General features: G+C 43.2%; 1 protein-coding gene across 1 annotated transcript; it reads left to right on the top strand.

Annotated features, from left to right (window-relative positions):
• Window positions 1-25,335: 25,335 nt before the first annotated feature.
• On the top strand, window positions 25,336-140,159 carry SLC27A2 (solute carrier family 27 member 2). The gene is made up of 10 exons (XM_077471273.1): window positions 25,336-25,937; window positions 92,555-92,764; window positions 99,860-100,018; window positions 104,363-104,487; window positions 106,862-107,056; window positions 122,064-122,154; window positions 128,802-129,000; window positions 130,377-130,474; window positions 137,186-137,316; window positions 139,198-140,159. The coding sequence occupies exons 1-10, from the start codon at window positions 25,460-25,462 to the stop codon at window positions 139,372-139,374; spliced, it is 1,863 nt and encodes a 620-aa protein (XP_077327399.1). The 5' UTR covers window positions 25,336-25,459; the 3' UTR covers window positions 139,375-140,159.
• The last annotated feature ends 4,020 nt before the right edge of the window (window positions 140,160-144,179 follow it).

The following is a 144,179-nucleotide window of genomic DNA, read 5'->3' as shown; positions in this document are numbered from 1 at the left end:
ATGCCTCATATCAGTGTCCATCAATGCCGCCTACAAGTGTTACCTATTAGTGCTTATTAATTCCGCCTATTGGTGCCCATCAAATCATCAGCACCACCTATCAGTGCTCATTAATGCTGACTAACAGCGTCCATCCGTACCACTTATCAGTACTCTTAAATGCTGCCCAGCAGTGCCCATCAATACTGTCTGAGTTCTGCCTATCAGTGTTCCTCAGTGCCCATCAGTGCAGCCTATGGGTTCTGCCTATCAGTACTCATCAATGCCCATCAGTGCCCCCTATAAGTGCCCATCAATGCCTCTTATTAGTGCAGCCTATCAGTGCCCCATCAGTACTCATCAGTAAATCCTATCAGTGCCCACCAGTGACTCCTATCAGTGCCTCTTATTAGTGCAGCCTATCAGTGCCCCCAATGCCTTCTCAGTGCTCCCTATCAGTGTGCCTTCTCAGTGCCCCTATTAGTGTCCCCTATCAGTGCCCCCTAGTGCCTTCTCAGTGCCTGCCAATAAGTGCCTCCCTTCAGTGCTCATCAGTAAATCCTATCAGTGCCTCCCATTGGTGTCCCCTAGCAGCGTCCCCTATCAGTGCCTTCTATCAGTGCCTCCTATCAGTGTCCCCTATCAGTGCCCTCTATCAGTGTCCATTAGTGTCCCCTATCAGTGCCTCCTATCAGTGCCTCCTATCAGTGCCCATCAGAGTCATCTGTCTTCTCAGGAAAGCACGGTTATGAGCAGAGAGCTTGTCTTTCATGTAACAGCAGCACAGAGACCCCGGCATTGACAGTTTTATTCCCACGCTGTCCATCCTCTCTCACACGGGATGACAAAGGACACACAGCTGATCTGTCCCCCCTTCTCCCCCCTCCCCTCCCCTCACCTGTGTGCTCCGCGGGCAGTGAAGTGTGAAGCTAATTTCCCACAGAGCACACACAGAGGAGAGGGGAGAAGAGGGAACAGATCAGCTTTGTGTCCTGTGTCATCCCGTGTGAGAGAGGATGGACGGAGTGGGATATAAAACTGTCAATGCTGGTTTCTCTGTGCTGCTGTTACATGAGAGACACGCTCGCTGCTCAGAGCCCTGTAAATAGCAACCCCACTGGAGCTCCCCCACCAAGTGTGACTGTTGCGACCCTGGTAATTCCATCACTGGCCATAAGTGAATACATCTGCTATGTAGATACTATATTGGCTTGCTGGTCTGTGGGGATGAGCCTGTATAGGTTATCATCCAGTTTTACTTTTGTGAGGCATTGTTTATTATTGTGAATTGTGCATTCATCCCCTGGAACTTAACTGTGAGACCATTGTTTGCAAGACTTTTCATTGATAGACGGCTACCTTCTAGTTCTAGAACATGCAACACTTTCTTTACAAGGATACTCTGGTAATATCCTTGTGGTGTAATGCAGTTCAGGAATTCCTGGCCTTTACCTTCTGAAGTAATGCTTTTCCCATTTGCAAAGAAAACTTTGTCTTTTGCACTGTAATCAAGGTTTGTGAAGAAGGTCTCATCGCTAGTCATGTGGCTTGTTGCACCAGCCCCATTGCTTGCTGCTTTGTGTTACTTTAAAGATGCCACTCCATGATGTGTTTGAAGTTTCTTTTGTGATTGCTTTGACTCTTTCTTTTGTGGCTAGCTCTAGTTTTCGCTGCTCAGCTTTCCAGATAGAGCAATCTTTTTTAAGTAACCAATCTCTTTACAGCGAAAACAGGCTCTGCTTTTTTTGTTGTGCTTTGTGCCTTTGTACATCTTAAGAGCTTTATCATCATGGTGCGTATTTTCTTTCATTTTGTCATATTCATCACTAAATTTCCCTTTGACATATTCCAGTGTCAGCTCCTGCTTGGGTCTTGTTTTTAAAGCGTTAATAAGAGCAGTATACATCTCTGGGAGGCTGCAAAGGAGCAGGGCAACAATATTATTATCTTTGATGTCCCCTTCGATAGCACGCAGCTGCTCTATGATTTCCAGCATAGCATTAACGTAGAAATAATTTGACTCATGAGCTATGGCATGTTATTGCCATCATCCCGAAAATGATACATATAATTGGATAATACCTCAAATTTATTGGGATTTTTAAGGCAATATAGAAAAAAGAAAATATATACTAAGATGTATATGAAAAAATATAAATTTTATTACAACTATCAAAGAATATTACAAAACCACAATGATCCATAAAATAACAGTGTTGTGCTAACATATGTGTATGGCATAGAATGTTACTACATGCGTAGACTCTATCCAGCAAAACAGGCAGCTCTTTTCCTATGTGTATCGAAAAATGTGTATTAATAATTTCTTCTTCAGGGAAGCCACTGTCTGTAAGCACATAACAAGCAATGAATATTACAAAGATTACATATGTACAAATGACAAGATACATTTAAACCCAATACTTGAATACTCACATGCTATTTCTGTACCAAAAGTAGGCACTATCTCCTCTTTAGGCGACCGTTCCAGAAACGGAAAGACAGGCCAAGAGAGGAGGGGATTAAACCACAAACATGGAGATGATAGGGATAGTGTGGATCTGTTGCAAGGTCACCACATTCAAAGCCCTGGAGTCCAAATGAACTCAACAAAGGATGGGAATAAAAGATTCCTTTGCACAAATGTCTAATGGCCCATCAACTAGGAAGATGTTATGTTGTATAAACCTCGATCTTGTCTAAAAGACCTACAACAAAAAGAACCAAGAAACATTTTATTCTACTCCCTAGCCTTACATCCATCATGAGACAGGGGTTCCCAAAGTGTAGCTTACCGCCATAACGAGGTTCAATCGTTTCCTAGTTTTGTGCGAATATCACCGAATCTGGAACATCCAAAGGACATAGGAGAGATTCCCACCTACTTAGAGCTTCTGGCGTCTGCCTTAAATAGCCCTTATTGAGTGAATTGGCGCCAAAAACGTCCTCCAATCAACACAGAGGCTCCTCCCATCTCTCTAGCCGCTTCATTCTAATTGGAGGTTCTCCGAAGAGTTCCTCCTTTTTTCAACAATAACTTTTTTCATTGGAGATCACCCAGGTGATTGCTCCAGGTATATAGATTCTTATTGGTCAAAATAGTGGCGTTTTTGCCGCTATTTACATCACTTCCGGTATGACCACTTCCGCCGGAACCGGAAGTGACGTCACTTCCGCCCGGAACCGGAAATGACGTCATTTACCGGAACCGGGAGTGACACTCTTTTGTACTTCCTGGAGAAAACATCTTACTGGGCAATGACTGTAAGCAATGACTGCAAGTAATTATAAGACTGCATGGGAGGAAAAGAACACTATAAAATGAATCTCTAAATCTATTGCAATCCATTTAAAAGGGGACTCATCCCAATAGACTCAAATTAATGGGCGTGTGGAAATTAATCCACAAAAGTGACCGTAACTTTGCAGATACACCAATTAAACTTGTCACCTGCAATGTGTCACTAAGGCTAGAACTAAAACCACCGACACAGGAATAAACTGGATAGACCTCCAGATGCCAAACACAGTGGCTATCGGGAACGATAACCAATGCCCAAATTGGTGGCAAAGAAAAGGGGAGCAAGGAAAGGGGTAAGAATAACCCCAACCACAACGCCCTCCCAACAAAACTACCCCGATGGGCTTACCTGTGGCGGGAACGCGGTGACCACAGATCCCACCAAACCTATTATGAATCACTTAAAAACATGTTTAGAGACATCAAGTATTGTTCACATAGAGAAAATTATGTATAAAAATACAAATATATTGATTTTTATTTTTGTTTATTAACAAGAGAGAAGAGAAAGGAGAAAAAAAAAAAAAAAAAGGGAGAACAGAATCACATCTGGGTAAGGAGCCCAATTGTCCACCAACCAGCTAATCATTCAGTTTTACCTGAGACATAGCCCTCCAGGAATGGCCTAAAGCTCTCTGTTTCATTAAGCCCTGGATATATTGTAGCTTCCAAGAATTTAATCCAACGCATTTCACGTTGCAAGAGTGTCTTGTTCCAATCCCCCCCTCTGATAGGTATATGTACCCGGTCTATCACAGTAAAGTTTACAACCGGCATCCTATATGCATGAGCATCCGCAATATGTCTCCCCAAAGGGAGATAGAGGTTGCAGATCCTCATGGCAGACAAATGTTTGCTAATACGTTGGCCTAATTCTTGTTTGGTCTTTCCAATGTAGAAAGCCCCGCACTCGCATTGGAACAGGTAAACAACGCCTTTAGTTTTACAATTAGCGAAGTGTTTTAGTCGAAAACTCTCACCGTTAGGTAACTTGAAAGTAGTCCGTTGTTTTATGTATTCACAACAGGAACAGGACCCGCATGGGTATGTTCCCCAAGTTTTGCATGGATCTAGGCGTTGGTTACCCTTATATTCACTTTGTACCAATGAATCCCCAAGAGAGCCGGCCTTACGGAAGGTGATTTGAGGTTTTGGGGTAACAACCGTCGATAATATTGGATCCTCTGTTAATATTGACCAATATTTTGTAAGAACACTTTTTATTTTATCATGCTCGTTTGAAAACCGTAGTATTAGTCTAGTTGTGTTCTCATTCTTCTTAGGTTTACTTTTACCAAATAGCAAAGTTTGTCTATCTTGATTTTTGACACGGTTGAAGGCCTTTTTCAGGCAGGTTTTTGTATATCCCCATAGCAATAATCTTTTGCTCAATTCATCCGCCTCTTTTTGAAAGGCTTCATTAGTTGTACAGTTGCGTTTAATTCGCAACATTTGGCTATATGGAATGGATTTTTTCAAAGATTCTGGATGGAAACTGCCGGCATGCAAAAGCGTATTGCCGGCAGTTTCCTTCCTGAATAATTTTGTAGTGAGTTGCCCCACTGCATCTTTCATGATGGTAATGTCTAAGAAATCAATTTGGGTCCGATTATAGGACATGGTGAAAAAAAGATTCAGATTATTTTGATTCATCACTTCAAGACAAGTTTTTAATGTTTCCTCCGGGTCATTCCAAACCATAAATTAATAAATTTTGCCATGACAATGGCTTTCTTCTTGCTAGTTTTTCACAAAGGCCATATTTGTGGAGTGCATAACTAATAGTTGTCCTGTGGGCAGATTCTCCTACCTGAGCTGTGGATCTTTGTAGCTCCTCCAGAGTTACCATGGACCTCTTGGCTGCTTCTCTGATGAATGCTCTCCTTGCCCGGCTTATCAGTTTAGGTGGACGGCCATGTCTTGTTAGGTTTGCAGTTGTGCCATACTCTTTCCAATTGTCAGATGATGGATTGAACAGTGCTCCTTGAAAAGTTCAGAGCCTGAACAAGTGGTGCTGGGAGCATTAGCCACATGTAGGACAGCTAGCACCAAGGACTACCAAATTTTTGCTACACTATAGGGGCCTGCAGTCCCTGCCTGCAATAGGCATTTGCTTTGGGCCTGGCTGAGCCAGTGTCAAGCCTATCGATCAGTGCTAAATGGTTCAGGAAGTGCAAGCAAGCGAAGTGCTGGAGGAAGAGAGGAGATTGTGTATACCATGAGTGTATATAGTTTCAGTCCCAACATTGACTTTCAATCATCTGGGCATCTCCTGATTTCCCTATCCCTAAGTTAATTTCCCTCAATTAAAATACAAAAAAACAAGTGCAAGGACTATTTCATGTCTCTGGATGCTTGAGATTGTGTGCCTGGATGGGTAGGGTGACAGACGGACCACAACACTCAGCAGCCCTTACAAGGGTACTGCTACAAATGTTTTACATAAATTAATTAAAGCTGATCATTGTAATCTCCCCTGTCAGCTGTAAATAATTTGTCTCCACCCTCTCAATGACAATTTTTCTGCACAGCTTGGTCTTTTAAAGAAAGTTAAACAACTGGCCAGATCGCAAGGTCAAAATAAAGAGGAAAAAGAAAACAAATGCAGCCACCACATCTAAGGATTGGTAAGCTGCAATACAGTCAACTCCCGCAAAGTCATGGTTCAGAGTTTGCGGCCTCGTCGTTCGCCTTTTTTTTCCAGCCTAGCATTCACCTATCATAAGTGCCAGTTCACACAGGAGGACCTGCCATGTAACTTGTCAACCTGACAAGTCATGTTCCATGCAATACAATGGAACCGTTCTAATAGGAGCGGCTCAAGTCACTCTGATAAAGAAAAAGGTTCCTGTACTACTTGGGGCGACTTCGAAGCTGCTTGCATTGATTTCTATACAGTCATTTTTCAAGCCGCGCTGAAGTCGCGATGTACGGGGCAGCTTCAGAGTGGGATGGGAGTCGCGCAACTTTGAAGCGGCCCTTGTGTGAACCATTTATAGGCATTTTTTTCCCCACATCCAAAATTTGTGGATTTTCACAATTCGAGGCTGCTCAAAGAACGTAACTCGCCTGAATTTCTGGGGTCGACTGTATATTATTTTTGTTGTTGGGTTTAGATACACTTTAGTTTCAGGAGTAAACAGGGTATAGAAGCCCTGAAAGAAAAAAGGAAACTGCTTTTTTTCTGACCCTTCTATATCGCTTTTTTCATTTTGGTAAAAAAATGTGGAATGAGCTCTTGAAGGCCTGAAAAAACAAGCTACATGAGAATTTATTTCTAGAGCAGTTAACTTCTCTACAAAGCCTTTTTGCAGCTTGATGGTAGAAAGAGCCATCCCAAAAAGAGCCCTTAGATAGTTTGACAAAGGCACCCATTGTGGTTGTTCAAAGAATAGGCACAAGTCATCTATCCTTTGAACATCCACATCGGGCGCCTTTGCCAGTCAAACTACCTAATGGCTCTTTTTCCGCTGACTCTTTCACCCCCAAAGTGCACCAAGGATGGGAATGATGCTGCATGGAGACAAGTTTTCTCCAACTTCGCACTAGGAAGGCTGCATGTCCCCCCTTAGCTGGGTGACTGCATCCTCAACAGTAGGGATGGGCACTTTGATTTCTCACATAGAGCTTTAAAGGGTTTTGAATTTTCTGCAAACACCCCAAATTGTTCGCTATTCGGCGAAAAGGCGAACAGCCAGTGTTCGAGTCAAACTCATGTTCGACCCAAACATAAAGCCCATCCCTACTCAATAGTTTTTAAGACCATTTTGACCTTTTTTACTTTTATTATGGAAGCATTGCATTTTTGTTTTTGCATTAGTCTACTACACTATTGACTTCACACTGAAAGATCTGCTACAGGTTGCTGTCAGAATAAGAATCATGCATACTACAGATTTCACCAATAGAAGGTGGCACATAGAACAGGCAATGGTCCTCCTGTACACAGGAAGTTAGGAATTGTATGTTAGTGATTAAACTTTTTTATCTACAGACGTGTGGACTAACACGTTCAACATATTATAGGACAGTTACAAGTGTCTTCTTCAATTACAATGTTGTTAAATATGTGCTGAAATACGCAGCATTGATAGGATTTATTTTTAGATTCAAAGTAGTAGAAATCTGATCAGGGATGAGATTTGTAACAGAGATGCAAATCACACATGTACAGCCTGCAGCCTCTTAGTAAACCATCTTCTGGTTTCCAAGTGATCTCATTGTTACTGTATGCATTTCCTAGAAAATACTCCTTGGACATAGATACTCTTATGCCACGTACACACGATCGGATTTTCCGACGGGAAATGTTGGATGTGAGCTTGTTGGCTGAAAGTCCGACCATGTGTATGCTCCATCGAACATTTGTCGTTGGACTTTACGGCAACAGATGTTGACTAGCAGGTTTTCAAATTTTCCACCAACAAAACGTTGTTGTCGGACTTTCCGACCGTGTGTACACAAGTCCGTCGCACAAAACTTCACGCATGCTCTGAATCAAGTACGAGCCGAAAGCGCTCGGTCTTGTAAAACTAGAGTTCGTAATGGAGATATCACATTTGTGATGTGCTAAATTATGAAATCTCTCAATGCAGCGCATTCGTTTCTTCTTTATAATGCTATAATAATGAAGTTGTTTTGCTGCTGATATTCACAGAGTTCTGACAAACGTATATTTTATTATTTCTAGTGCTCTCCAGAATAATATTTTTTTTGTTGTTTTTTTTTCTCGTGATCTCCAGAATAATTTTTTTTTTCTAGTGATCTCCATTTTTTTTTCTCGTGATCTCCAGAATAATCTTTTTTTTTTTTTTTTTTCTAGTGATTTCCATAATAATTTGTCAAGTTACCACAACACCATTTTTATGTTGTATTTTTTAACCGCAAAGATACAATTATGTTGGTGTCCCTTGTTAATTTGAAATTGTATTTTTGAAATGTACCTGCCTACTCACAAACAAACTGCCCTTTTTGAAGTAAAACACATAGCCAAGTATTTGTGAAAACAAAAATTAAAAATTGAATAGGGAGCACAAGGTCATAACAAAATAAAGAGGAAGGCAACACTGGAGAAACAGTTGGAATTGAAGTGAAGCCTTTGTACCCCAGGGCAGACATCAATTATTTGGCTGTCAAAATTGGTAACCTGAGGAGTCCATTTAATAGGGAGCACAATACGTTCCAGGACTCTGAAAGATCGGGAGCAGATGACATACAGTGCCTTGCGAAAGTATTCGGCACCCTTGAACTTTTCAACCTTTTGCCACATTTCAGGCTTCAAACATAAAGATATACATTTTTTATTTTTTGTGAAGATTCACCAACAAGTGGGACACAATTGTGAAGTGGAACGAAATCTATTGGATTTTTGAAACTTTTTTAACTAATAAAAAAATGAAAAGTGGGGCGTGCAAAATTATTCGGCCCCCTTGCGTTAATACTTTGTAGAGCCACCTTTTGCTGCGATTACAGCTGCAAGTTGCTTGGGGTATGTCTCTATCAGTTTTGTACATCGAGAGACTGAAATTCTTGCCCATTCTTCCTTGCAAAACAGCTCGAGCTCAGTGAGGTTGGATGGAGAGCGTTTGTGAACAGCAGTTTTCAGCTCTTTCCACAGATTCTCGATTGGATTCAGGTCTGGACTTTGACTTGGCCATTCTAACACCTGGATACGTTTATCTGTGAACCATTCTTTTGTAGATTTTGCTGTATGTTTGGAAAAATTGTCTTGTTGGAAGATAAATCTCCGTCCCAGTTTCAGGTCTTTTGCAGACTCCAACAGGTTTTCATCCAGAATGGTCCTGTATTTGGCTGCATCCATCTTCCCCTCAATTTTAACCATCTTCCCTGTCCCTGCTGAAGAAAAGCAGGCCCAAACCATGATGCTGCCACCACCATGTTTGACAGTGGGGATGGTGTGTTGAGGGTGATAAGCTGTGTTGCTTTTACCCCAAACATATCGTTTTGCATTGCGGGCAAAAAGTTCGATTTTGGTTTCATCTGACCAGAGCACCTTCTTCCACATGTTTGGTGTGTCTCCCAGGTGGCTTGTGGCAAACTTTAGACAAGACTTTTTATGGATATCTTTGAGAAATGGCTTTCTTCTTGCCACTCTTCCATAAAGGCCAGATTTGTGCAATGTACGACTGATTGTTGTCCTATGGACAGACTCTCCCACCTCAGCTGTAGTTCTCTGCAGTTCATCCAGAGTGATCATGGGCCTCTTGGCTGCATCTCTGATCAGTCTTCTCCTTGTCTGAGCTGAAAGTTTAGAGGGACGGCCAGGTCTTGGTAGATTTGCAGTGGTCTGATACTCCTTCCATTTCAAAATGATCGCTTGCACAGTGCTCCTTGGGATGTTTAAAGCTTGGGAAATCTTTTTGTATCCAAATCCGGCTTTAAACTTCTCCACAACAGTATTATGGACCTGCCTGGTGTGTTCCTTGGTCTTCATGATGCTCTCTGCGCTTTCAACAGAACTCTGAGACTATCACAGAGGAGGTGCATTTATACAGACTTGATTACACACAGGTGGATTCTATTTATCACCATCAGTCATTTAGGACAACATTGGATCATTCAGAGATCCTCGCTGAACTTCTGGAGTGAGTTTGCTGCACTGAAAGTAAAGGGGCCAAATAATTTTGCACGCACCACTTTTCACTTTTTTATTTGCTAAAAAAGTTTAAAATATCCAATAGATTTCGTTCCACTTCACAACTGTGTCCCACTTGTTGGTGATTCTTCACAAAAAATTGAAATTTTATATCTTTATGTTTGAAGCCTGAAATGTGGCAAAAGGTTGAAAAGTTCAAGGGGGCCGAATACTTTCGCAAGGCACTGTATATGTCCCGAGGCTGTGGTCTTACAACAGCCTGCGTTTTTTGCCAGACCACACCAAACCCAGGCCAACACTCTCAACACTTCCTTCCACGCTTCCTTCCATGCTGCTGTGGTGGTGGTGGAGGTGGTGGAGGATCATGGTCCAACACCCAGAGGTGTGTTTGAGGTGCAAGATCGCCCTTCGTCCCATTGTTTAGGGCCTTGAGAATAATCTCTTCGCATGTAGTGCATTGGGCACCCTCCATCTTTTCTAATTTGCTGTCAGTGACGCATCCAAATGCCTTGTGTACACCAGTGGTCATGGTAATTGCCATAGTAGCCTGTTTTAGGAAAGAAGCCACAGACTCCTCTAGGTTCCTTGCCTTCCTGGTCCTTTTGGTAAGAGGGTGGATCAGAGGAACCTGGGATTCGGTCAGGCTGCTTGCCACGACCTTCTCCAGGTTGAGACTTTCCTGTGTATGAAAATGGTACATAGTTTTAGGTTTTTGGTCATCAATCACGCACAATTTTGAGCTCATGACTGTTGCAAATTGAATGTTAACAAATAGAAAAGACTATCATTCCGACCCTAACATTTTTCATTCTTGTCCCAGTCATTTTTGGATACTGCTGTCTATTGATATGTAAACAGCTTTGTTAAATCTGAAATTTGTGATCAATAACTTCTAGTTATCATTATTTCTTGTCCTTCAATTTATGACAAGAAATATCTTCAACAATGCTATACCTGGGTCAAGCTTGGCTCCTCCACATCTTCTTCCTGAATGGAAGGCCCAGGTTGGACCTCAGGAACCTCAGCTGATGTGGAAGGAAGTGTTGATAGCGATGGCCGGGGTTCTGTCAGGTCGGACAAAAAACGCAGTACCACAGCCTGGGGACATATACGCCATCCGCTGCTGGACCTTCTTGCGCTCCCTATTATATTTGCTCCTCAGGCTACCAATTTTGGCCTTCAAATAGGTTATGTCTGCCATGGGATACCCAGGCTTCACCAATTCCAACAGTTTATCCAGCGCTGCCTTCCTCTTTTGCTTGTTCGAATAGTCCCTGCATTGGACTTGCCAGAGACATGGGAACTCCCTGTGTTTGTCTATAAAGTTGGGCAGGAAATCAGGGGCTGTTGATTTGTCAACCATTTTATCTGCAAGACACAACACAAGACAAACCCTAATGTCACCTGGGCCACTAACCACTTTTGCCAGAAGTTACAATCGTACCTTAGTTTGAACGATCATCGCTAACGATCCTCCCTCCTCCACTCACAGATCGTACGTACATCGCCCGTGGGTTATGCTTTATATACACTGCGCATGCATGAAACTCTGCCCTGTCCTTCTTTCTAGTGCATTCCCCGCCTCTTCTCTTTCAGGGCAGTGGGAGAGCACATGGCGGAGACAGAGCAGGTGTGTGCTGTTATCAGCAATGACGAGGACAAGGAAAGCCCGGAGCAAGGCGGTTCCACATCCAGGAGGAGATATAAGGCCTCAAATATGTCCTTTGAAGAGATGGTGGACATCTTGAATGATGGGAAGCAATGTGAGAACCCTAATGTGAGAAAGGCCAAGACCATGACTAAAGTTGTGAGAAGTTGAAATTGAGGGAGCAAGATCAGTATAGAAAGATCAGGTCAAGTGCTGCAAAAAGTAAGTATTTGTCGTGTGTTCCTATTATTATTATTACTTTCGTGCTGGTCCATGTGCTTTTCTTTACTGTTGTACAGTTTAAAATGCCAAGTTTGAGGTTCGTGGGCACAGGAATCGTTCCTATTAAATATTGTTTGTTTGACCACAAATACAATGTTTTTGGCAGATGATGGTTAACTACACTTGTTCATGCCTATTTTGATTAAAATACATTTATTACATTGTTGTTTAGATGTGTTTTAAACTATAATATAATGACAACTCGATTCAGTGTAAGGAGAGGACACTCAGCAGCTGTTTACACATCTGGATGCAGGAGCACTAGTGTGGGACACCCTAAAAACCTTGTTATGGTGTTCCACGCAGGTGCTCCAGTGGGTACTAGGGGGTCTCTCCATGTGTGAAACTTGCACAAAACAGGTAAGTATTACAGCTTTTGAAAGGGAAAAAAATCTTCTGCTTGGAACTCTGCCAAAACAGACAATTGGACGACACTTTCAAACAATGTTTCATATTACTATTTCTAGCCTAAAATATCTGTGTGCTAAGTATAACTTTTTTGTATTCACATAGGCGAGAATAGAATCAGGACATCTGAGGACCCCAGTAACCCCACACATACTGAAGAAAGGGAACTCAGCACACAACCTGAGGATGTGGATGCAGAGGTTCAAGAAGTGCTGGGTGAAGTGGTCAAAATGGTGTCGACAACAGGTCAGTGTCTGAGACCACAGCTTCAGGTAATAGATGGATGCCTGCATATTTATAATACATGGTGTGTTATGTTTTTTATTTTTAAGTGATGTGGATGTTGTGGAAGAAGAAACTCACTTTAGCAGTGAAAATGCACAAGTACTCATCAGTGAGATCATGGTGTGCAATCGTGATTTTGAAAAGATGAAGCAAAATATCCATGATGTTTAAAAAAGTGGATTATACTTTCTAAAATAAGGCCCAGTGTGTCAACATGTGCTAGCTCCCATCATGGGGGATCAATGGAAGTGTTTCAGGGATGCAACCCCTTCCTCTTACCTACTTTAGTTGGAGGAGGGGTTTGCATCCACAAAACACGTACATTGATATCCCATGATGGCAGATAGCACATGTTGACACATTGTGTGTTTTGTGGCTTTATCAAAATAGATGTAGGGAAAATACGCACATTTTAGGCATGGGATCATGAGGGAAATCCAAATTTTGAGTCCCAAATTGTGTGCATCTTCAAAATTTGGCTTTTACAAGGGTGAGATCATCCCATCTAATGAAGGCAAAATCAACACATTTTTGACATACTAATGTCTCATATGGCCTTCACTTTAGCAAAGTTGAACTTTGTAAGTTCCTGAATTGGGGATGTGTATTTTACATTTTTAAACATGCCTGTTTAGCCCCAAAAAAGGCAAATTGATTTCAAACATACATGTTATACAACAAGATGTTGGTTTGTTCCAAAACCATATATAATACACATGTTAATGTGCTTGAGTTTTATACTCAACAATGTGAGGCTTCTTCTTTCAATGCTCAATACCAGTTTATTTTTTAAGTTGGTGTAGTTACAGTGACAATGGGGGTTATTTACTAAAGGCAAATCCACTTTGCACTGTACTTTCAAGTGCACTTACAGTGCGCTTGTAGTGCAAAGTGGATTTGCCTTTAGTAAATAACCCCCACTGTGCTGTAAAATTTGCCAAAATCAGGCCATTTTAGGGACTCCAAGCAATTAATTCATGCAGTTGAAAAGGGTGATTATTTGGTCACAATGGTCACCACAAATAGATCTCATTCAGACAGTCTCAGAGGGTCGTACAATGCCAGGAATCAGAGCACGTGTGCAGCTGGAATTTGCAGATGTTTTCATTCAGCCACAGCCAGCATTGGAGGGGGCAGACTTATCAGTCATCCACCCCCTCCATTTATATATTGTGTTCAGGGCCGGTGCTACCACTAGGCAAACTAGGCAGCCGCCTAGGGTGCACTGCTGCCTAGGGCGCCTGACCACTAGTGTTCCTACTCTCTTCTCTCTGCAGCAAGCAACTAATTCTCAGCATTTTATTCAGCCGCCACTCTGTTTGCACATAGTGTCAGAGGCGCAGCAGTGGCAGAGGACTGTGTCTGTGTCCCAAATGAATGGAAGCAAGCAAACATTAATTGAAGGGCACCGGTAGGCTGCATTTGATGGGCGCTGGTAGGCTGCATTTGATGGGAGCTGGTAGGCTGTATTTGATGGGAGCTGGTGAGACTGCATTTGATGGAAGCTGGTGAGGCTGCATTAATGGGAGCTGGGGAGGCTGCATTTGATGGATACTTCTTTAAAAAGGTGGGGTATACATGGGCAGGGCAAAGGGGGTGAAGTCAGGGCTGGAGCCGGGGGGGGGGGGGGGTGCAAAATGAGGTTTCGCCTAGGGTGTCAAAAAATTGCAATAAGCATATATTGATTGGTTTGGGCTAGCAGTGACACGACACTGATCGCTGCTCCCGATGACAGTGAGCAGACGATCAGTGTCCTCTCACTAGGCAGAACAGGGAGATGCTGTGTTTACATCGGCATCTCCCCGTTCTTCAGCTAGAATTACAACAGCGTATTTATTATTTAATTCCTATAATTAAAATACTGCATTACAACTGTAGCACTGACCCCCAAAGGAGCTGCTGGTTTTATTTCGGCTTGAGTTGAGGTGAGGTGAATATCAGTATTTTTTTTGTGTTAATTAATATCCTAACATGTTTGTTATTCGTTTGATGATCACACACCTGATATATTATATTAGGTGTGTGATCAACTAGCTGGGTTTTTGCATCAGCTCCCCATATCTGTCGGTATAAGGATATTCACATTTAATTTGCCTTTGGTCTTAGAACATTCGGTATCGATCGCTCATTTGGTCTATTCCTATATTTATTTTTATTTTTTATCTTTTCTATCTATGCATTGTATCATAGGAGAAAATCTAAATAGACACATCCAATAATGCATATTTGCAATCTTTCTATTATGCATCCTTTTTTGGGATGTGTTTAGATATCCAATGAGCCCCATGCATCGCATGTACACACATTGAGAGTTTGTTTCTTTCTTTTTTGTGTGTGTCTGCCGATGCGTGTGATTTTTTTTTTTACATACAAAATGAAAAATGTTTTTACTTATGTCATTTTTTATTTTCATTTTTTTTAGGTTACACCTTTAGGTTGTACCTCTTCACCTAAGGATAAGATTTATCATGTTATTCATTCATTATCATTATGTATGCTTCCAACATGTCAGCTTGATTTAGGTGTTTTAGGTGAAAAAGGCTTTTTCCTTCCAACCATTTAAATGTTAATCTTCAGACTTTGGATGTTCACAGGGGTGTCTCCCTAATTGCTATCTTGTTATACACGTATTTTATTCATTTGTCTAATTGCTTGTGTGTGTGTGTGTATAGCTCTGTATGTATATTCTGCTCATTAGCTATGACTAAGCACCGTGTTCGGTGTGAAACATGTCAGTGGCTGTGAAGTTAGTCTGTATACAAACCTAAATGCTATGATTTTAATTACATTTTTGAAATAAAGTTGAATAATTTGGAGTGCGGCTATCCAGCTACATCTTTTCTACTCCAGTTCCTGTTGCAAACAGAGCCGGCACCCTGTGGGATTGTGGAGAAAGCTGTTGTGGGAGAAGTCATTACCTTGGAGCCCTAATTCTTTGTGTTGCACTCCCACTGGGCTACTTCCAAGCAAGAGGTGGTATTCAATACATCCAGCTTGCTGCATTTTCACACTCACTGGCGGTGACAGCGACACCTACGGTCAAGTGGAAACCAGTGCAACCCAGCTAGACTGGTACAGAAACCAGAACTTTTTGGAATAATTAGCCTGAGCCCAACTGCAGCTTCAGACAACTAAATTTGAAAAACAATAGCGTCTGCTCATCAGGAGCAGGGCGCTACACAACTTTTCAGAATTGGAAAGAGTTTACCCATTTGTTGTTTTGAATGGGATTTTAAAAATCATAAAGAGACACTTGTCAAAAAGACAGTGTTTGTGGGAGTTGTAATTATTTGTTCCTGATCTCACACATACATCTTTACATTAACAATACATCTGTCACAGACCCTCCCTTCTTAGCCAAGTAGGAAAGAGACCTACAAACCACATTTACCACCCCACAGAAGGAACACATACTGTTCTTTGCCCAGAAATTGCCACTTTGCAGCAAATATCAGGAAATTTCATATAATTTGACCACATGCTGGTACTGCACCCCAGCCATTTTGGCCAAAATATTTCCCAACCAATCTGACCATTGCGAACAACAAACTGGCACTATTTTACACATTTTTTGGGAATGCCCCAAACTACAAACTTTCTGGCAACCTGTCCTCAGGCTCATTCACAAACAGACAGACATTTCCTTAACCAATGACCCTGCTGCTGTGCTCCTCAACCTCACTCCCATGTCAAGAAAGCGATACCACAAATTTCTCCTCAAACACCTCCTCAATGCTGATAGAGCCTGCATCCCAAGCCAATGGAAGCAGAAATTTGCTCCCACTGTGGCCCAATGGTTCGCGAGGGTTAATGACATTGAACGAATGGAAGACCTGACTGCTACGATCCAAGATAAATCCAGAGAACATGAGACCAGGTGGTTTTATTGGACTCAGTTCCACTTCTCAGAGGAATACCTCCACTAGACATAGTCAGGACTCGATGAATGCCAGAGGCTCTTGCTCCAAACCATGGCCTTCAGATGGCCTGGAGAGCTGAGGGCGGTCCTTGCTCTCTAGGTGGACTTCTACCCCCTCTACTTTACCATCACATCCCATCCATCCCCCCCCCCCTCTTTCGCTTTACTCCATTTGCCTCCCCCACTTTCTCTTTTCTTTTTTCTCCTTTATTCACTCTCCCTCATTTAACCACTTTCAGACCGGACCAATTTGCTGGTCAAAGACTAGACCACTTTTTGCGATTCGGCACTGCGTCGCTTTAACTGACAATTGCGCGGTCGTGCGACGTGGCTCCCAAACAAAATTGACGTCCTTTTTTTCCCACAAATAGAGCTTTCTTTTGGTGGTATTTGATTACCCCTGCGGTTTTTATTTTTTGCGCTATAAACAAAAATAGAGCGACAATTTTGAAAAAAACGCATTATTTTTTACTTTTTGTTATAATAAATATCCCCCAAAAGTATATAAAAAAACATTTTTTTTCCCTCAGTTTAGGCCGATACGTATTCTTCTACATATTTATTTTTTTTTAAATCGCAATAAGCGATTATTGATTGGTTTGCGCAAAAGTTATAGCGTTTACAAAATAGGGATAGTTTTATAGCATTTTTATTAATAATTTTTTTTTTTTTAGTAATGGCAGCGATCAGCAATTTTTATTGTGACTGCGACATTGTGGGGGACCCATCGGCGATTTTTGACACATTTTTGGGACCATTGTCATTTATACAGTAATCACTGCTATATAAATGCAGTGATTCCTGTGTAAATGACACTGGCAGTGAAGGGGTTAACCAGTGGGTGGCAGTGTAGGGGTTAAGTGTTCCTAGGGGTGTGTTACTAACTGTACGCTCCCGATGGCAGGGCGGCAAATTTAAAGGGACGTAAATGTACGCCCATTTGCCTGCCCGTGCCATTCTGTCGACATACATCGTCGTGCGCTGGTCGGCAAGTGGTTAACTTAAAAAAAATAAAATTAGTATGTTTTGACCCCAGCCGGTCACCCCGCAGTACTCTATGCTCGGATACCCGAATTCTTCATGGATACCGGGGCTAATCACTAGAGTATTGTAAGTGATCTATTGTCCTGTCAAGGCGAAGCCCTAGTCTTATACCTCCTAGGTATTTAGGTATTGTGTATACTTACCGAGCTCTATTTGTTTTATCATCTGGAGTTTTCTTATCTTTCGTTCAGCTAACACTACCTGGTGTTCATATGTAGGCTACCTTGTTCCCACAACATATTCTGTGAAGTTATCATTTCATTGTATGTCGCATACTAAATAAAAAAAAAATACATCTGTACACTATACATCTAATACATTAAATACATTTAATACATCTTAGACCCTGTACACACGGTCGGAGATTTCGACAACCAAATCCGTCGGATTTTGTCCGTCGGATCTTGTCCGAAACTGTTGCATACACACGGTCGGACTAAGTTGTCGAAAAATCCGATCATTCAGAACGTGATGACGTAATTTCGTTACGATGGGACTACATTCAGGCTAGTAGCCAATAGCTTTGATGTAGAAATTTGATCTGAGCATGTGTGGCACTTGGTCCGATCAAAATTCTCTACACATGATCGGAGTATGTCCGATCGAACCAGTTGGTCGGGAAATATTTCCAACATGTTGGAAAATTGGGTCCGACGGCTATTCCGACGGAATCAGTCCGATGCATACCACACACAGTCGGATTATCCGACAACACGGTCCGATAGGACACATTCCGACGGATTCTCCGACTGTGTGAACAAGGGCATAGAGCTGCACGATCCTGGCCAAAATGAGAATCATGATTTTTTTCTCAGACTAAAAAGATCACAATTCTCGCAACGTAAAATCTTTCACATTATATAAAAAAAAAAATGGGCTAACTTTACTGGTTAGTTTTTTTTTTTTTTTTAGTTTTTTTTTTAATTCATTAAAGTAATTTTTCCCAAAAAATTGCACTTGAAAGACCGCTGCGCGAATACAGTGTGACATAAAATATTGCAACAACCACCATTTTATCTTCTAGGGTGTCTACTAAAAATATATATATAATGTTTGGGGTTCTAAGTAATTTTCTAGCAAAAAAAATGTTTTAACTTGAAACCAACAAATGTCAGAAAAGTTTAGTGTTTAAGTGGTTAAACTTTTTTCACTTACATATGAAGTCTATTTCATTGACAAATTGTTACAATGTTTATACTTCTAAATTCATCTGATAAAGAATGTTTTGATTCTTGGCAGACTGCCCGTTTTTTTCCTTCCTTTCTTTTGATGGCTGTAGCTTCAGAATAGCAGAGAGAATACTTTGCATAGAAAGAATCAGGAAACACTTTAGTCAAGATTGCGATAATAATTCTTGATGATTAATCGTGCAGCTCTAATACATCTATACACCAAGTAAGAGGTGTTGTAGTATTGTAAATCACGTGTGTGCATTCAGCCTATCAGTAAAGAATCTCTTTGTTTCCAAGTGATCTAGTTGCTATCTAATTTGTAGAAAATAGTGGAAGTTGATAGCTTTGAACAAAATAATAAAAATTCTCTCGTATGTATGTGCACTTAGCAATATTTCCATTAGGTGGCACTAGTGGACTGTGCAATAGTTTAGTGAACTGGAAGGTAATCTTCATAAAGTTTCTTGCAATATTGATGTACTACAACTACTCTACATTTTAAATAAATAAACAAATGAAAAATCAAAAGAATAAACCACAGTTTTGGGCATTCAGGGCTCACATATGAGCATAATTCTGTAGTATGTAAATGTAGCGATGGCTGCGTGTGTTGTGGCCCACCTGTCACCCTGCCCAGCCCGGCGTTCACCTCTCAGACACTCCGACAGAAAACAGTCCATGTGCTCATTTTTATGTTTTATTTAGAGATTTGAAATTGGATGGGTTATAGGAAGTATGGGATGCCCAATGGAATATTGCAGAACTTGCTGGAACAACTATATACACGCTGGTATATACACTCCATTTCATCTCCTGCACATCACTTCCTCTCTAATGTTTCAGGTACAGCTAGCACATGGTGATCAGGCCTGACACTGGCTCAGCCAAGCCTTAGTAATTGCCTTTTGCATGCAGGGACTGCGGGCCCCTATAGTGTAGCAGATAGAAAGTTCTGGTGCTAGCTGTCCTACCTTCAATTACTAAGCCCAGTAACCCATCCTCAGGCCCTGCCAGCCCACCTGACTGCAGCTGCCCTTCTCTACTGCCCATGATACCACAGTCCACTCTGCTGGTTCTGCACCCATCCCAGACTGCATGCTCCCTGTCCTCTCAGGTGTGCCTCCCCAGTCCTCCTGACTGTGCATGTCACTTACCAGCCCTCCCTGCTGCGACCAGTTGTTCCTCTCCCTGTAGACTTGCCCGGCAATGCTCTCTCCTGCTGTCCTCTTGCTCATGTGCCTCCTGTCCAAAACCTACCCTGCAAAAAAATGTGCAGGGTAAATTTACCTACTCTGCAAAAAATCTCATTCTAGCATCTACCTATCTAGAGGGTGCTAAAAACAATGGGTGTAGCACAAACTACATACAGTATCTGGCAAGCTTGTAAGTGCAAAGCTCTTTATTTCAGGATCACATAGAAAGCCAATGTGTCAGGACTATGCAGAGACCCTTCATTGGACATGTTACATATGAATAACATGATAATAATATGAATAACACAAAAACTTTTTTCACTTGTGGTTAGTGTTTGGCTGAAGCCATTTATTATGAGTCAACTGTGTTTGCTCTTTTTAAATCATAATGGCAACAGAAACTACCCAAATTACCCTGATCAAAAGTTTACATACCCCAGTTTCGTAATACCGTGTATTGCCCCTTTTAACATCAATAACAGCTTGAAGTTTTTTTGTGGTATTTGTGGATGAGGCTCTTTATTTTCTCAGATGGTATATCTGCTCATTCCTCTTGGCAAAAAGCCTCCAGTTCTTGTAAATTCTTGGGCTGTCTTGCATGAACTGCATGTTTGAGATCTTCCCAGAGTGGCTCAATGATATTGAAGTCAGGAGACTGAGATGGCCACTCCAGAACATTCCCTTTATTCTGCTGCAGCCATTGACAAGTCGACTTGGCCTTGTGTTTTGGATCATTGTCGTATTGGAATGTCCAAGTACATCCCATGCGCAGCTTCCTGGCTGATGAATGCAAATGTTCCTCCAGTATTTTTTAATAACATACTGCATTCATCTTTCCATCAATTTTGACCATATTTCCTGTGCCTTTGTAGCTCACACATCCCCAAAACATCAGCGATCCACCTCCATGTTTCACAGTAGGAATGGTGTACCTTTCATCATAGGCCTTGTTGACTCCTCTCCAAATGAATCATTTATGGTTGTGGCCAAAAAGCTAAATTTTGGTCTCATCACTTCAAATTACTTTGTGCCAAAAGGTTTGAAGTTTGTCTCTGTACTGTTTGGAGTATTGTAAATGGGATACTTTCTTCTGGTGACTCGACCATGCAGCCCATCTTTCTTCAAGTGCCTCCTTATTGTGCATCTTGAAACGGCCACACCACATGTTTTCAGAGAGTCCTGTATTTCACCTGAAGCTATTTGTGAGTTTTTCTTTACATCCCAAACCATTTTCCTTGCAGTTGTGGCTATACTTTTTAGTTGGTCTACCTGACCGTGGTTTGGTTTCAACAGAACAGCTCATTTTCCACTTCTTGATTAGAACACACACACTGATTACAAGCAAACAGATCACAGGTCAGGATGGTTACCTTTTAATAGCCATTCAAACCCCTTTGTGTCAACTTGTGTGCATGTTATCAGGCCAAAATCACTAGGATATGTAAACTTTTGATCAGGGTAATTTGGGTAGTTTCTGTTGTCATTATGATTTAAAAAGAGTAAACAAAGTTGATTGATAATAAATGGCTTCATCCAAACAATTACCATGAGTGAAAGAAAAGTTTTTGTGTTATCATTAATATTGTGTGAAAAAAAGGCCAAGAAATCATAAATTCTGCCAGGGTATGTAAACTTATAAGCACAACTGTATGTAGGCAAGAAAGATGTTATATGGGTTATCAGTTAATATTATAAAAAAATTCCTTAAACTCCATAGCGCTCCCTCTCTATGCAACCAGCACATCATCTTTATAGCTCTTCCATAGGCCAACTTAGGCCCTGAACTTATGCATGCACTCCACCATAGGATGCTCCCAATATCTTGGTAAGTCGAAGCACATGGCCTTTCCCTTTACTTGCTAGTAATATCTACCTGCAAACTAAAATAATATTTCATTAGAACAGATTTTTGGAGACCCCAGATCAATTTATTCTGGGGTTTTATATCGGGTCATTATAGCTGAAGAAAAAAGAATCTACCTCTTCTAAAACTACCCTATGGGGAATGGAGATATATAATGACTCAATGTCAATCGAGATCAGGATATTATGTTCCAGTGGTAGGATTCCCAAAATATCTCTGCTGTCCTGAACATAGGATGGAAGATGGGTAACCAAATCCTTCAACATCCTATCTAAGTATTCCCCCACTCTATAGGGATCTATGGTAGTTTTTAGATTTGTCGGGCATGTGGGTCCCATTTAAGGACCAGTTCACACCACAAGAACGCAGTCCAGAAGCGCTTCTGCATGCGCATTTTTGACACGTTTTTGATGTGCTCCAGTACATTTTTGATGCATCCCAGTGCATTTTCCCCTCGTTTTTATTTTATCTTAAATAGGGACATGTGTGTTTCAGTGCATTTTTTATGTGTTTAGGTGCATTACGGTGTGTTTTTGATACATTTTGCCGCATTCCAGGGCAGAAAAAATGCTGCATGTTCCACTTATTTTTTCTACACTGGAACTGACTGCACTGTTGTGAATGATGCCATTGGAACCCATATAACCTACTGTCCATGCATTTTTGATGCAGGAAAACAAAACGCACTGGACTGCATCTTGTGTGAACTGGCCCTAGGTCAATTGAAATAAACTGTTCCAAACCAAATGTATTTGGGAATTTGTCGAGGGGAGGAAAACTTTTTTTGAAGGTCAACACTGAAATATACTGTTGACATACATATAAGGGAGTTTTGTCCAGCCAGCCCTGCCCTTTACACAGCTCTGCCAATGTACAGCCAGATTGGTGACCTGATTCTTCTCTTCTGCATTTAAGCAATACAGCGGCAGCCTGTCCACCTCCCTACCCTAAATCTTTGACTGGACGATGACGGATCAGCAGCAGATTAATGAGGTCATCTCTGTCCTCTCACCTCTTATCTGTATGTTCGTGATCAGCACATGTGCATGAATCAGAACCTGATTAGCTCCAAGTGCTGCCCTTCTCAGTCTTAGTGCTGTTGTACATTAAAACTACTAGAGGCTGATACCAAAACAAAACAAAGGTACTGACACTAGGTTCATTGAAATATACTGTAGATTTAAAAGGAGAACTACAGGCATTTTCTATTTTCATTTTTAATAGAGTAAGGAAGGGTTTTAACCCCTGTCAAGTTTTTTTGTTTTGTTTTTTACATCATCTGTGTCTCTTGGGGAAGATCCCCCTTCATTTCCTGTCCCATAACCACAACAGGAAGTGATCAGAAATCCATTTAAAGAGAGGGAATTCCTGACTGTCACCAACGTGACCAGAAATATTGTCCCCATTGAAAGATTTCCCCTGTATTCAGTGTCTGGGGTCAACTCAAAATTGGGTATTTTCTATTTAGTAAAAAAAAGTGTTGCCTTTAGTTATACGTCAAGTATATTTAGAGACATTTTTTTTTAGTTTTGTACCAAACATGGAAAGGTTGATGTGTGTACAGGTGAATTGTCATACTCTGTGTAATGTGTGTACAGGTGAATTGTCACAATGGGTGTAATGTGTAGAAACACAAAAAAACACGGTCACTTTCAGCGCTAAGGGGTCTTCTGAAGTGAAGGGTAACAGGGACAAAGGTATCCCAAGACTGGGTGGGTGCTGCCTTCTTCACTGGGGTAATCTGATGGAAACTACAAAAAAGACAAAATAGAAGGCGGGCACACCTAGTGCATTTTCAATGACAATTTAATTAATAAAAAGCCATTAAAATGGGTACTCACAAAGCACAAATCTCAATTGAGCCATGAGAACACACACAGTATGTAGGCATGTGCAGGAACACAACATGGAGTACATCTGACGCGTTTCAGGGGCGCACCCCCTTCCTCAGAGCAGCAGCAGGGGGTGCGTCCCTGAAACGCATCAGCTGTACCCCATGTTGTGTTTCTGCACATGTCTATACACTGTGTGTGTTTTTATGGCTCAATTGAGATTTGTGCTTTGTGAGTACCCACTTTTTATGGATTTTTATTAAATAAATTGTCATTGGTAATGCACTATGTGTGAATGCGCCTTTCAATTTGTGTTTTTTGGGTATAATGTGCATACAGGTGGATTGTCATACTCTGTGTAATGTGTGTACAGGTGGATTGTCATACTCTGTGCAATGTGTGTACAGGTGTATTGTCATACTCTGTGTAATGTGTGTACAGGTGGATTGTCATACTCTGTGTAATGTGTGTACAGGTGGATTATCATACTCTGTGTAATGTGTGTACAGGTGGATTATCATACTCTGTGTAATGTGTGTACAGGGAGATTGTCATACTCTGTGTAATATATGTACAGTTGGATTGTTATATGCAGTGTAATGTGCGTACAGGGAGATTGTGTACTGGCATACCCCTTAAGTACACAATGGGGTTTATTTACTAAAGCTGGAAATTGTACTCAGTATAATGTGCATACAAGTAGATGGTCATACTTTGTATAATGTGCGTACAGGTGAATTGTCATACTCAGTGTAATGTGTGTACAGGTGGATTGTCATATTGGGTGTAAAGTGTGTAGAGGTGGATTGTCATATTGGGTGTAAAGTGTGTAGAGGTGGATTGTCATATTGGGTGTAATGTGTGTACAGGGAGATTGTGTACTCAGCGTAATGTGCGTATAGGTGAAATGTCACGCTCAGATTAATGTGTGTACAAGTAGATGGTCATACTTTGTATAATGTGTGTACAAATGTATTGTGTGCAGTGTCACAGCTCCTATGTGTAATGTGTATACTGATGTATTGTCGTACTCAGTGTCATAGCTACTGTGTATAAGGTGTGTACAGGTGGATTGTCATTCTCAGTGTAATGTACATACTGGTGGATTTTCGTACTCAGTGTCACAGCTCCTGTGTGTAATATGAATACAGTTGGATTGTCGTACTCAGTATAATATAATATAGTATAATATAATATGCATACATTTGGTTTATAATACTGGGTGTCGCAGCTCCTGTGTAAAGTGTGTTCAGGTGGGTTGTTGTAATTAGCATAATTTGTACAGGTAGATTGTCATTCTCGGTGTAATGTGCATACAGGTGGATTGTCATACTCATTGTGTGTAATGTGCATACAGGCGGACTGTCGTACTTGTTGTGTGTAAGGTGTATACAGGTGGATTGTCATACTCGTTATGTGTAAGGTGTATACAGGTGGATTGTCATACTCGTTATGTGTAAGGTGTATACAGGTGGATTGTCATACTCGTTATGTGTAAGGTGTATACAGGTGGATTGTCATACTCGTTATGTGTAAGGTGCATACAGGTGGATTGTCATACTCGTTGTGTGTAAGGTGTATACAGGTGAATTGTCATACTCGTGTGGAAGGTGTATACAGGTGGATTGTCATACTCGTTGTGTGTAAAGTGTATACAGGTGGATTGTCATACTCGTGTGGAAGGTGTATACAGGTACAGGTGGGTTGAACATTACCTATTGCTGTGTGAGAAGTGGGAGGAGATCCAGGAGGATGTCACCGTTTACCTGTCACTGAGTCCTGTCCCCCCTCCCCCTCCCTGAAGAGTTTGGACTGCTGACAGCTGTGCTCTCAGATATGGTTAATAGTGAACACAAAGGCAGGCAGAGCAAGTGCAAAGGCTAATTTCTCCTAAGCTCCATCTCTCGGCCCCCCTCATGATCACTGTGTTCTTCACCGCCCTCCCTGGGCTGCTGCTGCTGCCTCTCCTCATCAGCTTCATCTTTCCATACATCTTCCAGGACATTGCCAATTTCATCACTGTCGCTCGCTTTGGTATCAGGACCAGGAAGCGTTCCAACAAGACCCCAGCCTACACCATTGTGGACCTATTCCTGGAGAAGGTGGAGATAAGTCCTGACAAACCATTTATCCTCTACCAGGATGAAGTGTACACCTACTCCGAAATAGACAAACTCAGCAACCAGACGGCCAGAGCCTTGCGCAAGCATGCTGGGGTTAAGTCAGGGGACTGTGTGGCCCTATTCATGAGCAATGCCCCTTCTTATATCTGGATATGGCTCGGCGTGGCCAAACTGGGCTGCTCAATAGCCTGCCTCAATAACAACATCAGAGCCAAGTCATTTCTGCACTGCTACAGATGCAGCGGGGCAAAGGTCATCCTCGTTGAGCCAGGTGAGTGCAGCTTAATTGTCATGTGACATGGGACGTGCCCTACAAGTGGGTACCGGTCATTGGACGTGTGTACTGACTGACAGTGTGACATGGGTCAGTGCCCTACATAAGGGACATGTGACATCCACTGACAACTGACAGTGTGACATGGGTCAGTGCCCTATATAAGGGACGTGTGACATCCACTGACAACTGACAGTGTGACATGGGTCAGTGCCCTACATAAGGGACGTGTGACATCCACTGACAACTGACAGTGTGACATGGGTCAGTGCCCTTCATAAGGGATGTGTGACATCCACTGACAACTGACAGTGTGACATGGGTCAGTGCCCTACATAAGGGACGTGTGACATCCACTGACAACTGACAGTGTGACATGGGTCAGTGCCCTACATAAGGGACGTGTGACATCCACTGACAACTGACAGTGTGACATGGGTCAGTGCCCTTCATAAGGGACGTGTGACATCCACTGACAACTGACAGTGTGACATGGGTCAGTGCCCTTCATAAGGGATGTGTGACATCCACTGACAACTGACAGTGTGACATGGGTCAGTGCCCTACATAAGGGATGTGTGACATCCACTGACAACTGACAGTGTGACATGGGTCAGTGCCCTGCATTAGGGATGCATCCACTGACAACTGACAGTGTGACATGAACCAGTGCCCTACATAAAGGATACATCCACTAACACCTGACAATGTGACATGAGTAAATGCCCTACACAAGGGATGCATGGCATCCACTGATAGCTGACAATGTGACATGGACCAGTGCGATACATAAGGGATGCACCACAATGTAACACGGACCAGTGCAATACATGAAGGATGCATCCACTGACAACGTGACATGGGTCAGTGCCCTACACGTGGGATCTGGTCATTGGATGTCATACTCTTAACTGACAATGTGACATAGGCTACTGTCTCACACCTGAATGTGAGATGAATCCTGTCACTGAATGTCACTGGATGTGTGTATACTGCTAACTGACAATGCAACATACCCCAGTACCCTACATGTGGGATGCATCTGGCCACTGTATGTGTATGTACCGCTAACTGGCAATGTGACATAGTCCATCTATCTTGTATGCGTCTTGCCATTCGTTGTATGTATATTGCAAACTGACAATCACAGTAAGTGCCTGTTCACACCAAAATTGCACTCTGCAGTCCTGTGCGATTCAGTGAGATGGGAAATCACATTAGGGCTGAAATTACACTGGATTGCACTAAAAGTAATGCAAACACTACTTTTAAAAACACAATGGATTGCATGGCACCGGGGTACCATGCAATCCAGTGCAGGCAAACGCAGTGTTTGGGGTGTAAGGATTACATTGACACCCGCAGCAGATTGCACGCCCAGTGCATTTTGAGCGTAGTGTAGGAAACATGCATGGAACACAGGTTTCCCACGCCACATTCTGGTGTGAACTGGCCCTTAGAAGATAAGCGTGAAGTCACTGGCAGGCTGAACAAATCAGGAACTAGATGGCACATGCACCCGGCTCTCTGAAGGTCACAGTTAGTATAAAGTTTTGTCTGCAGCGTTTTGTTACTGACATTATAATGACAACTTAAAGTGGTCCTGAAGCCTGGACCTTTTTACCTTGATGCATTCTCTGCATTAGGCCTCATGTACACTGCTGCTGGTAAACGGACGTTCAGAGGCAGTTGGCTGCTTTTTTTCAGCTGCCCCTGAACTCATCCAATATTATCTTATGTGTACATGTACACAGGTTCGTTTAGGCTGGGTTCACACTGCTGCGGGGGGAGATCCGGATGTGATTCGCACAGCAAATCACATCCGATCTCCGTAGCACTGCGAGTTCAGCCATACAGATAGTATGGCTGAACTCGCAGCTGTCCCGCAGCAAACTCGCACAGGACCCTTTTTTGGGTCCGCAACGGAATCGGATCGCATGGGGGTTCACACCATGCGATCCGATTCCTGTGCGAGTCGGCAGATCGCACTGCGATATGCCGACGGATCTGGGGGTGTCATTAACATATCATTGACACTCCCAGCCGTCCGCATAGGGCAGTGTGAACTGCCGGCGGGAGGTGAGCGATGCGGGAAAACGCCGCGGATTCGCGGCGTTCCCGCATCGCAATAGTGTGAACCTAGCCTTAATGTCGTTTTTAGGCAGTTGCATTTAGAGGCTTTTCTTTGAAGGCAAAAAAATTAGTTCAGATACCATAGTTTTCAGCGTTTCAGACACCAAACGCACCTAAACGTGGTACCGTTGTTTAGTTGCAATTTTCGTTTAGAAGCATTTTTAACCACTTCAGCCCCGGAAGATTTTACTCCCTTCCTGACCAGAGCACTTTTTGAGATTTGGCACTGCGTCGCTTTAAGGCTGGATTCACACCTATGCATTTTTAGTGCTTTTTGCATTTTGCAGATTTGAACTACAGCCCATTTAACATGGTTTCCTATGGAGCACGTTCTGTAGTGCAAAATGCAAAAAGCACTAAAAATGCACAGGTGTGAATCCAGCCTAATTGACAATTGCGCGGTCGTGCGACATCTCACACAAACAAAATTAACGTCCTTTTTTTTCCCACAAATAGAGATTTCTTTTGGTGGTATTTGATCGCCTCTGCGGTTTTTACTTTTTGCGCTATAAACAAAAAACAGACAATTTTGAAAAAAACACAATATTTTTTACTTTTTCTATAATAAATATCCCAAAAAATATATATAAGAAAACTTTTTTTTTCCTCAGTTTAGGCCGATACATATTCTTCTACATATTTTTGGTATAAAAAGCGATAAGCGTATATTGATTGGTCTGCGCAAAAGTTATAGCATCTACAAAATAGGGCATAGTTTTATGGCTTTTTTATTATTCTTTTTTTTCTTTTACTAGTAGTGGCAGCGATCTGCAATTTTTATCGGGACTGCGACATTATGGCGGACATGTCGGACAATTTTGACACATTTTTGGGACCATTGGCATTTTTAGAGCAATCAATGCTATAAAATTGAATTGATTACTGTGAAAATGTCACTGGCAGTGAAGGGGTTAACCACTAGGGGGCAGTGAAGCGGTTAAGTGTGTCCTAGTACGTGTTCTAACTGAAGGGGGGATGGAGACTGTGCAGGGGAGAGGACAGATCATTTGTTCATATTTTTTTTGCATCTTAATGTATATATGAGATATGAGGGCTTTTTGACCCCAGATCTCATATTTAGGAGGTCCTGTCATGCTTTTTTTCTATTACAAGGGATGTTTACATTCCATGTAATAGGAATAAAAGTGACACTTTTTTTTATTTTTTATTTTTTTAAAGTGTAAAAATAAAAGGTAAAATAAATAAGAAAAATAAATATATATATTTTTTAAACGTGCCTCGTCCCAACGAGCTTGTGTGCAGAAGCGGACGCATACATGAGTAGTGTCCGCATATGAAAACGGTATTCAGACCACACATGTGAGGTATCGTCACGATCAGTAGACCTCCTCTGTAACTCAAAACATGCAACCTGTAGAATTTTTTAAATGTCACCTATAGAGATTTTTAATGGTAAATGTTTGTCGCCATTCCACAAACGGGCGCAATTTTGAAGCGTGACATGTTGGGTATCAATTTACTCGACCTAACATTATCTTTCAAAGTATTAAAAAAAATTGGGCTAACTTTACTGCTGTCTTATTTTTTAATTCAAAAAAGTGTATTTTTTTTCCAAAAGAAGTGCGCTTGTAAGACTGCTGTGCAAATACGGTGTGAAAAAAAAGTATTGCAACGACCGGCATTTTATTCTCTAGTGTGTTAGTATAATGTTTGGGGTTCTAAGTAATTTTCTAGCAAAAAAATGTTTTTAACTTGCAAACAACATATCTAAAAAAGAGGTTTGGTCTTTAAGTGGTTAATGTAGGGCAGCCTGATTAGTAGTAGATAAGCAGAGTATTATGAGAGTAACATGCTCAATAATCTCCCCTAGTACAGCTGCTGGTAATTAGTAGTGATGGCCGAACGGTTCGCCCGGCGGTCGTTTCGCGGCGAATTTCCGACATTCGCGGTCCGCACGTTCGAACGCCTTTTTCCGTCGTTCGCCGCGGCGGACTTACGTGTTTAATGTATACAAGAACTTTAACCTTTGGTGACACGTTTATCATGTGATACAGGACAGCCAATTGAGACATGACAGCACATGGACACTTGTACATTCCCCCTAACCTATAAATACACCCGATCCGGTGGCCATTTTACATTCTTTCTTCTGTTACGATAGGGACAGGTTCCTGTGTGGAGTAGGGAGAGATAAACCACTAGCTATTTGGTACACAAAAGTTCTTTTCAGGACTGGTATAGGTGTTAGGTGTTGATAGGTTTGCTGTGCTGCTGATTCTTGCAGCAGCCTGAGTGTCTTTTGTTAGTTTAGAGAAAGGGAAAGGACGGTGTATGCTACAGGGACAGCCAGATTAGTCTTTCATCATCATCATCATCATCATCATCATTAGCTGTTACTATCAAGGTCCACAAAAGAGCTGTTCCAGTAACCACTAATCGTTCTCTTTTTTTGCCAATTTGTATAGGGACAGGAAGGAAGCAGTGTTGTCAGGCAGTGAGGGTAATTTTAAAGACTTGCTGTTATTATTAGTTCCACAAAGGTTCTTTTCAGGACTGGTATCAGTGGTACAGTAATAGGCTTGTACATGTATAATATTCTTTCTTCCAAATATAGAAAGGATATTATACTTGACTGCTGCCCTTCTGCTGCAGTCTGCTAAACATTCACAACTCACTTGTTCCACAAAAGTTCTTATAAGGACTGGTAACTTGGTATAGGGTGCTACGGTACATAGGCTTGAGTGCGGTACAGTCTGCTGTTCTGTAAGGACCGCTATCGGTCCACAATAGATAGGGTTGACGTGCACCACTGCTGACCGCTGCCCTATACTGCAGCAGTCCTTCAGCGGTATAGGGACTGACGTACAGTCTGCTAAACACTAATACACAACCTGCTTGGTCCACAAAAGTTCTTATAAGGACTGGTAACTTGGTATAGGGTGCTACGGTACATAGGCTTGAGTGCGGTACAGTCTGCTGTTCTGTAAGGACCGCTATCGGTCCACAATAGATAGGGTTGACGTGCACCACTGCTGACCGCTGCCCTATACTGCAGCAGTCCTTCAGCGGTATAGGGACTGACGTACAGTCTGCTAATCACTAACACACAACCTGCTTGTTCCACAAAAGTTCTTATAAGGACTGGTAACTTGGTATAGGGTGCTACGGTACATAGGCTTGAGTGCGGTACAGTCTGCTGTTCTGTAAGGACCGCTATCGGTCCACAATAGATAGGGTTGACGTGCACCACTGCTGACCGCTCACCTATACTGCAGCAGTCCTTCAGCGGTATAGGGACTGACGTACAGTCTGCTAATCACTAACACACAACCTGCTTGTTCCACAAAAGTTCTTATAAGGACTGGTAACTTGGTATAGGGTGCTACGGTACATAGGCTTGAGTGCGGTACAGTCTGCTGTTCTGTAAGGACCGCTATCGGTCCACAATAGATAGGGTTGACGTGCACCACTGCTGACCGCTGCCCTATACTGCAGCAGTCCTTCAGCGGTATAGGGACTGACGTACAGTCTGCTAATCACTAACACACAACCTGCTTGTTCCACAAAAGTTCTTATAAGGACTGGTAACTTGGTATAGGGTGCTACGGTACATAGGCTTGAGTGCGGTACAGTCTGCTGTTCTGTAAGGACCGCTATCGGTCCACAATAGATAGGGTTGACGTGCACCACTGCTGACCGCTGCCCTATACTGCAGCAGTCCTTCAGCGGTATAGGGACTGACGTACAGTCTGCTAAACACTAATACACAACCTGCTTGGTCCACAAAAGTTCTTATAAGGACTGGTAACTTGGTATAGGGTGCTACGGTACATAGGCTTGAGTGCGGTACAGTCTGCTGTTCTGTAAGGACCGCTATCGGTCCACAATAGATAGGGTTGACGTGCACCACTGCTGACCGCTCACCTATACTGCAGCAGTCCTTCAGCGGTATAGGGACTGACGTACAGTCTGCTAATCACTAACACACAACCTGCTTGTTCCACAAAAGTTCTTATAAGGACTGGTAACTTGGTATAGGGTGCTACGGTACATAGGCTTGAGTGCGGTACAGTCTGCTGTTCTGTAAGGACCGCTATCGGTCCACAATAGATAGGGTTGACGTGCACCACTGCTGACCGCTGCCCTATACTGCAGCAGTCCTTCAGCGGTATAGGGACTGACGTACAGTCTGCTAATCACTAACACACAACCTGCTTGTTCCACAAAAGTTCTTATAAGGACTGGTAACTTGGTATAGGGTGCTACGGTACATAGGCTTGAGTGCGGTACAGTCTGCTGTTCTGTAAGGACCGCTATCGGTCCACAATAGATAGGGTTGACGTGCACCACTGCTGACCGCTGCCCTATACTGCAGCAGTCCTTCAGCGGTATAGGGACTGACGTACAGTCTGCTAAACACTAATACACAACCTGCTTGGTCCACAAAAGTTCTTATAAGGACTGGTAACTTGGTATAGGGTGCTACGGTACATAGGCTTGAGTGCGGTACAGTCTGCTGTTCTGTAAGGACCGCTATCGGTCCACAATAGATAGGGTTGACGTGCACCACTGCTGACCGCTCACCTATACTGCAGCAGTCCTTCAGCGGTATAGGGACTGACGTACAGTCTGCTAATCACTAACACACAACCTGCTTGTTCCACAAAAGTTCTTATAAGGACTGGTAACTTGGTATAGGGTGCTACGGTACATAGGCTTGAGTGCGGTACAGTCTGCTGTTCTGTAAGGACCGCTATCGGTCCACAATAGATAGGGTTGACGTGCACCACTGCTGACCGCTGCCCTATACTGCAGCAGTCCTTCAGCGGTATAGGGACTGACGTACAGTCTGCTAATCACTAACACACAACCTGCTTGTTCCACAAAAGTTCTTATAAGGACTGGTAACTTGGTATAGGGTGCTACGGTACATAGGCTTGAGTGCGGTACAGTCTGCTGTTCTGTAAGGACCGCTATCGGTCCACAATAGATAGGGTTGACGTGCACCACTGCTGACCGCTGCCCTATACTGCAGCAGTCCTTCAGCGGTATAGGGACTGACGTACAGTCTGCTAAACACTAATACACAACCTGCTTGGTCCACAAAAGTTCTTATAAGGACTGGTAACTTGGTATAGGGTGCTACGGTACATAGGCTTGAGTGCGGTACAGTCTGCTGTTCTGTAAGGACCGCTATCGGTCCACAATAGATAGGGTTGACGTGCACCACTGCTGACCGCTCACCTATACTGCAGCAGTCCTTCAGCGGTATAGGGACTGACGTACAGTCTGCTAATCACTAACACACAACCTGCTTGTTCCACAAAAGTTCTTATAAGGACTGGTAACTTGGTATAGGGTGCTACGGTACATAGGCTTGAGTGCGGTACAGTCTGCTGTTCTGTAAGGACCGCTATCGGTCCACAATAGATAGGGTTGACGTGCACCACTGCTGACCGCTGCCCTATACTGCAGCAGTCCTTCAGCGGTATAGGGACTGACGTACAGTCTGCTAATCACTAACACACAACCTGCTTGTTCCACAAAAGTTCTTATAAGGACTGGTAACTTGGTATAGGGTGCTACGGTACATAGGCTTGAGTGCGGTACAGTCTGCTGTTCTGTAAGGACCGCTATCGGTCCACAATAGATAGGGTTGACGTGCACCACTGCTGACCGCTGCCCTATACTGCAGCAGTCCTTCAGCGGTATAGGGACTGACGTACAGTCTGCTAAACACTAATACACAACCTGCTTGGTCCACAAAAGTTCTTATAAGGACTGGTAACTTGGTATAGGGTGCTACGGTACATAGGCTTGAGTGCGGTACAGTCTGCTGTTCTGTAAGGACCGCTATCGGTCCACAATAGATAGGGTTGACGTGCACCACTGCTGACCGCTCACCTATACTGCAGCAGTCCTTCAGCGGTATAGGGACTGACGTACAGTCTGCTAATCACTAACACACAACCTGCTTGTTCCACAAAAGTTCTTATAAGGACTGGTAACTTGGTATAGGGTGCTACGGTACATAGGCTTGAGTGCGGTACAGTCTGCTGTTCTGTAAGGACCGCTATCGGTCCACAATAGATAGGGTTGACGTGCACCACTGCTGACCGCTGCCCTATACTGCAGCAGTCCTTCAGCGGTATAGGGACTGACGTACAGTCTGCTAATCACTAACACACAACCTGCTTGTTCCACAAAAGTTCTTATAAGGACTGGTAACTTGGTATAGGGTGCTACGGTACATAGGCTTGAGTGCGGTACAGTCTGCTGTTCTGTAAGGACCGCTATCGGTCCACAATAGATAGGGTTGACGTGCACCACTGCTGACCGCTGCCCTATACTGCAGCAGTCCTTCAGCGGTATAGGGACTGACGTACAGTCTGCTAAACACTAATACACAACCTGCTTGGTCCACAAAAGTTCTTATAAGGACTGGTAACTTGGTATAGGGTGCTACGGTACATAGGCTTGAGTGCGGTACAGTCTGCTGTTCTGTAAGGACCGCTATCGGTCCACAATAGATAGGGTTGACGTGCACCACTGCTGACCGCTGCCCTATACTGCAGCAGTCCTTCAGCGGTATAGGGACTGACGTACAGTCTGCTAATCACTAACACACAACCTGCTTGTTCCACAAAAGTTCTTATAAGGACTGGTAACTTGGTATAGGGTGCTACGGTACATAGGCTTGAGTGCGGTACAGTCTGCTGTTCTGTAAGGACCGCTATCGGTCCACAATAGATAGGGTTGACGTGCACCACTGCTGACCGCTGCCCTATACTGCAGCAGTCCTTCAGCGGTATAGGGACTGACGTACAGTCTGCTAAACACTAATACACAACCTGCTTGGTCCACAAAAGTTCTTATAAGGACTGGTAACTTGGTATAGGGTGCTACGGTACATAGGCTTGAGTGCGGTACAGTCTGCTGTTCTGTAAGGACCGCTATAGGTCCACAATAGATAGGGTTGACGTGCACCACTGCTGACCGCTCACCTATACTGCAGCAGTCCTTCAGCGGTATAGGGACTAAGAGTTTTGTCACAGGGTCATTTAAAAAATGACATGCAGAGGAAGAGGCAGGCCCTTCCGCAGGGGTGGTAGGGGTAGGGCAGGAGCAACAGGCTTGAGCCAAAGTGGGAAGTTGCAGAAGGTGCGTTCAATTACTTTAAAGGATGCACCAGACTTGGTTGAGTGGCTCGCTCAGCCTTACTCTTCTGCACCCTCCTCATCCTCTCGATCTGCACCCTCTTCTTCACTCTCTGCTATGTGCACCCCCAAAGACACTACCACCAACAACACGACCACCACCACCACCACCACATACCTTCCGCTTGAGTCACTGGAATTATTTTCCGATCCATATCAAGAGGACATTTCTGATGCGCAGCCACTCTTGGTATTGGATCAGGAAGAGGAGGTAGCAACAAGCGCTACTCAGCAGTCTGACGCCAGTACCCAGATCAGCCCAAGGAGGAGGTTGGTCCCCGGTGTTGCTGCCTACTCCGAGATCTCTACTTATAGCGGTGGGGAAGGTGACGTTGATGATGACGTGTCTAGTGATGTCACGTGGGTGCCCACAAGAGAGGAAGAGGAGGGGAGTTCAGAGGGAGATATGGACCAGCAGATAGGGAGGAGAAGCAGCAATGACTTACATTGCACAGCAGGGACAAAGCAGACTGCAAATGTATCAGGAGCGAGTCATCGACCATGTACGGTCACATCTGGCGCTCCCAGGACACCGGCACATGGCTCCGCAGTGTGGGCTTTTTTTAACGTGTCCGCTGCTGACAATAGCGTTGCCATCTGCAATCTTTGCAGTCAACGCGTTAGTCGCGGTAAGCCCAATACTCACCTAGGGACGACCGCCTTAAGAAGGCACATGAGCAGCCATCACCGAGCCCAGTGGGAGCAACGGAACACACAAAGCCACACTGCAGGCTCTCACCGTCCAGCCTCGTCTTCTACTTCTCCTTCTCCTCTCTCCTCACAATTGTCCTCCACTCCACCTTCCATCACGCCAAGCTCACATTTTTCTGCAAAAAGGCAGGCTTCCGTGGGCCTAATGTTTGAGCGTAAAAAAATGATGATGCCGGATAACCCTCTTGCCCAACGGTTGGCGGCTGGCTTGTCAGAACTCATAGCCCGCCAACTACTGCCATATAAACTGGTGGACTCGGAGGCCTTTCGCAAATTTGTGGCCATTGGAACACCACAATGGAAGGTCCCAGGAAGGAAGTATTTCTCAGAGAAGGGCATCCCAGAGCTATATGGCCATGTTCAGCGGCAAGTGAATGTATCTCTGGCACACAGTGTCGGTGCCAAGATACATCTGACCACAGACACGTGGTCTAGCAAACACGGGCAGGGAAGGTATATCAGTTTTACTGCCCACTGGGTGAACCTTCTGACGGCCGTCAAGCATGTAACCCGTGGCACCCGTGTAGATTTGGTTTTACCGCCACGGATTGCATGCAGGCCTGACTCTTCTTCTCCTCCTCCTACTCCATCCTCCTCCCTCTCCTCCTCAGCTGCCTCCTCCTTTTCCGCTGCTAGCGTCTCTTCCACTGCACCGCCCAAGCTCCCCAGAACCTATTCCACATGCCAGGTGAGACGTTGCCATGCCGTGCTGCGTCTGTTGTGCCTGGAAGCAAAGAGCCACACTGGCCCGGCACTCCTTTCAGCTTTGCGTTCACAGGCAGATGAGTGGCTAACACCGCTCAATTTGACAGTTGGTAAAGTGGTGTGTGACAACGGTGCCAATCTGCTTAGCGCATTGAAACAGGGCAAAATCACGCACGTGCCGTGCATGGCACACGTCTTAAACTTGGTCGTGCAGCGATTCCTTGTCAAATACCCTGGGGTCCAGGACATCTTGCGGCAGGCAAGGAAAATCTCGGCCCATTTCAGAAGATCTTACACGGCCATGGCTCGCCTTGCTGACATTCAGCGGCGACACCATCTGCCGGTCAGACGTCTTATTTGCGATTGCCCGACGCGATGGAACTCAACCTTCTATATGCTTGATAGGCTGCTCCAGCAGAAACGTGCAGTTAACGTCTACCTGTATGAACTCTGCGAAAGAAACGGTTCTGGGGAGCTGGGTTTTTTTTCACCGCGCCAGTGGCTGCTCATGCGCGACACATGCAGACTTCTGCGGCCATTTGAGGAGATCACCAAACTGGTCAGTCGCAGCCATGGCGCCATCAGTGACATGGTACCTTATGCCTTCTTTCTGGAGCGTGCATTGCGTCGTGTCATTGATCAGGCTGTGGAGGAGCAGGAGCGGGAAGATGAGGAAGTCGCAATGCTGGATGAATTCCCAGGGGGGGCTACTCTATCTGAGACAAGTCAACAACAGGAGTCTGATGAGGAGTCAGAGGAGGATGGTGCCGGGGCGGATGAGCAGGAGCAAGAAGAGCATGCTTTAAACCTTTCTGGGATCCCTGTTGTGCGTGGATGGGGAGAGGAGAATGAAGAGGACGACATTATCCTGGATGATGAGCAGGAGCCAGGCCACCACACCGCTTCCACTTTAGTGCAAATGGGGGCCTTCATGCTCCAGTGTTTTAATAGGGACCCCCGTATAAAAAGCATGAGGGTCAAGGACCAGTACTGGGTGGCAACGTACTTAGACCCCCGGTACAAACACAAAATGGCGGAAATGTTACCGCCGTCGCAGAGGGCTGTCAGAATGCAGCACTTCCAGGCCTTGCTTCGAGAAATGCTGCATTCTGCTTTTGCGTGCGCTGGCAGAGGAGCAATTCCCACTCCCAGAGAAGGATTTGCGGGTACCAATCCAACAGCGCCTGCAAGAAGAGGCCGGTTTGAAGATGTGTTGGTGACTTCGGATATGAGGTCATTCTTTCAGCCGACCCATCGACAGGTGTCATCCGGATCCAGCATCAGGGAACGCCTAGACCGTCAGGTGTCCGACTACATTGGGTTAACGGCCGATGTGGACGCTCTGAGGAGTGATGAACCCCTAGACTACTGGGTGGGCAGGCTTGACCTCTGGCCAGAGCTTGCCCAATTTGCAATCGAACTGTTGGCTTGCCCCTCATCCAGTGTCCTGTCCGAAAGGACGTTCAGCGCAGCAGGGGGGATTGTGACCGATAAGCGTACTCGCCTAGCTCACCACAGTGTTAACTACCTCACATTTCTAAAAATGAATGAGGCATGGATCTCGGAGGAATTCAACACATGTGACCAGTAGACCATGTATATGTCTATAAACTATTTTTTTAATCAAGCACACAGACCTTCTTAATTCATTTGGCTCACTTCCTTGACCCAAAAAAGCACACCGTACTATATGCCCCTACCCTCCTCTTTGAAGAGGTTGAGCGGTGTCATATTTCTACTGGGGCTGCTTATGATATCCCTGTGCTGTGCTGACTTCCTCCTGGGGGTTCTTATTATGAAGGGATCACACTATCCCTGTGCTGTGCTGACTTCCTCCTGGGGGTTCTTATTATGAGGGGATCACACCATCCCTGTGCTGTGCTGACTTCCTCCTGGGGCTGCTTACGGTGCTGCTGTCAGTGCTGTATGTCACGGTGCTGCTGTCAGCGCTGTATGTCACGGTGCTGCTGTCAGCGCTGTATGTCACGGTGCTGCTGTCAGCGCTGTATGTCACGGTGCTGCTGTCAGCGCTGTATGTCACGGTGCTGCTGTCAGCGCTGTATGTCACGGTGCTGCTGTCAGCGCTGTATGTCACGGTGCTGCTGTCAGCGCTGTATGTCACGGTGCTGCTGTCAGCGCTGTATGTCACGGTGCTGCTGTCAGCGCTGTATGTCACGGTGCTGCTGTCAGCGCTGTATGTCACGGTGCTGCTGTCAGTGCTCTGTATTACGGTGCTGCTGTCAGATGCCTCTATCACGGTGCATGTGTCATTCCGGTATGTCACGCTGCTGGTGATCATCTCCTGCACCCTCTTCTTTGCCTACCCTGGTCCCTGACCTTCCCTCTCCTCCATTGCCTTCATTAGCTCCATAGTCCTGAATTGTTAGAACAATTTCCCAAATAAAATAAAAATGCTTGTAGTTATCGATCCCAAATTCACCTCATACATGTATTATGTCATTGTCCAGATGGTGGGACTACGTTTTACCCCCTAATAATTACCACGTGGCCGCAAATTCGACATGAAGGTTTGCAAAGTTCGCCTCCCATTGAAGTCAATGGGGCCCGCGGCGAACGTTCTGTTTCGCGAACGTTTGGGTCCGTTCGCATTTCGCGTTCGCGAAACGTCCCGTCGGAAGTTCGTCCATCACTAGTAATTAGCAGTTTAGGGGATCCTACTAAACACTGGACTTAAATCCAAGGTTGTACAGAGTTTGAGTCAATGGGCCTTTGTTTCAGAACTGTTTCTTTCAATATACAAGTCTATAGGAATGCAAAGCAGGTCAGCTGCAGGTCCAATGCACCTACAGTGAATTAATTGTAAATGATCACAGAGGGATCTTAGTCCTCTTGCACATGGGTGCTTACCAACTCCTGTGTGCAAAGGTGTAAAATCCCTGGGTGAATATTGATGGTTTCTGCATCAGCATTTACCCGCACATGCAAGTACAGTGCTTCTCCCCAAATGCAAAAGTGGTGTGTCCTGGCTAATGTGCCATAGGTGTATATGCAGCTTTGTACAGCCATTCACTTGTGTTGGCACACATGGCCCCCAGGTGCCCAAAAGTGCCAGAGACTTTAAGCCTCAGTACACAGGTGTTGGTAAGCGTCCATTTGCATGAGGACGTAAACTTAAATCAGGCTGCATTTGCCCAGTGAGGATCATTGCCTTTGCCCCTACAACATGTGTGGCCAGCTTTACAGTGACCTTAGTAGCAAAGGCGCTTCCATAGGCCACATATGTAGATGTGAATGCTTTCAGTACCCCAGCGAGTGTGCACTTATAGAGCTTGTAGTTCACATGGGTTCAGTAGGACAGCACTGATGCCAGAAACACCTGTTTATAAAGCTTATAGCACCTATTTAGATTTTTAACAAAAGAGCAGGTCTGATTGGTTGCTATTAAAGTGGTCACTAACAGCTTTATGATATCTTTTCCATTAATAGGACTGGTAACAACCCCAATTTTTAATTCATTTTTTTTAACGAGCACTTAGCCCACCTGCTTACTGAATTGCAAACCAGTCTATTTGGTAGGAATGTTAAAGGCCCATGAGGAACACCACTCATGGGATTCAATGGACTGTAGAGAACTGGCCTAGAAGTTGAAGGAGGCACTGTTTCATCACCTGTGTGTGCTACCCCTAGAACAGTACTTTTTACACTAACCTGTCTTCCCTTCAAATACACAGCTTCAAGAGAATTTGCAAAATAGACATTTGCCCTGAAAACATTATTATAATAGATACTTATATTACGCCAACAATTTAAACAGCAATTTACATATTGTATGTAGCACTGACCCCCGAAGAAGCGGCTGGTTTTGCTTCTGCACCTCATTCTTGTCTAGGGGTTCCCGAGGTTGGTGGCCCAATAAACTGCAGAGATCGACACTTGAATCCCTTTTTAGGAATTTTTATTTGCATAAAACGTTGAACAGAACACAGTCTCTCAGTTGGGAATAGAGGGTATGGGTAGGAAAGCTCAGGTACTTTTTTTGGAACTGCTGACACTTGAAATGTCTCTCTCTAGATGATCCAGGGAATAGCCATTCACAACTGGATATTTCATCTATCGGATGAATCCCTGTTTGTGGATTTAGCAGCCGACAGGTGATTCAAGATTATCAAAGTCTCTGCCACAGACTTGATTGTAGAACTTTAAGTTAGCACAGAAACTTAGTTGTAACCGAAGGATGAAATTAGGAACTTTCTTATAGTACCAGTATCTTGCAGCCGGTCCGGCGATACCGTAAGAATGCAGATTCGCTTGGTATCCTTTCAGCTTAGCTTCCAGGCTCTTACTGAGCAGCCAGCCTCGTGTGTGGCCCTCTTCTGAAGAGTCCTCCCCTGGTTGTGTTTTGAGTTGCTGGGCCTCTCCAAACCCGAGAGGGCACTGGACCACCTTGAAATCCTCCTCTTCTCTCCATCCTAGTTGCTTGTATGTGGATCCTTGTACTCTGCCCTGCCGATTCCTGTGCTTTGTCCTGCTGACCCCTCTACTCTGCTCTACTAACCTCTGTGCTCTGGCCTACTGACCCCTGTGCTCTGCCCTGACCCCTTGTACTCTGCCCTACTGACCCTCTGTGTTTTGCCCTACATCCCTCCTGTGCTCTGCCCTGCTGACCCACTGTGTTTTGCCCTGTTGACCACCAATACATTTCCCTGGTGTCCCCTGTACTCTGCACTATAATCTACTGACCCCTGTAATTAGCCCTACAAACAACTGACCTTTGTATACTGCACTTTAAACTAATGACCCCTTGACATAGCCCTACAAAATACTGACCTTTATACTCTGACCTATAAAGTTCGGTCCTCTGCCCACTACCCTATACTACTGATCCCTGTAAATTGCCCTATAATCTACAGACCTCTGTACACCGTCCTACAAACTACTGATCTTTGTATACTGCCCTACATACTATGACCCCTGTACACTGCCCTACATACTAGTGACCCCTGTACACTGCTGTACATACTAGTGATCCCTGTACACTGCCCTACATACTAGTGACCTCCGTACATTGCCCTACATACTAGTGACCCCTGTACACTGCCCTACATACTAGTGACCTCTGTACATTGCCCTACATACTAGTGACCCCTGTACACTGCTCTACATACTAGTGACCCCTGTACACTGCCCTACATACTAGTGACCGCTGTACATTGCCCTGCATACTACTTACCTCTGTACACTGCTCTACATAGTAATGACCTCTGTACACTGCCCTACATACTAATGACCTCTGTACACAGCCCTAGATACTAATGAATTCTGCACACTGCCCTTCATCCTACTGACCTCTGTACACTGCCCTACATAACACTTACAATGGTCACAACATAATCCAGCAAGTCAGGCCAGACCTCAGACAAGACAGCCAGGCTTGAAACTAGTTGAACATGTCAATCGGTAGTACCAACTGTTCTGCCTTCATGGTAAACCCCTTCATCAGATCTGCCAAGCAATTACGCTCTAGACGTGAAAAAATTGTGAATGAATGCAAATAACAAGTCTCCCCACAACCAACTTTTAGCCCTGGTTCACATTGATGCGATTTGACATGTCAAATCGCATGCCAAATCAGCAGCTATTGCCCGCAATGGAAACGTCTGAATCAGTGCCACTCTGAATTTGCCGGGCCGCACCGATTCCCAAAAGTAGTTTCTGTACTACTTTTGGAGATTTCAATAGACATCTGTGCAGGAAACCACACAGATGTCTCTGAAATCATTGGACTGACATACGGGAATGAAACTGTGTGAGTTCAGCCAAACTCGCACAATTTCAATCCTGCAGGCTGTGTGAACCTGGGCTTAAGGAGGGCTATTTTTAATTGGGGCCTTGTTAGTTAATTTCTCTTTCTTTTTTTTTTTTATTAAAAAGAAAAACCCCTGTACTGCCTCCAATTTATAAAAACGAGTTCCCTAGTAAATCACAACTATTGCCTCTTATCTGCATGCTACCCCTAAAGCCACCAACATCATTAAAACAAATCTTTCTGTCTGGTCAGCATAAAATGAAGATGATCAATTTGATTATAATCAATAATTAATCTGTATAATTATGATGCCGATTCTAAAGTAAAAATGACATAGAGATGGCCTCATTATACGCAGGTGATTAAGGGGTTATTATGTAAAATGATGGCACTGTTGAGGATAATAATGGCAACGACAACGTTGTAGTAACAGCTAATTAAAACAAATGTCCCCAGACTAAGTAAAGCCTACAGAGGGTTGTGATCCTGACTCAGCAGCCATAGGAGAGCGTACTTATTGTCTTTCTCTGTTTATCATGAAATACACAGTTGTAAAAAAATCTGTTAGGCCTGGTTCACACCTATGCATTTTTTTGTGCTTTTTTCATTTTGCAGAAACATACTAAAGTCCATTTAACATGGTTTCCTATAGATCAGTGATGGTGAACCTTGGCACCCCAGATGTTTTGGAACTACATTTCCCATGATACTCTAGCACTCTGCAGTGTAGTGGAGCATCATGTGAAATGTAGTTCCAAAACATCTGGGGTGCCAAGGTTCACCATCACTGCTATAGATCATGTTCACATCTGTGCATTCTATAGAAAGGGCCAGGGACTTTTTTCTGGGTTTTGGTTCCATAGACTTCAATGGATCAAAAATGTGTTTTGAAAAAGGCAAAATGCACCTGGAAAATGCATCAACTGCAACCTGTATTGGTTTAAACCAGGCCTAAGGTTGGATTCACACCTATGCATTTTTAGTGCTTTTTGCATTTTGCAGATTTGCACTACAGTCTATTTAACATGGTTTCCTATGGAGCACGTTCTGTTGTGCAAATCTACAAAATGCAAAAAGCACTAAAAATGCATAGGTGTGAATCGGGCCTAAGTGGTTGGACTGGTAACATGACATATCATTGAGAGACTCCCTCCAAGTTGGGTTGTCGGTAGAAAGCCATTCAGAAATGAACATGTCCTGTTCATGTGGTTGTTTGCTCCAGTAACATGTCCTAACTCATCTATGCCTGCTGGGGCCATGGAGACCTGGGGCCCCGTTGGGTTCATTCTCAATTGACTCCCCCTGGATTTCACCATAGACACAGCTTTATTTGATGAGAAATATGCTTTCCCTGACACCTACAGTACATGCACCGTAGCTCAGTATATTTTTAAAACATGTGAATCTCATCAAAAAAAAAAAGAAATTGGACTCTTTTACATGGGTGGCAGTGTCTACCGCCCTCTGAAAGGTGATCCGCTGTGGGTTGTTTTTCAGAGGGCAGTGGAGCAGCAGCTGCCAGGTTTTCAGGAGGTGATCCTGCTGCCTCTTCAATGTGTTTTTTTTTTTTAAATCCCAATGAAACTTTTGCTATAAAATACACCACCGCAACCACAAGCATTTGGCTCATGGTTGCAGTACACTCCCATTGGCCCTAATGGGCCCATTTGTCAAGCTCTGCAAGCTGAGTTTATATGGCCACAAAGCATCACACGTGAATAGCCCTCTCTGGCTGCAATGGCAGAATTTACAGTAGCTGGGTGGTTGGCAGCTCTGAAACCCCAGCTTAGCTGCCTTTTCTTACCTTCCATCCACGTAATAGGAATCTTACTGTTATACAGTAATTCGTATCAAACGCATCCACACTGTTTCCATTGTTGAGTTACTTGGGTCCTGAAAACTTCCCAGGTCAGGGCTGCCACCTTCCTATGAAATGTTGTACCCATGGATAGCAGCATTTCCAGGTAGGGGGCGCTTCATCCGTGCTGTGATACGCTACAGCACAAGTCGGCTAGCAGGTCTCAGCCGATGATTTTATAGCTGGGACCTGCTGATCAGCTTAGCGAATTACAGCACAGAGCCATGTGTTTACAAACAGCATAGGACTCTGTACACAGAGCAGAGATGTGGCTGTTATTTTCTCCCAGCTTTCAGCCACATCTACTAGGAAAAGCAGCACATATAGCACACACTACATTTAAGGCACACAGGTAACCCTAGATGTCAACCCCATCCCGGCCAGCGTCATTAGTACAGTGACAGTGTATATTATTAGCACTGATCACTGTGTTAGTGTCACTGGTGATGTACTAAATTAGTCAGATCTCACTCATTGTCAGTTAGTGTCAGATTGTCTGCCGTACTATCACAGTCCCACTTTTGCCACGGACTTTGACGGACTAGATCCGACGGTCTTCCCGACGGACTTTCAGCGAAGTTCCGATGGACTTTCCGATTGAACAGACTTGGCCACACACAATCACACCAAAGTCCGACGGATTTGAACGTGATGACGTACGACCGGACTAGAACAAAGAAGTTCATAGCCAGTAGCCAATAGCTGCCCTAGCATCGGTTTTCGTCCGTCGGACTAGCATACAGACGAACGGATTTTTCGACCGGACTCGAGTCCATCGGAAAGATTTGAAACCTGTTTTATTTCTAGGTCCGTCTGACTTTTGGGAAAAAAATGTCTACTGGAGCCCTTACACGATCGTTCATTCGATCGATTCATTCTGTCTGACCTAGTCCGTGGAGAAGTCCGGTCATGTGTACGCGGCATATAACTCGCTGATCACCGCCATTACTAGTATGAAAAAATAAATAAATAATAATTCCAGTATATATACCTCCATCATTTGTGGATGCTATAACTTTCATGCAAATCAATTAATATACACTTATTTTTTTTTTTACAAAAGACATGTAGCAGAATAGATTTTGGCATAAATTTATGCAGAAGTTTTATTTTTTTTATTTTTGGATATATTTTATAGCATAAAACAAAAAAAAAATTTCTTTTCAAAATTGTTGGTCTTTTTTCGTTTATATAATAAAAAAAATAAAAAAAAACCCAGTGATGATCAAATACCACCAAAAAAAAAATGATTTGTTTGGAAATAATTATATAAATTTCTTTGGGTACAGCATTGCATGACCAGGCAATTACCAGTTTAAGTAGCGCAGTGCTAAATAGCAAAAAAGGGCCTGGTCATGAAGGTGGTAAAACTCCTGGAGCTCAAGTGGTTAGCTTGATTGTCATTTCTTCTTTGTTTATAGCACAAAAATAAAAACCTCAGCGGTAAAACAAATACCACCAAAAAGAAAGCTCTATTTGTGGGGGAAAAAAAAGGACATAAATTTTGTTTCAGTACAACGTCCCACGACCGCGCAATTGTCAGTTAAAGTGACTTAGTGCCGTGTCGCAAAAATTTAGCCTGGTTGTTAAGGGGGTAAATCCTTCCAGGGCTGAAGTGGCTAAAATCTATTACATGCAAAACACAATCTACTGCAGGAAAAAAAAAAAGTCCCTGACCCGTTCCAAAAATGCACCAGCTGAAAAATGCATAGATGTGAACATGAAAGATAGGAAACCATGTTAAATGGACTGTAGTAGACCTGCACGATTCTGGCCAAAATGAGAATCGCGATTTTTTTGCTTAGAATAAAAAGATCATGAGTCTCTCATGATTCCCGCAGAGTAAAATCTTTCAAATTATACAAATAAAATTTGGGCTAACTTGTGGTTAGTTTTTTTTAGTTTTTTTTTAATTCATTAAAGTGGGGTACCCCCTAAAGAAAAAAAAAATTAAACGTCAGCAGCTACAAATACTGCAGCTGCTGACTTTTAATAATCGGACACTTACCTGTCTTAGGGTCCAGCGATGCAGGAGAACGAAGCCCCCCCTTCGTTCCCCGCTCCGCTCGCGGCGCCGTCATTCGTACTGTGGGCACTCAGCTGTGGCTTTACAGCCAGGCACCCACTGCGAATGCGCGAGCGCAGTCACCTGGGACACGTGACAAGTCCCAGGTGACTGTGCGGCATTGAGGGGAAGTGATGTCACTAGCCCGGGCAAAGAAGAAGGCAGACTACGAGGGACCCCCTAGCAACAGGTATTTAGAGGTGAGTAAAACATTTTTTTTTCCAATTTTTAAAAATTATTTTTTTTAAGAATTTTAAACTTTTTTTATTTTTTGGTGGCAACACCACTTTAAAGTAATTTTTTCCCCAAAAAATTGCATTTTAAAGACCGATGCACAGATACAGTGTGACATAAAATATTGCAACAACCACCATTTTATTCTCTAGGACAGGGGTGGCCAACCAGACAAAGACCAAGAGCCACATTTTTTACCAAGTTACCGCAAAAAACCACATCATACGCATGGGCACACATGAACATCACCCCATCCCTTCCTCATACACACATACTTTTGCTCAGCTGGATTTATTGTAAATGTCACAAACTGTTTTAACACTACAAAGACCACAGGCCAGTCATTTTCAACAATGAACACTGTGTGCACTCTCACACAGACAAACTCTGTTTAACAAAATCCATAAACAATAATAGAACAATTTACAATACATACATGAAAAACTGCCCACATGCACATTTGAGGAAAATACTGTAGTGACCCTGCAGTAATGTTGAGTGTTACAATGTTTATGTTAGAGTTCTGTGATTTCCCATGGTCTGTGACTGCGTCTGCCTGGATGTGAGAGCGAGGGGGCGGGGGAGTGAGAGTGAGGGGTGAGTGGAGGTGTGTGTGAGAGCGGATGGCGAACGACTGGAAACAGGGCTGGAGTGGGACAAAAATTCGGCCCTGGACTTTATCCAGACTGGCCCACTTTTATTTTGCGAACACGCAAAAAACAGTATATAAACTAGACATGGTACAGGAGATGGTCAGAGACTGCAGACATACTACATGAGATGGCCAGAGACTGCAGACATGGTACATGAGACGGTCAGAGACTGCAGACATGGTACAGGAGACGGTCAGAGACTGCAGACATGGTACATGAGACGGTCAGAGACTGCAGGCATGGTACATGAGATGGTCAGAGACTGCAGACATGGTACATGAGATGGTCAGAGACTGCAGACATGGTACAGGAGACGGTCAGAGACTGCAGACATGGTACATGAGACGGTCAGAGACTGCAGGCATGGTACATGAGATGGTCAGAGACTGCAGACATGGTACATGAGATGGCCAGAGACTGCAGACATGGTACATGAGATGGTCAGAGACTGCAGACATGGTACAGGAGATGGTCAGAGACTGCAGACATGGTACATGAGATGGTCAGAGACTGCAGACATGGTACATGAGATGGTCAGAGACTGCAGACATGGTACATGAGATGGTCAGAGACTGCAGACATGGTACATGAGATGGTCAGAGACTGCAGACATGGTACAGGAGATGGTCAGAGACTGCAGACATGGTACAGGAGATGGTCAGAGACTGCAGACATGGTACAGGAGATGGTCAGAGACTGCAGACATGGTACAGGAGATGGTCAGAGACTGCAGACATGGTACAGGAGATGGTCAGAGACTGCAGACATGGTACAGGAGATGGTCAGAGACTGCAGACATGGTACATGAGATGGTCAGAGACTGCAGACATGGTACAGGAGACGGTCAGAGACTGCAGACATGGTACAGGAGACGGTCAGAGACTGCAGACATGGTACATGAGATGGTCAGAGATGTCTGAACCCAGTGTAAAAGTGTAATGTGTCACAGGGTTGCTCCACTGTATTTAAAACAGTTCTGCAAGATCAAGTCAGTAATCTTCCTTTGAAAGTACATCCATGTGACAGAAGACAGCAGCTCATCTAATTTCCAAAATACAAATTGTCTTACAAACAGTGAACTGGTCAGGATAACAATAAACAGTTAATGGGTCTTCTAGCCTGAACTAGCAGTAAATTCTTTCAAAAAAACATCACAGGAAGCATGCAGCACACACAGAGCTCTGGATAAATAACTGAAAAGAAGCTGAAATGGTTAACAGCCAGCCATGTGTCACACTATCAACAGACAGAGAATGTGCTGAGCAGATCTTATCAGTGTGCAGGTAAAACAGCTATTAAAAAAAAAAAAAGTACAGAGCAAGACAGAGGGAGAAGGGAGGACAGATCAGTAACCTGCACACTGCCCGAAGCCATTGATTTCTGGAAGACACTGCAGCCAGTGTACATGTGACATTGCTTGATCGTGGGACATCCCTAATCCCACGATCTTGTTCCCATTCAGCTAGCGCTCTGTGTGCTTGTAGGACTGGTTTTGCTGTAGTTGTGGTCATACCTTCTTGTATCTCATCGGCTTCAGATACAGCGTGTTTCTCCTTCCTCTGCCCCCCTTCAGCCTCACTCCAGCACCTATGTATTCAAATGTGGCGGGCTGGGGAGGGTTACACTACCTGCTGATTGGCTGTTGATGTGTGGGAGGAGCGGAGCAGGTCCTCGCTTATACTCTCATAAGCAGAGGAGTGCAGAGACTCGGGCTGCCTGTCACTGTAAACCAGCCCACTGAGCGTAAGAGCCGCATGGAACCGGGGAAAGAGCCGCATGCGGCTTTGGAGCCGCGGGTTGGCCACCCCTGCTCTAGGATCTCTACTTAAAAAAAAAAAAAAAAATATATATATATATATATATATATATATATATAATGTGTGTGTGTTTGGGGGTTTTATATAATGTCTAGCAATTTCTAGCAAAACAGAATGATTTTAACTTGAAAACAACTGTCAGAAAAAGGTTTAGTGTTTAAAGTGGTTGTATAGCCAAATTGGGGACTTTTACCTACAGGAAAGGCTATAATAAGGCTTACCTGTAGGTAAAAAAAATATCTCCTAAACCGTACAATGTGCCGCTGACTGCAGCGGCGCATGCGCACAGGGGATTCCCGGCTGGAAGACGCCGGTGTCTTGTCATATAAGGTCCCCCATCCGATAGTGTCCGCTGTGTACTGCGCATGCGCAGTAGACAGCTACACAGATTCCGAAAATTGCAGAGGATGAACGGCGCCTGCGCCGTGAGTCCAGGTTACATCCCCACTATCCAAGTGGACATAGAGTAGGAATATAAAAGAGCCGAGCGCAGCGAGGCCGAGCCCGAAGCGTGGCGAGCGAAGCTCACCCGCGAGGGGCCCTCTAATATTCACATCCCTATGTCCGCTTGGATGGTGGGGCCACCACCTCCACTCACGGCGCAGGCGCCATTCAACTTTGGAGATTTTCCAAAGCTTCGTCCGCCCCGTACTGCGCATGCGCAGTACGGGGCGGACGCTATATGATGGCCGGACACTATATGGCACAACACCGTACCCTGCCGGAGAGAAATCTCCCGCGCGCATGTGCGGGAGTAACAAAGAAATGCTGAGGGAACATGTCATCTCCCTCAGGGTTAGGGATGAGCTTCGTGTTCGAGTCGAACATACGTTCGACTCGAACATCGGCTGTTCGCCCGTTCGGCGAATTCCGAACGTTATGGACCGTTCGTGCCAAATTCGTGTGGCGCTCACGACTCACAATGCACTGCGATGGCGCAGTGCATTGCTGGCTCATGATTGGCCAAGCATGCACTGTGACCCCGCATGCTTGGCCAATCACAGCGCCGGCAGCGAGGAGAGCCATGATTGGCCACAGGCAGGATGCCTGTGGCCAATCATAGCTCAGGCTGTGTAGTACACGCCCCACACTATATAAGGCCGCCACCTATATAGCTAAATATCTTGCTCGTTTTAAATAGAGCTTTCAGTCAGTGTTAGGAGAATGTGCGTGCTGTCTGCGTGCTCTGAACGCAGTATACACCGCTATATCCACCTATATAGCTAACTATCTTGCTCGTTTTAAATAGAGCTTGCAGTCAGCGGTAGGAGATTGTGCGTGCTGTCTGCGTGCTCTGAAAAAGACGGACGGCAAAACAAATTATACAGGGGTGATAACCCTTCCCTATGTTTTCCAAAAAGCTTAAAAATAGTTTTTTTGACTGGAGCTACACTTTAAAAATGTACCAGTTGAAAATTACAAACAGATTCAACTTAACACAACAAACCTACACAGTCCCTGTCTTGTTTGCACCACCTGTATACTGCTGTTCTGAGTATATAGGGCCTGGGGGCCACACGTATTTCCTTTTTTTTAATATGGGTACGGGGTTCCCCTTAATATGCATACAAGACCCAAAGGGGCTGGTAATGGGCAGGGAGGGCTACCCATGCCATTGTTCTCAATGATTTTCAACCATATTGCAGGAACCAGATATAACATTAAAACCGCAAGCAGTTTTAAATGACGTTATTTCCGTTAAATGTCATTTTGTGCAGGGACTGTTCTAAACACGGGAAACACGTGGCAGTTCACAGGCATACTACAGACACCCCCCAGGCACGATATTTAACCACTTCAGATCCGCGCTATTGCCAAATGACGGCATTAGCGCGGACCTAGATTTCCAGGACTACGTCTATTGACGTCGTCCTGGTTACGAGCGGCCTGCGCGCCCCCTGAGGGGCGCGCGCGGCGCGCTCTGTGATCGGCGAGTCCGTGAGACTCGCCTGATCACCGATCCGTGTAAGGGGTCGATCCCGACCCCTTATCACGTGATCAGCTGTCAGCCAATGACAGCTGATCATGTGATAGAACGGAGCCGGTAATCGGCTATTATTCCTCCTCGCGCTGACAGCGCGGGGAGAGAAAAAAAAAGCCGATCACCGGCGGCCGTGATCGGGACATCAGTCCCGATCACGGCCATCAATAAAAGGGACCACCTGCCACCTGCCTGTGCCCACCTGCCTCCCGCAGTGCCATCCTGAAGTAAAATAAAAGAAAAAGTAAGTGCCCCCCGTCAGTGCCCCCTGTCAGTGCCCATAGTGCCCACAGTGCCACCCACAGTGCCACCCACAGTGCCACCCCACAGTGCCACCCACAGTGCCACCCAATCTGCCTCAAAGGTGCTGCACCCCAGTGCCGCCCATCAGTGCCCAGCAGTGCCGACCATCAGTGCCCAGCAGTGCCACCTATCAGAGCCACCTATCAGTGCCACCTATCAGTGCCCATCAGTCCCATCTATCTGTGGTACCTATCAGTGCCCATCCGTGCCACCCATCCGTGCCACTTATCCGTGCCACCCATCCGTGCCATCTTATCTGTGCCCATCTTTGCCCATCAGTGCCGCCTTATCTGTGCCCATCGGTGCCGCCTTATCTGTGCCTATTAGTGCCGCCTTAACTATGCCTATCAGTGCCCACCAGTGCAGCCTATCAGTGCCCACCAATGCAGCCCATCAGTGCCCACCAATGCAGCCCATCAGTGCCCACCAATGCAGCCTATCAGTGCCGCCTAATCAGCGCACTTCAATGAAGGAGAAAAATGACCCGTTTGCAAAATTTTATAACAAACTATTAAAACATGATTTTTTTTTTTTTTTTTTTTGCATCTTTTTTTGTTTGTTTAGCAAAAAATAAAACTCCGAGCTGTAACTAAATACCACCAAAAGAAAGCTCTATTTGTGGGAAAAAAATGATAAAAATTTCATTTGGGTACAGTGTTGTATGACCGCGTAATTGTCACTCAAAGTGCATCAGCGCTGAAAGCTGAAAATTGGTCTGGGACTGGGGGGTTTAAGTGCCCAGTAAGCAAGTGGTTAAAGGAATATTTCACTTTTTTTTTTCACTTTAATCGTCATTAAAATCAGTGCTCCCGCCAAAACGGACGTTTTTAAAAGTTTTTTTTTTGCATTGACCCATGTCCCCTGGGGCAGGAGCCAGGTCCCCAAACCCTTTTTAGGACAGTATCTTGCATATTAGCCGTTAAAATTAGCACTTTTAATTTCGAACGTTCGAGTCCCATAGACGTCAATGGGGTTCTAACGTTCGTACGAATTTGGGGTCCGTTCGAAAGTTCTGGTGCGAACCGAACCGGGGGGTGTTCGGCTCATCCCTACTCAGGGTGGATCAGGACAGATGTCAGGGCCTCGTTCTAAGGTAAGTATTTCATAATGAGCTAGTATGCGGTGCATACTAGCTCATTATGCCTTTTGCTTTGCAGGTCAGGAAAAAATAAATAAAATTCAGCCGGTATACAACCGCTGGTTAAACGTTCCTAATTTACATACAAAAGTCTATTCCTTTGATGTAAAAGACAAATTGATACAATGTTTAGACTTAAAGGGATTGTAAAGTAAATAATAAAAAAAAAATAACAAACATGTTATACTTACCTCCACTGTGCAGCTCGTTTTGCACAGAGTGGCCCCGAAACTGGTCTTCTGGGGTCCCTCGGCGGCTGTCTCTGCTTCCTCCCGCAAGTACTTCTCACGTTCATGCGAGCTCCCTTGCATGGTGAGAAGCACTTGAGGGCGGAGGCTACAGCCACTCGCTGTATCACATGGCCCCGCCCCCCGGCACGCCGCATCATTGGATGTGATTGACAGCAGCGCGTCGGGGCGAGTGCGGGACTTTCGAGGGGTCCGGTAAGTAAAACAGGGGGGCTGGGGGCGTCGGCACTGTGAGATGTTTTTTCACCTTAAGGCATAGAATGCCTTAAGGTGAAAAAACATTAACCTTTACAACCCCTTTAACATTCCACTGATAGAATGTTTTAAACTTGACAGACTGCCCAGACTTTGACTTGTGATGGTTGAGAGCAGATTACAGAGAGAAAATTTTCTGCATACCAAAGATCTAGACTGTAGTGCGTTTTTATTTTTTGCTAGAAAATTTCTTAGAACCCCCAAACATTACATACTTTTTTTTAAAGCAGAGGACCTAGAGCAGTGATGGCGAACCTTGGCACCCCAGGTGTTTTGGAACTACATTTCCCATGATGCTCATCCACACTGCAGAATGCATGAGCATCATGGGAAATGTAGTTCCAAAACATCTGGGGTGCCAAGGTTCGCCATCACTGACCTAGAGAATAAATTGGTGGGTATTGCAATTTTTTTTTATGGCACATGGTATTTGCGCTGCAGTTTTTGGGAAAAAATACACTTTTTTGAAGTTTAATGCAAAAAAATATATAAATATATATAGCCCAATTTTTTGATAAAATCTAAAAGATGATTTATTTTTTCACTGTAAATTACGCTTTAATATATATTTTTTTTTTTATCACATTTATTGCTGTCTATTACTGTCACAAGGGATGTTTACATTCCTTGTGACAGTAATAGGCAGTGACCGGTACTCTCTATGGAGAGACCAGATCTCCCCTCCTTCCCTTAAAAGCAAAATCTATGTGATCAAATTTTCTCCATCTTTAAAAATGGCGCAGTGGAAACCGGAAGTAGTGTATGCTTATCACTTCATGTTCCTATATCATGGAGGCAGACAGAGTACTTCCGCCCGCTGGTCGATCAGGGGGGGGGGGGGAACAGCCTGAGGAAGGCAGAGGGAGGGGGCGTCCCTTTCCACTGCTTGTAAAAGTGATCCAGCGACTAGCTAGCCATCCGGATTACTTTTACAAGAGAGACAGCTCTAAACCCTGCTTGCCCACAGGGCTAAATGTAAAAAAAACAAAAACTTCTTGCCCGGAACTACATGTCCCAGGCATCAGGGCGATAGGAAATGAATATGCCTGTGGCAGCAGGACTCCAATTGGCTGCAGCTGCTAATCAAGAGAAATTTTTCAACATTCCCATATTGCAGAAGTCGACCTAACAATCTAACAGGGACACATCGATCAAAATTCTGCTGGTCCCTGCTGAACTGGATGATTTTTGATCCATGTATGGCCGGCATAAGACTGTCAGAACATTTGAACAGTGCCTGCATCTGAATGGAAGCAGTCACTGTTTGGCTCACAATTTTCCAATTGGCTGTTTCAACAAATATCAATTGAAAAAACAACTTTTGTTGAGCCAGGTGATGCTGACTGTCAGAAACCATGAAATCAGGCGAGACAGAAGTACAGTTAAATCACACTTGTTTAATAATAAAAGTAAAAAGAACAAACATAGTCAAAACATAGACAAATTTCAGCAACCGGTATGGATAGTCAGCCAAGCCAGAAGTCAGGGATCAACGTAGTGAAAACGGCAAGCAGGATCTGGAGCCAGAAGGGATGTCAGCCAAGCAAGTCTTTAAACAGAACACAGGAGATCGTCTCTGTGATGTTAACCAAGGCGAAGGCAGAGATCCTCTGGCCTGGATGGCTTAAAGGGGTTGTAAAGGTAAATGTTTTTTCACCTTATGGCATTCTATGCCTTAAGGTGAAAAAACATCTCACAGTGCCGGCGACCCCAGCCCCCCGTTTTACTTACTTGACCCCTCGAAAGTCCCGCACTCGCCCCCCGACACGCTGCTGTCAATCACATCCAATGACACAGCACGCCGGGACGGGGCCATGTGATACAGCGAGTGGCTGTAGCCGCCGGCTGTATCACGGGAGCATGCCCGCAAGTGCTTCTCACCATGCGAGGGAGCTCGCATGAACATGATAAGTACCTGTGGGAGGAAGCCGAGACAGCCGCAGAGGGACCCCAGAAGACCAGTTTCGGGGCCACTCTGTGCAAAACAAGCTGCACAGTGGAGGTAAGTATAGCATGTTTGTTATTTAAAAAAAATAAAATAATAACTTTACAATCCCTAGTAGGTAGGACTGACAAGCAGGATATCAACCGCTGAGTAACTATGTGGAGAAAGAAGGGAGCTGGGAATTAGCCGACAGTTGCTCAGAGAATGAAGGGCTGAGCCAGCCCCGACACCGACAGGGCCATCAACGCTTGAATTTTAGCTGACTTACTGGGATTGGTTGAAATTGGACCCATGTATAGCAGGCTTTACTTTTACATAGCAGCCTAAAACCTAGTACACACTACAACTACTGGGTTGAATGAAAAAAAAAACTGACAGCTCAGAAGGAGCCGCTGTACTAACAATCCGATGTTAGTACCGCAATCTCCCCTGCTGAGCTATTCTGTTCTAACAGGGAGACTGCCACCCCATCAGAACACTCCGGTCAACGATCTCAGCTATTGGCTGAGAATGCTGATTGGTAGCCGATCGTTAGATCTTTCAATCATGCTTCCCCGACAGAAGCCAGCTGAATGTACGGCTTTTGTCAGACTGGCTGCAGTTCACACAGGCAGAATGTTGGCCTGTTTCTATTAGGGTTGCCACCTTTACTTCAAGTCAAACCCGAACAGTTTTGCGGCACACAGCAATTTTTTTTATAGTATAAACTATACATATATTTTGCTACTAAATAACATTTCTAATCATATGAAGTTAATAACAAGAGTCCCCCTTTACATCAGAGTCTACAGAGTTCCCCTTTTACATCAGAACTCGCAGAGTTCTCTTTCACTGTAAGGAGGGACTCTGCAGACTCTGATGTAAGGGAGAACTCTGGGGCCTCTGGTGTAAAGGGTAAGGCCTCTTTCACATGGCCGATCCGTTCAGGTCCACCTGTCAGTTTTTCAGGCGGACCTGAACGAATGCTTCATAGAGGTCTATGGAGCGTCGGATGTCAGAGATGACAAGTCCGCTGACATCCGACCCGCACCGATCCAAAAAAGTGTGATGGAGGAAAAACCTACTTTTCCATCCATCTGCGGATCGGAACGGGTCACGGCAGACTCTACGGTCCGTTGTCATTCGATCTCCCATAGGGGATAGCGGCGCTCTGACAGGTCAGTCCCATGAGGAGACGGACCTGTCATCTTCCTGCTCAGCAGAGATCGGATCAACACTGATCCGCCCCTGTGAAAGAGGCCTAACTCTGATGTAAGGGGTGCTCTGAGAACCCTGATTTGCCTTAGTGTACTCACTCAAAGGCAGGAGAGGGAAGGGGGGAGACTTCAGTCAGAGACAGAGATGGATGGTGAGCTCACCCACCCCTTGGCAGTCAGCATCTCTCATTCAAATGGATCTGAGGCTGCTGGACTTCAAATTTCCGGCCCCCACTTTCCTTTTCTGAGGCACAGCACCGGGGATTGGAGTATGTGCAGACACAGAGGGGTAGGGATGGGGGGGAAGAGGTGCAGATCGAGCCCTCTCTCCTCTCCCGTCTGTATGTGTTTGGGGGGGGGGGGGGGGGTATGGTTTGTTCCTGCTGGCTTTGGGCAGTGTGAAAGAGAGTATAACAGACACTCTCAGCTGCTACAACTGCAGCCAGCAACCCTGCTGAGAAGCCATAGTCCTGTCTAAATCATATGTCCGGGTTTCAGATAGTCAGAAACCTGTACACATGATTCCAAACCCGAACTGTCCGGGTGAATCCTGGACAGGTGGCAACCCTAGTTTCTATTGAACTCGCCGATTCAGCCCAACATTCGGCCCATGTGTGCTAGGCTTAAGGCTCTCAATACATGGCTCAAATTTTAATCAAATTAGCTGAAATTTGAGCCTCGGCCGTCCTGTCAGCACCACCTGGATCAATAAACTTCACTGGGAAAAATCAAAGGAGGCAAGTGGAAAATTTTAAACTGAACAGTGACTGAATCCAATCAGATGTAAGAAGCATTCGGGTATTCAGACTACTTTTGGTATCAAGGCCATCAGAATGTAATAGCCAGAAGAGCAGATTCCTCCATCCACGTTTAACGAGACCATGATTTGCCTGGATGCAGATTACCATCAAAACTTTTATGGGGATGTGAGTCAATGTGTTTATTAGCATGCTGTGAGCAACAACTCCATTCATCTGAAGAGATTTATAGAAACTGTCCCATACTGTATGTGGGAACCTGTCACAATTGGGATTATGCTGTGCAAAGCTCAGAATATGCCGTCTTAAAGGGGTTGTAAACCTTCGTGTTTTTTCACCTTAATGCACCCGCAAGGTGACCCCGTCGGGGAATCGCTTCTCCAAGGGGGTTAGCAGATGTGGGGAGGAGCCGCGAGAGCCGCCAGGGGACCCCAGAAGAGGATGTTTGAGCCCACTCTGTGCAAAATGAGCTGCACAGTGGAGGTAAGTATGATATTTTTTACCTTTACAATCACTTTTAAAGAATTCTATGGTCACAGCATATGCTTTCATTTTATAACCTCAGCATTGTAATAGCAATACAAACAAAAGTTATTATTAACAATCCAATATAAGCTTACTTGAAAAATCTCTCCATGTTATGAGTTCTGTCTGCCTGCTTCTCTTTCCACAACTTCCTGGATTCCCAGCATGCTTTGCTGCTTCTCCTCTGCAGTTTACTTCCAATTTCTAAGGACTACATATCCCATGATACCTTGCTGCCTGCAAACAGATTCCTGTGCTGACTCCACCTCCTGAAACTCCATATCTCAGCACCTCTGTAGTTCAGAAGGCAAAGCAGGTGTAACAACATATTCGGCAACCCAAATGTGAGAGAACCACCGCTTCGGGTAATTCCACAAATACAAGAAAGCAGCCCCTCCAGGAATGGAGAAACCCAGGTGCAGGCACGGCATATACTTGTTGCAAATAATTGAAGAACACTGGACGGCCACACTCCAAGATAAATTCAAATGCCTTTTATTCGTGAAGCAGAATCACACAAAAGTGGGTCACAGCAAAGCAACAGTAGCTAATGCGTTTCACACTACCAGGCATTTGAATTTATCTTGGAGTGCGACCGTCCAGAGTTCTTCAATTATTTGCAACAAATATTCGGCAACCCATCGCAGTTTGCTACAGAAGTGATGTTCCAACGCCGCCATCTTGCTACACTCGTCCACAGTAATGATACACTAAGAAGGGAGAAAGCAGACATGTTGTTACACCCACCAGAGTTTTACATTTTACACGTATTTATAACAGTAAAGTCAGTTTATATAGTGAAATACAGGACTTACAACTCCGTCTGACTACTTAGATCTTGAATTTTAAAAGCAGCATACATTGCACATAGTTAGGCACACGTTATCGCCCTAGATATTAACCCCTTCCCAGCCAGTTTCAATAGTACAGTGATAGTGTATAGTATTATCACTGTATTAATGTCACTGGTGACGGGGCGGCACAGTGGTGTAGTGGATAGCACTTTCGCCTAGCAGTAAGAAGGGTGGCTGGTTCAAATCCCAACCACGACACTACCTGCCTGGAGTTTGCATATGTTCTCCCTGTGCCTGCGTTGGGCTTCCTCCAGGTACTCCAGTTTCCTCCCAAAGACATGCAGGTAGGTTAATTGGATCCTGTCTAAATTGTCCCTAGTATGTATGAATGTGAGTTAGGGACCTTAGATTGTAAGCTCCTTGAGGGTAGGGACTGATGTGAATGTATAATGTATATGTAAAGCACTGCGTAAATTGACAGCACTATATAAGTACCTGAAATAAATAAATAAAATAAATAAATGTCAGTGGCGGTTAGTCAATTCCCCTCAGCGTCAGTTAGTGTCAGATTTCCCACCACACTATCATTGTCCAATTTTAAGTCGCTGATTTCCAGTGGGGAGTACCCAAAAAGCAGAGGTTCCATTTCTGCGTGAACCTCCGCTTTAAAAAAACAAAAGTAAAAAATTAGAGAGCTTCATTGTTAGGGCTTATATACACTTTAATTAATGCAAGATTTGAATTTAAATCTTAATTTTGTGTTAGTTACGCGGGATGGGCGATCGACCGTTTGGTCGGCCCGCCGAAAAACAACAATGCACTGCGCCTCCGCACAGTGCATTGAAAGCCCTGATTGGCTGAAGCAATGAAAGCTTTGCCCAATCAGGGCACAGAGCACTTTTAGAGCCATGATTGGAAGCTGTCATGATGACTCTATCCAATCATGGCTCATTGCTCTTAGTCCCGCCCCACACTATAAAAGTATTCTTTCGATAGCATAACAGAGATAGAACAGAGCTCTGTTCAGTGGTATTGTACAGTTAGTGTGCTATAGTGTGCTATAGTGTGCTATTGTGATTCTATTGTCAGTGTAGAATATCAGTTTAGTGTGAATCTAGTGATAGGGATAGTTCAGTCAGTGTGAGTGTAGTTTAACACAGTATATATCATTGTATTACTGCAAGTTTCACACCGTATATTTCAGTGCATTACTGCTAGATTAACGCTATATATTTCTGTGCGTTAGTGCAAGCTTAACAGTGTATATTTCAGTGTGTTGCCTTCCATTTAGCGTCGTATATATTTCAGTGCATTACATGCCGTTTAACACAGTACATTTCTGTGTGTTAGTGCACGCTTAACGCATTTTATTTCAGTGAGTTACTGCAAGTTTAAAACTGTATATTTCAGTGCGTTACCTTCCATTTAACGCCATTAATTTCAGTGCGTTACTACAAGTTCAGTGCCGTTAATTTCAGTGCATTACTACAAGTTTAACGCCATATATTTCAGTTATTTACTGCAAGTTTAACGCCACATATTTCAGTGTGTTACTGCAAGTTTAACGCAGTATAGTTCAGTGTGCTACAGCAAGTTTAACGCCGTATATTTCAGTGCATTACATGCCATTTAACACAGTACATTTGTGTGCGTAACTGCAAGTTGGAATACTGTCCTGCGGCCCAGTCTCCAAAGTCCAAAGGAAGGAGGATCACACTCTTCAGTATGTCACAGTATATGTACAGTATGCATTCATGGTTTCCACAATAAACTGTAGCTCGCTGGTGCCGGCAGCACTCATGCAGCCCCAGACCATGACACTCCCACCACCATGCTTGACTGTAGGTAAGACACACTTGTCTTTGTACTCCTCACCTGGTTACTGCCACAAACGCTTACACCATCTGAACCAAATAAGTTTATCTTGGTCTCATCAGACCACAGGACATGGTTCCAGTAATCAATGTCCTTAGTCTGCTTGGCTTCAGCAAATTGTTTGCAGGCTTTCCTGTGCATCATCTTTAGAAGAGGCTTCCTTCTGGGATAACAGCCATGCAGACCAATTTGATGCAGTGTTTGGTGTATGGTCTGAGCACTGACAGGCTGACCCCCGACCCCTTCAACCTCTGCAGCAGCGCTGATAGCACTCATACGTCTATTTCCCAAAGACAACCTCTGCATATGTGTCAGGACCTGGGCTTGAATCTGGGACCTTTTCTGTGTCTGGCGTTGATTCTTCCCATTGAGCTATCTGGGATGCTGGACAACTCCCCGCCTGATCTATTGAACAATCCTATCTGATCCATTGGACAACCCTACCTTGAGTCTTGATTACTGTTGAACCTTGAACTCCTTGCTCCTCCCATGAATTTCCTATATAAGCCTCGTCTTAGCGCTTCCTCTTTGCCAGGTTATTGTGCCTTCTCAGCCAGTGCCTTGCTCTTGTCGTCCCTGCTGCCGTCTGTATTTGCTACCACTCGTGATTGACCCTTGGCTTGTTCCTTGACTACTATACTGCCTGATCCCAACCTGCAACTACTAGTTACCGACCTTTTGGCTTGTTTACTGACCATGCTGCTGTTTAATCCTTATCTGCTCATCTGCTACTGGACCCCGGCTTGCTCACACCATGGTGGGGCAAACCTGAGGACTGCGACCTGGTACTAGTATGCAGCTAAATCCATCTCCACCAACAGGAGCTATGGTGAACACCGGCTAGTACTTAGATTCCACACACCTGGCAGCTCACCTGGCAGATGACCAGGTGAGCCTGTGTCATCTGCCAGAGTGACTGCCTGTGTACCTATCCTGTTGTTCGGTGGTAGTCCTGCAACTGCTATAGCAATTGGTCTTCAAGCCCGACACCTGATCGTGACAATATGATGCTGAGTTCGTGCACTCAACTTCTTTGGTCGACCATGGCAAGGCCTTTTCTGAGTGGAACCTGTCCTGTTAAACCGCTGTATGGTCTTGGCCACCATGCTGCAGCTCAATTTCATGGTCTTGGCAATCTGCTTATAGCCTAGGCCATCTTTATGTAGAGCAACAATACTTTTTTTCATATCCTCAGAGAGTTCTTTGTCATGAGGTGCCATGTTGAACTTCCAGTGACCAGTATAAGAGAGTGAGAGCGATAACACCAAATTTAACACATCTGCTCCCCATTCACACCTGAGACCTTGTAACACTAACGAGTCACATGACATCGGGGAGGGAAAATGGCTAATTGGGCCCAATTTGGACATTGTCACTTAGGGGTGAACTCACTTTTGTTGCCAGCGGTTTTGACAATAATGGCTGTGTGTTGAGTTATTTTGAGGGGACAGCAAATGTACACTGTTATACAAGCTGTACACTCACTGTGAGTCACAATGTGAGGGGTGTACTCACTTTTGTGAGCTACTGTAGTTACGTATTCAGGTAAACGTTTAAACAGAGCTATGCACACGCTATACATCACACATTCTCATGATCAAGCTATTCATCATCACAGTATACATTATACATAACCTTGCACGCATTATACTTTATACCCACCTATGCACAATCCATAAATTACACATATCCATGCACATGATATGCATTAAGCATACATATGCACACACTACTCAATATACAGCTCCTGAAGACTTCTGATGATGAAACACGTAGGATGGTACTTCTGCCACATCCAAAACTGGAAATGCATGGCAGCCATCTTTAATGAGGGCAATTTTCAGATTTTACAATGCTTATACATGTTTTATCCATGAAAGTGCAATATAGTATACTAAAACTGTACTTTTACTATGTGGGATCCCTCTTCTTCCTTTATGCCTGTATACAGAGTACATGTTTACAGCTACACATAGGGGAGATCGTGCCTTTATCTAAAGAGCTGGAGGAAGACTTATAGGGAATACGGAAGCTGTGATACCTTGGATCTTTGTACATATGCTGTTTTGACTCACTTTCTAACACAAGGAGTCAAAACCATCTGGTGAGTGAGGTGTGAAATCCATGTGATCCATCTTTCTTGGAAGAGAAACACTTTGGTGCCACCATTTCTTTGAAGCATCATTGTGTATTATCTGGAACTGTCACTAAGCACGGACACTATTGAGTGGTCTTTATATATACAGTACATTTTTAAATGACTAAATTGATAAGTTTGAAGAAGAAAAGGTAGCACTGTTGCCCATAGGTATTTGGGGATCAATATACATACCTATGCACTCATTAATTATTATACATCTTTCCTAAATGTACATAATATAACTGGATACTTACATTTATAGGTAAAGTTGATCCAGAGAATATCCGAGCGCTTCTCGGGGAATCAGGAAGGATTTTTTTCCCCTGCTGGAGCAAATTGGATCATCCTTTGCTGGGGATTTATTTTTTTTTTGCTTTCCTCCTTGATCAACTGTGGATTTTTCCCTTTTTATTAGATGGACTTGTCTTTTTTCAACCAGGCTAACTGTGTAACTACTGTATATACACCACATTATACTTTCACACACCACACATTATGCCGCGTACACACGAGCGGACTTTTCAACATCCAAAGTCCGACGGACTGATTCCGTCAGACTATTCGATCGTGTGTGGGCTGCAACGGACTTTTGATTCGCCAAAGTCTGACGGACTTTAGAATATGGAACATGCTTCAAATTTTTCCGACGGAATTCCGCCGGACCCGGTCCCTTCGAAAAATTTGCTCGTGTGTATGCTATTCCGACGGACTAAAACCGACGCTAGGGCAGCTATTGGCTACTGGCTATGAACTTCCTTATTCGAGTCCAGTCGTACGTCATCACGTTCGAATCCGTCGGAGTTTAGTGTGATTGTGTGTGGCCAAGTCCGCTCAGTCGAAAAGTCCGTCAGAACTCTGTCGGAACTCCGGCAGAACTCCTTCGGAAGTCTGTCGGACATAAGTCCTCTCGTGTGTACGGGGCTTTATACATACCCATGCACTTATTATACTTTATGCATACTTTATTCTCTAGGGCAGTGATTTTCAGCTAGGGTTCCCCCAGAGGTTGCTAGGGGTTCCTTCAGCATTGGGCCATTTCTGCCTCTCAGATAAGTTCCCACCGACACCATTGATCATTTTAGCTATCTGTAAGGAAAGAATTCTTCCCAATGACCACAAGTGTAAGGACAATTCTTCCCACTGACCATCACACTAATGTATTATGAGTTGTAGATTTCTAATTTTTAGCAGGGGTTCCCTGAGACTGGAGAACTATTTCAAGGGTTCCTCTGTGTTGAAAAGGTTGAGAAAGGCTGCTCTAGAGTGTTAGAAAAAAATAAATAAATTATATATATATTATAATGTTTGGGGGTTCTAAGTAATTTTCTAGCAAAAAAACTTTTTAACTTGTAAACAACAAATCTCAGAAAGAGGCTGGGTCCTTAAAGAGGAAGTAAACCCTGATGAGTTTACTTCCTCTTTTTTTCCCTGCAAAGGTAAAGCATAATGGACTACTATGCATCGCATAGTAGCCCATTATGTGTCACTTACCTGACACAGGAGCCAGCGAAGTCGCCGCTGTCCCCTGTAGTCCGCCGCATCCATCTTGCTTGTGGCGTCTCGCAGCTTCGCCGAATGACAGCGGCGAAGCCGCGATGACGTCACTCCCGCGCATGCGCACGGGAGTGGCGTCTCGCAGCTCCGCCGCTGTCATTCGGCAAAGCCGCGATGACGTCACTCCCGCGCATGCGCACAGGAGTCGACAAATGCGGCAGCTCCATTCTTGGAACTGCCGCGTTTAGTGCGCCTGCGCGCCGTAGACAGCGCCTGCGCCTGCGCGCCGTGCATGCGCCGTAGACAGCGGTGCCCGTTTTCGGGCAAATATCTCCTAAACCATATAGGTTTAGGAGATATTTCTTGGACCTACAGGTAAGCCTTAATCTAGGCTTACCTGTAGGTCAAAGTGGTTTGTAAGGGTTTACTTCCTCTTTAAAGTGGTTGTAAACCCTTACAAACCACTTTGACCTACAGGTAAGCCTAAATGAAGGCTTACCTGTAGGTCCAAGAAATATCTCCTAAACCTACACGGTTTAGGAGATATTTACTAAAAGACAGTGACAGCTGTCTACAGCGCATGTGCCGTAGACAGCGGCACGCAGGCGCACTATCGCCGTTAGCAGCATGCCGCTGCTAACAGCGATATGCCGTTAGTGGTGGCTCATGTGCGCATGCGCGGGAGTGACATCATCGCTGCTCTGGCGCTGTGAGTGGCCGGAGCAGCTATACCCGTAAGAAGATGGATGCTCCGGACTACAGGGGACAGCGGTGAATTCTCTGGCTCCTGTGTCAGGTAAGTGACACATAATGGGCTACTATGCGATGCATAGTAGCCCATTATGCTTTACCTTTGCAGGGAGACAAAGAGGAAGTAAACCCATCAGGGTTTACTTCCTCTTTAAGTGGTTAAAACTCGCACTGAATTCTATAGGAGTGCTCATGTTCACATTATTTGGTCATACCTAAACATTAGGGTTATTCCCAGAGGAGATTATTACAGCTCTGTATATTGAGTCCCCACCAATCAAGTGAGACCCCAGTGTTTTTTTTTTTGTTTTTGTAAGGGCAAAGTAACTAACAGTATCCAAATTTGGCCCTTTGTACTGTTGTACTGTTTAAACTACCATGTCCACCTTTCACCTAGTTTACTTTTGTAATTGGAGGCCTTCATCTAGATGTAGACTTTAGTACCAGTTGCTAAACACTTTCGTTCATAGTTCAAAACATTGGTTGACAATAGACACATCACCACTGAGTTATTCTTAATGGCATGTATTCAGTTGTAGTTTTACCAACTTTTACAAGCTAGAAACAGTATACTCCCTGTAAATGTATAGTAAACAATGAGATAAAATCAATGCATTACGCTCTCCACCAACGATAGTAAAAATTTAAATCCAAGGGTATTCATGAAATCCGTTCAAGAAAATATTACCTTCTCAAATCATGTGATGCTTTTAAAAATATGATTAAGTATTACTGTAAATAGGGAAAAGTGATCATACAGAAATAGAGCGCACTAGATGCATTGTGATAACATTTGCGTGAATCGTTGCTTTTAATTTCACAACATTTTTTTCTCCAGTTTGTAAAAAAGATGCCAATGTATGAAAAGAAGTAATGAAAAGTAGACAATGATGGAAAAATTAAGAAGGCAATACCAAAAGAAAATAATAATTAGGCCACGTTGAAGAAAGTTGATTTTCCAGCTTCTGTCTTTAGGCAATTAGGATTATACCTGGTTCAGGGTGACATACATCATCAGCAAACCTTTCAACAACAAAAAGCCAAAAGTCTTTATAAATGCTGGAATATTTTGGCTCAAAATTTAGTGAAAAAAGCTCAATAAGCTGCAGACAGTAGCTATAGAAATAGGTAAGTGGCAGAAATATTAGGCATGTTATAATCTACAGAGATAGCTGGGAACAGTGTAATTGATAACTGTGCAGCCCAGGCAGAGAGAACAGAATGTTCAAAGGTCAGCTCACATAATTTCTGGCAGAATCAATAGGTATTTCTTTGCACTTACTAAGCAAATATTATAAAAGCCTTTCAAAGGTATATATATAACAGACCCAAAAGAGCAAATCAAATAAGTTCATTTTTCTGGCTTATATACAGTACAACATACATTACTACCAACAACTACAGTATATACTGTAATGCCCTGTACACACGGTCGGAAATTCTGACAGAAAAGGTCCGATCGGATTATATTGTTGGAAAATCCGATCGCGTGTGGACTTTTTCCATCTGAAAAAATTTGAGAGCAGGATCTAAAATTTTCTGACAAAAATCCGATCTGACTTTTTATTATTTATCGTTTGTAGAGAATTCTGACGGACAAAGTGCCACGCATGCTCAGATCAAATTACGAGACCAAAGCTATTGGCTACTAGCCTCTACGTAGTCCCGTCGTACGCAACGAACGTCACCACATTCCGAACGATCGGATTTTCCAACAACTTTGTCCAACCGTGTGTATGCAACACCAGTTTCGGACAAAATCTGTTGCAAAAAATCAGACGGATTTTGTGGTCGGAATGTCCGACCGTGTGTACAAGGCATAAGACCCCACCGATTAGAGATAATTTCACTAAATAGTTTAGACAAAGGGATTCTACAGTCAGACTGTATGTGTATCGTTTTAAGGTACCGTATATACTCGAGTATAAGCCGAGATTTTCAGCCCCTTTTTTTAGGCTGAAAGTGCCCCCCTCGGCTTATACTCGAGTCATCGCCGTCTGTCTACCCGATCAGCGTGTCGTGCAGACAGACGGCGGCCATTCCACTATTCAAAAGCCGGGCCTCCCTGTCTGTGATAGGCGGAACACTCAATTTCCCAGCAGTCAGTGGTCCGCCTATCACGGACATCCGCTCATCCTCATACTACGGACGAGGATGAGAGGAAGTCCGTGATAGGCGGAACACTGACTGCTGGGAAATTGAGTGTTCCCCCTATCACAGACGGAGGCGCGGCTTTTGAACAGTGGAATGGCCGCCGTCTGTCACAGACGAGGAGAAGAGGTGCGGCGATCCTGGCATGTTTTTACATGCAGATCGCTGCAGAAGGACACAGGCTGCAGAAGGACAAAGAGGCACAGGACACAGGTAGGCTGGACACAGGGATGGACACACAGGGATGGACACACAGGGATGGACACACAGGGATGGACAGGCATGTCTCACCCTCGGCTTATACACGAGTCAATACGTTTTCCCATTTTTTTTGTGGTAAATTAGGGGCCTCGGCTTATATTCGGATCGACCTATACTCGAGTATATACGGTACCCGTCAACATGGGATGACAACACAACACTTTTATGTCTATGGGAGGCCTACACCTATTTTATTTATTTAGTTATTATTGGTATTTACACAGCACTTTACATATATATTCAACATTCACATCAGTCCCTGTCCTCAAGGAGCTTACAATCGAAGGTCCCTAAAGCCTGGTACACACTATGAGTTTATTTTCCTTCAAATTGCGGTGACGTCAGTGCGTCGCTCCACCCTGGGCATAAATTGCGGTGACGTCAGTGCGTCGCTCCTCCCTGGGCATAAATTGTGGTGACGTCAGTGCGTCGCTCCTCCCTGGGATTTATGCTAGTCCTGGAAGCTACGGGCTGTTATTGAGAGCCGGCTGACTTGATCTTTTACAAGCGATTTTAATCTACTTAAGTGTAAGCCCTTGTACACACGGTCGGAGATTCCGTCGGAATGTGTCCGATCGGAGCGTTTTGTCGGATATTCCGACTGTGTGTGGTCTGCATCGGACTGTTTCCGTCGGAATATCCGTCGGACCAACTTTTCCAACTTGCCGGAAATATTTTCCGACAAAATGCTCCGATTGGACATACTCTGATCATGTGTAGAGAATTCCGATCGGACAAAGTGCCACGCATGCTCAGATCAAATTCCTACACCAAAGCTATTGGCTACTAGCGTGAACATAGTCCCGTCGTAACGAAATAACGTCATCACGTCGGATTTTCTGACAACTTTGTCCAACCCTGTGTATACAACAGTTACGGACAAAATCCGTCGGACAAAATCCGACGGATTTGGTTGTCGGAATCTCCGACCGTGTGTACAAGGGCTAAGTGTTCATTTGTCTTTATAAAGTACGCAATAAATGTGAAGGTTTTACACTATTCCAGCCTTTGTTGTTTTATGGGGATTCACAATCGTGCCTGATCTGTGTGAGGACCATTACCATAGATAAGGAGTCCAGTGTCTGCATAGAGATCCCGGGCTGGGCTATCAGCGCCCTGTGGTCCCCTGTAATAAGGGACCATAGTGATCTGAAACCAAGGAGTCCAGTGTCTGCATAGAGATCCCGCGTTGGGGTATCAGCCATCTGCGCTCTGTGGTCCCCTGTAATAAGGGACCATAGTGATCTGGTAAACAGCAGTGTTTGCTGTGGTGGAGGCATTTTCTATTACTTCACACTTACTGTGGTGTTGTGTTTGGTGCCACCGTTAATGAGTAGGCTTGTGTAATTCGTTTCGTAACGAATCGAAATTCGGCAGAATTTTGCATCTTTCGGACATTCGGATGCATCCGAATGTCCGAATAAAAAAATAACAAATTACAATGAATACGAAAGAAATATAACGAATGAATTCGCATGAATTCGACATGATTCGACATTATTTCAACCGCATTCGAAAATATTTTGTGACCCGAATTTACTAGCACTACAACATATCCAAATTTGGAGTTTCTAGCACTAAGTGACCCCGAGATACATGGCCCTAAATTTGGGTCACAAAATATTTTTGAATGTGGTTGAAATAATGTCGAATCATGTTGAAATCATTTCGAATGCATTCGAAATGATTTCAACATGATTCGACATTATTTCAACTGCATTCGAAATGATTTCAACATGATTCGATATTATTTCAACCGCATTCGAAAATATTTTGTGACCCGAATTTAGGGCCCTGTATCTCGGGGTCAATTGGTGCTAGACACTTCTAAATTTGGATATGTTGTAGTGCTAGTATTATTGTGTTTGCATACCAAATTTGGGGTTTCTAGCTGTAAGTGACCCCGAGATATGTGGCCCCAAAATCGGGTCGCAAAATGTTATTAGTTATTAGAGCAGAGAATGACATTTTGTGACCCGATTTTGGGGCCACATATCTTGGGGTCACTTATAGCTAGAAACCCCAAATTTGGTATGCAAACACAATCATACTAGCACTACAACATATCCAAATTTGGAGTTTCTAGCACCAAGTGACCCAGAGATACATGTCCGTAAATTTGGGTCACAAAATATTTTCGAATGTGGTTGAAATAATGTCGAATCATGTTGAAATCATTTCGAATGCGGTTGAAATAATGTCGAATCATGTTGAAATCATTTCGAATCCGGTAGAAATATTTTCGAATTTGGTTGAAATATTTTCGAATGTGGCCGATTTTACGAATTCGGTAGAAAACTAAACGAAATCCGAAAACGAATTTAAGGAAGTTAACGAATATAACTAAACGAAATTAATGAATTAACGAATTAAAACGAAACAAAACTAAACTAATTTTTTCTTTTTGCACATGTATATTAATGAGTCAACCAGTTGCACAGACTTTTTATTTTATTTTATTTTTGAGAACTTTTTGACTTTTCATGGTTATCATTACTACATATGGACTCATTCTTAATAACTTTTCATTACATTTATGGTTTAGCACTCTAATGCCCTGTACACACGGTCGGAAATTCAGAGGGAAAGGTCCGATTGGATTATATTGTCGGAAAATCCAATCGGGTGTGGGCTCTATCGGGCTTTTTCCGTCGGAAATTCCGACTGAAAAAATTTGAGAGCAGGATCTAAAATTTTCCAACAAAAAAATCAGATCGGACTTTTTCCGATCGTTTGTAGAGAATTCCGACGACAAAGTGCCACACATGCTCAGAAACAATTATGAGACGAAAGCTATTGGCTACTGGCCTCTACATAGTCCCATCGTACGAAACGAACGTCACTGCGTTCAGAACAATCGGATTGTCCAACAACTTTGTCCGACCGTGTGTATGCAACAGAAATTTCAGCCAATATCCATCGGAATGTCCGACCATGTGTACAGGGCATTCATTGTCACTAGCCAGTTGGTTTATTGACATTATATGTGCAATAATTTATTTATGTGCATTATATTTTTCTTGTCACTTTATCACATTGTTTTGTTAGATTATTTCACTGGCACATCTATGCACATATTTTGACAGTTTATCTATATGCTTTGTATTGTGTTTTTTCACAATTTCCTTTCACACTTACAATAGTCATTGTGAGTGCTTAATACAATGGTAATTGCCTCATAGGTCAATTTATTTAGCGCAGCTTCCCCCCCCCCCCTTTTTTTTCCATCTATATAACATCTTGAGTTGCAGCTTGATCTCTTTTTGCTATTAGCGCAGTTTTCTTTTTTCCATGTATTTTGGCTAATTTGTTACCTGCGTTTTGGTGTGCATTCCGCAAACACATGCAAAATGCATGATATGCTTGCGGTGCCATTAATTGGTAATGGCATCCCAAAAGTGGCTAGCAAATGTGCTGTTTGCCAAAATATGCATAAGCCTAGGATCGCATTGGAGCGATTTGTCATGCGATTTGAGAGATCAAATCACATGACAAGTCACAGCCTATTGGAGGCAACGCCACTGTTCCAATCAGTGCGACACAGATTTTGCAGCGCCGCACTGATTCGAAAAAGTAGTCCCTGCACTACTTTTGCCGATTTCAGGTGCGACTTCAGTAGACATCTGTACATGAAGCCATACAGATGTCTATCAAGTAGCAGCTGAAATTGCGCTGACCCTGCTACTTTGAGATCACGCTACTTCAAGTGAAGGAGCAAAATTTCAAAGTAGCATAAAATGTGAACCGGGGCTAAAAAGCAAATCAAAATGCACGTTAAAGTGTCAAACTACATGCTAAAAGAAGCGCCAAAGTGTGCGTTACAAACGCTGCAGTAAATCTATTGGTGGAGGATTTTCTCCTTGGTGCATCCTATCACGTCTTGAGGGTGTTGTGTGCAGTGTCACCTGAGAGGATTGAAGATCTATCTTTGCATCCCCTTTTTACTTCAGTTGTGGACTTTCTATTTATTTGTGGATTATGTGCACTGGTTATTCACTTTTATTTAAAGTATATACTTTTTAAGAATTCATTCACATAGCTTATTACACGCGGGTTAATGTAATAATTGATATAAATGTATATATATTTTTTTGTCTAATCAATTTTTTTACTAATCAATTAATTCTGCATGATAGCAGCGGTTTATTATAATGTAATTTTTGACACTCATTGTCATATGAGTGTGTAAAATATTACACACACTTATGATTTTTCAGCGCATCTTTTTTCTTATTAGTATTATATTGTGTGTATCTCACATTGAGTTGCAGCAGAAATTAATTTTATATATAATTCTCTTATTTGTTCACTACTATTTAATTTAGGATTAATAGACAGTGCTGTTTTTCCACTTTTCACAAGTTCAAAAAGTAAATTTTAAAAGAGCATGTGATTACACGTTTTCAGACATGTGATAACTAAGTAAAGCTCCTCTCTCTTCCTCTTATCACACCAGCTTCTCTCCTAGATTCTCCTCCTCTGAGCTGGCGAATCTGGAAGGGAGATATTTCAATGTAACGGCTGTGAGATCTTCAGATCTAACTTTTATAAACTGCTCGTTTGTGACAGAACGGTCATGTACTGTGATGAGTAGTAGAGAAGATGTTCTCTGGTCCTTATCTCAGCTAAATAAGACGGTACACCCAAGAGATCAGCCTTGATCATGAAGATCACGGATTATTTCTGTTTTATAAACGGAGATCAATGTTTGATAAACGTACACCTATCCCAGTAAGCTTCTAGTCTTCAAGATTGGAGGGTGGTGGTCAGTCACACATTCCTGTCCTTAGAGCCAGCCAAAGGCCCTCTCAACTTACATACATTAATCAGACCAGTGCTCATAACGTGTCCACAAATTGGTAGTATTGTATAGACATGTGCAGAGTAAAATATTTCGTTTCGGAATTTCGTTTTCGTCCGAAAACTTAATTTATTTAGTTACTCCCGAAATTCGTTTTTATTTATTTCGTTTTTCGTTCAAAAATTGCATTCGTCCGAAAATCCACATGAATTACGGTCGAATCTGTCTTGGAAGGCTTATGGTGTCTGTCGAATGTATAAAGAAGATTCCACGGAGCTAACTATATAGCATACTTTAGAACCCTATTAAAGTCTATGGGACTCCAACGTTCAAAATCTAAAGTGCTAATTTTAAAGGCTAATTTGCAAGTTACTGTCCTAAAAAGTATTTGGGGACCCGGGTCCTGCCCCAGGGGACATGTATCAATGCAAAAAAAAGTTTTAAAAACGGCCGTTTTTTCGGGAGCAGTTATTTTAATAATGATTAAAGTGAAACAATAAAAGTGTAATATTCCTTTAAATTTCGTAGGGGGGGGGGTTGTCTATAGTGTGCCTGTGAAGGGGCGCATGTTTCCCGTGCTTAGAACTGTCCCAGCACAAAGGGTCATTTATGCAGGGAAAAAAGTCCTTTAAAATCACTCGCAGCTGTTATGAATTGTCGGCTCCGTAATACAGAGAACACTCATTGAAAGTCATTGATAAAAAAAAAAAAAAAAAAAAAAAGCGTGGGGGTCCCCCAAATTCAATTACCAGGCCCTTCAGGTCTGGTATGGATATTAAGGGGAACCCTGCCTCAAATTTAAGAAAACATTTGACGTGGGGTTCCCCCTAAATATCCATAACCAGACCCTTCAGGTCTGGTATGGATATTAAGGGGAATCCCGCGTCAAATTTAAAAAAAAATTGACGTGGGGTTCCCCCTAAAAATCCATACCAGACCCTTTATCCGAGCACGCAACCTGGCAGGCCGCAGGAAAAGAGGGGGGGACGAGAGAGCGGCCCCCCCTCCCTCCTGAACCGTACCAGGCCACATGCCCTCAACATTGGGAGGATGCTTTGGGGGTCCGTGACCCCTCAAAGCACCTTGTCCCCATGTTGATGAGGACAAGGGCCTCATCCCCACAACCCTGGCCGGTGGTTGTGGAGGTCTGCGGGCAAGGGGCTTATCATAATCTGGAAGCCCCCTTTAACAAGGGGACCCCCAGATCCCGGCCCCCCCCTGTTTGAAATGGTAAGGGGGTACAAAAGTGCCCCTACCATTTCACAAAGAAAGTGTAAAAAATGGTTAAATAAAACAAACACACTTTTGAAAAATTCCTTTATTAAAAATAAAAAAATAAAAAAAAGATTCCAGCGGCGGTAATCCACTCTTGCTATCCAGCGACGGACGGTCATCTCTCCAGCGATGTCTCATCTCATCCAGCGCAGCGAATACATCCTTGTTCTGTCTCCTCCACGGAGACACTGCAGGCATTCCGGCGGCTGACGCTTCTTATATACGGAGGGCGGGGCCACCCGTCACCTGACCCCGCCCCCTCTGACGCAAGGGGAAACCCGGGGTTCCCCGTGACGTATGGGTGACTCCGCCCCATCTGATGTAACGGAAACCTGCCTGTGTTACATCAGAGGGGTGCGGGTCACCCCTACGTCACAGGGAACCCCGGGTTTCCCCTTGCGTCAGAGAGGGGCGGGGTCAGGTGACGGGTGGCCCCGCCCTCCGTATATAAGAAACGTCAGCCGCCGGAATGCCTGCAGTGTCTCCGTGGAGGAGACAGAAGAAGGATGTATTCGCTGCGCTGGATGAAATGAGACATCGCTGGAGACATGACCGTCCGTCGCTGGATAGCAAGGGTGGATTACCGCCGCTGGAATCTTTTTTTTATTTTTTTATTTTTAATAAAGGAATTTTTCAAAAGTGTGTTTGTTTTATTTAACCATTTTTTACACTTTCTTTGTGAAATGGTAGGGGTACTTTTGTACCCCCTTACCATTTCAAACAGGGGGGGCGGGATCTGGGGGTCCCCTTGTTAAAGGGGGCTTCCAGATTCTGATAAGCCCCCCGCCCGCAGACCTCCACAACCACCGGCCAGGGTTGTGGGGATGAGGCCCTTGTCCTCATCAACATGGGGACAAGGTGCTTTGAGGGGTCACAGACCCCCAAAGCATCCTCCCAATGTTGAGGGCATGTGGCCTGGTACGGTTCAGGAGGGAGGGGGGGGGCGCTCTCTCGTCCCCCCCTCTTTTCCTGCGGCCTGCCAGGTTGCGTGCTCGGATAAAGGGTCTGGTATGGATTTTTAGGGGGAACCCCACGTCAATTTTTTTTAAAATTTTATGCGGGGTTCCCCTTAATATCCATACCATACCTGAAGGGTCTGGTTATGGATATTTAGGGGTAACCCCACGTCAAATTTTTTCTTAAATTTGAGGCAGGGTTCCCCTTAATATCCATACCAGACCTGAAGGGCCTGGTAATTGAATTTGGGGGACCCCCACGCTTTTTTTTATTTATTTATTTATTTATTTTTTTATCAATGACTTTCAATGAGTGTTCTCTGTATTACGGAGCCGACAATTCATAATAGCTGCGAGTGATTTTAAAGGACTTTTTTTCCTGCATAAATGACACTTTGTGCAGGGACAATTCTAAGCACGGGAAACATGCGCCCCTTCACAGGCATACTATAGACAACCCCCCCCTATGAAATTTAAAGGAATATTACACTTTTATTGTTTCACTTTAATCATTATTAAAATCCCTGCTCCCGAAAAAACGGCCGTTTTTAAAACTTTTTTTTGCATTGATACATGTCCCCTGGGGCAGGACCCGGGTCCCCAAACACTTTTTAGGACAGTAACTTGCAGAATCTTTTCTCTCTGTCAAATCTTTTTTCTCTGTCGAATATTTTCTCTATATAATCTTGGACTAATAGAGGTAAGGTTAGGCACATTGGACCACAGGTTCTATAGACACAGATTGTTGTCAGAGTCATGTCGAATCTCCTATTCTATATCGAACTGTTGTAACAATGAAAACGAAAATAAAGCATTTATTTATGTCGGATCTTTCGTTTTTTGGATTTTGTGCTTTCGTTATCGTTTGTCAAAACGAAAACGAAAATAGCTGAAATTCGGACGAAAATGCATTCGGACGAAAACGAATGCACATGTCTAGTATTGTATGCATGAAGAATCGCCCTGTCAAGTCCATGATCCACTTAAAACTTCCCAGGGAAGGCAAGTCTTGTGAACAACTGAATTTTGGCCTTCTTTGAGTGAGCACTGACCATTGTACTACATTGCAATGTAAGAAACAACTGTTTCAATAAAAAGTAAGTCTTTAAATTGCTTTTCAAATATTTGAAACAAAACAACTGGGTTTACTGCACTTTAAAGGATGAAGTCCTTGAATTAAACATCCCTTGCAGTGAGGATACACCCACACTAGAAGGGTTAGTAGCTCGATTTGTCTATAGGAGAGGAGAAACAGTTTTACTACCCAACTCTCTGCTTCCCCGGCAGGCAGCGCTCAACCACGATCCAGTGGTGAATTATCCCTCAGCTTCCTCACACCCAGGCTATGGACCCTGCTCTGTTCTTGATAACGTCAGGAATCTAAACCATTTGTAGCACCCTGATGTTTAGGCAGGGTTGCTAGTAAATTTATTTTCCAAGTGATAGTTGCTTTGGCCAATAGATAGGAGGTCAATTGATTTCACTCTAATTCTGGAATTGCTGCACTTCTCTCTTCTGTCACCAGATCGCTGGGTATCTGGTGGCATTAGATAAGACAAGGGCATTGCAAGGACAGATCAGGAATGAATGGGGTGTCTCAGCCAATGGGCAGGGACTTTATTAGGTCCCTTGGCCTGCTGGCAGAGCCTATTTATTTGAGTGAGGTCAGGTGATCAGGGTTCTGTGCCACCTGAATGGCTGTCTACGGTGGACATGTGTTGTGCTGCCCCAGGCTGCTAGACCAGAGCCTGAAGCCTATCCTGGGGACATCTGGCTGCTTGGCTGTGTGAAGGCCTATCCAGAAGCAAGAGAGCAGCTTACGGTTGAGATTGCAGCTTGCAGTCCAAACAGAAGTGGCGGTTCTGCTGGCTGGAGGTAGAGGGGAAGCTGTCGCCACTAAGGGACCATCCACCTTACTACCAGGGGCCACTGTGAGTAGCTGAAGCAAGTACCAGAGCAGTATTCTCACCAACTGGGGATGGTGAAGAATTGGAAAACTTCAGCAGATGTCAAGCCAGGGACCCAGCCAGTGGAGGTGACGCTTGCAGAGCAATATTGTATGCCAAGCCAGGGATCAAGCAGGCTTGTGGGGTGACGCTTGAGTGCCAAGCTAGGGACCCAGTAGGGACGCAGGGATGACGCTTGAGGAAGATACTGAATGAGAAGATTGGAAGAGCTCAGGGGATCCAGTGGCAGTGGATCAGCAAGTCTTGTGAAAGACTGGGAGCTCAGTTGAGTGAAGATCTACAATAGAAGATCATAGAAGAAGTGAATAAGTTCATTACAAACTTTGTTAGAAACTGTTACAAGACTGTTGCGATAGGAGACAGTGGTCCTACTCATGCAGATGTGGTGTCTTGCTGGATGCCTTTCCCTGCATGGCTGTCTACCTATAGAAGTCTCAGAGTCTGCTAAATTAACACTGCAACTACTAAAGAGTGTCCTGGCCCTAAACTTCTCTCCCACAGTTCAGTTTAAGAGACAATAAATCTCTTTGCATTCAAGAAGTGCCTGGCGCCCATGAATTTATCTTAGATTACAAAAGGTAAAAAATAGTGTAGCGCTTCTGTAATAGTGAATGTGATCAACACGCACACAAAAAAATTCTATATAAAGTAAATGGTCACATGAGGAAATCCATATTATATGAAACAAAGTCCAATTAGAATAGGTATGCACTTCCGTGATGTAACTGGTGCAGAGATGATTAGACCGTTTCAAGGAAGATAGAGGTCTTGCTAAACAGATATGCCCATGTAAAACAGCTTGTCTGTAGACATTAGAAAGGTAGATAAATACTCTTACCAACTGTGTTGGACTCACACGGTCATATGACGGTTGAGTCTGTAAGGCTTGGGGTCCTGACCTAGGACCAGAGGGTGGATCGATGAGGGTCCGTCAAACTGGTGAGGAAACTCCAACCAACTGTATACCAAGCGATGTGTCTCACGGATGGAACATCAGGATGATTTCTTATCCAGCTCAAACGTGGCAAGATCAACACAGGTACCCCGGTCACCCCAAAATGGAGTGAGAGATGTTATGGGTTTTAGGCCAAAAAAGAAAAAGGAAAAAAAGAGCTCCACATGGTGCGGGTCAGACGGTATTAAACGGCAAATTTATTTAAAAGTCAAAAAATGTATAAAAATGTTTTATGACTTAGTGATCACAAAGAAATTGAATAAAAATGAAAATAAAAGCAATGTAGGGTGCCAACAGATAGCTGTTGGCACCCTACATTGCTTTTATTTTCATTTTTATTCAATTTCTTTGTGATCACTAAGTCATAAAAAAATTTTATACATTTTTTGACTTTTAAATAAATTTGCCGTTTAATACCGTCTGACCCGCACCATGTGGAGCTCTTTTTTTCCTTTTTCTTTTTTGGCCTAAAACCCATAACATCTCTCACCCCATTTTGGGGTGACCGGGGTACCTGTGTTGATCTTGCCACGTTTGAGCTGGATAAGAAATCATCCTGATGTTCCATCCGTGAGACACATCGCTTGGTATACAGTTGGTTGGAGTTTCCTCACCAGTTTGACGGACCCTCATCGATCCACCCTCTGGTCCTAGGTCAGGACCCCAAGCCTTACAGACTCAACCGTCATATGACCGTGTGAGTCCAACACAGTTGGTAAGAGTATTTATCTACCTTTCTAATGTCTACAGACAAGCTGTTTTACATGGGCATATCTGTTTAGCAAGACCTCTATCTTCCTTGAAACGGTCAAACCATCTCTGCACCAGTTACATCACGGAAGTGCATACCTATTCTAATTGGACTTTGTTTCATATAATATGGATTTCCTCATGTGACCATTTACTTTATATAGAATTTTTTTGTGTGCGTGTTGATCACATTCACTATTACAGAAGCGCTACACTATTTTTTACCTTTTGATTGTTGAACTTTGTTTGTTTTAAGTGTTGGCAGCTGCTCTTTTTGTTTCATTTAGTCATAGCGCAGTGTTTTCCCCCACTTTTCCCTTATCTTAGATTACACCCATCATGCCGCGTAACCCACTCTACACAGAAGGATGTCAGCTGTCCCTAACTCTGGAGGTCACCATTAGGCCTGGAGAGACCCTGGACTTGGCTACACAGTGTATGCATGCCCCCTAGCCGGAAAGAGCCGGATCATGTGTGTTTATTTATATATATATATATATATATATATATATATACAGAGGCGGCTCTCTAATTAGGCAAATTAGGCGGTCGCCTAAGGCCTCGCTCTCCCAGGGGCCTCGCGGCCGCCACCTAGTTTGCCTAAGTTGCGGGAGGGCCCCCGGACGGTGTCCCCGATCTGTCTTTAACGTGGGGGAATACGGTGTCCGCAACTACTTTTCCCAGCTCGGGCGGGTGGGTGGACTGACCAGTTGATAACTGCTCAAGGTCCCTGGGTCAGTGGGTGGCTGTATGTATTTCCCTCCCCGGCTCCTCCCCCCTTTTGTCGCGCTCTGCGAGTCTTCTGCATGCAGCAGCTGAGCAGCTCCCTGCTCTACTCTCCAGAATGGATCAGCCTGTAATGGAGGACTTGCCAGAGCTGCCGCATCATCAAGGAACCAGTCTGCCACAGCTTTAAAGGTACTACCCGACACTTACGGACTGACAGCATCCCCTGATGTCACCTCCTGACCGAGGGCACCCGAAAATCAAGGCTGCCAGTCGCCCGTGACTTCACAGCCCTGAGTGTTGTGATGTATGCCATCTGGCATATGATGCCACCTACTGACCCCCTGCCATAATCATAATCCTCCTCATCATCCCACTACCTCCTGTCACCATACTTCCTACCAACTTACCTTCTGTCATAATTTCTATCCTCACCATAATCCCCCTGTGCCTGGCATCCTACTACCCCACCCCGGGTCATCTTCACCCCCCCTGCAACCCACTGCCAGCTTCATACCACCCCACCACCTGTCACCCCCCCCTGCACCCCACTGCCAGCTTCCTACCACTCCACCCCCATCATCTTCATCCCCCTGTACCCCACTGCCAGCTTCCTACCTCCCCACCCGCATCATCTTCATCCCCTCTGCACCCCACTGCCAGCTTCCTACCACCCCACCCTTGTCATCTTCATCCAACCCTGCACCCCACTGCCAGCTTCCTACCACCCCACCCCTATCATCTTCATCCAACCCTGCACCCCACTGCTAGCTTCCTACAACCCCACCCCTATCATCTTCATCCAACCCTGCACCCCACTGCCAGCTTTCTACCACCCCACTCCCGTCATCTTCATCCCCACTGTCAGCTTCCTATCACCCCACCCCTGTCATCTTCATCCCCCCCTGCACCCCACTGCCAGCTTCCTGCCACCCCACCATGTCATCCTCCCTGCACCCCACTGCCAGCTTCCTACCATCCCCCCCCCCCATCATCTTCATCCCCACTGCCAGCTTCCTACCACCCCACTCCCATCATCCCCCCTGCACTCCACTGCAAGCTTCCTACCACCCCACCCCCATCATCTTCATCCCCCTGTACCCCACTGCCAGCTTCCTACCACCCCACCATGTCCTCCTCCCTGCACCTTACTGCCAGCTTTCTACCACCCCACCCCCATCATCTTCATCCCCCTGCACCCCACTGCCAGCTTTCTACCACCCCACTCCCGTCACCTTCATCCCTCCTGCACCCCACTGCCAGCTTCCTACCACCCCACCCCATCATCTTCATCCTCACTGCCATCTTTCTATCACCCCACTCCTGTCATTCCCCCTGCACTCCACTGCCAGCTTCCTACCACCCCACCCCCATAATCTTCATCCCCCTGTACCCCACTGCCAGCTTCCTACCACCCCACCATGTCATCCTCCCTGCACCTCACTGTCAGATTTTTACCACCCCATCCCCGTCATCTTCATTCCCCTGCACCTCACTGCCAGCTTCCTACCACCACCGTCATCTTCATCCCCCCGTACCCCACTGCCAACTTTCTACAACCCCCACACCGTCATTTCCCCTGCACCCCACTGCCAGCTTCCTACCACTCCACCCCCGTCATCTTCATCCACCTTGTACCCCATTGCCAGTTTCCTACCACCCCACCAATCTGTAACCTTCACCCCCCTATACCCCACTGCCAGCTTCCTACCAATCCACCCCTGTCATCATCATCCCACCTGTATCCCATTGCCAGTTTCCTACCACCCCACACCCTGTAATCTTCATCTCCTTTACCCTACTGCCAGCTTCCTACCACCCCACCCACTATCATCATCATCTTCCCCATACCCCACTTCTGACATCGTACCACCCTGCTCCCTGTCATCAACATCACCATCATCCCCCTGTGCCCCACCTCTAGCATCCAACCATCCTACCCCCATCATCATCACCCCTCCTGTAGCCCCCTACCAGCCTCCTACCCACCCACTGTCATCGTGCCCCTTTGCTGACCGCCTACCACCCCACCCATTTTCATCAACATCCCCATCATCCCTCTCTACCCCACCTCTGCCATTCTACCACCCCACCCCCTGTCATTATCATCCCCATCATCCCCCTGTACCCCACCTCCGACATCCTAGCACCTTGCCTCCTGTCATTATCATCCTCATCCCTCCTGTACCCCACCTTTTGCATCCTATCACCCTATACCTTATCATAAAGGGAAGATATGATCTCATCCTCTCACCCCAATGCTACCACTATCATCCCAAACTGCATCCTGTCATCCAACCAACTGTACTCCAACAGTTGCATCACACATCACAATACTGCCCTGCCACCCAGCGAGAGGTAATGATGTGCTGTAACTTCTGGAAAACAATCAATGATGAGCAGTAATCTATAGCAACCAGTGAATGATAATGATAAGCAGTAACCTATAGCAACCAATCAGTGAGCAGTAATAATGTGCAGTAACCTCTATCAACCAATCAATGTGCAGTAACCTCTAGCAATCAATGAGTGGGCAGTAATGATGTACAGTACCTCTAGCACCAATCATTAAGTGGTAATATTATGCAGTAACCTCTAGCAACCAATCAGCGAGCAGTAATGATGTGCACTAACCTCTAACAACCAATCAGTGAGAGTGAACCAGACTTTTATTTGCACATTATTAAATTTTTTTTTTTTTTTTTTAGATAAGTCTATTGCTTGAATTATTTTTTCCAATATGGGAGTTAGTAGGGCCTCATGTCTAAGATTTGCCTAAGGCCTCACAAAGCCTAGAGCCGCCTCTGTATATATATATATATATATATGTGTGTGTGTGTGTGTGTGTGTGTGTGTGTGTGTGTGTGTGTGTGTGTGTGTGTGTGTGATTCAGCGCACAGGTGCCTCCCTGTAGCTGTTAAACTGCTATGGGCGGATCTGAAGTAGTTTAATGTAGAATCATGGATAGTTTAAGATAGAATAGGGCCCTAGGCTGGGTAGCAGCTTTGCCTCCGCCTCAATCTTTTCAATTACCATTGATAAGAATTGTAATAGGCACAGAGAAAAGGCCCCATTTGTATTATCAGTAGAATGGCCCACCACATAACACACGAGCAGTCTACAAGTACAATCTCTCTAGTGAAGGGACAGGCAAGTGCACAATATGGACACATTTTCTATCTCCCTTATTTACTGCAGGAGAATTAGGGACAGTTCACACCACAATTTCTGCGTTCCAGATGAATTTTTGCATGCATATTTTTGATTTGTTCTGGTGAATTTTTATTGGGTTTTCTCTATGCGCTCTAGTTTATTTATTTTTTCAGTTTTTTTATTCTTCATCTTAGTTGGAGGACAGATGTGTTTTTGATGCATTTTGCCACATTCCAGAAGCGTCCCATAAAGAAAACCTGCAACATGTTCTCCTTTTGTTGACTGCACTGGTGTAAACTAGGGCCATTGGAATCCATGGTAAACACTGTACATGCATTTTTGATGCAGAAAAAAAAAGTAACTGGACTGTGAACCAGCCCTGAAGGTTGTCGTTTGGCTCCCTGTGCATCCATGGGGCCCGAGGCTCCTGTTAAAGTGTTTGTTAACACATTTTTATAAGTCTATGCCATCCCCTCTATTAGAGGCTGGCATAGCACACAATGTAAGTCATTTAAAAAAACAAGCATTGTAAATACCAATATTGAGCTGTCTTCAGGCCGGTCATGTGACTCACGGGCGCTTTACAGCTCTGATAAATGGTTTCTGCGGGAGAGGCCATGCTCTTCCTCTGATGTCAGCTGGGGAGATCACGTGGCCACTCGGCTCCTCCTGCAGAAGCCATTCATCTGAGCTGTAAATCGACCACGAGTCACGTGACCGGCCTGAAGACAGCTCAATAACGGTATTTACAATGCTCGAGGCATTCCCCCTTCAACACTAGTGGAAGGAAAGACTATAGAGTCATCTATGGGCTTCTTTAGCCTGCATTAGGGTCAGTTCTGCCCATATCATACATTATGCAGTTGTGGCAAGCAATGCTCGGATGATCCTTTGCACTGATTTTTGATTTGCTAAAAAAGTTTAAAATATCCAATAGATTTTGTTCCACTTCACAATTTTGTCCCACTTGTTGGTGATTCTTCACAAAAAATTTAAATTTTATATCTTTATGTTTGAAGCCTGAAATGTGGCAAAAGGTTGAAAAGTTCAAGGGGGCCGAATACTTTCGCAAGGCACTGTAACACAGGCTTTCAACTTGTGGGTCTAATCTACCTCCAGTGGTACTTAAGTAGGCTTTGGACATTTGGTTCATTACTTGTCTATACAGATAGATGCTCCCTTTTAAACTTTTGTCTAATTCAATAGCTCCCAGCTGTCCTTTAGCAGATCTGTCCCTCTTTTTGGAGCCAAATACATCTCCCCCCCCCCCCCCCCGTTTGCCCCCTGTTTTTGTCCTAACATAGAGACCTCTATTAAAATGAACTATTTATTTACCGCAAGTGTTGTAATACACAAATTGTTTTACTCTTAGACACAGTCTGAACAGTATGGTCACCTGCTGATTTGGCACCATCCACAGGCAGCTTAACTCTTCAATAAGACACAGACATTGAATCCAACACAGTTATACTTAGGATATTGCAGTACAGAGGATGCTTTTGTACATTTTTCTATTCTAGTCTTTGCTGCATGAAGAATGTGTGGCTAGCTGAGTTTTTAGCATTACTCAAATATGTGAGAGGTGGTAATTGAAGGTTATTTTCCTGTGACAAGTCTATGGGAAAGCCTTATAGACAGAGGATGCTACACCAGTTCCACAAAGAAGAAAATCCACGGAGGTTACATGCACTCAAAGTATTAGGAACATAGAAAGTGAAAATGAAAGTTGAGATAGATGAGGGAGTAGGTAGAGGGTCAGAGTTAAGGGATAGGGGAAAGGTGTGTGGTGTCTAGTGCCTACCCTCTGCCCTGGTTTTGTGAAAGGTATTTTTTTCAGGGATTACAAAAGCCCCTAAAGGCTTCCATTCTGTTATTCAATATGGCTGAGATTTTTCATTTAGTATAGTTATCAGTGAAAGTTTAGCTTTTATCAGTTCAACTATAATTGAAGGTGCTTTCCATGAACTAGGTGCCTTGGTATCTGCCTGGTTGCTCAGATTGAGATCTAAGGTTTAGTTGGATGAGGGAGTATATGAAGTTGCATGTTCTAAGCTAGAATCCCCAGACCCATGACCAGGTCCACCAAATATTTGCTGTGCCTTCCTGTCTGCATCCTTGGAAGCAGTTGGGTGAGTTATTGGGGATGAAGTAAGCTATGCATATACCAACTAATGCTACATACACACAATCAGATTATCCGGCTGACTTGGTCCGGTAGACCAGAGACCGCCGGACAATCCGCCCGTGTGTGGGCTCCGGCAGACTTTTTGTTCCCAAAAGTCTGGCGGACTTAGAAAGAAGTCTTGACTCAAAATTGTCGACAATCCGCCTGTGTGCTAGTCCACCGGACTTTTGAAATGAACAGACTTGCCCACACACGGAGTAAAGTCCATTTATTTTGAACGTGGCTCCAGGAAGACGGTACTAGCGAAGGAAGTCAATGTCGCTGCCTCCATCGATGAGATTGACACCTCACGAGCCCCGTCGCCTGGTATGGATTTAAAGGGGAACCCCTACGCCCAAAAAAACGGTGCGGGGGTCCCCCCAAAGTCCATAGCAGATCCTTATCCGAGCATGCAGCCCAGCCAGTCAGGAAAGGGGGTGGGGAACGAGCGAGCAGCCCCCCTCCTGAGCTGTACCAGGCCGCGTGCCCTAAACATGGGGGGGTGCTTTGGGGAAGGGGGGCCCTGGGGCCCCCCACCCCAAAGTACCTTGTCCCCATGTTGATGAGGACAAGGGCCTCTTCCCTAAAACCCTGGCTGTTGGTTGTCGGGGTCTGCGGGTGGGGGGCTTATTGGAATCCGGGAGCCCCCCACCCTATGTGAATGAGTATGAAAAAAAGAATCCCAATAATCGTAGAAAATATTGTTCTCAGTCATCACATCCCAAATAGATTATACAGAAAGAAGGAGAAAAACCCCCAATAAAACAGGACTTTATAAGTGACTGAAAACACAAGTAACGGATATTATTACAACCTCTTTTCTTCTAATTTTAATGAGTGGCCACGAATCTTGTAAAACTCACTTCCGCAAAAAAGTTGTATCCCTATTGTGAGGTCACTAGTACAGTATTTTTGAAATTTAAATCATATACCCTCTCTTCTCCAGAGAGAATAAGTTCAGTGCACGCAACCTTTCTTCATAATATCCTCCAGACCCTTTATTAGCTTTGTTGCCCTTCTTTGTACTTGCTCCATTTCCAGTACATCCTTCCTGAGGACTGGTGCCCAGAACTGGACTGCATACTCTAGGTGCAGCCGAACCAGAGTCTTGTAGAGCGAGAGAATTATTGTTTTATCTCTGGAATGAATCCCCTTTTCAATGCATGCCAATATTCTGTTTGCTTTGTTAGCAGCAGCTTGGCATTGCATGCCATTGCTGAGCCTATCATCTACTAGGACCCCCAGGTCCTTTTCCATCCTAGATTCCCCCAGAAGGTCTACCCCCAGTGTATAGATTGCATTCATATTTTTGCCACCCACATTTTTCTACATTGAGTTTCCCAAGTCTAATTTTAATTCTGTCCTCTGCTAACCATGGAGGTGCTTCCTGTGATGTGTCATGAGGATAAACACTGCAGTTTTGGTTACTGAAGCCCCCCAAGTCCCTTGTGAAGACTGAGGAGAAGAATAAATTCAATACCTTTCCCATTTTCCCATCCTTTGTAACTAGATGTCCTTCCTCATTCTTTATGGGGCCAATATGGTCTGACCACCCTTTTTTACAGTTTACACAGTTTTTGCTCTCCTCTGTGTCTTTCATGTTCTATCTTAGCCGTCCTTATTGCACATTTCTTGTTGCATTCTTTATAAAATCTGAATGCTGATGATGATCCCTCCCTGTATTTTTTGAAGGCCTTCTCCTTTGCTTTTATATGCATTTTTACATTGGAGTTAAGCCATCCAGAACTTTTATTTACTCTTTTAAATTTATTACCCAATGGGATGCATTGGCTAATGCCCTTATTTAACCACTTTCAGACCGGACCATTTTGCTGGTCAATGACCAGAGGTCTTTTTACAATTTGGCACTGCGCTGCTTTAACTGGTAATTGCGCGGTCATGCAATGTTGTACCCAAACAAAATTTGCGTCCTTTTCTTCCCACAAATAGAGCTTTCTTTTGATGGTATTTGATTGCCTCTGCGATTTTTATTTTTTGCGATATAAATGTAAAAAGACCGCAAATTTTGAAAAAAAATTATATTTTCTACTTTTTGTTATTAGAAAAATCCAATAAACTAAATTTTAGTCATACATTTAGGCCAAAATGTATTCAGCCACATGTCTTTGGTAAAAAAAAAGTCAATAACTGTATATTTATTGGTTTGCGCAAAAGTTGTCACATCTACAAACTAAGGTACGTTTTCTGGAATTTACGCAGCTTTTAGTTTACGACTGCCTATCTCATTTCTTGAGGTGCTAAAATGGCAGGGCAGTACAAAACCCCCCCAAATGACCCCATTTTGGAAAGTAGACCCCCTAAGGAAATTGATAAGTGGCATGTTGAGCCCATTGAATATTTTATTTTTTTGCCTCAAGCGATTGAATAATGACAACATTTTTTTTTCCACAAAGTTGTCACTAAATGATATATTGCTCACACATGCCATGGGCATATGTGAAATGACACCCCAAAATAAATTCTGCTGCTTCTTCTGAGTACAGGGATACCACATGTGTGGGATTTTTTGGGAGCCTAGCCGCGTACGGGGCCCCGAAAGCCAAGAACCGCCTTCAGGTTTTCTAAGGGCGTAAATATTTGACTTCACTCCTCACTACCTATTACAGTTTTGAAGGCCATAAAAGGCCAAGATGGCACAAAACCCCCACAAATGACCCCATTTTAGAAAGTAGACACCCCAAGCTATTTGCTGAGAGGCATGTTGAGTCCATGGAATATTTTATATTTTGCCACAAGTTGCGGGAAATTTACAAACTTTTTTATTTTATTTATTTTTTTCACAAAGTTGTCACTAAATGATATATTGCTCACGCATTCCATGGGCATATGTGAAATGACACCCCAAAATAAATTCTGCTGCTTCTCCTGAGTACGGGGATACCACATATGTGGGACTTTTTGGGAGCCTAGCCGCGTATGGGGCCCCGAAAACCAAGCACCGCCTTCAGGCTTTCTAAGGGCGTTACAGTTTTGAAGGCCATAAAATGCCAAGATGGCACAAACCCCCCCCAAATGACCCCATTTTGGAAAGTAGACACCCCTAAATTTAGGGGTACACTAGTGAGACTAGGTAATAAATGACGGGTGCCCTGAAACTATAAAAAAATAACTAACCAACCAGCGTCACCTGTAACAGTTATATGGTGATCACTGGTGAAAGGGTTAACTAGGGGGCAATCAGGGGGCTTTATGCGGTAGTATATGGGGGTCCCTGGCGCTATAAAAAGCTGCGGCGAACCTAAATACCTACCTGCCTAACTAGCGTCACCTGTGACACTAATACAGCGATCAGAAAAACGATCGCTTATTAGGCTGGGTTCACACTGGAGCGATGCGGGAACGCCACGAATCCGCGGCGGGTTCCCGCATCGCATGCCTCCCGGCGGCAGTTCACACTGCCCTATGCGAACTGCTGGGAGTGTCAGTGAAATGTTAATGACACCCCCAGATCAGTTCCCATATCGCAGTGCGATCTGCAAACTCGGATCGCATGGTGTGAACACCCATGTGATCCGATTCTGCTGCGGACCAAAAAAAGGGTCCCGTGCGAGTTTGCGGCGGGTGCGGCGGGTGCGACACGAATTCAGCCATACTATCTGTATGGCTGAACTCGAACCGCACAGAGATCGGATGTGATTTGCACTGCAGTGCGGTGCGAATCACATCCGTTCTCATAAACCGCTGCAATGTGAACCCAGCCTTAGTGACACTGGCGACGGGGGGTGATCACGGGGTTAAACCTTTATTGGGGGGGTTAGGGGGGTACCTTAGAACTAAAGGGGGCTAACCCTAACTGCCCTAACAGTTATTACAGTCACAAATGACACCCGCCGGGTGATCATGGGGTTAAACCTTTATTAGGTAATAAATGGCAGGTGCCCTGAAACTATAAAAAATAACTAACCAACCAGCGTCACCTGTAACAGTTATATGGTGATCACTGGTGAAAGGGTTAACTAGGGGGCAATCAGGGGGCTTTATGCGGTAGTATATGGGGGTCCCTGGCGCTATAAAAATCTGCGGCGAACCTAAATACCTACCTGCCTAACTAGCGTCACCTGTGACACTAATACAGCGATCAGAAAAACGATCGCTTATTAGGCTGGGTTCACACTGGAGCGATGCGGGAACGCCACGAATCCGCGGCGGGTTCCCGCATCGCATGCCTCCCGGCGGCAGTTCACACTGCCCTATGCGAACTGCTGGGAGTGTCAGTGAAATGTTAATGACACCCCCAGATCAGTTCGCATATCTCAGTGCGATCTGCAAACTCGGATCGCATGGTGTGAACACCCATGCGATCCGATTCTGCTGCGGACCAAAAAAAGGGTCCCGTGCGAATTTGCGGCGGGTGCGGCGCGAATTCAGCCATACTATCTGTATGGCTGAACTCGAATCGCACAGAGATCGGATGTGATTTGCACTGCAGTGCGGTGCGAATCACATTCGTTCTCATAAACCACTGCAATGTGAACCCAGCCTTAGTGACACTGGCGACGGGGGGTGATCACGGGGTTAAACCTTTATTGGGGGGGTTAGGGGGGTACATTAGAACTAAAGGGGGCTAACCCTAACTGCCCTAACAGTTATTACAGTCACAAATGACACCAATGCAAAAAAAAAAAAAAAAATGCAATTGGTGTCACTGTGACTGGGGGGGCAGGGGTAATTGGGGGGGTGATCGGGGGGTGAAGGGGGGTGTGAGTGTGCCTGGCATGTTCTACTGTACGTGTAGTGTGTTGGTGCAACTCACCGATCCTCTCTCCTCGGTGCCGGAATGAAAAATACAGACACGGAGGAGAGATTACATCACTTCCTCTCCTGTGTTTACATTACAGGAGAGGAAGTGATGTCACGGAGCATTTCTATTCGTCGGGAGCGATCGCGAGGGGGTGGCCATGAATTAATGGCCGCCCCCTCATCCCGGATCGCTCCCGAACGAATACCGACCGCCGCAGGCACCGGGGGGGGCCCGATCGGGCCCCCCACCCGCGGGAAGGCAGGGACGTATATATACGCCCATATGCCTGCCCGTGCCATTCTGTCGGCGTATATCGTCGTGCGGCGGTCGGCAAGTGGTTAATATGCTCTTAAAGCAAACCCATCTCTCCTCCGTGTTCTTTGTTCCTAAGATTTTATCCCAATTTATGTCTTCTTGCAAGGTTTGTAGTTTAGGGAAGTTGGCTCTTTTGAAATTTTGTATTCCACTTATGTTTCCTATTTGTGTGATTTATACTGAAGCCAATTGACCTGTGATCGCTGTTACCTAAATTGCCCCGTATTTCCACATCCGTGATCAGGTCTGTATTTTTGATAATCAGTAAATCCAGTAACACTTTATTTCTAGTTGGTGCGTCTACCATCTGACCCATAAAATTGTCCTGCAAGACATTTAGCATCTCTCACATTCACTTGTACATTATTCTTGATGTATAGGCATACCCCTCCCCCTTTTTTATCCTATCTATCCTTGAGATAAAGGGTATACCCTTGAATGGTTGCCAGTCCATCATGAAAGCTGTTGAACCAGGTCTCTGAATTTCCCACAAAATCCAAATCCTCCTCGTACAACATTATCTCTAGTTCACCCATCTTGTCTGCCAGGCTCCTGCCATTGGTGAACATGCCACGTAGTTTAGCATATATCCTCTTAATGGGTGTTCCGAGATTGAAACTAGGACTTGCTACTATACTTACCTTGGGTTTATGTGCTTTGGTCAACCTATCACTAATGCCCCCAATACTACCCTCTGGAATATGTTCCGCGCTGACTATCTCTACCTCTGGACCCTCCCCCCGTTGCCCAGTACAAAAACCCCTGTAACTTTTTTGCCATCTTCATTCCCAGCCAGGGGAGTAACTAGAAATCAGCAAAATGTTGTATGGGCCCCCCCTCACCCTCACCCAGGGGCAGATCCAAAGTCTAGTCACGGGAGGGGCACTGCCAGAAAATACTTTTTTGGGGGGAAATTCATCGGGGTAATGGCTGATGTTGGCACTTCAATCATCACGTCACCATGGTTGTTATGGTGTCAGGATGATTGAAATACATTATTTCTATTATTACATTGTTATAGAAATGAAATAGTTCAACTCACCATAATGTAGAATCAGTGGGAGCCCCGAGTGTGTCACTTGCCACCAGATGCAGATTGTCACTTGTCATACGTTGCAGATTGTCACTTGCCATGTCCCCTGACACAATTTGTGGATTGTCACTTGCCACATGTTGCAGATTGTCACTTGCCACGTCCCCTGCCACAATTTGTGGATTTTCACTTGCCACATGTTGCAAATTATCCACTTGCCACGTCACCTGCCACCCATTGCGGATTGTCCACTTACCACGTCACCTGCCACCTGTTGCGGATTGTCCACTTGCCACATCACCTGCCACAAGTTGCGGATTGTCACTTGCCACAAGTTGCAAAATGTCCCCTTGCCACGTCACCTGCCACACATTGCGGATTGTCCACTTGCCACGTCACCTGCCACAAGTTGCGGATTGTCACTTGCCACACGTTGCAAATTGTCCACTTGCCACGTCACCTGCCACACATTGCGGATTGTCCACTTGCCACATCACCTGCCACAAGTTGCAGATTGTCACTTTCCTGCTAAGGTGGGGAATGGAGATTGTCACTTCCTGTGTCCCAGTCTGAGTCAGGCAGCAGAGAGATGATGTAATCTCTCTGCTGCCTGCAAAGTGAGTGAGGGCGGAACTGCCAGGATGCAGGGTGGGCGCCGGGTGGTGAGAGATGATGTCATCTCTCTGCTCTGCCACCCACTGATTTGATTGACCAGTCCACCCACCGAGCATCCAGGCTGGCAACCCCCCCCCCCCCCTGCCGCGCCACCCAGCTGCGTCCGCTCTGACTGTTACTAGCCACACGTTGCAAATTGTCCACTTGCCATGTCACCTGCCACACATTGCGGATTGTCCACTTGCCATGTCACCTTCCACATGCTGCGGATCGTCAAGTTGAAAATTTGTAGGTGATTTGGAAAGATGGTTAGTGAGGATGTTACCAGCATGAAAAATAATGTGCATTCATGTTTCTGTCCTTTAAAGTGTATACCATTTTATGTCAGGATTTTCCCATACCACGATGGGCAGGGGTTCCAAAACCAGGATGAATAAAATTGGGGCAGGTGGGTAACCCCCAATGCCTGTTTCTATGGATGTTAAATCCTTAGGAATTTTACCCATTTAGCAATAGTGCCACGGAGGAAGATTGATAAACATTTCTATTGATGAAGAATTTGGGGCCAAAGCCCCAAATTCAAGTTAAAGCTTGTAAGGCAAACAATTTGTACTAGTCCCAAAAGACTATGGAAAGCTTTGTGGAGATTTAATGAGAGCAGCTAAGATAAGGTTTGGGTCTTTTTTTGTTTAGGCGTAGTAGTGGGGTATGTGATCCACAGGAGAAGTACAGCTAAAAGAGCCTTGGCTGTACTTCTCCTTTATTTTATTATCTCCATCGCTAACATCGTTACCTTATACTCTACACAAGCAGCACATATAAAGCCAGGAAAAGGAAAACTATGAACATTTGTACCAAATACAAATGAAGTTCATGGAAAGGTGGCCTTTGATAAAAAATTTGCAGATAAGCTAGGTTACAAAGATCATTCAAAATCAGGTAAGCACAGACAGTGATTACGCCATAAAAATAGGTCACAAAAGAAAACGAATGGTAAAGGTAATGTACTCTAATTGTATATATATATATATATATATATATATATATATATATATATATATATATATATATATATATATATATATATATATATATATATATATATATATATATATATATATTTATTTATTTATTTATTTATTATGATCAGGGATAAAAACAAATACATAGATATAATTACAGTCAGTTATATTTGAACTATTGCATATTAATGGCTTGCCTACAGGGACAGTTTTTTAATTTTTCACACACATGTTAAAATTTTAATTTTCTTTTATAGAAAATTATTTGGAACCCCCAAACATTATATATTTTCTGAAAGAAGAGGCCTTGGAGAATAAAATGACAGTTGTTGCAATTTTTCCCATAACGCGATATTTGCGCAGTCGTTTGTTGAGTGAAATTTTTCTGGAAAAAATACATAAATGAACTTTAGTGCCACAATCTTAGTGTGCTGAGTTGCATTGATGTGAATGCATGTCTATGAAAACCATGTGATTGCCATTGTAGTGTGATTCTTTGTGACTCAAGTTGCATCTAAAATCGCACTAGTGTAAATGGAGCCTAAGCCTGTGAAAAAAATTGTGGTAAAAGATAAAAAAACAATGCTAAATCTAAGTGTGAACCTTTGCAAAATTTGTTAAATACATATTTTTTGGGGTGAATTTACTACTTCTGAGACAAATACTGCACAAGTTATTTTAAGAGAAAAATGTAGTTTTAATTCTTATAAGCTTCTAAAGACAATAATATATTAACGTTCCTATTTGTATGTCCCTGACATAGTACAAAGATTATTACTGAATGCGCTTTTTTTACACTAGTCCCTGCACATCCAATGTCTTCATAGCCTAGGCCAAACTGGTCAAAAGCATGTTAACTTACAAATATATTTTTTACAGTAAAAAAAAAACAAAAAACAAAAAAAAACAGGCCACCATCCGGTAACCTATTCCAGTTCTTGGTGGAATCTGCAAATCCCAACCTATTCAAATATTGTCCTGATTGATTTTGGGAGGAGAACATGTTTTTTTACAGCTCAGTACAGTTCATATGACCACTGTGCTATCCTTTAAAAATAAACATTGTCGGCAATGGATCAAGAAATCACTTTGTTCCTTTTTTGTACATCCTGTTGCCGTTTACCATTGTGAATATATTGCTATGATTTTAATATTTATTTATTTATTTTTTATTTATTTTTTTAGAGCTGAAAGATGCCATAGATGAAGTGATGCCAGAACTCCAGAAAGACAATGCAAAAGTATTTTATATCTCAGAGACACCTGTCTGTGAGGGGACTGAAACATTCTTGGACAAAGTTAAAGCTGCATCGTGTGAATCCGTTCCCAAATCCTTGAGGTCTTTTATTACTGGAAAATCACTTGCCATGTACATCTATACATCAGGAACAACAGGTAAAGGGTGATAACTGCTGTCACCAAAAGACTTTGCATGATTGAAGTCTCTTTATTTCTGAGCATCTCCTCTAATCTTAAATCTCAACTCTAGGCAAAACTTTTTGCACATAAAAGAGAAGCATTAGATTAGAATGTCTGTCAACTTTTATTGCTGTGGGATCGGAAGTGTTCTTGGGGCAGAGACAATAAAAAAAACACTATTAGAAATGTGAGGAAGGGTTGGTAGCTCTGTCAGTTTTTTTATTTCTGTTGCAGCCTTCTTATCCTGGTGACTCCTCGTTCTCCTCATTTCTCCTTCTTGTCCTGGTTACTCCTAGTTCCCCTCATTTCTCCTTCTAGTCCTGGTTACTCCTAGTTCCCCTCATTTCTCCTTCTTGTCCTGGTTAGTCCTAGTTCCCCTCATTTCTCCTTCTAGTCCTGGTGAGTCTTTCTTCTCCTCATTTCTCCTTCTTGTTATGGTAACTACTTGTTCTCCTCTTTCTTATTCTTTCCTGGTGACTCCTAGTTCTCCTCATTTCTCCTTCTTGTCCTGGTGACTCTTTGTTCTCCTTCATTTCTCCTTCTTGTCCTGGTGAATCTTTGTTCTCCTTCATTTCATTTCCCTTGCCCTTGTGACGCCTCATTCTCCTCATTTCCCCTTCTTGTCCTGGTAACTACTTGTTCTCCTTATTTCTTCTTCTTGTCCTGGTGACTTTGTTCTCCTCATTTCTCCTTCTTGTCCTGCTGACTCCTCATCCTACTTATTTCTCCTTCTTGCCCTGGTGACTCCTTGTTCTCCTCAATTCTCCTTCTTGTCCTGGGGATTCCTCATTCTCCTCATTTCTCTCCTTCTTGTCCTTGTGACTCCTCATTCTGGTATCATGGGAATAAAGGTTAAGGGGGAATCTTAAAATAAGACCTTCTTTACAAACCCGGCAAAAGGTGGTATGGCCATGTTTTCACCGTCCCTGGCCACCCACCGACAGGCTAACTCAGCAGCTGGAGCAGTCCATACACATGCCCAGAAACCACTGCTCTACTGCCTCTGGAAAGCAATCCATCATGCATTGCTTATCAGAGTGGTCGTAGGGACCCCCAAAATTGTGAACCTAGCTAAAAGGTTACATATTAATTCATAGCTATCGCTTTGATGCTTTCCAATGCATTTTTACAAATATTGTATATGGTTCTGCTGCAGAACACTGTATTATTTAGCTACATTTCCCAAAGCAGTTGTGAGAAAAGTTTTATGCAGGCCAGTGGTGCAATAGACAATATAATATTTCATCCTTGGATCTGGCACCCTTCCCTATCACAGCTCATATGTCTGAACCTACCTAACCAAACAAAACTGAACAGCTGAACCGTTTGCCCTTGTACACACAATCGGACATTCCGACAATAAAATCTGTCGGCTTTTGTCCAATGGATTTTGTCCGAAACTGGTGTTGCATACACACAGTCGGACAAAGTTGTTGGAAAATCCAATCGTTCATACCGTTATGACGTAATTTATTTACGACGGGACTATGTTCAGGCTAGTAGCCAATAGCTTTGGTCTAGGAATTTGATCTGAGCATGCGTGGCACTTTGTCCGATCGGGATTCTCTACAAACGAACGGACAAAGTCCGATCGGATCATGTTGTCAGAAAATTTTATAGCCCAGCTCTAAAACTTTGTCCGTCGGATATTCCGACGGAAACAGTCCGATGGAGCCCACACACAGTCGGATTATCCGACAACGCGGTCCAATCGGACATTTTCCATAGAAATGTCCGACCGTGTGTACAAGGGCTAAAACTTTGTCGGTCGGATATTCAGACGGACAACACGGACAAGATGGACAACAGTCCGATGGAGCCCACACACGGTCGGATTATCGGACAACACGGTTCGATCGGAAATTTTCAGTCGGAATGTCCGACCATGTGTACAAGGGCTTTTGGTAAACATGAGAAAGATAAAAAGCTATGCAGGTTTGTAGGAAATTTGAACACCGGTTGAAATGGTTCTGCAGCCCCTTTGTAAGTAACTGTGGGCCTTACCATTCAGACATACCCCTGTGTTGGTGTGAGGATTTGGCCACTTATATATGAACAATCATTATGCAGCATGCTTGCCGCAGTCAGGTTGTGCCTTTAACTGTGCAAATCTGCGAGTGGGTTAAGACAAATTTGTTGACCACATCTGAAAGCATAGGCAGTCATTACTAAGCCCTTGATGACACCAATGCAATTTGTCATGATTTTAAGAGTTTAAAATCGCATGACAAGTCGCACCGTATTTTTGGCAATGGAACCATTCAAATTGTTGTGACTCAAGTCACAGCAACTTGGAAAATGGCTCCTACGTGACTTTTCTTCAATTTCACTGCCACTCACATTGACTTCTGTTAAGTGAAATGTTAAGCCACAATGAAATCGTAGATCAAAATCGCAACTAATCTGTGGGCATAAAAGCGTGCTGAAGTAGCCAGAAACATTATTTCTGGGTCTAGCAAGGTCCCTCAATCGATATGATCAGACTCCCACAGCGTCCTTTCTAAAGCACTTTGAGCCACACTCATAGGCTTGCCTCCTCACATATAATGCGGGGTAATAGCCCTGTACTATGTGTGTGATGATGCCGAGAGTTCACCCACAGCCCAGAGCTTGAGGACAGCTTTGGAGTTTGCCAGAGCTAAAGGATAAAGTAAGTAATACACCCTATCCCTGCACCCCCCTAGACTAAATGAGCACTTTATGTACAAGTAAAGACAGACTTTTTTTTAGTTTAGGAGAGATTGGAGACAGGTTAGGACACCTGTCAGGTTCTTACTGCTGTCTGTGCCCCCACTAGGGAAACTCATCTCTATTTATCATTTTAACCATTATCACTGAGAGTGAAAGTGAAGGAAAATCTTAAATTTGGGGTCATCATCAGGTCAGGAATAGAGGGCAAGTCTTCCAATTGGGACAATAGTTCTAAAGACCCTGGCAAAAACCAGGCATTCCCCTCACTTCCTGTTTTGGCTATGGGACAGGAAGAGAAAGAAAATCTCCTCAATGGGACACAGAGGGCAAAAAACTGACAGGGGTTATAACTGTCCCTTACTTAATCCCAAAAAAAATAAGTTTTGCCTTTAGTTTTACTTTAACCCTTGCCTTGCATTACACAGCACAGGGTACATTGTGTCTCATTGCCGGACTTAAAGCGGAACTTGGCCCATAACAATTTGATAAAAAAAAATAATGTTCTTCAGCAAGGAACATACATTGCACATTAATTATTATGCTTTTAAAATTAGTGTGTGCTGTAAATTGCCTCCAGCATTGTTCCTGTTCCTTCTTGCTGGAGGCCAGAGCCCCCTGAACAGCAGTAAATCATAAAGTGGAACTAAACTCATCAATTTAATGGTTTTCAAAAAACAGTTATATTCCCGGAATACTGGGATTGCTAACTATCACGTTTGCTTGTGTCCTTGAGCAAACTGTCAAACCATCATATGGCTGGTGTCATAACTGATCACATGTGCAGCACCATGGCAGTTGCAGATCAAACAGAAGCAGCTTCCTTGGTCATGAAGGATAGGAGGGTTTAATTCAGCTTTAAGGCTGTCAGCAGATCGGCCTCTACAAATTCAGCAGTGCCTAAAAATGGGGAGCAACTGTGCATGTGCAGAGCAGCGTGAGACGGTGTATTACTGGATTGTAAACAGAATAGACACTTATTGTTGATGTTTTACATAACTATACCTGAAAAAGGGGCCAGCCTGAAGAGCTCTAATACAACTTAATTTTCTGACTAAAGTTCCACTTTAAAGACTGATTACACTTTTTTGTTCAGAAGAAAACATTCCCCTCTGGGTGATCTATGCACATTACAAGGATTTTAACAACCTTTGTTGCAGATTCCTACCTTTTGTTATTCTGAAGAAATCCATGTGTGTTTGTCTGTGTCCATGTTGGAAAGTGAGTCTAATGGGAGTGGTTTCATAATTATCAATCAGCTGCAGCACCTGCAAAGCACTAATAAGGAAAGCTGCTGGGCCTGCATCCCTTTGGACGTGATTTCCTGTTGGGAGTATCTCACTAAAAATGATATTTTTTTGCAGGGGATGACTGATATCTGACTTGTATCTTAGTGCAGACTTCTGGGAAAATCAGTAAGTCAATCACACAAGCAGGAAATTGTGTTTCTGGGGGGCGTTCTATAAACATGTTACATGTTCCATCTGTTTTTAGGGTGGAATGCATAAAATGTTCCAGTATTTGCAGCCTGCCCCCCCCCCCCCAAAACCCCCTCCCTGTGACAGCGGATGGGGGGTCCTTTTTTTGCACCTGCTGTCATAATTAGAAAACAAGGTGGCCCTTCCTATCTTCCTGCTCAGCGGGGATCGATGGAGTGATCTCCACTGAGCAAGCGGATATCCATGGGGCGGAGCATCACTGATCCGCCCTGTGTGACATAGCCCTTAATGTTAAATATGGGTTTCAGCATTTAATATGTATTTATACCCAAAGCCTCTTATTTCTACTTTTGGATAACCTAGAGAAGCACTAAAATCATTTATCCTGGTGACCATTGTTACTGGAAATAAAATTGATGGAAAATGCAACATTTTTGCATTTGCAACCAAAACAGTTGGTGAGGGAAATATTCTCTAATAAGGGCACAGTCTATAACTACAGCTACATTCATATGGATGATTGCACGATGGACGATGGACGATTGCATGCAGCCTGCAGAAGCTGTCAGCAGCAGCTATCAGAATTTTACTGGCAAGAGTTGCTGCTGTTTGCATGTAGCAGCTCTTCCAAGCAGTTACAAGCAAATACTGACCCTGGATGCAGGCAGCGTGCATCCAGGGTCAGCGTTTCTGCAATATGTTGGCTGCAAATAAACTGGCTGCAGCTATTCGGCTAGACTTTATGCGGCCATAGCACAGTGGATGAGATTTACTAAAACTGGAGAGTGTAAAATCTAGCGCAGATCTGCATAGAAACCAATCAGCTCCCAGGTTTTACTGTCAAAGCTTAATTGAACAAGCTTCAGTTAGAAGCTGACTGGCTGCCATGCACCAGATTCTGAGTGCTCCGGTTTTAGTAAATCAACCCCACAATTTATTCACCTTTGAACACAGTAAACTATCCACGGCTAAACTGCCACGTGAGAGAGATCTGTTCTTGTTCTTCTTGTTCTTCTTGTTGCATATCCAGGATAGGACGTGTAGAGGGTAGTATTTTTGTTCAATCTTTTTTGTGAGACATAGATAAAACAACAACATTGTCAAGGTTGGTACAAATACAATACGGCGTGGGATTCGCACCCACTTCAAGTACAGCATATATCATGACATAACAGACATGAATACATAGTAATAACACAGGAAATTTACTGATAAAAATCAATGAGAGTAAAGACTGGGCCTCGGGCCCTGCAAACCTAGAGCAATATACAGTATCTCACAAAAGTGAGTACACTCCTCATATTTTTGTAAATATTTTATTATATCTTTTCATGTGATGACACTGAATAAATTACACTTTGCTACAATGTAAAGTAGTGAGTGTACAGCTTGTATAACAGTGAAAAATTGCTGTTACCTCAAAATAACTCAACACACAGCCATTAATGTCTAAACCACTGCCAACAAAAGTTTTCCCTCCGCAGTGTCATGTGACTCATGAGTGCTACAAGGTCTCAGGTGTGAATGGGGAGCAGGTGTGTTAAATTTGGTGTTATCGCTCTCACTCTCTCATACTGGTCACTAGAAGTTCAACATGGCACCTCATGGCAAAGAACTCTTTGAGGATCTGGAAAAATGAATTGTTGCTCTACATAAAGATGGCCTAGGCTATAAGAAGATTGCCAAGACTCTGAAATTGAGCTTCAGCATGGTGACCAAGACCATACAGCAGTCAGGTTCCACTCAGAACAGGTTTCGCCATGGTCGACCAAAGCAGTTGAGTTCACATGCTCAGCGTCAAATCCAGAGGTTGTCTTTGGGAAATAGACATATGAGTGATGCCAGCATTGCTGCAGAGGTTGAACGGGTGGGGGGGTTAGCCTGTCAATGCACAGACCATACGCCACACACTGCAACAAATTGGTCTGCATGGCTGCTGTCCCAGAAAGAAGCCTCTTCTAAAGATGATGCACACGCAGACTAAAGACATGGATTACTGGAAGCATGTCCTGTGGTCTGATGAGACCAAGATAAACTTATTTGGTTGAGATGGTGTCAAGCATGTGTGGTGGCAACCAGGTGAGGAGTACAAAGACAAGTGTGTCTTGCCTACAGTCAAGCATGGTGGTTGGAGTGTCATGGTCTGGCGCTGCATGAGTGCTGCCGGCACTGGGGAGCTACAGTTCATTGAGGAAACCATGAATGCCAACATGTACTGTGACATACTGAAGCAGAGCATGATCCCCTCTGTTCGGAGACTGGGCTGCATGGCAGTATTCAAACATGATAACGACCCCAAACACACTTCCAAGATGACCACTGCCTTGCTAAAAAAGCTGAGGGTAAAGGTGATGGACTGGCCAAGCATGTCTCCAGACCTAAACCCTATTGAGCATCTGTGGGGCATCCCCAAACAGAAGGTGGAGGAGCGCAAGGTCTCTGACATCCACCAGCTCTGTGATGTCATCATGGAGGAGTGGAAGAGGACTCCAGTGGCAACCTGTGAATCTCTGGTGAACTCCACGCACAAATGTGTAAAGGCAGTACTGCAGAATAATGGTGGCCACACAAAATATTGACACTTTGGACACAATTTGGACATACTCAGCTTTGTTGCCAGCGGTTTAGACATAAATATGTGTTCAGTTATTTTGAAGGGACAGAAAATTTACACTGTTATACAAGCTGAACACTGTGTCATTTCTTCAGTGTTGTCACATGAAAAGGTACAATAAAATATTACCAAAAATGTCAGGGGTGTACTCACTTTTGTGAGATACTGTATAATTCAAAAGCTCTAACTACGGTCAATCCAGAGAATCTGAGGAGCAACATTAAACTGATAGTAATTTTTAAGCCTCTCCTATTCTATCCACATCTTGGCTTTTTAACTATAAATACCCTTTAATGCTAACTTAACTCAATTACTTTTTATTTTCAACAGGGCTTCCAAAGGCAGCTATTATAACTCACAGCCGTGTTCTTATGGCTACTGGCTTTTTTGAAATCTGCCATATCAGACCCAGAGATATAGTCTATATTACCCTACCACTGTACCACAGCTCGGCTATGCTGATAGGAGTCCATGGATGCATCTCAAAAGGTAATATTTTCAGTTGTACTACTTAAAGGGATGGTTCATCTGTATGATGGGATTGAGATCAAATTGGTGCATTCTCGCTACTGTTTGCTGGAAGGGCCGTCAGTGTGAAAGGGGCTTAAGGCTCCATTCCCACCTATGCATTTTTAGTGCTTTTTGCATTTGCAGATTTGCACTACAAGAACGTGTTCCATAGGAAAGCATGTTAAATGGACTGTAGTGCAAATCTGCAAAAAGCACTAAAAATGCATAGGTGTAAATCAGGCCTAAGGCCGTGTTCACACTGGTACTGTCATCCTACTTTGCCCTGCAACATCGGTCCTACTTTGGGCCTACTTCCATGCGACTTGAATGAACAGGATAAGAGTTTGCTCTGACTTTGAGTCTGACTTGTCCTTTGACCAATCAAAACAATCCCAGTGTGACATATATTCCTTTTACTGCTGCTGTAAACACCATGTCGGATGCAATAAGTCGGATGGTTAGGATGAGGATCTTGTTTTGATTTGACTTCAATGATATTCAATGGGCTGAAGTAGGATCAAAGTCAGACCAAAGAGTGCAGGAACCTTTTTCAAAGTCAGACCGACTTTTGTCAGACCAGTTAAGATGGCTCTCATAGGGAACCATTCATTTATACATGCCATGCTATATGAGCTCCCAATGTCAGAGCGTTTGTCGTACCAGTGTGAACCCAGCCTAATTGCCAAAGCTTAATTGAACAAGCTGAAGTTAGAAGCTGATTGGCTACCATACACAGCTGCACCAGATTCTGAGTGCTCCAGTTTTAGTAAATCTCCCCCTAATTGTTTTATTCAAAGAACATTAAGACCCCTTTCACACTGGGGCAGTTTTCAGGCACTTTAGCTTTAAAAAAAGCGCATGTAAAACGCCTGAAAGAAGCCTCATCTGCAATCCCAATGTGAAAGCCCGAGTGCTTTGTGGGAGCTTTTAACCCTTTATTTGGCCACTAGCAGGGGTTAAAAGCTCCCCACTAGCGCTTGAAAAACGCTGGTAAAGCGCCACTAGTTTAAACAGCACTTTATGCGCTGGCAGCGTGAAAGGGCTCTTAAAGGACTTGGGCTTTCACGTTGGGATTGCAGATGAGGCTTCTTTCAATCGCTTTACGGGCGCTTTTTTTTAACGCTAAAGCGCCCGAAAAACACCTGAAAAACGCCCCAGTGTGAAAGGGGTCTAAGAGCCAGTTCACACTGGGGCGACTTGTCAGGCAACTTAGCCGCCTGACAAGTCGCGTCCCATTCTGTACAATGTAAACCATTCTAATCGGAGCAACTCAAGTTGCTCCGACTTAGAAAAAGGTTCCTGTACGATTTTGGGGTCGACTTGCATTGACTTCTATAGAGAAGTCGTTTTGCAAGTCGCCGCTACTGTCGTGTGCAGATCGCCTGAGGCAGTCACGCTGCAAGTCGTGCTGCCTCAGTGTGAACCGGTGTTGTATCAAATAGTGTCCCCCATCGGATAGTGTCCGTCCTGTACTGCGCTTGTACAGTACGGAGGACACGGAGAAGCTGAACATCTCCAAAGATAAACGGAGCCTGCGTGGTAAGTCCAGGTTCAAGCCCCACCATCCAAGTGGACAAAGAGTTAGAATAAAAAAGAGCCGAGTGAAGCGAGGCCATGCCCGACGCGTGGCGAGAGAAGTGAGCCCGCGAGGGGCCCTCTTACTATCTGCAACCGTATGTCCACTTGGATGGTGGGACTTCAACCGGCGCCATTCTTCTTCAGAGACTTTCGGAGTCTCCTTCTCCTCCGTATTGCGCAATCGCTGTGCCTGCGCAGTACATGGCGGACACTATTCGATGGCCGGACACTTGTTGACAGAACACCGGCACTTAATGAACCAGTTCAATTTTTATACCACTTTACTTTTGCTACTGAGAGACTGTTCTCATGAGCAGTGCAATGATTATAGCGAATAGTTAATTTCGTCAGTAGTGACGAGATTTACCCTCCCCTTTTCCCATTTCGAGGTTTGTAGCCAAATTAGGATAATACCTACCTACTTAAAAAAAATATATCTTCCAATTCCTGCTTACCATTTTAGATGCTCTTTTCTGATAACCCCTATCCTGCAAAAAAAAAAAAAGCCTAGTACATACGATGATATTATCCAACGAATGATCATTTGTTTTTGTTTTTTGTTTTTTTTTGCATGCTAGTCTCTTTATTAAAAATGAATAGGTTACTAAAGTATGAAAATTCTTGTACAACAGAATAAAACATTGAAAGTGATGTACAGGCATACCCCAGTTTTAAGTACACAATGGGACCAGAGCATGTATGTAAAACGAAAATTCACTTAAAGTGAAGGAATACTTTTTTTCCCTTCTCAATGCATGTGCTGAATTGCAATAGTCATTTATGGGCATAACTAATTACCTAGGCAAGCCGGCTGATCCCAAAATCGCATTAACAGGGAGCAGTGCCATGTTAAGCTGACAAAGATTTCCTATAGACACCAATGTGTCCGTACTTGCTATTGTAAGTGAGGTTGCGCAAAGTGGGGTATGCCTGTAATGTATTTGTATTGTATTTTCACACGAAAACTGTACTGATTAAACAAATATCGTACGATCTGGTACTGCGTGAGAACATTTTTGGTGTTTGTCCCTTCTGTTACTTTCAGATGAAAGCTGTGTACTAATGACCAGATTATCGTACGATGGCTTTGAAAGCAATATTTTTTGTATGAAATTCTGATTGTGTGTACTAGGCTTTAGATCTCTTTGTTTATGAGGTGCTGGGCAACTGTGTTTTCTATAGATAACACTGTCTGCAATGTGCTGGTAGATCTCAGTATCAACTGTAAACTAGGTTTGAACAATGTCCTGAGAAAGTGTTAAAGGTTTAAAAGTTGGCCTCCTGCATTGTATGTTAATGAGTGGAAGCACAACCTGCCCCTAGGACAGACTCAGTCTGACATTGTTCAGAAATCATTGCAGTCAGCCATGGGTCCTTCTTTCTCATTTAATGAAAAGCATACTGGTTCCCAGATAGTTAGGCCGACCATACACAGTTCGAATCTCAGCCGGTTCAGCAGGAACCAGCCGAAATTTGAACCATTATTGTGCAGGCTGAATGTACCAAGTTTATTGATCGATCAACTTGGGTAGAACCAGTCTGCCGAATTATCTTCTGCAACTATCACTAGCAGCTGCTATAGCTGCTAGCAATAATCACTGTCTTCTCGTGGCAGGGATGCCCCCCCCTCCCCCCCACGCGCCAGCAGAAGACAATGGCCCAGGAGGAGGGATTTCCGCATCAACAAAAGTTGCAGGAAAGAAATGAGGCCAGCCTTATTCAGCTTTCCACTTTGATGCCTTATGCTGCATACACACGACCGGACTTTTCAACGGACTAGGTCCGACGGAACGAATCCGCCGGACAATTCGATCGTGTGTGGGCTTCATCGGGCCTTTGCTGTCTAAAAATCAGACGGACTTTAGATTTAAAACATGTTTCAAATCTTTCCGACGGATTCGAGTCCGGTCGAAAAATCCATTCGTCTGTATGCTAGTCCGACAGACAAAAACCGACTCTAGTGCAATTATTGGCTACTGGCTATGAACTTCCTAATTCTAGTCTGGTCCTACGTCATCACGTTTGAATCCATCGGACTTTGGTGTGCTTGTGTGTGGCCAAGTCCGTTCGTTCGGAAAGTCAGTCGAAACTCCGCCGAAAGTCTGTCGGGAAGACTGTCGGACCTAGTCCGTCAAAGTCCGGTCGTGTGTACGCGGCATTAGCCCTTGTACACACGGTCGGAGATTCCGACAACCAAATCCGTCGGATTTTGTCCGTCGGATTTTGTTCGACGGATCTTGTCCGAAACTGTTGCATACACACGGTCGGACAAAGTTGTCGGAAAATCTGATCGTTTAGAACGTGATGACGTAATTTCGTTACGATGGGGCTACGTTCAGGCTAGTAGCCAATAGCTTTGATGTAGAAATTTGATCTGAGCATGCGTGGCACTTGGTCCGATCAGAATCCTCTACACATGATCGGAGTATGTCCGATCGGACCAGTTTGTCAGAAAATATTTCCAGCAAGTTGGAAAATTGGGTCTGACGGATATTCCGATGGAATCAGTCCGATGCATACCACACACAGTCGGATTATCTGATAAAACGGTCTGATAGGACACATTCCGTCGGAATCTCCAACCGTGTGTACAAGGGCTTAGACATTATGAGGTACATAGGTGAAGGAACGGCTGCTTCCATCAAAGCCTTGTGACAGATAAACTATATTGATAGTAATAATAATGAATTGTTTCTTTTTATGTGTTCTTGTTCTTTGATATTTATTTCCTCTCATTGCTCTCAGGTTGTACTCTTGTGTTACGGAAGAAGTTTTCTGCCAGCCAGTTTTGGGATGATTGCAGGAAGTATAATGTGACTGTTATCCAATATATTGGAGAAGTGCTGCGCTACCTTTGCAATGTTCCTAAGGTACCTGTTGTTGTGGTGCATTGTAGGAATGTAAAGCATGTGTGAAATATTAAGATTTTAGCCAGCAAAAGTGCTAAACATGTTTCAGAAGTCTATCTAATAATGTGTATGGCAGAAAAAAATACTTCGTCCAGATGTCAACTGGAATATTGACAAATCAATACCTGGAAGTTCAGCTAGAATGGTAGAGATCTGTGCTTTTGCACAACCATACAAAAATCAATCTGTTTGTTGTTAAAGCGGTTGTATACCCGCTAATGTTTTTTTTTTTTTGCCACCTGCAAAGGAAAAGGCATAATGAGCTAGTATGCACCGCATACTAACTCATTATGAAATACTTACCTTAGAATGAGGCCCCGACATCTGGCCCGATCCACGCCGAAGGAGCTGACATGCTCCCTCGATGTTTCTTCCGGGTATTGCGGCTCCGGCGCTGTGAGTGGCCGGAGCCGCGATATCGTCACTCCCGCGCATGCGCGCAGGAGATTTCATCCGGGCCGGGTCCGGCGACTGCCGGGCTTTCAGCCGAGAATCCCCTTGTGCGCATGCGCCGCTGCAGTCAGCGGCGCATGCCGAGGGGAATATCTCCTAAATCGTACAGGTTTAGGAGATATTTTTTTTACCTACAGGTAAGCCTTATTATAGGCTTTCCTGTAGGTAAAAGTAAAAAAAAATACTATACAACCACTTTAAATCTGAGTAAGTTAGGATATATTCCAATTTTGCAGTTTTGTTTAAATTAAAAAACACCACACTCTTTATATACTGTTGTATACTATCCAAATGCAAGTGCCAATTGGCTAACTAAGGCCCCTTTCACACTGGGGCGGTGCGGCCGTCGGCGGTAAAACGCCACTATTTTTAGTGGAGCTTTACCGTCGTTTTAGCGGCGGTCTGCGGGCGCTAGCGGGGTGGTTTTAACCCCCACTAGCGGCCGAAAAAGTGTTAAAACCGCCAGCAAAGCGGCGCTGCAGCAGCGCTTTGCCGGCGGTATTGCCGCGCTGTCCCATTGATTTCAATGGGTGGGAGCGGTTTAGGAGCGGGGAATACACCGCTCCTTCACCACTCCAAAGATGTGGCCAACAGGACTTTTTTCACCGTCCTGCCAGCGCACCGCTCCAGTGTGAAAGCCCTCCGGCTTTCACACTAGAGTGAAAGGGGCCAGTTTTTTTAGGTGCTAGACAGGCGCTATTTTTAGCGCTGTAATGCCTGAAAACCACCCCAGTGTGAAAGGGGCCTAAGGCTTTTAAGGTGTTTACATTTACTCAAGGCTCCAAACAAAAACATATTATTTATTTATTGATACATTTTGTTTTAAATATAAATTCATAGCCCTAAAATCACAAAAATAGCAATTGCTTCTCCACCTTAGGAAGACTATTACCTAAATAGGCAACCCTTTATGCCTCCTACACACGATCAGATTTTCTGCAGACAAAACCTCTGACTTTTGTCCGAAAGGCATGTCCCTGGATTTTGTCTTGCATACAAACGGTACACAATTGTCGGCCAACAAACACGAACGTAGTGACATACTAGACATACTAAGACCCGAAAAAGAGGAAGTTAAATTGTTATGCACCACCCTTTCTGCTCCTGCTAATTTCGTGCTAGTAGAAGTTTGGGAAGTGTGGTTTGCAACTTTTTTCATTTTGTACTTTTCAGTTCATTTCTGAACGGCTGTTCGTCAACCAGCCATGTTGAGGAATCGGAGGAGATAACATGTTATTTATTATTGGCCTTGAAGTTATTGCTTTGACCCAAGTCCAGTCCAGGATTTTTGGTTCAAGAAATCCTCCTCCTCCTGTTCCTGGACTGGACTTGGGTCAAAGCAGTAACTCCAAGGCCAATAATAAATAACACGTTATCTCCTCCGATTCCTCAACATGGCTGGTTGACGAACGGCTGTTCAGAAAACGAACTGAAAAGTGCGAATCAACACTCACCAAACTTCTACTAACATGAAATTAGCAGAAGGAGCAGAAAGGGTGGCACCTGACAATTGAAATTCCTCTTTTTCAGCTCCTAGTACGTCTAGTACATCACTATGTTTGTGTTTGTTGGCCAACAATTCTGTACCGTTTGTATGCAAGACAAAATCCAGGCACATGCCTTCAGACAAAAGTCAGAGGTTTTGTCTGCGGAAAATCCGATCATGTGTACGAGGCTTAAGAGTGTAATAATTTACTTACAGTTACTTGGGTAACTTGATGTTTCTGGTTAATGACTACTACAAAGATCTATAAGAGGTATGGTAGCAAGTCAGTGATGTCTACAAGAATCATTAACAAGAGAAATCAAGACAGATAACAAGCCAAAGCTTAATATTGCACATTTGCTTTCCTAATCTGTTTTCCTAAACTTCCCTTTCCAGACAGATGATGATGCATCCCATAATGTGAGGATGGCCCTTGGCAACGGTCTACGGACTGATGTCTGGAGCGAGTTTCTGAGGAGGTTTGGAGATATTCACATGTATGAATTTTATGCAGCTACTGAAGGAAATATATTATTTATTAACTACACCAACACAGTTGGCGCAGTAGGCAGAGAAAACTTCTTACTCAAGGTAAATAAAAAAATATATACATTGATAAAGTGGGTCATAAATGTTTTTGGAAGATAATTGGCATTAGTGGCATTAGGCATTAGTGTATAAAGAGAGACCACCCTAGTAAGGGTAGAAAACAAGGAAGCAGGGGGTTTTGACAGTGGTGGATTACAATAAGGATAGATGATAATGGGTGACCAGAACTCCACACTCCACAAAGGTCTGTAGGGATGCAAAAATAAGTTCTGTACTTCATTGCTCTTTATAATAAGTCAGTTTCAGCTTTGCAAGTCTGTAGACTTTATTTTAGAAGGTGAACATCAGTGTCAGCTTATGCATCCTTCTTTGTAATATTTTCCTTTAAAGCAGAACAAAAATTGTAATGTTAAAAAAATACTAGTAGGTAGGAATTTTTAGTAGAAGAATGTATGCTTGTCTCTTCTGCCATGAAATCGCTTCCTCTGCCTGCTAGCGTTTTTTTGCTAATTGCACACTGATAGCTACGCATGAGCAGCTCAGTGTCAAATCCTGGCACCTGTAAGGTCCCTTTCACATGGGTGGACCACTCAGTTCCGCCTGTCAGTTTTTTAGGCAGACCTGAATGGATGCTTCATTCAGGTCTATGGAGCGATGGATGTCAGCACTGACATCCGATCTGCTGAATCCAGATGGATGGAAACCCTATTTTCCATCCGTCTATTGGATTGAATGCAAACGCACAGTCCGTTTTCATCCGATCCTCCATAGAGGAGAGCGGAGCTCTGACAGGTCTGTCCCTGCACAGTGAGCGGAGACGGACCTGTCATCCGCCTGGACAGCGGGGATCAATGGAGCGGTCCCCGCTGAGCAAGCGGAGTCCGCATGCAGACAGCTCCGTTTGAAAGGGGCTTAAGAGCTGCATCACTGGACAAAGTGGAGATTGTGACTTTACAAGAGGCAGGGACGTGATATTGTGCTTTCCACCTCATCCAATCAGAGAAAACTTTGCATTCATTGAGAAAATGCATAGCATTCTCTGAATTGTGTCCATGCCGATCAGGCAACCTCCTGTGTTCACAATGCAGCAGGGCAGCAGCTTGGCACAGAAAAATCTGAAGAAAGTGGAGATAATTGAAGTAATAATTGCAGTGATTTTCAGCCTCCAAAGGGATCCCACAGGTATGGTATATGTATACATTGGTCTAAGCTGCACCAATGTAACTAATGAAAACCTATCCATACCTGGAATTCATCTTGTGATTGTAAACTCAATTTTTAAATAAAAAACTCTTTTTTACTTACCTACTCTGTGCAATAGAACTGGGCAGAGCACTTTTGAACCTGCTCTTCTCGGGTCCCCCGCTAGCGCTTCTGACTACTCCTCTTCAAGGTGCGCTACCATAGGAAGTCACCTCTTTTCATGGCACACCACATCTATCCTGAACTGCGCTGCCTGCATCTATAGACCAAGACCACGCAGCTTGGCCTCGCACTCCCGCTGCCTCAGCAAAGCCTGTGAGACCGGGAAGTGAGAGGAGAGAGCTACTGCAGATGGGCACAGCACTAGATCAAGTGAGGGTAAATATTAGGGGGAGTGAAGGGGCGACCAAGGGGTTGAATGAAAAAAACTGACTTGATTCCCCCATTCACACACTCAAAATGGATGGGGGGTATCCTCCGCACTGAGCTTTTGTATTCTGACAGCCGAAAGACTTCCCTGTCATCAGAATACACTGATCGGCACTGCCTTCTATAGCCTGCAATGCTGATAAGGCAAACAAAAAAAAATGACGGCGATTGTACAGAAATTGATCAGTAGATCAACTTCTTTACAGCCACAGTGCCCATACATGGATTGAATATCGGTTGGTCCCTGCTGAACCGGACACATTTTGATCCATGTATGGCCAGCTAAAGACAGAAATACTGAAGTGGATATTACTGTTGCCTTTCAGCTTTGGGTCCTGGGTTTGATTCACATATGGAACACCATCTACATGGAATTTGAATGTTCTCTGCATGCTTTCATGTGTTTCTTCTGGGTTCTCTAGTTTCCTCCCACAACCTAGTTCTACTATAATAGATGTTATCCTCCCAGATATGGCCCAAGCATGGTAAGAACAATAGGCCTGGTTCACACTAATGTGACTCTCGTGTTTCGTGCAGGGAAAAGGTTCCTGCACCATTTTTAAAATGCAGGGGCAAGGAATTTGCATGGTGCCTTTGCTGGACCCACACATGAGCTGCATTTTTAGATGTGTGGGGTGCCATTAAAAATGAATGGTTGCCCTGCACATTTTCAAAGAGCAGTGTGTTTTTGCTGCGGGTGCGGGGAACAGGTATGATTCCCACACGCAACCACGAGCAATAGTGTAAACCAAGATTTAGATTGTGAGCTTCTTCAGGGGTCAGGGACTGATGAGATGATTTTATGCTCTCGGTAAAGCATGCTGTAATATACAGTATATCAGTTGTAAAAATGGAAGAATGTGTTGTTCAGAGCGGATTCAGGAAAAAAAATAAGAACTTTATTATATGCATTTTTTTTAACTCTTGCCCATCATGGTTTGGCTGGTGGTGAGTGCTAATTAGGTGTAAGTAGGAGAGTTAGATAATGGAGTGAAGTTTTAAAGGATTGCACTGCCTTATTTACCATCAGCGTCTGTTTAGACATAAATATACTGTCTGGAAGCAGTTCCCAAAGTGAAACATCACTCTCTCAATCAACATTGACTATTTTAAATTCTTATGCTACTAGCATTAGAAAATAGATAAAAAATGTTCTTACATTTCTTTGGTTACTTCCTGGTTTCCAGACCTAGGTAAATGATGTCATACATTGCAGGAGTCTTCAGGAGGGGAGGATGGTTTTTCTTAGCTAACTTCCATCATCCAATCACGTGCAAGCAAAAATGCTGTTATTTAAAATTTCCCTTGCATGTGATTGGGTATTCTTTGCAAAGTGACTCTTTACCTCATTTAATAAGCTTTGACGCAATACACAGTATTTTTGCCTTTAGTAAATATACTCCATTGGCTACCTTTACAACCCACTGCTGTGTCTAAGGCTACTTTCACACAGAGTCGCTTTACAGGCGCTACAGCGCTTAAAATAGTACCTGCATAGCGCCTGTAAAGAGCCTCCCCTGTCTCTCCAGTGTAAAAAGACTGAGGGCTTTCACACTGGAGTGGTGTACTTGCAGGATGGTAAAAAAATGTCCTGCAAGCCGCATCTTTGCAGCGCTGTAGGAGCGGTGTATACACCGCTTCTAAAGCCCACCCCCGCCCATTGAAAACAATGAGGCAGCGCCACCAAGCTGCAGCAGCCCTTTGCGGGCAGTTTTAACCCTTTTTCAGCCGCTAGCTGGGGTTAAAACTGCCCCGCTAGTGGCCAAATAGCGCTGCAGAAATGACAGTAAAGTGAAGATAAAAATAGCGCAGCTTTACTGCTGACGCCCGCCCCAGTGTGAAAGTAGCTTTAGTGCCACATGCATCTTTGCTGCTGTTTAGAATTCTACGGCCTTGCAGCTACTGCACATCAGTGTGATGTTAAAGCCACTGCAATCTCCCTCTGATTGTGCATTCTGAATGCTGCATTCAAAAAGGCCAAAACCCCAAAAAAATAAAATAAAGATCTTGTTCTTTTAACCTCCCTGGTGGTATGATTATGTCCGATTTTTGATGCTCAAAGCAGTACAATGTTTTGCATGGAAATTTGGCGTTTTATATTGTAGGCCTGTAATTCTTAAGAATAACTCACTTAAATCTGTCTAGACAAGAGTCTAGTAGACATCCCGGGTATGATAAAGTTTGAAACGCAAAATTATAGTTATAGTTAGTCAGGTTGAAAAAAGACACAAGTCCATCCAGTTCAATCTTAAAAAAAAATAAATAAAATAAAAAATAATCGTACAATCCAATATACCCAATTTTATGCCCACAATTGATCCAGAGGAAGGCGGAAAAAAAACCAGCAGGACATGCTCCAATTTGCTACAGCAGGGGAAAAAGATTCCTTCCTGATCCCCCAAGAGGCAATCGGATTTTCCCTGGATCAACTTTACCTATAAATGTTAGTACCCAGTTATATTATGTACATTCAGGAAAGTATCCAGGCCTTTCTTAAAGCAATCTACTGAGCTGGCCAGAACCACCTTTGACGGGAGTCTATTCCACATTTTCACAGCTCTTACTGTGAAGAAACCTTTCCGTATTTGAAGATGAAATCTCTTTTCCTCTAGACGTAAAGAGTGCCCCCGTGTCCTCTGGGTTGACCGTACAGAGAATAACTCAACACCAAGTTCACTATATGGACCCCTTATATATTTGAACATGTTGATCATATCCCCCCTTATTCTCCTCTTCTCAAGAGTGAATAAATTTAGTTCCTCTAATCTTTCCTCATAGCTGAGCTCCTCCATGCCTCTTATCAGTTTGGTTGCCCTTCTCTGCACTTTCTCCAGTTCCCTGATATCCTTTTTGAGAACTGGTGCCCAAAACTGAACTGCATATTCCAGGTGAGGTCTTACTAATGATTTGAACAGGGGCAAAATTATATCTCTCTCTCTGAAGTCCATACCTCTCTTAATACAAGAAAGGACTTTCCTCGCTTTGTAAACCGCAGCTTGGCATTGTATGCTTTTATTGAGCTTATGATCTACCAAAACCCCCAGATCCTTCTCCACTATGGATTCCCCCAGTTGTACTCCCCCTAGCATGTATGATGCATGCATATTCTTAGCCCCCAAGTGCATAACTTTACATTTCTCAACATTAAACCTCATCTGCCACATAGTCGCCCAATTAGACAGTGTATTGAGGTCGGCTTGTAAATTGGAGACATCCTGTAAGGACGTTATTCCACTGCATAGCTTGGTGTCATCTGCAAAGACAGAAATGTTACTTTTGATCCCAGACCCAATATCATTTATAAAGATGTTAAAAAGTAAGGGTCCCAGCACTGAACCTTGGGGTACACCACTGATAACCTTAGACCATTCAGAGTAAGAATCATTAATCACTACTCACTACGACAATTTTCTATCCATTTACAAACTGATATTTCCAAACCTGTATATTAAATTATAATATAATAAATAACTATAAATAATTATAACAAGTAATAATAATAAAAATTATTCAATAATGTAATCAAATCAAAAACACAGAATTTTGTTCAGTTGCAGAATTGTCGCTGTCATTACTTTTAGTGTTTGACGGATTTCCCCACAAATCACTATCACTTAGTGATTCTAATTTATTATCGCTGTTCTCTAGCTGGTCTAAACCGCCTTTGACGCTTTTTGGGGCGCTTTTTGGTTGCTATGGACAATCTCCAGTTATCAGGCACAAAGAACAGTATTTATAATATAAAACTGCATGCTGGACACTGGACAAACCACTAGGGACAAAAGGGATTTGAAATAATTTGATACAGTTATGTAATCTGTAAGATTACAATGTACTGTATGTATTTTGTTTTTAACTTTTTGAATTTGGCGCTGTGCTCTGTCCCCATGCGTCGCAACGCTCGCAGGGATCGGAGCTCGGCACTGTGATGAATCGAGCAGAGACACGGCGCGCACACACAGCGGGGAAACATCGCAGGATCCTGGGGACAAAGTAAGTAACTTTGCCTGGATCCTGCGATGTGATTCCGAGTGTGGCTCGGGGATACCACTTTTGGTACTGAAAATTCACCCCGAGCCACACTCGGGAATACTAATAAGGAGGTTAAAGCATGTTATACAGCACGGTGCTTGTGTTGTGTCCTTTGGCCCCCTGTAACACCTAAAAAACCTGGCTGATCCTGCCTGGCTATGCCCTCCCCCCTGTAAACTGACCACAGTTCATCAAGGCTGTTGAGCCCTGACATCGTGGTTAGTTTACGTGCCTCCGTCATCCGCAGCCCTGCTCTTTGTCTCTTCTGTCCTCCTCACCCTTTCCCTCCTTGTCTGTGAGCTCCGTGTCCGTGCCTGACCCCTCCCCTTCTGCTACTCAAATTGGATATAATTTACATTATCCTCTTGGTTGATGAATCTAATGCAGCTATATACCTTGTTTACAGAGTACAGATCGGCGATCGGGCAGGCCGCCTCTCTCCTTCTCTTCTCCTCCTCTCCTGAATGACGTGAGTGGGGAATCCTCGGCCCCGCCCACTGCAGCTGTCATACAAGAGAGGAGAAAGACGGCGGGTCGCGTGATTGCAGATCTGCGCTCTGTAAACAAAGCATATGGCTGCATTTTTTTTTATAAAGCACAGTCACAGGGACATTAGATTCATCAACCAAGAGGATAATGTAAATTGCACCCTGTATACTAATAAATTAATAAACACTTTAATGAAAGCTTACTTTGGATGTGTAGTTTAACCACTTGCCGACCAGCGCACGACGATGTACGTCGACAGAATGGCACGGGCAGGCAAATGGGCGTACATGTACGTCCCTTTAAATTTGCCGCCCTGCCATCGGGAGCGCGCTGCCGGCGGCGCGCTCCCGCGCTGGTCGGGACCCCCGTGAGTCCGGTCGCGGGACCCGCGGACTTGATCGCCACGGGCATACCCGCGATCGTCTCACGGAGCGGCCAAATGAAGAAATGCCGTTGTAAACAGCATTTCTCCATTCTGCCTACCAACTAGTGACGCTGATCTCTGCTCCATGTGATTGGAGCAGAGATCAGTGTTCACTAAATGAAAGCCCAACCCCCCCACAGTTAGTAACACACCCCTAGGAACACTTAACCCCTACACTGCCACCCACTGGTTAACCCCTTCACTGCCAGTGTCATTTACACAGGAATCACTGCATTTATATAACAGTGATTACTGTATAAATGACAATGGTCCCAAAAATGTGTCAAAAATGTCCGATGGGTCCCCCACAATGTCGCAGTCACAATAAAAAGCGCTGATCGCCGCCATTACTAGTAAAAAAAAAAATAATAAAAAATTATTAATAAAAATGCTATAAAACTATCCCTATTTTGTAAACGCTATAACTTTTGCGCAAACCAATCAATAATTTTACCAAAAATATGTAGAAGAATACGTATCGGCCTAAACTGAGGGAAAAAAATGTTTTTTTATATATTTTGGGGGGATATTTATTATAACAAAAAGTTAAAAATAATGCGTTTTTTTCAAAATTGTCGCTCTATTTTTGTTTATAGCGCAAAAAATAAAAACCGCAGGGGTGATCAAATACCACCAAAAGAAAGCTCTATTTGTGGGAAAAAAAGGACGTCAATTTTGTTTGGGAGCCACGTCGCACGACCGCGCAATTGTCAGTTAAAGCGACGCAGTGCCGAATCGCAAAAAGTGGTCTGGTCTTTGACCAGCAAATTGGTCCGGTCTGAAAGTGGTTAAATGGCTGTTCTCCCTGTAGTTCAGCATATCAAACTCCGATAAAACAGTGGGCTGGATTGAGTATAAAAAATGACACACCTTGGTAATTAATTATCATCACAGTAATCAATCATTGCAACTTTCAACACTGTGTCCTAGAAAAAGGGGTCATAAAGCGGTTACTGGAATACTATGCTGCAAAATGACATAAGGAAGACATGGCAGGTAATAATTATCATAACACCGCTGGAGTAAACAAACAGCTACTTTATTGCAAAATTAGGTCCAAAAACCCAGTTCCACATTAACTAGTATAGCAAGGCAGCATCAACTAGTAGTCAGCATGTGCCGCAAACAGTTCAAAGGTGTATTCTGACAAAAGTCCCATATGGACCACACTTACAGTTTAGCAGTCCTTCAAGTCTGCTGAGTATTCATAAGACCTAACAATGCAGGTATTTTTAATCCCGAAGTCCCAGTGTACTCGGGTCCCCTACATTCATTTTAATATTATCAGTTATCAGTAGTAGAAGTTACAGGGCTGTGCACAACAGCAAATGTCCCATCATAATCCACAGGAATTTGTATCTTTAAAGCAACTTTTACATAGTTACATTAGTCCAATGTAAGTATGTATGTATGTATACCTGGCCGTTCTTTTAGAAGCTGGAAATCACTGAAGTAAATCCCACTATGCCAGCGATCTCCATTTTGGGTCCCATGCTGAGTGGCTTACTGAGCACAGGAGGTTGCCCACTCAGCACAGGGAGTTATTAAAAGAACACCTTGCATTTTCCCAGTGAATGCAAAGTGTTCTGTGATTTGGTAAGAGGTTTGTGTTTTTTTGGAGATTGTGGTGCGGTCACCTCACTTTTCCCCCTCATCCAATCAGAGAATGTTTTGCATTCACTGAGAAAGTGCAAAGTGTTCCATGAATGGCACTCATGCAGTGGAGATCATTGTAGTAGCAGTGCCTACTTCAGTGATTTCCAACTTCCACAGGGATCCCAAAGGTATGGTATATACAAGTGGTCTCCAAATTTCGCCACAAGGGATGTGGCCCTTTGCTTGCCTTTAACTGGCCCATGAAGCTCCTTTCCTCCCACTGATACAAGACACTACTCCTCCCACTGACACAACAATGGGCATTATTTCTCCTATTGACACCAAGTATGGGGCACTATTTGTCCCACTGACACCATGTTTACATGTACTGGGGGAGGAATTTTTTGCATTGCTTATTCCCACTGATGCCAGGACAATTTCTACTCCCAATAGCCACAGTCAAGCCCCCCAAAAGTCTGAAGGACAGTAAACTGACCAGCGCACAATTATGTACGTCTGCACAATGGCATGGCTGGGCAAATGGGTGTACAGGTATGTCCCCTTTAAATTGCAGCATTGTGGGCGTGTGCGCTCACACCCACCACGTACTCCGTGACTCGATGTCCGCTGGGGACCCATAATCATGTCACAGAGTGGCAGAACGGGGAGATGACAATGTAAACAAGGCATTTCCCTGTTCTGCCTAGTAACATGACAGAGATCACTGCTCCCTGTCACCGTGAGCAGTGACCGCTGTCATGTGAGTTGTAGCCCATCCCCCCTAAAGTTAGAATCATTCCCTAGTACACACTTAACCCCTTGATCGCCCCCTAGTGTTTAACCCCTTTCCTGCCAGTGTCATTTACACAGTAATCAGTGCATTTTTATAGCACTGATCGCTGTATGAATAACAATGGTCCCAAAATAGTGTCAAAAGTTTCCAATGTGTCCGCTATAATGTCGCAGTCATGATAAAAATTGCCGCCATTACAAATAAAATAAAAAAAAATCTTAATAAAAATGCCATAAATCTATCCCCTTTTTTGTAGACGCTATAAGTTTTGTGCAAACCAATCAATATACGCTTATTTCGATTTTGGTTACCAAAAATATGTAGAAGAATACATATCGGCCTCAACTGAGAAAGAAATTTGTTTATATTTTTTTGCGGATATTTATTATAAAATATAGTAAAAGTACCGTATATAGTATAGTAAAAAATATTGCTTTTTCTTCAAAATTGTCGCTGTTTTTTTGTTTATAGCACAAAAAATAAAAACCGCAGAGGTGATCAAATACCACCAAAGGAGAGCTCTATATGTGGGGAAAAAAAAGGATGTAAATTTTGTTTGGGTGCAATGTCAGTTAAAGCGACACAGTGCTGTATCACAAAAAGTGCTCTGGTCAGGAAGAGGGTAAATCCTTAAGGGGCTGAAGTGGTTAATAAAAGTTTGTAGACCCCTGGTATATACAGTTCATAACTACATACAGTAGGTCCCAGCTGGGCCAATACCTATGGAAAAATTGCTATACCTAAACTTCAGCCTTAATTCTGTCCCCTTTTACTGTTTTGTGCAGTAAAACCCTCTATTACTACTTTTTCGGTCCTGCTATCCAATCATGCAGCAGCTTTTCCCTCTCATTCTCACAGCAGCAGCACTTTTCCTCCAACACACATGCAGGTTTCCCATTGCTCCCTTAGGCTTCATTCGATAGGCGCCCAGCCTCATGAAAATTGAGGAGCCATCTGTTTATTTTTTTTGGAGTAGCGCTGAGCTGTATGTATGTAGCCTATATAAGTGAATGGAGATTTGGGGGCTGTGCAGACTCACCCCCACATTTAACAGGTACACAGGGACAGGTGCACGGCCCCAAGCGCAGACACCTGTCCTTGCATACCTGTCAAATTTGGCTGTGTAGGTGAGTACAGACAAAGTGCTGGAGGTAGAGTCTGCAGGAGCCTGGCATGTTCTGCAAGCTCCTATGCAAAAAAATAATAAATTAATGTGCATTATTTTTCTCGGAAAGTCAGACTAGACTTTAATTTCTAAGCTGTAAACATCTTCATCTCTTAGGTCCTGCATTTCAGTCTAAACCCCCATAGAGGACCACCCATTGTATTTATTAAATATAATGCATGCTGAAACTTCGCAAAAATGTTACATAATAATATGTATTACATAATGTTATATAACATAACAGCAACAGTAGTGTGCAACATTTTGTTTACTGGAGCTAAAAGCACTTTTTTCCTCACTAGGTAAAATCTAGCAAGTCTGATTCTACTTATCTTTTGTAGTAAGATTAGGACATCACAGTGGCTTAGAGCAGCCTTTCTCTAACTTTTTTTGACCCCAAAGGAACCCTTGCAATAATTTTCAAGTCTAAAGGAACCCTAAGTTTAGTCCATTGGTGGTAATTGGAAAAACGTCCCTTACATTAGTGGTGGTCAGTGGAAACAATGCCCCTTACATTGGTGGTGGTCAGTGGGAAGAATGCCCCTTACATTGGTGGTGGTCAGTGGGAAGAATGCCTCTTACATTGGTGGTGGTCAGTGGGAAGAATGCCCCTTACATTTGTGGTGGTCAGTGGGAAGAATTCCCCTTACATTGGTGGTGGTCAGTGGGAAGAATGCCCCTTACATTGGTGGTGGTCAGTGGGAAGAATGCCCCCTTTTACAGTCCTACCTATCATTCAGCCAAGTGGTGTTGGACCTGGAATTATGAAGCATCATCACAGGGGAGTCAGTTATCCATAAGTGAAGGAATCTCTTGCCACCTCTGGAGGAATTTTTTTAAGCCTGGTTAAAAAATGTCTGGCTTAGAAGTTAGCACTGAAGTTTGTGTTTTGAATTCCAACCACGGCATTGCCTACGTGGAGTTTGCAAATTCTCTCTTGTGTGAGTTTGCTCCGGGTACTCCAGTTTCCTCCCACACTCCAAAGACGTGCTGGTAGGTTATTTGGCTCCTGTCTAAAATGGCCCTAATATGTGTATATACAGTGCTTTGCAAAAGTATTCACCCCCTTTGGCATTTTTCATGTTTTGTTGCCTCACAACCTGGAATTAACATGGATTTTTTGAGGATTTGCATCATTTAATTTACAGAACATGACCACAACTTTGAAGATTTTTTTTATTTTTATTATGAAGCAAACAAAAATAGGACAAAATAACAAAAAAAGTAAATGTGCATGGCTAGTGTACCACTGACCCCCGAAGGAGTGGCTGATTATTTTTTGGGCTTACCGTTACCTTCTTCACCTCGTGTGCCTCTAGGGGTTTCCTGAGGTAGATGGCCCAATGAACTGCAGAGACCGACACTTAATCCACTTTAGGGATTTTTATTTGCAAAAAAACATTGAACAGAACACAGTCTCTCGGTAGGGAATAGAGGGTATAGGTAGAAAAGCTCAGGTACTCTTGGAACTGCTGACACTTGAATGTCTCTCTCTATGTAATCCAGGGAATATCCATTCACAACTGGATATTACAACTATCGGATAAATCCTTTTTTTAGTTATTTCAGGAACCGACAGGTGATTCTGATAAAGCAAAGTCTCTGCCACAGACTTGGTTATAGAACTTAGAATGAAAAGTCTCTCTCACAGAACTTGGTTGTAACTGAAGGATAAAATTTGAGAACTCTCATACGGTACCAGTATCTTGCAGCCGGTCCGGCAATACCGAACGAGTGTGGATTCACTTGGTGTCCTTTCCAGCTTAGCTTCCAGGCTCTTGCTGAGCAGCCAGCCTTGTGCGTGGCCCTCTCCTGAAGAGTCCTCCCCTGGTCACGTTCTCAGTAGCTGGGCCTCTCCAAAACTGAGACGGCACCGGGCCACCTTGGAACTCTCCTTCCAGTTACTGCACCTCGGGCTAGCCAGCCCCGAAATAGATGGATCCGCACCCCTGGCCATGAGGGCCTCTGGGGGCTGGTCAAGAGGACCAGGACCATGGAGTCAGAACATACTTCTGGACCGGAACCCCGAACCACGTGACATCCGCATCTTAAGTACCCTCTTCCAGAAGACACAGCAAGAGTGACGCTCCTACTGGGCTGGCTCAGAGAGAAAGTAACCTTAAAGCACCCAACCAGACTGTGTTTCCATGCCTACCAAAGGAGACAGCGCCCCCTATGATCAGACTGAACACCTTATAGTCCAGTCACACTGATGCTGGGGTCAAAATTTGGAATAATAACATCCAAACCAAACTGCAGCTTAGGTGTAACTTTAAATTTCAAAAACACATAACGCGTGCCCTTCAGGAGCCGGCGCTACACTAGTCACCCCCCTAAAGTCAATACTTTGTAGAGCCACCTTTTTGTGGCTATCATAGCTCCAAGTCGCTTTGGATAAGTCTTTATGAGCTTACCACATCTTACCACTGGGATTTTTGCCCATTCCGCCTTGCAAAACTGCTCTAGCTCCTTAAAGTTGGATGGTTTGCGCTTGTGAACAGCAATCTTTAAGTCTGACCACAGATTTTCTATTGGATTGAGATCTGGGCTTTGACTTTAGCAGTGTGTTTGGGGTCATTGTCCTGCTGGAAGATGAACCTCCGTCCTAGCCTCAAATCACACACAGAGTGTTACAGGTTTTGCTCAAGAATATCCCTGTATTTAGAAGCATCCATCTTTCCCTCAACTATGACCAGTTTCCCAGTCCCAACTGCTGAAAAACATCCCCACAGCATCATGTTGCCACCGCTATGTTTCACTGTGGGGATGGTATTCTTTGGGTGATGTGTTGGGTTTGCGCCAGACATAGCATTTTCACTGATGGCCAAAAAGTTCAATTTTAGTCTCCTCACACCAGAGCACCTTCCTCCATACATTTTGGGAGTCTCCCACATGCCTTTTCACAAACGCAAAATGTGCCATTTTGTTTTTTGCTGACTGTAATGGTTTTCTTCTGGCCACTCTGCCATAAAGCCCAACTCTATGGAGCGTACAGCTTATTGACGTCCTATGTAAAAATACTCCAGTCTCTACTGTGGAACTCTGCAGCTCCTCCAGGGTTACCTTAGGTCTCTGTGCTGCCTCTCTGATTAATGCCCTCTTTGCCCGGTCTGTGAGTTTTGGCGTGCGGCCATCTCTTGGCAGGTTTACTGTTGTGCCATGTTCTTTCCATTTGGTTATAATAGATGCTGCTCCTAGGGATCATCAAAGATTTGGAACGCCCACTCTTAGGGAGAGTAGCAGCAGAGCTAAACTTTCTCCATTTATAGACAACTTGTCTTACCGTGGACTGATGAACAGCAAGGCTTTTGGAGATCCTTTTATAACCCTTTCCAGCTTTATGTAAATCAACAATTCTTAATCGTAGGTCTCCTGAGATCTCTTTTGTGCAAGGCATCATTCACATCAGGCAATGCTTCTTGTGAAAAGCAAACCCAGAACTGGTGTGTGTGTTTTTTATAGGGCATGGCAGCTGTAACCAACATCTCCAATCTCATCTCATTGATTGGACTCCAGTTGGCCGACACCTCACTCCAATTAGCTCTTGGAGATCTCATTCGTTTAGGGGTTCAGATACTTTTTCCACCTGCACTGTGAATGTTTACATGGTGTGTTTAATAAAAACATGGTAAAATGTATTTCTTTGTTTGTTATTAGTTTAAGCAGACTGTGATTGTCTATTGTAGTGACTTAGATGAATATCAGATCACATGTTATGACCAATTTGCACAGAAATCCACATCATTCCAAAAGGGTTCACATACTTTTTTGCAATTGTATATATATACACACACACACACACACACACACACACACACACACACACACACACACACACACACACACACACACACACACACACACACACACACACACACACACTATTAGCAAAAGCATTGGAATGCCTGCCTTTACATGCACATGAATTTTATTCTGGGAAGGCCATCCTCAAGGTTTAGGAGTGTGTCTATGGGAATGTTTAGCCATTCTTTCAGAAGCGCATTTGTGAGGTCAGGCACTCATGTGGACGAGAAGGCCTGGCTCACAGTCTCCGCTCGAATTCATCCCAAGTATGTTCTAGCCGGTTCAGGTCAGGACTGTGCAAGCCAATCAAGCTCCTCCACCCCAAACCCGCTCATCCATGTCTTTATGGACCTTGATTTTTGTACTGGTGTGCAATCATGCTGGAAAAGGAAGGGGCCATCCCCAAACTGTTCACACAAAGTTGGCAGCATGAAATTGTCCAAAATGTCTTGGTATCCTGACGCCTTAAGAGTTCCCTTCACTGAAATTAAGGGGCCAAGCCCAACCCCCTGAAAAATAACCCCACACCATAATCCCCCCTCCACCAAATGATTTGGACCAGTGCACAAAGCAAAGTCCATAAAGACAGGGATAAGTGAGTTTTGGATGGAAGAACTTGACTGGTCTGCACAGAGTCCTAACCTAAACCTGATAGAACACCTTTGGGATGAATTATAGCACAGACTGCAAGCCAGGCCTTCTTGTCCACATCAGTGCCTGACCTCACAAATGCACTTCTGGAAGAATGGTCAAACATTCCCATAGACACACTCCTAAACATTGTGGACAGCCTTCCCAGAAGAGTTGAAGCTGTCATAACTGCAAAGGGTGGGCCACCTCAATATTGAACCCTGCAGACTAAGACTGAGATGCCATTAAAGTTCATGTGGGTGTACAGGCAGGTGTCCCAATATCTTTGGTAAAATAGTGTGTGTGTGTGTGTGTATATATTTTATATATTTTTTATATATATATATATATATATATATATATATATATATATATATATATATATATATATATGTATATATGTTATTTATCTATATTGGTAAATATATCATTCAGCTGTTGTGGTGTATTTCTGAATGCTAAAGTATCTCCTTTGTTTCAACAGAAAGCACTTCCATTTGAATTTATCAAATATGACATTGAAAAGGATGAGCCTGTCCGAGATGCCAAAAGTCGCTGTGTCAAGGCCAAGAGAGGTGTGTAATGAATGGATTATTCTATCTATCTTTGAAGGAATGCCGCTCACTGGGTTTGATTTTCTTGGGTTTGTTTACTAAATTAATATACATGTTCACTAAGTTTAGTAAGTAAGGTGAAACTATGTTCTCTTCCATATTATTGTATGCATTCCAATAATTTGGCAATTATGGCTATTTGTTATTGCCAGTTGTGAGAATAACTAATGGGTTCTGCATTAAAGTGTTACTAAACCCACAACAGTAATATCAGTCTGTATATGCAGCATAGCATGCTTGGTATACTCACTGTGGAACTTAAGGGGTTAATCCTCTGCATTGTGTAAAAAGGCTGTTTTATCCTGTATGCACAGATCCACCCCCTCCTGCACTGTCTATCCAGGGAAAGCCAGCTAACACAGGAAGGGTAGCCAACCTGCACATGCTCAGTTGTGTCTTTTATACTGGAGAGAATAATTACTTGTTCTCAGAGCTAGCCAGATCACATGATATTGGCATCACACATGTGAGCGTGTATACAGGCTGCAGTGGAAATCGCCTCCTACCTGAACACACAGCTCTGGAGAAACTGTGCAGTTTATCACTGACTGTGGTAAACAGATCAGCCAAAAACGTATGTAGTGGCAATATTTTAATAAAAAAAGAAGATTTATAAGCTGTGGCACTGTGGGAGGGCAGATCTATTTTCATATTACTGGGTTTAGTAACACTTTAACTACTAGTCGGCTGCCCACAGTAGTTTTACTGCAGGTGAAAAGCACAGCCCTACTGGACAATGTACTGGTACATCACCAGGGATTTCCGGGTTTGTATGCGCACACCCCCTGCTGACCCGTACTGTGGTTGGACATAATGTTTTCAGCAGGTCTCCACCAATGATTTATGGCTGAGACCTGTTCATCGGCAGTGTCCAATCACAACTCAGAGCCCTGTGTGTTTAAAAGCACACAGGGCTCTGTACACTGACCAGCGATCTGGCTGTTTCTGCAAGAAGAAAAACAACCAGATAGTAAAGTAAAGCAGCACACACGACCCATTGTTAGGCACACAGTTAACCCCCTGATTGCCCCAAGATGATAACTTCTTCCCAGCCAGTGTCATTGTGCAGTATAATCACTGATCACTTTATTAGTGTCACTGGCAATGTCAGTGTCAGTTAGTGACCCACCCAGATAGTGTCTGTTAGCGTCAGATTACCCGCCACCCTATCACAGTCACACTATAAGTTGCTGATCACCGCCATTACAGTATAGCGTATCTATAAATTCACGTATGTATACCATAGTTTGTAGACCCTATAACTTTTGCACAAACCAATTACTATACACTTATTGGGATTTTGTTTTTACTGAAGACATGTAACAGAATATATTTTGGCCTAAATATATAAAGACATTAATTTTTTTTTTATTATTATTTAATATGTTTATAACAGAAAGTAGAAAATATCATTTTTTTTGTTTTTTTCAAAAAAAAATTTTTTTTCATTTATATCACAAAAAATAAAGAACACAATAAAGAACCCAAATAACACCAAAAGAAAGGTCTATTTGTGTGAAAAAAATTATACAAATGTATTGGCGTTGCATGACTTCGCGATCGCTAGTTAAAGTAGCATAGTGCTGATTAGCAAAAATGCCCTGGTCATGAAGGTTTTTTTTTCAGAGGTCAAGTGGCTAAATTTATTCAGATATAAGAGATGCTCTTTTTACATCCCCCCCTTGCATTCGCCTCCTCGGCATGAACTATAGAGGGAGAAGTAGGGATTATTTCTGCTCAACGTCAGGGAATTCAGGCAATTTAAATGTTAATTTTGAGCCTTCAGGTTTTACTCTTTTTTCGCTCTTCTTTTTTCTTTTTCCACACCTCCTAGAGTTATGCAGTCCAGAGTTTTGAATATTGGCTCTTGGAATGTCCGAGGGCTGGGAGCCTCTGTAAAAAGAGCAGTAGTGTTTGACACCCTGGAAAAGTGTGGAGTAGGATTGATCTGCCTTCAGGAGACACACCTAATTAAAGAAACTATATTAAAAATTCAGAGTAGGAAATTTCAAGTCCAGTACCATTCAGTCCACACCTCTTATTCGAGGGGAGTGGCCGTGTTGGTAAGGAGAGAGGTGGCGTTCTCCTGTCGGCAGATCAATATAGACAAAGAAGGGCGGTTTATCTTCTTACACTGTGTAATTGAAAATCAGGAGTATGTTTTTGCAAATGTTTACATTCCTCCCCCACTTAAAATGGAAGTTTTATATTGTTTGATGGAATTTATAGCGGATAAATCGGGGATTCCTGTTATAGTAATGGGAGACTTTAATGAGGTTATAAATAAAAGCCAGGATAGGTTTCCACCAGGAATATATATGCAAACGGAGGCTGAGACCCGGCTGTCTCGATTTTTGCTGGAGGGGGGCCTGTCTGATATATGGAGAATGCGTAACCCGGACCAGTTACAATACTCATGTTTCTCAAGCTCATACTCCTCACTCTCAAGGATAGATTTAGTCCTTGGGAATGAGGAGGCAAGCCGTGTAGTAAAGGAAATAGTGTATCAACCTAGAGGGGTGTCAGATCACTCGCTAGTGACAGTTTCGGTAAATCTAGGAGGGATAAAGCCCCCAAGAGTATGGAATATGAATCCAGTGTGGTTTGAGCTAATTGGGGACCCCGAGAGGGTGCTGTTTAGTGTGGCAGAGTTTGTGGAGTTTAACAGCGGGTCTGCAGAGATAGGAGTAATATGGGACGCATTGAAGGCCTATCTTAGGGGTATTCTTATCCAACAGGTAGCGAATGTTAAGAAAACATCTAATGAATGGGAGAATAGGGTTAAAAGGGATCTAGTAATAGCAGAGAGAGCCTATATAGAAAACCCCACCCCAGAGAAAAAAAAAACATGGTTAGAGAAACAACTGGAACACAAGGTAGTGGTTATTAGGAAAATAGAGAATAAAAGATTGTTCCAGAAACAAGTGGAATATGGGGAAGGGGAAAAAGTAGGAAAGATGTTGGCACAGATTGTAAGAAGTAACTCCTCGCCATCCACTGTCCCAGTGATAAGGACTGAGAAAGGAGAAATATCAGCACAGAGCTCAGTGATTACTGATACCTTTAGGGTATTCTATGCCAAACTGTATTCTTCACGGGGGACAGAGGTTGGCGAGGATATGGATAGGTTCTTTTCGAATATCAAAATGCCTTCCCTAACAAAGGAGGAGAATGAGATAATGGAAGCCCCATTAACAATTGAGGAAATCCAGTGCGCAGTAGCAGCAATGGCTAATAAGAAATCCCCAGGGCCAGATGGTCTTCCTTTGGAAACCTATAAATATTACAGTAAAATATTGCTTCCAGAGCTCCTTAAAGTATTTAACTGGGCAAAAAAGGAGGGGAGATTGCCAACATCAATGACTGAGGCAACAATAATAGTCTTACATAAGGAGGGGAAGGACCCATTGGAAACACAGTCCTATCGACCCATTTCCCTTCTTTGTGCGGATGCTAAAATATTAGCCAAAGTATTAGCCATTAGATTGAATAAAATTATTTCCAGGCTGATACACCCCGACCAAACAGGTTTTATCCCGGGCAGAACTACAAGCACAAACATAATAAAGACTATATCTTAATATGCAGGTACCTATAGAGAATGATGGCAATAAGGCAATAATGGCCTTAGATGTAATCAAAGCCTTCGATAGTTTAGAATGGCCCTATATCTGGCGGGTACTGAGGGAATTTGGGTTTGGCCCTAATCTTATTGCATGGGTAAAAACTCTGTATAACGGCCCTAGTGCTAGAATCAGGGTCAATAATGAATATTCAGATAGGATTTTTCTAGAGAGGGGGACAAGACAGGGGTGCCCTTTGTCACCCCTGATCTTTGCCCTAGCAATAGAACCATTAGCTATTGCAATTAGATCTAGTAGGAATATGGTCGGTTTTCAAAGGAGGACGAGGGAAGAGAGGATAGCGCTATATGCGGACGATATCCTCCTCTTTCTGGGGGACACAGAGCAGTCCCTCAGACAAGGGATGAAACTTATTTCAGATTTCGGGAGGTTCTCAGGCCTGGAGATAAACTGGGAAAAATCAGTTCTTATGCCATTGGATAAAAGTAGGGCCCAAAGCCCAGGGACAGGTGCGCAGCTGGAAGTTGTGGAGCGCATGAAATACCTGGGGATACACATACAAAAAGATCCTAATAAATATATAAATGATAATTTGGTTCCATTAATAGCTAAATTCAAGAAGAAAATCGAAATCTGGAAAAGACTCCCATTATCGAATGCAGGGAGATGTAACTTGATTAAAATGGTATGGATGCCTCAGTTGTTGTATGTGTTACATAACTCCCCGATTTGGGTAGACATAATGTGGTTCAGGAAAATAGAGGTACTATTCCGAGAACTTATATGGAAAGGGGGAGTATCCAGGATAGCTCTACAAACTTTGCAATCACCTACAAGAAAAGGTGGAATGGCAGTTCCACATCCAAGGAGCTATTTTTTAGCTGCGCAATTACAACACCTGGACATGAGTGAGGAGATGGGTGGAGGAATTAATAAAGCCTTAATATTAACGGAGACACCCCATAAGAATATGGTAGAAGCTCTGGAGGCAAACTCATTTCCCAAAAAAAAAATACCCACAATAAAATTAGTAGTAAAGGTGTGGAAGGCAGTTAAGGCGATTAAAGGCCTGGGAGGCTTAACTCAGTACACCCCATTGTGGGACAACCGGAACCTGCAGGAAATGGAAGAAATAGGGGTATATAAAGATTGGGAAGTTAAAGGGATAGATAGGTTGGCCCAGTTATATACAGGGAAAATATTAAAAACATTTAGCGCTTTAAGATCAGAGTTTGATATATCCAAACAATCATTTTATAAATACCTTCAAATTAGACATGCCCTAGGGAAACAATTTAATAGGCAAGGTCCTGTGTGGAACAACTCCCCTATTTTTACCAGATTAAAGGCCCCAGTGAGGACAAAAGGATTTATAGCGGATGTATATCCAGTCATATGTGAAGGAAGTATAGGAAGCCCAGAAGGGTTCAAATGCAGAAGGAAATGGGAGGAGGAGTTGGGAATATTTACGGACGAACAGTGGAGGAAAATACTGGAGGATGGCTATTCAATTTCAGTCTCGCCTGCCCAGAAGATGTCACACCTAATGCTGCTACATAGGGCCTATTATACACCAAAAAGACTGTTTAGTTTTGGACGTAGAGCGGATGATAAGTGCCCTAGATGTCAAGAGTCTGGAGACCTGGCTCACATGTTCTGGCGATGCCCAAAATTGTTTCGCTACTGGTCAGAGGTTGTTACTACCCTGAATGAAACATTTGGTGTAGCGATCAGGGGGGATCCCAGGATATGTGTGCTGGGCCTGGGTGAAGCAATAGGAAGATCGCGACATACCAATAAAGCAATACTGAGATGTCTGTTTCAGGCAAGAAAATTGTTAGCTCAAAGGTGGCAAGCAAAAAATGCTCCTTCAGTAGCGGACTGGCAGATAGCAACTATGGAGACAATATGGAAGGAGAGGGTGATATATTTGAGAAGAGGAAATTTTAAAGAATTTAAAAAGATGTGGAAACCCTGGCTGGATAGAATGAGATACCCAGAATGAGGTATGGGAGAGGTGAAAGCTGGGTAGAGAGAGAGGAAGTAGGAGGGGAAGGAGGATTATATGAGCAATGAGTGAAAAGAGGGGTTAGATAGAAGAAATATTGACACATCATGGATAGGAACGTTTTCTAAAGGTTTTTATTACTCACTAAAGTATTACTGTATTTGTAAAGGTGAAATAAGTGCTACACATGCTATAGAGAATGTTTTTCTTGCTTTTATTATGTAAAAGTATGTTGAAAATGAATAAAGATTATGAAATTAAAAAAAAGATATAAGAGATGCAGCTCTGTGATTATTAATACATCGTTAATTGTATTTTTTTTAATGCAAGTAGTATAAGTACCTTCATTTGACTTTGCATCAGATTCTTGCTGTCCCTGTACAGCAGAGATTAGACTGAGGAAGGAAAAAAGCAGCTGGACGAGGAACCTGCATTCTCCTTTCACCATCTAGTATCATGGCAGAGATGGAGAGGAGACATGTAAGTTAAAGTGAAACTGCAGGAGAGAAAGATCAGGCCTGTGCTGTGGCAGAGCTATATACGTTTCAGGTGTGAATTGACAGAAATTCAAACCATTTTGCAGGTAAAATAGCTCCTGTTCAGCTGTAAAGGCATGCAATTGATATCTGTGTTTATTATTATATAACTTCTAGGGATATGCAGTTTAAAGTACATCAATCATAAAAGAAATATGTGGGTTGCCGTTGCTGACTTCTTTCTGAAAATGCTAGTTGTGAGGCTTGTAGTGAATTACAAACAGAGAAAACGCATACCCTACAGAAAATAAAGGCTAAGAAATATCAGTATATCTTTATTTTTTCTGGGTTAGTGTTGAAACCATTAAATGACTTAATACTGAAGCCATTGCATCAGCATGGCAGCCAGGCAACTAGCTGTTTCAGAAGGTCTGCAATGGTATCTTCCACATTTCTCTATGACCGATGTACTGTAATCACAATCCATTACCAATCACCTCTTATGTGTCTGCTTGACTTGAATTGTCTTTCCTCTCCTAGGCCAGCCCGGGCTTCTGGTCAGTAAGATTACCTCCCTTTCTCCATTTGGAGGCTATGCTGGAGACAAGTCTCATACAGAGAAGAAAATACTTAAAGACGTGTTCCGGAAGGGAGACGTATATTTTAATACTGGTGATATTTTAATGGTTGACCAGCAGAAATTTATTTATTTCCATGATAGAGTTGGAGACACATTTAGGTAAGTTAACAAAATAAGAATATTAGACTTTTCTTCAGTTTTGAAATTGAGAACTTACCCAGAACTTCAAACCTAGAAACCTAGGGTAGACATTTAACCTTTTGAGGTTTCTTCTTTAAAGAGATTTTAATTTCTGTTTTCCAGTCTGCTATATCTGAAAGCTAAATTAAAGGGGTCCTCAAAAGTTACCCTATTACAAATAAGGACTCTGCCACTCTAGGCCTGGGCAAAAAATAAACCCAGCTTCCATTCTAAGCATTAGAAGAAAATTAATCCATCTGCCACTCTAGATGTGGTAGAAAATGAACCCATCTGCCATGCTAGCTGTGGGAAGAAAATAAACCTATCTTCTACTCTAGATGTGGGTATGCAAATGAAACTGTTGAGCAAAGCAACCAAACTTTTTCTTCTTCAAAGAGATTTAATTTTTTTCCAGCCTGCTGTATCTGAAAGGTAAAACAAAGGAGCCCTCAAGAGTTTCTCTGTTACAGATAGAGAATGTGATAGCTAGTTAATAGAATCTCTCTATCTAGGTATAGGCAGAAAATGAATCCAGCTACCATTTTAGGCCTGGGCAGAAAATAAACACATCTACCAATCTAGGCATTGGAAATAAATGAACCTATCTGTCAATCTAGGTGTGGATACAAAATTAACCCATCTGGCAAATTAGGTGTGGATAGAAAATGAACCTATATGCGATTCTAGACGTGGAAAGAAAAAAAAAGCACATCTTCCATTCTAGATGTGTAAAGAAAATGAACACATCTGCCACTCTAGGTGTGTGAAGAAAATTAACCTATCTGCAATTTTAGGTGTGGAAAAAAGTGAACATAGTTACCTTTCCAGGTGTGAGAAGAACATAAACCGATCTGCCATGCTGGGTGCTGGAAGAATACGAACCCAGCCGCCATGCTAGGTGTGGGTAGAAACTGCACCTTTCCCCTAAACAAAGAAACCAAACCTTTTATTTTTAGATTTTAATTTTTGTCCGGACTGCTATATTTGAAAACTAAACTAAAGGAGCCCTCAGAAATTTCCCCATTACAAATAGAAAAAGTGATGTTTAGCTTGATAAAATATCTGGAACCATAGCTGGACTTAGCACTCATCACAGCAATTAGAGGCTGTAGAAGCAATAAGTGTTTCAGGCTTTTTCCCTACTAAGTATATTTATTTTCCTAAACAAATAAAACCCTTGCTGTTAACAGAGATTAAAATGGTTTGTTTATGGTAGCAGAAATGTATTCTGATCTGTAATATACCGGTACTTTCCAAGACTCTCAAAGGTTCTTCCTAAAGCAGTCATCTCACGAATAGGGTTATGTGTTTACAGCATGCTATTGTATAACCTCATCTCATATGTTTCATTTCAGGTGGAAAGGAGAAAACGTTGCTACCACTGAGGTTGCTGATATTTTGAGTCTGATGACTTTTATAGAAGAAGTCAATGTTTATGGAGTGCCTGTCCCAAGTAAGAAAAATGTCTACTGTATTTATTTCACTACACATCATCAATTCGTTTTTTTTTTCAAATATTTTATTTTCAGCAGAAAAGGCAAGTCCAGTGTTAGATATTTTTTTACGCTGCTTATTTATAGTGAATCTAGCTGAGTCTATCTGGACATTGGCATGAAAACATTCCTTAAACATATATGCCCAAAGATGACTGTCATTTGGATAAAAAGACACATCTTTAAATTCAAGCTTACTTTCTCTAATTAATTCATCAATAAATTCCATGACTTTACTCATCGTATTTTAGAAGAATTTCTCATCTTTAGCCGGCTTGGTTTCTTGGACCTTTCACCTTCGTCAGATAGAACACAAACGCCTATTTCTAGGTTCTTTGAAAGTTTTTTCCCGAGACTTCATCAATCATGAAAATGTGTTAGTCTCCCCCCTTTGTCGAGGAACAGGGAAAAAAAATTGACCATTTCGACTGGCTTGCCTTTGAAGAAAAAGTAGATAGTAGTAAAAACTACATATTCTAGTATTCTACTATACTCACAGGGGCGTTTCTGGATGAATAGCAAAGTCTTTGTGTAATATGTCAATCAGTGTCCTTTCTCCTAAAGGGTGTAGCGGAGATATGTATGTCTTTATCCAAGGCCGCATTTCCAACTTACTTTTAGAATTCGTTTCTTAGTAGAAATTGAAGAATCCCTCGTCCATTAAATACTTCAAGAGTTGTTTTATTTGTTCAGAAAGATAAGCAAAGACAACTGACAGCTGGTAACATATGGCATGGTGATGGCCTCAGAAGGAGCGAAGTAACATCTGATGTTACATTTCTCCAAAGTGTAGAGTTCTTTCTCTTCTCTACCATAACCCTACTCCATTCTTATACTGTTTCATAATGTTATGTCAGCATATCCTAATAACACCCATATTTGCATATATACCTTATATGGTTCAGTCTAAAGATAAGTAGCATAACTCCACCCATTGTCCTGACATAGTAACTCAAAAATAGAAGTACCTATACAGCAGTACCATTATCTCTCTGTCCTCTGTGTGTTCTGTGACCTTTAAAGACCATCACTAATTACCGTACATAAATTCATGTTTCATATATATTTTTCTTTCAGAAACTTTTATAACTTAAAATATTAATTAACTCAAAATATCTAACATCCAGGTCAGTAAGAGAATGGTACAGAATTAATGGTGAACCAGTATATCTATAATAGTCCTATATCAACGGATAGACGAAGACTGAATATAACCAAACCAATGTCCTCAGATTGTACATGTTAAATATACCCATTGCATTTCTTTCAAGAGACCTTAAAAGATCACCAATTCATTTTATATATAAAAATATATAGAATATATATGTATATATATATATATATATATATATATATATATATATATTTACGAATATATTTATTCTCTTAGTTTTGTCCTAAGCTAATGCAGAGTCCATAGTAATCACTCATATTTAACATTTAAAACTTAGAACAATGAGAGGGGATTTATCACTGTTTGTTCTGTGATTGTTCGTTTCATTATTAAATCAAGTTTTTTTTTGTGTGCCACCAAAGGAATACTATAGATGACATTGATAGAAGGGCACATTCTGGGTACCAGTCTTGCTTGCCTGCCAACTGATTCTTGGTTGATCAGTCCATTTCTTTATACCTTTTCCTGTGCTGCGGAGTTTATTTTAATCAGCATTATGAAGGAATATATTTCCCATAGTTATTTACACTATAAGCCCTTGTACACACAGTCGGAGATTCCGACGGAATGTGTCCGATCGGACCGTTTTGTTGGATATTCCGACTGTGTGTGGTCTACATCGGACTGTTTCCGTCGGATACGACAGACCAAGTTTTCCAACTTGTTGGTAAAATTTTCCGACAAAATGCTCCGATCGGACATACTCCGATCATATGTAGAGAATTCCGATCGGACAAAGGGCCACGCATGCTCAGATCAAATTCCTACACCAAAGCTATTGGCTACTAGCCTGAACGTAGTCCTGTCGTAACGAAATAACGTCATCATGTCGGATTTTCCGACAACTTTGTCCGACCGTGTGTATACAACAGTTTCGGACAAAATCCGTCAGACAAAATCTGCCGGACAAAATCCGACAGATTTGGTTGTCGGAATCTCCGACCGTGTGTACAAGGGCTAACAGAGATATATTACACCTGTATGAGGTATTGTGGCCAGCTGCCCAAGCTGGAATATGATATGATTTGCCCTTCTTTCTCATGGGGATTGGAACACCAAACAGAACAAAGACAAGGGCTAAATTTGTATGCCACAGTTCACGTATTGCTTATTAAGGCCATAGACGGAGCGTTTTTATTTCCTGCAACCAGGGGTTGCACATAGTGATTATTACTAGTAGCTACAATGGCCGCTAGCAATAATCACTTGTAAAATGTGCCAGGCTGGTTGGGTACATTTAGCCTGCCCATACATGGTTCGAATCTCGGCTGGTCCATGCTGAACTGTCCGAGATTAAAACCATCTATGGACAGCTTTAGAAGCCTTCCTTTGTAACGTGATTTTATTAATTTGATTTATATTGTTTATGCCGATTGCTGTGTTTTTCTAATGAGTGAACTAAATTTATTAGACCTACAGCTCATGGTACATTAGTGTGATCAGTATGTTGTAGAGACTAAATAAATTAATTAAGAAATAGAATAAAGAATAATAATATAATAGTTTACACAAAAAAACACAGACAGTGAAAACTGTAGTGATCAATTGTATTGGTGATCATTGTAGGCAAAAGATCAATTAGCCAGTGTTCTCTTCTCAATGAGCCCCTGTGAACCTCTGGAGCAGTATTTCTTAACCAGGGTTCCCAGGCACCCTGTGGGGCCTTGAGGTTTCTTCAGGGGTGCCTTGGAAAAATGCCTACAAGTTGATCAAAAATTTTATACAAGCCAGCAGGTGGATCAAGCCTGCTTTTTAGTTACACAATGCCTTTCCAGACAGTGGCATCCTAACAACCAATGACATCAGTTAATAAGGAGGATGTCTGTTGCCTCCACAGCATCTTTGTTTGACCCTCCTGTGCCTCTCTCCCTCAGCACTTGAGACATTGAGGGAGAAGTGAAAAATTGGGATACTAGTCAGTAGTACCAGTGTACAAAAGTGTATTTGCTTTGGAAAAATAAATCACCTCTAGTGTTGGGTGTCCTACATGTGGATGTTGCTGCATTATGTAAAGATATTAGAATCGTTTTTCTACATTTTAGAATGGGGTGCCTTGAGACTGTCCATAATTTAAAAGGGTGACTTGAGATTGTCTATAATTTTAAAGGGTGCCTCGACCAAAAAAAGGTTGAGAAACACTTCTCTGGATAACCCCAGAGTTTCATGGATCCCTGATTGAAAGAGTTGGTGTAATGCAGTGGTCTTCACACCAGATGCGGTCATTAAATTGATTTTATCTGGCCCTTGGGGCAATATTTAATTCTCTGACAGCAACAATAGGGCATAATTTCCCCCTTGACAACAACAAAGGGGTACATTTCCTCCCAATGACAAGACACAATTCTTCCCAGTGACACCAACAATGGGGCATGATTCTCCCCACTCAATCACACCAACGATGTGGCACAATTGCTCTCATTGACACCAAAAATGGCATTGTTTACTCCCACCGATGGCAGGACATTTTCTACTTCCAATGGCGACAGCCCAGCTCCTATGAAGTCTGAAGGACAGTAAACCACTGGTGTAATGTATTACCCTGTAAAAGTGTTTATGCTCACTTAGCAGACAATCATAATCACAATAATCACAATCCAGCTGTCATATATATTTTTCTTTTCTTTTGAATTCTTTAAATTACTTACATTGTGTCTCATAGGTGTCTAAGTATTATCGAAGACATATAACTTCAAAGATAGCGATCCGTGATCATTTAATTGATGTTAAACCTTATAAGCTGCAGATTAGATGTTCCACACACTCATTCTGCAGCCATCTGCCTTTTTAAGTAGGTTAGAGTTTGTAATGACAAAAAAAACTCCAAAAACGAATTAGGGATATATATTGAATGAAGCCATTTAGAAAAAAATTGGTTTTAAAAAAAATAATGTAATTTCAAAGCAGTTATCTAAGACTAAAAGTAAACCTGTTACAAATTTTGGCAGCTCAAAATAGGTATAGGATTAAAATCAGAAGAAATCTTCTGTGAAAATATTGTGTCAAAAATATTAGTTGATCCAGAGAAGAAGGAAGCTCAGGTTTTATGCAAAGCTCCACTTTTCCAGTACAATTCTAACTTTCTTTTTCAACTTCGTTTTTTTGTCAGGGGGGTTCAAGAAGTTCAGCTGCCCCGGAAGGATTTGTCCCATTAATGACCGGCACTGCGTCGCTTTAACTGACAATTATGTACCCAAACAAAATTTATGTCCTTTTTCCCCCCACAAATAGGGCTTTCTTTTGGTGGTATTTGATCACCTCTACGGTTTTTATTTTTTGCGCCATCAACAAAAAAAGAGGGCCAATTTAAAAAAATATATATTTTTTTACTTTCCGCTATAATACATAGCCGAAAAAATATGTAAAAAAACAAATGTATTCATCAGTTTAGGCCAATATATATTCTTCTACATATTTTTGGTAAAAAAAATCGCAATAGGCATATATTAATTGGTTTGCGCAAGAGTTATAACGTGTACAAACTACAGGATAGATTTAGGGACTTTTATTTATTTTTTATTGTTTTAACTAGTAATGGCCGCGATCTGCGATTTTTAGCGGGACTTCAACATTGCGGCAGACAAACCTGACCTCAAATTGCACTTTTTGGGGACCAGTAAAAATGCACTGATCAATGTAGAAATTACACTGGCAGGGAAGGGGTTAACACTAGAGGGAGATCAAGGGGGTTAAGTGTGTTCCCTCAGCATGTTCTAACTGTAGGGGGATGGACTTACTGGAACATGACAGAGATCACTGTTCCCAATAACTGGGATTAGTAGATCTCTGTCATGTCACTAGGCAGAACAGGGAGCTGCCTTGTTTACATAGGCAGTTCCCCGTTCTAACTATGTACAAGGTGATCGCGGGCTGCCGGCGGACATTGAGTCCGCAGGACCCGCAGGCGCACGCTCCCATGGCGCACAGCAGGCATGCCCCTGCTATTCTCCTTGTACGGACTGATTTACAGGTACGTCAGTTCACATAGGAGAGCTGACCTGCTGCAGTATATCTGCGTGAGCAGGTCGGCAAATGGTTAACAAAAGAGCATACATTTCACATTAATAATTATGTTATCAATTTTAGTGTGTCCTGTTGATTGCCTCAAGCAGTGCTCCCGTTTCTTCTTGCTGGAGGCCACCATTGTGTTAAAGCCCAGAGCAGTCACTTCCCTATTGGAAATTATCGCCCTCCAGTTGGTCTCAAAAACTATATGTCAAAATATGTAAATTTCCTACCTTGATTCTGTGTCTTAGCTCAGATAGAGAGGAAGGCTGACAGAAGGTTTAGACCCCCTTCACATGGGGCAGATTCCATTCCGATTAGCAGGGGATCAGCTCACAGATGCCCTGCTGATCGGAACAGAGCGGGCGGATGACACATCATTGTCCGCTCAGTTTCTGCAGATCGGACATGATAGCTCACTCTGCTCTATTGGCGGCCGGTAGTAAAAGGACCGCTCTGTCCGCTTACACCTGACTACCCTCTGATATGATCCACCTAAACAGAAGATGACAGATCCCCTTCTGGATCAGATCCAGAGGAAGACGGAAGGTAAACAGACACACCTGCCTGTCCATAGGAATGCATGGGCCTTCCAATTCGATCCACCTGAAAAATTGACAGGCAGATCTGATTGGATCACCTGTGTGAAAGGGGCCTAAAAGCTCTGAAGTTCACAGGCTGCTGATGAGGGAGAAAAGAGAATATATCAGGGAGATAAGACAAGACACTATTCTTGTATGTTTAAGTCTTTTGTGTCTCCCTAGCAGCAGAATTTGTCCTGTCATCTCACCTGCTTTTCTTTTCTCCTTCCTCAATTTGTGTTCCCTCAGCACAGTCTGTGTTATTCTCGTTGCTTTCTCCCCCCTTCAGCAACAGTGAATCTTAAAGCAGTCAGCTAATCAGCCTCTAGTGGCTCTGATTTTAGGCACAGTGCTGAAAATAGAGAGCAACTGAGCATGTGCAGAACAGGACAAAACATGCAATTCTTGATTTTAAACACTTATTTTCAATGTTTTACATAGCTATATCTGCAAAAAGGGGCCAGCTTGAAGTGATCTACCAAGACTTAATGTTCTAAATAAAGTTCAGTTTATAGGGAAAATTCTCTTGCAAAGTTAACTGCTAATTTGCCTTAAGTAAATCAGTCCCATTGACATAAAGCCAGCAAGTTTACTGGCATTGTGGTCTTAGACATAATAGACACGTGATGTCTGTTGAAGACTAAAGTCCTGGAACATGTATGCTGAAAACAATTCAGCAACAACAGCACCCACATTTTTATGCTGAATGTTTCCTTTAGAAATGTGGTGAGGTGTGGGCTTTCAGTATGTTACCAAAACTGCCAGTATACTTAAAGTTACAGTGGTTTTGCTGAAGATTTTCTTGATAGAAGCTTTGTAGCAAACATACAAAACATTGCTCATCTCTCTCAGACCTTCTGAAAGCAATATCTTGTAAAAATTTAATCTGAATTGTCTTGTAATTTCTTGAACAGATCACGAAGGGCGGATTGGAATGGCCACACTCAAGCTTAGGAAATATGAGAGCTTTGATGGTAGAAAGCTATATGCACATGTTCGAGACTTTCTTCCAAATTATGCAAGACCTCGCTTCATTAGGGTCCAGGTAAGACTTATTTTGGTTCCCTGGGATAAAACGCTTCATACAGTCAGAATTTATGCTTACTGTTATCATTGCTATTGCTTGTGTAGCATCTAACGAATCATAAAAGTTAGGGATGAGGGTTGCCTTAGCCCCTGTACACACGGTTGGAGATTTCCACAACCAAATCCGTCGGATTTTGCCCGTCGGATTTTGTCCAGCGGATCTTGTCCGAAACTGTTGCATACACACGGTCGGACAAAGTTGGCGAAAAATCCGATCTTTCAGAACGTGATGACATAATTTCGTTACGATAGGACTATATTCAGGCTAGTAGCCAATAGCTTTGATGTAGGAATTTGATCTGAGCATGCGTGGCACTTGGTGCGATCAAAATTCTCTACACATGATCGGAGTATGTCCGATCGGCCCAGTTGGTCGGGAAATATTTCCAACATGTTGGAAAATTGAGTCCGACGGATATTCCGATGGAATCAGTCCGATGCATACCACACACAGTCGGATTATCCGACAACACGGTCCGATAGGACACATTCCGACGGATTCTCCGACCGTGTGTACAAGGGCTTAGAGTTACATTAGCTCTCCTGTAATTATTACCTGTATTTACTGTATATATTACAGTATATGTTACAGTGCTGTGCACAAAACATTCATTGTCCCCTATAGTACTTTACAATATTGCCCCTGCCCAGTTATACTATAACTCATGAGAGAGCGCTGGGAACACACCGCTTAAAGCCTCCTGTGAGGATCTGATGAGCTGCTGAAGAGATCCGGGTGCCTGCGGGTGAATGGCGGCACATCCAGAAGTAAAATCAAAAGAATTTATTGAAAGTCTATAAAATCAAGCGAACATGACAAACATCAATCCAAAAAGGGTGCTCAGTGGATGCGTTTCACAAAGACGGGCTTATGAGTAAGCCCATCTGTGTGAAACGTGTCCATTGAGCACCTTTTTTGGATATATATATATATATATATATATATATATATATATATATATCCATATATATATATATCCATATATATATATATATATATATATATATATCCATAATTTTTTTACCCACCTTCCCACTACAAGTTGAACCAACGGGACTAGGCTAAGCACTAGGAAGGGCAATGGTTTAATGCTAACTTGGAAAACTGAAGAGATGTTAAAAAAATGTATACAACCTGGGCTTAATATTCAGGACCCTTCCTAGGCACAAAAGAACTGGTTTAAAGTGGAGTTTCAGCCTGTAAAAAAAAAAATGATTAGCTGCTACTTTTTAATATAAGGATCCCTGTCCAGAGATCCCACAATGTCGGCTCCCCAAGCGGATTCATCCATCGGCTTCGGGGTACAGGCGCCAGCATTGCAAGTAAGGGAAACTGGCAGTGAAGCCTGCAGGCTTCACAGCCGGTTTCCTACTGTGCATGCTCGAGTCACTCTGCACCTTTTGAATGGTCCCGTCGTCCTCTGGGACACACAGGTCCCAGAAGGCAGCATGGGGGAAGGAGGAGGGGCCGGACATAACGGAGGTCTTCCTGCGGCGATCTTACCAGGAAGTGGGAGCGGGTACCTGTCAAAATCAGGTACCCGCTTCGGGGCATGACCGAAAAAGGTCTGCGAACTGCCTCTGGATCAGTGCTCTCAGCCAATGGCTGAGAGCGCTGGTCAAATTGTCTGGCGGTTGGGGGGGGGGGGGACTAACACAATAGTACAGTGCCTGTCAGTTTTTTTTTCCTTCAGCCAGCAGTGTCTACTAAGCTTTAGGTATATTGTGGAAACTACTGTATGTTCATCAGTAATATTAGTTCATATACTTGTTGGAAATTACAGCCAAGACCTAAAAAATATTGTCTCCTAATCACTTATTTATTTATTTGTTTGTTTAGGATGAACTGGAGATCACTGGAACTTTTAAACAGCGCAAGGTGGAGGTTGTGAAACAAGGCTTTGATCCATCCACAATCACTGACCCCCTCTACTTCCTGGATGAGAGGGAAAAGAAATATGTGCCCATGACTCAAAATATATATACAGACATTAAAAATAAAAAGATAAAATTGTAACACTGTGACGCGCCTTTGGTTCCTTTGTCTGTCTTATGCTGGGTATTGACACCGCAACTAGTTTATTTTGCATTAAAAAAAAGATTAATAGTATGTATATGTTTGTCCATTCTTAAGCGGGTAACTAAGTAACAACATCAATTCCTCCAGGATGCCATTAGTGCCCCACTGGGGCCAATTTGTACGCTCTGACCCCCGACATCAGTGTCAAAAATAAACAACAGGCGCGGTATGTGTTGTAATACAGCTGCAATACTCAGCACTGCTCATTTAGAGCAATCTTTGTAATACATTACAAAAGATGATACTGCTTGCCCTTTAACGAAGTGTGTGATGAAAACTGAAACACTATTTATGGGCTAGGTATTGCAGGGAGGATTTCAAGTTACTGCAACATCAAACCTGAGTATATTCCTCCAGGTAGACTACATTGGTTACCTACACCAGTTGTTTGAAAAGCTTAGACAATATGCTCATGGGATTTATAAAGTTAAGGGGCTGATGCACTAAAGGAATTCAAGTATTTATGGTGCCCCAATGCAGAGGAAGTTAAGAAACAGAGTTTATCTTTTAGTAAATGGTCTCCTAAGATCTTTCTTGTCAAATCTGCATCATTTTTAAAGAAGCACTATTGAAGAATGAGTTTAGCGCGGTCGGCATGTTTAATGCAAATATGTGCAATTTGTACTGAAATGTTGAAATATTATTACTACTAACATTATTGATAAACTGATTGTCACATGCTGAGGCCTAGGAAGGAAATAAATCACAAGATTCATTGACAAGCAGTTATTATGTCATATTTTCTAAAATATGTTACTGTGGGGTTGGTTTACTAAAAGTTGAGAGTGCAAAAATTGGTGCAACTCGGCATAGAATCCAATCAACTTCCATGTGTTTTTTTTTTTTTTTTTGTCAAAGCTTAATTGAACAAGCTGAAGTTAGAAGACGATTGGCTACCATGCACAGATGCACCAGATTTTGCACTCTCAACTTTTAGCAAAATCAACCCCTTTGCGTTGCTATTATACAGGCTGTCTCTTATTTCTTCTGCAATAAACTTTGCATCTATATGGTTTACAGGCTGAAATCTTTTTGGTTGCAAATAGTTACCAAACTTTAGATATTATCACTGTACACTGTACTGCCTTATTAAATAAGCCAAGGTATTCTTTGAATCATCCCACAGGTTTTTCTAGTCAGCAGTGAATGACCAGCTTTAGGAAAGGTGATATATGTAATGGGAAAGTTGGCTTGGATTACGACTAGTTTTCTGTTGCTCGCCTTCACTGTAGCTGGTTCACGGGTCAATATAAAGGGAACCTCTCAGCGTGCCTCTTAACTGTGCCACTTGAGGTTCCCACCCAGCACTGGAGTCTGTCATTTTCTAATTGCTTGGATTGCTTGGATACATTGCAATGTTTAGCAACCCATAGAAAAAAGAATCAGAGTGACTGTTCACTGAACTGGCTGTAGCAAGCTCAAATCTATGGTTGTTATAAGTTACCAAACTTTACACATCACCGCTGTACATCGTACTGTCACATTGAATAAGCCAAGGTATTCTTACACACAATATACCATAACACTTAATATGAAACCCAACAGGTTCTTCTAGTCAGGGATTAACATCACAATGGACAGCTTTAAGAAAGGTGATACAAGTAAAGGGATACCTGGCTTGGATTACGACTATTTTCAGTTTTCTGTTTCACATCTTTACTGCAGCTTTATTAATCAATTTAAAGGAAAACCTGTCAGGTTGTCTTGAATTGAGGCTCCTATATGACGCTTCTAATTTCCAGGAGAATTCTGACTCTGGCTTCAGCTAGAATCTTACAAATGTATTTACCTGGCCCTAGAAGAACACTTTTATGCATATTCATCTCACATTTCTTCACATTTGGACACTTTCGTTTTTTTTTTTGTTTTTTGTTTTTTTTTACTATAATAGCAATACCTAGTAATGTACAGGAACCAAAAAAAGACCACTTTCAGTGGCTTAGGGAAAAACGATGAATAAAAACCTTTGTGCCATATAATTTTATACAGTACAGCTTACTGATCATTACAGAGACTGAAACCCGGAGCTGTGTGTGAAAGGTAATCAGAACGATCAAAGTCCACCATGTAATTACTTTTGGAGCAGATCCTTGATAAATAAATATATTTCACATTTGTCATAAAGGTGGAAATGAATTCTGTCAACGTGACAACAATGAGCCAAAAGTTTCATTTAGCATTTGATTGCACTTTAGGAAGCATTACATCTTTCATCAAAACATTTTCCAAATCTTCAAAATGTCTTCAGACTACCAAAAGACCAGTTTTATGCCCTAGTATTTGAGTCTATAGAAATGTTTCATGGATATTACAAGTGTTAAAGGGAGTGTTTTTATATAGTTGGGCCTCCTATGAAAATCACAACAAATAGTGTAGCCCTGAGCACTTTTTTTATAAACTAAGTACAGTTTCTGCAAATATAGTACAGATAATACCTATTGATCTTAGTGTAAATTTTTTTATTAAACTGTAAATTCCACCGCCATATATATTATAAGAAAAACTAGAGGCAGATGTGTTCTGCTGTACTGTCCTTGAGTGACACCGCTGCTCTCTTTAGATACAGTACAGTGAGCAACAATGGTCACCCCTAGGACATAAAGTGATTAACAAGCAGAATCACCAGATGAAAATAAAGACATTAATAGTGGCAGTCTCTTACAGCTGCGAGTTAAGGAACAGTTAGATAGAAGACCAGATAGACCTTTGTTTTCAAGAGAATAAAATGAAAACACTCATTCTTTACCAATATACTACAGCATGCTACTATACCGTGCTAGTAATTTCCCTGTTTTGGTCATTTACCTTTACTTCTATCTAGGATACACAACAAGAAGTGAGAGGATATCTCTCCAAAGTGAGGAGACCCTCTCTTAGCTGTCACCAGAACAAATGTCCAAATTGGAAGATTTTAATTTTTCTGGTGACAACTGTAAAAGGCTGGACTTGGCAACACTTTCTATCAAGCTGACAATGGTCACCAAGAAGAATAGAGAGGGAGAAGCGCCCCTTTAAGGGCCACAGACTGCAATAAAACCTGGTTGTGACCATTCTCCTACTCCAGTGGTTCTCAACCGTGTCCTCAAGTACCCCCAACAGGCCATGTTTTGTGAATTTCTCTTAAATAAATAAATTAATAAATTAGCTGTCCAAAATACCAAGCCATTGACTCTGATTTAAAGCACCTGTGCAAGATAAAGGAAAACCTGCAAACATGGCCTGTTAGGGGTGATTGAGAACAGGGTTGAGAACCACTGTACTACATTATCCAAAATTTCAAAAAAGCTCCAGCTAGGGATACACTTTAATTTTATTAGCGAACACATACTAGCTTATTTTGCATTATTATTGTTTCTGTTAAAAAGGGGGGAAAAAATTCCCTTGAGAATGTCACGTGACCTGTGACGCAACGCATCGGGAGGAGGAGCCAGTGACTTCAAGCCCTCGGTGTTCAGAGGCACAGAGAGGCTGTGAGGAGGAGTACAATCTGATGTTCTGCCAATACCCCATGCTTTAATTGGTTTTGTGAGTGGATTGACGTGTACATATTAAGCGCATCCTTTTTTTCGCAGTAATACAATATCCCCTGCCTCGCTTTTCTCTTTTTTCTCCTATGGCAAAATGAAAGATAAAAAGCAAGGAGCAAGGAGATAAATGGTATATGTGCTGCAGTGGGATAGAAGTGTGTTGTGGACATAATTTAAAGGACTGAGGGTGATAGGTGATAGGTCATTCTTAAGACTATATCTGAAACTCTGTGGAGATCATCACATGGGAGTGTTTTTGATTTAAGTGCAGGAGCTGTATGTGATCAGGCTCTGATCTACTTATTCCATCAGGAAGAGTTTTATATGCATGGAAGGCATTGAGAAACAGTATTTATTTATATTTATATTAACTTACAGTATATTTATATTTATTTATACATATATGCACAGAAGGTATCAATTGAGGAATTTTCATTTTAATTTATTTATGCACAAGGTGGATATATTTATGGAGACTTGATTTATGTAAATCACATTTAATTTATTTGTTCACTCATATGGCTATTTATTGATTTTATATTTATACCTATGTTGAAGGGAACATTTTGTCCAGAATTAATAAAAAAAAAAAAAAAAAAAAAGCAGAGCACTTCAAAGTGTGCAAGGGGTCTAGGCATTACTGTTATGTAGTCCAATACTCCGTACACACGATCGTAAATTCCACAGGCAAAAGTCGGATGTGAGCTTTTGGTCGGAAATAATGATCGGACTTATGCTGGCAGAATTTCCGCCAGCAAAAGATTGAGAGCAGGTTCTCAATTTTTCGATCGGAAATCATTCCGACTGGAAATTCCGATCTTCTTTATGAATTCTGATGCGCAAAATTCCTACGCATGCTCGGAAACAATTGGCGCATGCTCTGAAGCATTGAACTTCATTTAATCAGCTCATCGTAGTGTTGTACATCACAGCGTTCTTGACAGCCAAAAGTTCAGAGAAGTTTTGTGTGACCGTGTGTATGCTAGCCAAGCTTGAGTGGAATTCCGGCGGAAAAACCATCTAAGATTTTTCAGACGGAAATTCCGCTCATGTGTACGGGGCATAATACTTTATATCTGCAGTGTGAGAACCAAGGCACTGCGCTTTTGACAGCTAGCCTCAGAAGATTTGGAATAAGATTTGGTAGTGCCACTACTGTGCTGCTCACTGTTCTCCTTGCTGGAGGCTCTGACATGGGGAAGCAAAGTCTTTCTC

This window comes from Lithobates pipiens, unplaced genomic scaffold (genome assembly GCF_037356315.1).
Source record: "Lithobates pipiens isolate NorthernLeopardFrog02 unplaced genomic scaffold, aLitPip1_a1.2 Scaffold_8, whole genome shotgun sequence".
Taxonomy (NCBI): Eukaryota; Metazoa; Chordata; class Amphibia; order Anura; family Ranidae; genus Lithobates; species Lithobates pipiens.
The sequence above is the reverse complement of the archived record's forward strand: the minus strand, read 5'-3'. Positions and strand labels throughout refer to the sequence as shown.

Excerpts from the sequence above, each read along its gene's own strand:
- SLC27A2 (XM_077471273.1), top strand. The coding sequence starts at position 25,460 with ATGATCACTGTGTTCTTCACCGCCCTCCCTGGGCTGCTGCTGCTGCCT. Across the intron at positions 92,765-99,859 it reads CTATACATCAGGAACAACAG|GGCTTCCAAAGGCAGCTATT; the intron begins GTAAAGGGTGAT and ends TATTTTCAACAG. Across the intron at positions 129,001-130,376 it reads AGAGTTGGAGACACATTTAG|GTGGAAAGGAGAAAACGTTG; the intron begins GTAAGTTAACAA and ends GTTTCATTTCAG.